The sequence below is a fragment of the Podarcis raffonei genome, chromosome 16 (assembly GCF_027172205.1).
Source record: "Podarcis raffonei isolate rPodRaf1 chromosome 16, rPodRaf1.pri, whole genome shotgun sequence".
NCBI lineage: Eukaryota > Metazoa > Chordata > Lepidosauria > Squamata > Lacertidae > Podarcis > Podarcis raffonei.
Window position 1 is genome coordinate 23,362,588 of NC_070617.1, and position 117,242 is coordinate 23,479,829.

General features: G+C 47.5%; 1 protein-coding gene across 4 annotated transcripts; it reads right to left on the reverse strand.

Annotated features, from left to right (window-relative positions):
* Window positions 1-23,547: 23,547 nt before the first annotated feature.
* On the reverse strand, window positions 23,548-112,580 carry NF2 (NF2, moesin-ezrin-radixin like (MERLIN) tumor suppressor). Of its 4 annotated transcripts, none has more exons than XM_053369552.1 (17): window positions 112,079-112,580; window positions 93,417-93,542; window positions 91,135-91,257; window positions 89,331-89,414; window positions 75,073-75,141; window positions 73,741-73,823; window positions 72,450-72,525; window positions 70,903-71,037; window positions 67,462-67,536; window positions 64,670-64,783; window positions 61,420-61,542; window positions 59,866-60,083; window positions 57,501-57,606; window positions 50,290-50,417; window positions 48,097-48,256; window positions 45,090-45,135; window positions 23,548-23,863 (listed from the first exon to the last, which is right to left on the reverse strand). In XM_053369552.1, the coding sequence occupies exons 1-16, from the start codon at window positions 112,190-112,192 to the stop codon at window positions 45,100-45,102; spliced, it is 1,770 nt and encodes a 589-aa protein (XP_053225527.1). In that variant the 5' UTR covers window positions 112,193-112,580; the 3' UTR covers window positions 23,548-23,863; window positions 45,090-45,099. The 4 variants fall into 4 exon arrangements, with proteins under 4 accessions (XP_053225527.1, XP_053225526.1, XP_053225525.1 ...); XM_053369551.1 differs by having other exon boundaries at window positions 50,290-50,420; XM_053369550.1 differs by lacking the exon at window positions 45,090-45,135.
* Window positions 112,581-117,242: the final 4,662 nt, after the last annotated feature.

Sequence of the window (117,242 nt, forward strand, 5' to 3'; positions counted from 1 at the left end):
TTCAGACCAGCTTTTCTCAACCTTGGGTCCAGAAAAGTCCTCGTTGTCATTGTGCTTTACTTGTCTGCAGGCTCTCTAGAAAAAGGATGTGGTTCACAATATTTTCCTGTACGTGATCACCAGTTTTTGTTGCAATACATTTGTGTTCAAGGAAAAAAGAAGAAGAAGAAACCTTGGGTCCTCAGATGTTGTTGGACTACAACTCTCATCATTCCTAGCCAGCATGGGCAGTGGTCAAGGATGATGGGAGTTGTAGTCAAAGTACACCTGGAGACCCAAGGCTGTGAAAGGCTGCTGTAGAGGATACTGAGCTGGGTGAACCAATGTTTTGACTCACATTAGGATGTGAATAGATGCTAGGAGAGGATATATTTCTTAGATATTCTCCTTCCTTCCTCGCATTTGTGAGTTCAGTAGAGTTCCATCCCTTTGCAGCTTAAATGGGGAGCTTAGATAGGCTAGTTTAAGCCTTTTAGTTTAAGTAATCCAGGATGCATTACGGCAGACCGGATTCTCCTGGTATTTCCCCTCCCCCCCCTTAAAGCAATAATCACACAAACAGTCTTGCATAAGGTAAAAATACCATTTATTCACTCGGAATACTTGTTGAAGAATAACAGCGAACAGCAGGTTTGTTCAGGCAGGCTGAAAATGCTAATTCAGTTACAAAAGCATACTTAGGTCTAGCTTAAAATGGTGTCTGAGCACGAAGCTCTGACTTGCAGATGTTCTCACATTGCTGGCAGAGCAGAAAGAGGTGAGGAAAGGGGAAGAGGGGGTGTCCAGGCAGGTAGGAGAATATATCTAGCTACTCCCTCCCACTATCAGGGCACAATGGGAGTGTCCCTCACAGAGTTCTCTCTAGCAAGTTTACAGGAAAACTCTATGAGCTTCACCTCCTATCATGTGCCTAGCTAGCAAAACTTGAATTTTTGGTTTGCCTGCACTTTAAATATCCCACAGTTTAGTATACTTTCAATGTCCACAGCCTAGTCATTTTACACACAGAAGGCCCCAAGTTTGATCTTTGGCATCTCCAGGTGGAGCTGGAAGAGGACCCTGCCTGAAACTGGATAGATCAGTTTAACCATGGTGTCAGGCTTCAGGGAATCCGATCCCTCCCACAGTGGCAGCCAAGAAGCAAACAAACAAAAGGAGTTCTTACCAAGTAATTTATTCAATATTCACAGAGAGAGACGAAGGTATGCAGTCTCCCTAAGACAATGCCATTGCTCAGAGTAAAGTCTGACCCCCTCCATCTCTCCTATTCTACATCACCCCTGGGTTGACTAATCTGAGCTTCTGCCTCTGAGCTTTCTGTTCTACTACTCTCAAGGCTCACCTGGTCCTGGGAGAGGAGGGGTCAGGAATGCTTTCCAAAGACACTGAGTCTGTCAGCTGTCTCCCCCCTGGTGTTTCTTCTTCTTCCTGCTGTTCCTCTCCCAATATTTCCCAGCTTCTCCCCTCTGCAGCCTCTGAACTATGCCCTTCTGCAAACTACTGTTCTAAATCTATACTGTCCTCCTGTTCTCGGGAAGGTTCAGGAGAAGGTGGGACGGTCTCCACCATTCCTCCTCAGTCCATCCCCTGACATATGGCGCTAATAACACCAAGGTTGCAGGTTTAATCCCTGTATGAGACAACTGCATATTCCTGTATTGCAAGGAGTTGGATTGGCTGATCTTCAGGGTCCCTTCCAACTCTACAATTCTATGAAACGCTAGAGAATCGGTGTAGATAGCACAGCTAGGTGAGCCAATGATCAATGTAAGGCAGCTTCCTGCGTTCCTACGACTTGAGGGAAGGGCTGTAGCAAAGAGGCTGTGATGGCCTGGGATTCGGACTCAGATGCTGAACCTGAGGGATCCCAGCCTGCACAGGATTCCCCACCTCCAGAACCAGCTGACCCGGGGCTGGGGCATGAGCCTGAAGGGTCCTCACCTGTGCTGGATCCTCAGATGCAGGCATCAGCTGAGTCTGCTCTGGCTCCTGAGGTGATGGAGGACCCATTGCCTGCAGGTGCTCCACTCTCAGCCCCGTCAGAGGAAGCTGAGGTTGCCTCTGGGTCCGGTAACCCTCCAGCCTCTCCTGAGCTACAGAGGCTCAGGGCAGAGAGGCGGAGGGAACTAAGTTCCTACAGGAGGAGTGCTCGCCTCCGGGCCAGGAGAGGAGAGTCACCGGAGGATCAGGGCCTCCCTATGCCTCGGGGCAGATAAAGCCGGCCAGCCCCAGTCCCAAGTTGCAGGAGCAACATTGTTGGTTGCTGGTTCCTGACTGAACCCTGTCCTGCTTTCTTGCCTGAGCTCCTGGCTCCCAGCTTGCAAGCCTGTTCCTGACTTCACCCGACTCCCTGCCCTGCATCCAGCTTCAGCTACTACGGACTGCCTCCACATTACAACTTTGACCATGGACTGGACTTGGACCTTGCCTCTTGGGTAACCCACGGGACCAGCACAGCCCCTGACACATGGTGCTAATAACACCAAGGTTGCAGGTTTGATCCCCGTATGAGACAACTGCATATTTCTGTATTGCAGGGAGTTGGATTGGCTGATCCTCAGGGTCCCTTCCAACGCTATAATTCTATGAAACACTACAGAATCGGTGTAGAAAACACAGCTAGGTGAGCCAATGATCAATGTAAGGCAGCTTCCTGTGTTCCTACGACTTGAGAGAAGGGCTGTAGCAAAGAGGCAGAGCCAACCAACCCCGCAACACCTCCCTCCATCCCTGGTTTCCTGGTCCCTTGAGCATAAGCAGTGGTGAAGTGGTGACCAGGGACATCAATGCTGAAGACAGACAAGGCATGTTCCACTGGGTCCCCCAGGAGGTTCTCTGACACCAAGTCCCACCGAAGTGAACAGCAGCTGTGTTTGAGAGCAAACTCCTTCCTCTTATCTCTGCCCCAGTGGGATGTTTGTTGTCCCTTAACTCTGGCATCCGCTCGCTCTGTCTCGCTCTCTGAGCTACGGATTTTGCTTAATCTCCGTGTGTCAATTCCTGGATAAATGAATGGAGCTGTATTAATTAGAATTTAACCTCATTAATCGCTGGGGCTTCCAAGTTCCAGCTGCCGCCGGTTCCTCTCGCGTGGCAGCCGTTGTGGATCGCCTGCCCCCCCTTCCCACCCTCCTTTTAAGAAGAATGCAATTAAAACGTTGTTTATTTTGCTCACAGAGCTTCAAAGGGCAGCTCGGAGGAGACCTCCCCAGACACCTGCCCTCTTAATTTGATCAGAGGTCTGTATTTGTATCACTGCAGATACAATAGCATGTGTCAAATGCATGTAAATGGCATGCAAATTGCTGTCACTGGGCCTGTGTCTTTGAAGCACTTAGGGGTGATCCTGTGCTGAGCTGTTGACTGTCACTAACCTTTTAACCACCAAGCCTGTGATGCTGTTAAGGCTGGGCAAGACAGGTCTTTATTGGGCTCCATGGAAGTCCAAGATATATTTATTAGATATTATCCTTCCTTCCTCACGTCTGTGAGTGCCATCCCTTCGCAGCTTAAATGGGGAGCTTGGATAGGCTAGTTTTTAGCCTTTTAGTTTACGTAATCCAGGATGCTTTAAGGTAGTCCAGATTTTCCTGTTTTCCCCCTCTTTTCTTCCCCTTAAAACAATAATCACACAAACGGTATTGCAAAAGTCAAACATAAACTTTTGCTCACTCAGAATACTTGTTGGAAAGTAATAGATACAGCAGCTTTGTTCAGACAGGCTGAAAATCCAATCACAAAAACATACTTTGTTTTCCCTTATGCACAGGTTCTGTACTTTTGAAACTTTCAATAAAAAATGATGATGTTGATGATGATGTCTAGTTTAAAACAGTGGCTGAGCTTGGAGCTCAGACTTAGCAGATGTCCTCACGTTGCTGGCAGAGCGGAAAGATGGAAAGAGCAGGAGTTTGCCCAGGCAGGTAGGAGAAAATCAATAGCTATTTCCTCCCCCTATCAGGGCACACTGGGAGTTCTCGCTAGCAAGTTTACAGGGAAACCCAGTTAGCTTCAGCTCCTGTCATGTGCCTGTCTAGCAAAACATGGACTGATTGTCTGAAAGCACTTTAAATTTCCCACAATACCAGGCTACATGGACCAGGAGTCAGACTCTGTATCAGGCAGTTTTGTTTCCCAACAGTTTTCAAAATTCTAGAGCATCCTGACTTTGCTGGACTGCAACTCCCATCATCCCTGCCCACTGGCTATGCTGGCTGGGGATGGTGGGAGTTGGAGTCCAACGCCATCTCTCCCCAGAGGCATGAGCTGCGCAGGTGAGTTCCAGCAAGCCCTGGCCGATCCTCCTGTCTCTATAGCCCCCAGCTCCCATTAAACCAAGAAAGTGCATGAACGCCTCAAGCGATATCCATCCCTTTGCCAGTTTCTCATTACATCTGAGGCTTTTGCAGCCCTAAAGACAAAAGTCCTTCTTTGATGACGCCTCGGCACCTGTGGATTTCCTTCTGTCCAATTTCCAAGGATTATCTTCCCTATTTCACGCATCCGTAATTAGATTTTCTCCCTTCCCACTTCAGATGTGTTAATGGCCTTGATACGTCCCCATCAAATCAGGCGCTCCCCTCCCCACCAACGAGAAATGATTGTTCTGGTCAAACGGCCTCTTCTGACTCATCAATTCCATGTGCTGAGTCGGCACATCAAAGTCAGACCCGCCAACTCATCATGGTTCAGTCCCTCCCTCCCTCCCACCAAGGCTATCCGCTTATATGCAAAAGCTGCGTAGAGTCTTTTCTCTCACGAATTTTGGGTGAAAACACTACCACCGCCTCCACTTAGAGCAGTGGTTCCCAAAGTGAGCAGCACTGCCCTCTGGGGTGGTGGCAGCAGAATTACCTTATGGGTGCTAAGAGGCAAGGGGTCACAAGGAGGTGCTGGCAGGGGGCGACTTTCAGTACAGTGGTACCTCGGGTTACAGACGCTTCAGGTTACAGACTCTGCTAACCCAGAAATAGTACCTCAGGTTAAGAACTTTGCTTCAGGATGAGAACGGAAATCACATGGCGGCAGCAGGAGGCCCCATTAGCTGAAGTGGTGCTTCAGGTTAAGAACAGTTTCAGGTTCAGAACGGACCTCCAGAACGAATTAAGTTCTTAACCCGAGGTACCACTGTACATTGATCATTTATGTGCAGTGGTATCTTGGTTCTTAAACTTAATCTGTTCCGGAAGTCCATTCCAAAACCAAAGCGTTTCAAAAACCAAGGCGCGCTTTCCCATGGAAAGTAATGCAAAATGGATTAATCTGTTCCAGACTTTTAAAAACGACCCCTAAAACAGCAATTTAACATGAATTTTTACTATCCAATGAGACCATTGATCCATAAAATGAAAGCGATAAACAATGTACTGCAGTCACGCGATCAATCAATAAGTAGCTGAACTGGGTTCCACACAGTCGCAAAAACAAAAGAGCCACAAAAATGCAAAATAAATAGCAAAAACAGACAGATCTCAGCGTAACACTCAAAACGGAAGTGTGGCACTCAAATTGGAAGCATAACACTCAAAAAGGAGCACGTTTGGCTTCTGAAAAAGGTTTGTGAACCAGAACACTTACTTCCGGATTTGCAGTGTTTGGGTTCCAAGTTGTTTGAGTACCAAGGCGTTTGAGAACCAAGGTACCACTGCACTATTGACCATGCTAGAGCCTAAAGCAAAACACCTTCCTTGCGTCTTGTTTAAAGTTTTGCTGCGCTTACCGCTTTCAAAGCTATTTCCTTTAGTCATGTTTGCTTGTATTTATGATTCGGAGTTGTCACAAGCCACAAGACAGCCAGTCATTAGAATCATAGAGTTGGAAGGGTCATCTAGTCCAACCCCCTGCAATGCAGGAATCTTTTGCCCAACGTGGGGCTCAAACCCACGACTCTGAGTTGAAGAGTCTGGTGCTCTACCAATTGAGCTAGCCAGCCATTGATTTTCTTTGGTAAAGCTTTGTGCGTGCTTGGCAAACAGTTACAAATAAATGTTTTGTGCCACAAAGCTCCTTCAACCTTATATTTCTGTTAGTAAGAATGTGTAAAAAATATCATGCTCTCTTTACTTGGATGCAGAACTGCATTGCAAAATTTGAGGCAAAACTATGTGGACTAGCAAATAGAAGGGGAAGAAATGGAGGCAGTTAAACTGGCCAAAATGTATAAAACATGCAATAAGTGTTGGAAATGTAAAGAAAAAGAAGGTACTTTCTATCATATGTGGTGGGAGTGTAAAAAGGTGAAAGACTTCTGGGAAATGATATACAATGAATTGAAAAAGATGTTGAAATATATGTTCGTTAAAAAACCAGAAGCCTTTCTATTAGGAATGGTAGGAAATGAAATCAATAAGAGAGACTGTAAACTGTTTCAATATGCAGTGACTACCGCAAGGTTACTTCTGGCCCAAAGATGGAAACAGGAAGAAATTCCAACAGTGGAAGAATGGAGAAGGAAATTGACTGAATATGCAGAATTGGACAAATTGACTGGGAAGATTCGATACCAGAAAGACCAAAAGTTTATCGAGGACTGGGGAAAATTTACAGAATATCTGAAAAATATATGTGATACACAGACAACACTTGTTGGTTTTGAAGAGACTCTGTGAAATAGTAAGAAATACTGCAAAAAAGAGAGTAAGAGGAAAAGGAGTGGGGAAAGGCAATATCATGTTTAGAAAGGCGTCAATAAATAGAAATTTTTCGAAAGATTGACAGAGAAACTGAGGGAAGTCAAAAATTGAAGTATGAGTGTAAAATAATTTGTTGACTGTATAAAACTTGTTTGGAAAATGAATAAAAATTATTTAAAAGAAATGGAGGCAGTGAGAAATTTTACTTTCTTGGGCTCCATGATCACTGCAGATGGTGACAGCAGCCACGAAATTAAAAGATGCCTGCTTCTTGGGAGAAAAGCAGTGACAAACCTAGACAGCATCTTAAAAAGTAGAGACATCACCTTGCCAACAAAGGTCCATATAGTAAAAGCCATGGTTTTCCCAGTAGTGATGTATGGAAGTGAAAGCTGGACCATAAAGAAGACTGATCGCCAAAGAATTGATGCTTTTGAATTCTGGTGCTGGAGGAGACTCTTGAGAGTCCCATGGACTGCAAGAAGATCAAACCTCTCCATTCTTAAGGAAATCAGCCCTGAGTGCTCACTGGAAGGACAGATCCTGAAGCTGAGGCTCCAATACTCTGGCCACCTCATGAGAAGAGAAGACTCCCTGGAAAAGACCCTGATGTTGGGAAAGATGGAGGGCAGAAGGATAAGGGGACGACAGAGGACGAGATGGTTGGATAGTGTTCTCGAAGCTACCAGCATGAGTTTGACCAAACTGCGGGAGGCAGTGGAAGACAGGAGGGCCTGACGTGCTCTCGTCCATGGGGTCACGAAGAGTTGGACACGACTAAACGATTAAACAACAACAATATGTGGACTCTGATAATTGCAGAGAATGACTCACAAATTGCACATTTCTAGGGGCAAAGAAGACCTGAAATTTCTGTGCTGTTTGGTGGAATTTCATTTATTACATGTCAAATTCATATATATATCAGTTTTCATGATGCATTTTGCTACTTTTAGTTTTCTATATCATCTGCTCTCTGTTTATTTGGAAAATGCAACCTCTGTATTGCTCCTACATTTGTAATTTAGATTATTGTTTGGTCTGTGCTTTTGATTTCACATTAATAATAATAATAATAATACAAAATTTGGATCAATGCAAATTTCAAAGAATGGATTATTATTATTGTTGCATTTAGAGCCCCCTTTTTCTCCAAGGAGCTCAGTGTGGCTTACACACTTCTCCCCCTCTCCACTTTGTTTTTTACAACAATCCTGTTAGGCAGATTAGGCTGAGAGGCTGTCATCCCATGGGCTTTACGGACAAGTAGGAATTTGAACCCTGGTTTCTCCAATCATTCTAACCACTGCACCATGCTACCTCTCAAATATCTTCTCCTAGCTCTACCTGGAGCAGGTGAGAATTGAACTTCCAACCTTCTAAATGCAAGGCAGATGCTCTACCACTGAGCTACAGCCCTCCCCTGATGTGTATTATTTCAAAAATATATATAATACATTTCCCCGCTCTCCGAATCTTTTCAACCAGCTGAAAGAAGCTGCCAGTTACATGGCTTTTATTTTGCCTCTGCGCTACCAGGGACTGACTAGACAGGCCTTGCCCTTCTTAGCCAATCATTTCCCCCAGTACCAGTGAACAACAGAAGTTGTTCTTGAGTCAGCTGTGAGCTTGCCCGAGCAGCGCTCGCTCGCTTTGTGTTGATCTCGTACAGATGGATTGCTTTCCGGTGGCTCAAAAATAGCACACTGTTTGTTCGGGAGCTGTCATAACATTTTTCAAAAAGGCCCAAGATCAATCCTGGCTGGGTCCCCTCCGCATATTCCCTTAAGAGATGCCCTTCTTTGGTTCGCCGCTGTTTATTCCCCGCTCTCAATGGCTGGGCATGCCTCATTTGCGGCACTGGCTGTTTCTTTGTCCGGATGTGACAGCTTTTCAGTTGAGTCTGGCAGGGAGGGGGGTCATTGCTCTAACAGAGGCTCCCACACCTCTTTTTCTTCTCCGCTGTCAGGGACTGGCTGGATGAGGAAGAAATGGTGGGAGCCATTTGCCCCAAAGCCCCCCTGGATCGTGGTGGTAGTGGGGCACTGGGGAGCAGTCTGGGGAAGGGACAAGCTGGATGGTGCTAGAAGCAGGGGGTTTGAGCGATCAAGGAGGGGCGGGTCAGGACAAGGAGGGTCTTCCAAGACAGGGTTAGAGGCTGAGAGTCACAGTGTTGAGTGCAGGGAGGAGTCAGAGAGTGGCACAGCTATCCAACAACAGGACAGTCCCAGTCTTGCTGGCTCTCCTCCCCCTCTGACACCTCGATGGAGCAGACTCCTGCAAATTGCTGAGCAATGGGCCAGACAGGCCCAGAGGAGGATCTCACCCCCCCCCCTTGACAAAGCCTTCGTTTGCTTGAGAAGATCCAGAGCAAAAGGTTACAGGAAGAAGTGTGGAGCTAATGGTCACTTTTGGCAAATCCGCTCCACTTCGTCCCCCATTGCCCGGGGGATCCTGACCACATCAGAGCCCGGCCAGCCAATCCACTAGCTGGGGGGCGTGGCCGGGGCAATTTAAACCGAGGAGCGAGCCGGAGGACTTCCTCTTGGCTTGTTTCCTCAATCACCCTCCCTCCCTCCCTATCGCAGGTTAGGCACTGGTCTTGCTATGGACTTTGGTTGGTCGCCTTGGTTGTCTGAGGGGCCTGGTAGGAATTTTTTCCACTTGGCAAATTGGCACTGGCCACTTGGTTTTCGCCTACCTGATAGCAATCGTCACAAATTTGTTAGGGTTGCGGTTAGGCATTGTTTGACCTTGGGGGGGAGGGGAGGTGTGGCCATCACCTGCCCCTCCATGCTTAAGGGTATTCCGTTAAAGGAATCTGGGGGTGTGGATCTAGTCAGAAGCCGGGGTCGGGGGCTAGGGCCTTGACACGACCCCGACAGGAACACCAGGAGGAGCTTGCGTTGGTTTGCATCGACAGGGCTCCCCCTACCGGTGGTTTACCCTTACCGGACTTCCTGTGCAGCGGGCAGGAGTCAGATATAGTCGGGTCCAATCAATGCCTAAGCCAATACTGCTCACATTCTGTAATTCAATAAAGTTGTGGCCAAATTTGCCCAATAACATAAACCTAATATCTGTGTCCTTGTGTGAGTTATTTTCCAACAAGGGGGTGGCTGTGGGGTCTCGACACACAATGTCTTAGCTGGAGTAAGGTGAACCAAAATGTTGTTGTTTTCTGTTACTAAAGAGCTGATTGCATTCTGTGCCTTTCATGTGTGTGCCTGCCCTGTGGTTGACTTGGCTTGTTGACAGCTCCCTGACATCCACACAAACACCCCTCCTCAACAGCGTTTGCACAGCTCAGAAGAAAAGTGAGTCTTGAGGTCTGGGAGAGAGCCATTGCCGAAGAATGGCAAGCACAGAGAACACTGGCCAAGCAAAGAACCCAGTGTCAGGTACGTTCCTGGCTACTACCATAAAACAATCCCTGCCCAGGTTGATTTGAGGGTGGGGTGAAACAACAGGCCTTATAGAATCATATAGTTGGAAGGGACACAAGGCCCATTGTCAGAAGTGAGCCAGCAGTAAAACAAACTGTGCAAGTTGGAATTAACACTTTATTACAAAAGAAAAAATGGTCTGCCTGGAACTGGCAAAGGATCAGTAACTCATCCATGGCAGGCCTTGCCCCCATGAAGCAGGTGCCAAGACCAAAAGTCCCCACCACCTCACAGACATCTCCTCCTCTCCAGGGCTTTTCCCTAGCATATGGAGGCTGCGCCTGCGTGTCTGTCTTTGCACCTTCCGTTTCATGCCTCTCCTGCTTCTGGGAGACTGGGGGCGGGAGGAGCTCGTCGCAGCAGGAGGGGGGGACACCTGTGACTCTTCACTAATCAGACTGATTTCGCCTCTTGATGGACTCCTCTCTGCCACAGACTCTCACAGCTCATGAAGCCCTGTTGCCTCTTCAGCTTCCAACACCTCCTCTTGTCCCTCTGGCCACTCATCGCTGTCCCACTACCACTCCCTGGGCTCTGAGCTTTCCCTCCTTGGTGGTTCCCCAGCCAGTTCCTCCCACTATTCCTCTGCATCCAACCAGTCCATGACAGTCATCTAGTCTGATCCCTGCAATCAAGGAATCACAGCTAACTTTTGATGTCCAACCATTTTCCCTATGCTTGCTATGAGCTGGCCTCTATTAACAAGGTCCATGTTATGTCCTGAATGGTGGTTTTAATCTCTAACACTCAGACTTGGCTGGTAAGTAGTGCATTTTCAGCTGTGCATACATAAGACCATTGGGAGAACCTACCAGATAGGGGTGGTGGCCAATTTAGCCCAGCATCCTACCAGATGCCTGTGGAAGTCCTGCCAGCAGGACCTGACCACAAGAGCACTCTTGTGATTCTCAGGAACTGGTATTCAGAAGCATCACTGCCTCTGACCAGGGAGGCAGAACACTCAGCACAGACATCCCTACCAGTCACAACGCCTAGGGTCTACCTCCATGGTTGGAGAGGCAGCAATGCTTCTGTATACCATAAGGTTACCAGATTTTTTTCAAGGAATCTGGGGACACTCTAAAAAAAGGGGGGAAGATATTTTTTAAAAGTTATTAAAAAAGAAGAAGTAATATCTTCTCTTCTGTGGTCTCCTCTGTCACGTGGCCTTCCTCTGGGCCCTGGCCTGCTCTCCTGGAGTGCTAGCCGCCATGGAGTAAGCTTGGGTCAGGCCTGGGCTCAGCCACGTGTCCTTGCCCTCCCGGTGTTCTCCTATCTTTCCTCCTGAGCGGTGGCAGCAGTGTGGCAAGGTCAGGGCTCCACTCTTTTTTCTCCTTCCTCTTTCTTTCTCTCTCTTCCTTCTCCTTTTCCTCCCCTCCTTCTCCCTGTGTTGGCTCCCCCAGCTCGATTTTGATCACGGGGGGGGGGGGTCCACTGTTCCCCCAGTTGATGCGCCAGGCATCCCCGGTTCCCCTTTAGCAGTGGCAGCGGCAGCCTCAGCAGCCCGGAGCCAGCCTGGTAGTGCAAGTTGGCTCTGGCTGGCTTGAGGAGCTGCTTGCTGCCATGGCGCCCAACATTTTGCCTCTCCGGAAGTCCCCATATGAGGTGCCTTGTGCCTTTGAACCAATCATGCAGCATTCATTCCCTACTAATAAATCTACAACACTTAAAATATAAATCCAGGGACATTAAATGAAATCCAGGGACATTCCGGGGACGGATTTTGTCTGGGGACAGATTCGTAAATCCCCAGGAAACGGGGACGTCTGGTAACCATAGTATACCAGTTGCTGAAAGCAGTGGAGGATTAAACATTGTGGAGGCCCTAGGGCAGTCAAAATCTCACCCCTCATTTGTGCGCTTTAGTGGGATAACACCGAACTAAGAAAGCTTGATTGTAATTTTCTTTCAAGATCAAATCAATATTATTTTGATCCATTGTAGCGAGGCCCCTTAAAGGCACGGGGCCCACAGGCCGATGCCTACTCTGCCTATTTGGTAATCCAGCACTGGCTGGAAGCCACAGCAGGGGAGAGTGCTCCTCTTGTGCTCAAATCCTGCTTGAAACCCACTGGGGTTTCTGGTTGGCCACTGCGAGAACAGGACAGTGGTCTGGATGGGGACATGGGTCTAATCCAGAAGCATGTTATTTTGTTCAAGTCTCTTGGAAGCCTTGGGCTGGAAGACCTTTTGGGTCCCAAGTCCTAGCTGCAAAATTCTATAATTCTACACCATCAAAGCCACTGACTCACTTAAATAATCCTTTTAGCCTTCGTGCCAATCCCAAAGACACAGTCCCCCCCCTTTTTTTTGCAGGTTGCAGGGCTCAGAACAATAAAGGATAAAAACGCGGCGGTGAAGCGGGAGCCCCCAGTCACGCACGGAAACCTCCTGTCAATTTTGCAGAGAGGAGACACGGGGGAAGCCAACTTCCGCAGCCCCTGTTGAGATCGGAAGCTTCATTCCTCCTGAGCGGAGCCCAACTTTCCGTCACAACAAGACACCGATGCAGAAAAGCTGCATTATTTATACCAGGGAGGCTTCCTAACTCTCTCTCTCTCTGCTTGATGCTGAAATTAGGTCAGCGATGCTCTTTTTTAATCTTTTTATTTTATTTTGCAGCCTTGTTCTCAGAACAGGAGGCTCCTTCTCTTCTCCCTCCCCTCTTCCCTCCATCCTTTTCCCTGTCACCAAAGAGAAGTGAATTCCCTCTTCGCCTCCGCTCATCCGCACCTCCCGTCTGGCTCCTGGAGGAAAAAAGAGAAAGAACAAGAGGAAGAAAGAGGAGCTGGAGCAAACCCATCTCCTTCTTCTGAGCCAATTATTGAATTTGGGAAATACAGGCCGTTGTTGTTGTTGTGGGTGTGCAGAGGGGAGTGTGCATAAAATATGGCAGGCAGAACCATCATCCTCATCAAAAGCTAAATTTAATCTCCCGGGAATTTCCGTTTCTTTCTCTCTCCTCCCTTTCTTCTTTTCGATGGCCGGGATTGTGCAAACAGAAAAGATAAACAATTCTGGTGGTGCATTCATTAAGCGACACAGGAGAATCTGGAGCTCTGGGTGCGGGAGGCGACAGCGGGAGTTTGCTCAGATTAACAGCAGCAACACAGCAGGAACAAGGCCAGGGAGCCACACCAGAGCCCGTAGGAAGCTGCCTTGGACTGTGCCAGACTGGTATTGGCCAATCTAGCTTAGCATTGCCTACACTGACTGCCAGGGTTTCAGGCAGGGTGTCTCTCCCAACCCAACCTCTCATACAAACCTGCCTGGCTACTGCTGAGATCCATCAGTGGACACTTTCCCTTGGTCCCATCGATCTCAGAAGCACAGTTGTCGGTGACCCGAGGGAGAGCCTTTTCTGTGGCTGCTCCCCGATTGTGGGATTCCTTCCCAAGAGAAGTCCGACTGCCTTGCTCTTTGTTATCCTTCTGCCAGCAGCCTAAGACCTTCCTGTACAGACAGGCCTTTGGAAACTAAGATGCTGATCTCTCGGCTGCTGTCAAGGCAAACTGGATTTTAATTGCTAGTTCCAAATGTGTTCTGATGTATTCTAATTATTGTGTGTGTTTTTTAACTTGGTTTTTATTGCTTTTATATTTTATAATGTTGTTTTTAATTGTAAGCTGCCTTGAATCTCATCTTGGGAGAAAGGTGGGATACAAATACATTAAATAAGTGATATATCTATATCTATATACCCTGGCCATCTGATGGGGTTGCCCCAGGCACTCTGTGCAGCTTCCAGCAGAAAATATAAAGACACACAATACATCAGGCATTAAAAGCATCCTGATACAGTGCTACCTCTGGTTACGGAGGTCTGTTCTTAACTTGAAACTGTTCTTAACCTGAGGTACCACTTTAGCTAATGGGGCCTCCTGCTGCCACCGCGCTATTGGCACGCGATTACTGTTGTCATCCTGAGGTAAAGTTCTTAACCCGAGGTTCTCATCCTGAGGTAAAGTTCTTAACGCAAGGTACTACTTCCGGGTTAGCGGAGTCTGTAACCCAAAGTGTTTGTAACCTGAGGTGTTTGTAACCTGAGGTACCACTGTACAGGGCTCCCTCCAGATGTCTACGGAAGGTTGTATAATTGTTTCTCTCTTTGACATCTGGCATTTGGCTGTTGCCTCGTCAGAGCCCCTTGCATGTAATTCTCCACCCTTCTTGCCCAGATGAGATCCAAAGAGACGGCTGACTTGCTGGCCGAGAAAGCTCATATCACGGAAGAGGAAGCGAAGCTCCTGGCTCAGAAAGCCACCGAGGCAGAGCAGCAGATGCAGCAGATCAAAGCCATGGCCATCCGGACCGAGGAGGAGAAACCGGCTGATGGAGCATAGCGCTGAAGATGGCGGAAGAGTGAAGGTCAGGTGGGGAGGGAAGCACACCCACTGGCTTGGGGGCTTTGCAGCATTTCATTCCTTGTTTTTGTTGACATTGGGTTGTGCCCAATGTAGCACAAAGTGAAAGGCTACTACTACTACTACTACTACAAATAATTTTATTATTTGTACCCCACCCATCTGACTGGGTTGCCCCAGCCACTCTGGGCAGCTTCCAGCATATATAAAAACACAACAAAACATTAAACATTTAAAAAACTTGCCTATACAGGACTGCCTTCAGGTGTCTTCTAAAGGTTGTATAGTCATCTCCTTGATATCCGAAAAGAGGGCGTACCACAGGGAGGGAGCCACCACCGAGAAGGCCCTCTGCCTGGTTCCCTGTAACCTCACTTCTTGCAGTGAGGGAACCGCCAGAAGATCCTCAGAGATAGATAGATGATAGATAGATAGATTAGATAGATATAGATAGATAGATTAGATAGATAGATAGATGATAGATAGATAGATGATGATAGATAGATAGATAGATAGATAGATAGATAGATAGATAGATGATAGATAGATAGATGATAGATAGATAGATAGATGATAGATAGATAGATAGATAGATAGATAGATAGACAGATAGATACAGTCATACCTCGGAAGTCAAATGGAATGCATTCCGGAAGTCCATTCAACTTCCAAAATGTTCGAAAACCAAAGCTCCTGCAGCCAATCGGAAGCTGCAGAAGCCCCGTCGGACATTTGGCTTCCAAAAATAGTTCGGGAGCCAAAATGTTCTAGAACTAAGCTGTTCAAAAACCAAGGTACGACTGTATATAGATAGATGATAGATAGATAGATAGATTTATGAAGTAAATCAAACAAATTAATACAATAATCAGAACAGAAGTACAAAACAGAACAGAACAGAAGTACATAAACGCAGCACAGTATATCCAGGAGGGACTTAATAGTAGGTTGGTGAAGTATTTATTACCATCAGGAAAGCCAATTTTGCGCTTTGCACTGTGCAAAGGGAATTCTGTGTGCCTGTTATCATTGTATATACAATAAAATCCCACCAAACAGCATATAATTTTTCAGGGCCCATCGAAACTTTAATTTTATGTAATTCAACTGTAATTTTATGACGATTTGTTTCCAGCTAATGCAAAACTCTTTATACCAATGCAAAAGTTGCAAACAAACAAACAAGCGAACTGGCCTGGCAGAGCTGGATTTGCATGACATGCTTCTCCCCACACGCACCCCACCTGCTTGCTCCCCTTTTCTCCCTTGAAGCAGGCAGAGCTTTTCGACTGACACAGCTCGCCATCCCTTAAGCGCCAGAGCATTTCGCGACAGGGAATATCCAGGGATCATATTATCTGGCAGCGAGACGCAGCTGCCTTTGGCGCACAAAGGGGGCAGGCATCTGACAGGCAAAACAAGATTACATAAGTATTCAGGGCAAGGAACGAGGAGCAGGAGCGTTTGAGGAAGGGCTGGGAGAGAGGGAGATAATGAAGCAATGGGGGGGGGTTTGCCGGGGAAAGCACAGGGTGGAGAAAGACAGAAACTCCTGGCGAGGGCTGCGTGCCAGTGGAGGCAGAAGTGGGAGCAGCACTGAAGGGAAATGTCACCTTTGTAGAATAGGCTTGCTTCGACACCGACTTACAGACACCCTCTCTATCACCCTCGTACCTACGGGACCGCCTCTCCCGGTATGCCCCACGGAGAGCCTCAAGGTCCATAAATAGCAACACCCTAGTGGTCCCAGGCCCTAAGGAAGTTAGATTAGCTTCAACCAGAGCCAGGGCCTTTTCAACACTGGTTCCGGCCTGGTGGAACGCTCTGCCTCATGAGACCAGGGCCCTGCGGGATCTGATTTCTTTCCGCAGGGCCTGTAAGACAGAATTGACCCGCCTGGCCTTTGGCTTGGAGCCAATTTGATTCCCTCCCCCTCTTTCTTTTTCCTTTCTCCTCCTGTGATGAGGCTGCATTTTAATATTTTAATGTTTCAATATTTTAATTGTTGTATTTTAATCTTGTTTTTAGGTTGTATTCATTCAACTTGTTTTTATTATTGTTTGTTAGCCGCCCTGAGCCCGGGCTTGGCTGGGGAGGGCGGGGTATAAATAAAAATTACTATTATTATTATTATTATTATTATTATTATTATTATTCTCACCCAGGCAAGCAAGAGGCATTGGCACAAGTTCATGGGCACATTTGACTCCTAGGCCTAAGTTCCCCCACCTATGAGAGCATAAGAAGAGCCTGTTGGACCAAACCAATGGCCCATCCTACTCATCTTCCTACTCATCATCCTGCTCTCACCCTGGCCAACCAGATGCCTGTGGGATACCTCCAAGCAGGGACCAAGCACAAGAGCACTCTCCCCTGGTGTGGTTTAACCACTGATAGCCTAATCTTCTGTGAATGGGTCCAATTCTCTTATTAAAGCCATCCATGCCAGTGGCCATCACTGCCTCTTCTGTAGCTCAACTTCTCGTAGCCAAGTAAGATTGCCTTCCATGAACACGGTCTTAACAGTGAGTCCGTAAGAGACTGTTGTTGTTGTTTAGTCGTTTAGTCATGTCCGTCTCTTCGTGACTCCATGGACCAGAGCACGCCAGGCCCTCCTGTCTTCCACTGCCTCCCGCAGTTTGGTCAAACTCATGCTGGTAGCTTCGAGAACACTATCCAACCATCTCATCCTCTATCGCCCCCTTCTCCTTGTGCCCTCCATCTTTCCCAACATCAGGGTCTTTTCCAGGGAGTCTTCTCTTCTCATGAGGTCGCCAGAGTATTGGAGTCTCAGCTTCAGGATCTGTCCTTCCAGTGAGCACTCAGGGCTGATTTCCTTAAGAATGGATAGGTTTGATCTTCTTGCAATCCATGGGACTCTCAAAAGCATCAATTCTTCAGCGATCAGCCTTCTTTATGGTCCAGCTCTCACTTCCAAACATCACTACTGGGAAAACTGTAGCTTTAACTATACAGACCTTTGTTGGCAAGGTGATGTCCCTGCTTTTTAAGATGTTGTCTAGGTTTGCCAATTCTGGATCTGCACATCCTTCCACAGTGGGGACATAGGTTTCCAGTGGGAGTCGATCACAGAGAGGGTTTGCAAACGTTGCCTTCCTCTTAGCACGTTTCTCCTTTTTGCCGTGAGTTTGTGCTTCTTCAAAGTCCATGACATCTTTGGTAAAGGCTGTTCTCCAGTTGGAGCACTTGCTGGCTAGTGTTTCCCAGTTCTCAGTGCTCATGTTAATTTTTTTTAGATTTGCCTTGAGGACATCTTTAAACCTCTTTTGTTGTCCACCGGTATTCCATTTTCCATTCTTCAGCTGGAGATAGAATAGTTGCTTTGGAAGACGATGATCAGGCATCCAGACAACATGACCAGTCCAGTGGAGTTGATATTGAAGAATCATTGCTTTGACGATGGTGAAGCTGAAGATTCAGAACAGACGAAAGGAAGACTTTCTTCACACAGTGCATAGTTGAGCTACGATTTTCTGAAAACCTGAAAATCGTAGCTCAGCTATGCACTGTGTGAAGAAAGACTTCCTTTCGTCTGTTCTGAATCTTCAGCTTCACTGGATATCCATGAATTCTAGTGGAGAAAGGGAGAAAAACTTTGCTCTCTCTACCCTCTTCATATGCATATTACACAATTCTATCATCTGACCTCTTACTCAACTTTTCTCTAAACTAAAAGGTCCCAAATGTTGCAAACTTTCCTCTCCAGGGCATGAGAACTTTATTCAGACATTATTGAAGACTCTAGCTGTGCCACTGCATTACTTTCTGCTGCAGAGTGAACTCCCAATGCACCATTTGATATGCATTTAAGTTCCAGCCTAGATAATGGATCTTTGATATTTCAAGGGAGAATTACACCTGCGACATGGCTTTGTAAGTCACCGATTTTATTAACACTGAAGCAACCCTTCTATGTCACCGCAGTCCTTAAAACTCACAGAGACGAGTTCTTTTCTCACCCTTTGTGGGTAATCATTGTTCCTGGAATGCAACTCGAGATGATTCTGCTATTGTTCTACGCTGGAACAGAATGTATTTGAATCCGCATGCATTGTGTTTTACATTCTCTAATGCTTTCAGCTATACAGAATTTGCTGCCATTTATTAATTGTTGTTTTTTGAATATTGGTAGGCATCTAGAGGGCACAAGATTGGTAAAGGCAGAGAGAGGGGAGTAGGAATGTGGTTATACAAGCTTTAAAAAGAAAAGCATTAAAAGGTGATCCCATGTTGCAGGTTGTGGCGGCTCACATGTAATAATTCCTCATCTTTTTACTAACCTATAAGAACATAAGAAGCTACTGGATCAGGCCAATGGCCCATCTAGTCCAGCATCCTGTTCTCACAGTGGCCAACCAGGTGCCCCAATGGGAAGCCCACAAGCAGATGCCCATTAATTTCAATGGGTTTACTCTTGAGTAGGGCTAATATGGGATCCAACCCTAGATGATGATGGTGATTTGGGTGCCTGTCTCCCACTTTTATGGATTCTGATCCTGATGGTTGACAGTACTCCATCACAGAAGTTGCATCTTGCATTAATGTTTACTTAGTAATCAAAACTTTAAAAACCCTGTATTTTAAAAACTGAATTTCTGACTTCCAATTGTTCAGCTTATAGCTAGGCCTCCCCTCTCCCAATTAAGGTTGCTGAAGTGAAGAAAGGTGTGTATGTTGGGGGATAACCAAAAATAGATTTTTGTGAGAAAGGAATTGGAAGGTATCATCATCATCATCATCATCATCATCATCATCATCATCATCATCATCTCACCCTTCAGACTAGGGCCCCAGGGCAGGTTATATGACAATATTAGAGACAACTTTAAAACAACTTACAATCACAAAATAAGGTGTGTCCTTAAAATGTACACCTCAAGTCTCAAAGGACAGGGCAAAGAGGTGGGTGTTCAGCATTCACCAGAAGCTGTATAAGGTGCCAGGCACAGCTCTGTGGAAAGGGAGTTCCACAACTTAGGGGCCACCACAGAGAAGGTCCTTTCCCAGGCCACCACCTCCCCCCACCGCCGCTGAGCCTCTGAGAACTACAAAGGAGGGCCCTCCCCTGTCGATCTTGGAGCCCAAGAGGGTCTGTAGGGAAGAAGGTCTTTCAGATACTCAGGTAAATTCCTGGCCTGAGATACACCCAGAGATAGTCCTTTTCCAAGTATGTTCACCGCTCTTTCTAAGCCCTTGTTTTGCGCTCACCTCTGGCTGATGGCCATCCAGTTTTGGGAGGTGGGAATCAAAGCAGATCATGCACACTTGAAGCCCACCCACCCATATTTGAGAACAAACGACAAGAACTGCCGCCCACGGCGGATCTCTCCAAGCACTTGGAACTTTTATTAAAACCCAAAATGAGAAACAAATCAATTCTGCAGAGTATGTAACAATCCATGGGAATAGAAAATAGGGTCTGTCCATATCAAGACCCCCCCCTTTAAGGAAACAACACAATTTGAGGGGGGGGATGCGACAGATATCTGAATTTCAGATATATATTTTCAATATTCAGTACAAACTTCTTTTTTGTAAAAAATAATAGTATCAAGAGAGACACACTCCCATCTGAGAAAACAAGTTGGGGCTGGGGGAAAAGGTTGTTGCACCAAACTCTGGGTTGAACATCTGGGCTAGATGCATGTCTGGGATCCAGTGACAGAGGCCCCAGGGATCAAATGTGTCTGAAGGCTGGGCCCCCACACCCTAATTTAAGGGCGAGGAATGCCTGGCCTTCCAGTTGTTGTTGACCTCTAATTCCCAGAAGCCACCATGATCTAATGGCCAGGGATGATGACTTCAACAACATCTGGAAGGCTACAGGTTCCCATTACCTACCTCCAGACAGAGACCATGCTGAGGGTCAGCTGCTGTTTCGTATTTCAGGCAGCAAATCTGTCTCCAAAATCTCACACACCCTCCTTGCTTTTTACTCCACGGTTGCCCAATTTGCAGTACAGGAGCCAAATGCAACAAGAGAGGTCGGGCGACGCTTGGGTGAACGAGAGAACTAACCAGAGGGAGTGGCACCCACACCACCCACTCCAAAATCCAAAGAAACCCAAATGCCTTTAAAAAAAAGTTGGCAACCCCTGGATAGGCAATGCAGAAAATGCAACTTCGACTCACGTGTGGTTAAGGCCACCAAACCCACGTCTGGTTCTAGGGCCTGACTTGCCCGCTTCTGAAAAGTGTTTGCGGATATGCGATGGAGAAGACCCTGCTTAAAATGCTGTGCCACCAATGCAGGGTGGGCACAGGCCGTATCTTTAAGTCTGGGACGCGGTCTTTTGAGCAGTGAAGTCAAGAAGAGCCCTGCTGGATCAGGCCAGTGGCCCATCTAGTTGAGCATCCTGTTCTCCTGGGGGTCAACTGGATTCCCCTGGGAAACTCAGAAAGCAGGATCTGAGTGCAGGATCTCTCTCTCCTCCTGTGGCTTTCAGCAAGTGGGATTCAGAAGCATTACTGCCCCCAGAGCAAAGCCATCATGGCTAGAAGACACTAGCAGTGTTCTATTGATAGTGGAGGGTGGATCAGGAGGACTCTGGCAACAGTGGGAACCAGAGAGCTCTGCAGATCTGGCCCAGTTCCTAATGGATGAACACCGCTGGAGTAACACCCAAGGCAACCGTCTAAGGCAGCCTTTCTCAACCTGTGGGTCCCCAGATGTTGCTGAACTACAACTCCCATCACCCCTAGCTAGCAAGGCCAGAGCTCAGGGATGATGGGAGTTGTAGTTCAACAACATCTGGGGACCCACAGGTTGAGAACCGCTGGCCTAAGGAAACAAAGCCTTATTTTACTGCAAGTGCCATGGCTCTCTCAAAGATTCAGATAAATGCAGAGTAAAACGATTTGGGCCTCAGCCCCTGTGAAGTGAGGATGCCCACCAGCATTTCAAAAAACATTTGAGTTTGCTCTTTAAAAAGCTAAAAAGCGACTTTAAAATGGCTTTGACAATCTAAGCCAAAACATGGTTTGCCATTACCGGCAAAAGACAGAGAAAGCTGTTGTAAGAACACCAGAAGAGCCTGGCTGCTGGATCAGGCCAATGACCCATCTAGTCCAGCATCCTGTTCTGACAGTGGCCAACCAGATGCTCCAATGGGAAGCCCACAAGCAGGATCTGAGCACAACGGCAACTGCCTGCACTTGTGATTCCCAGTTACTGGCATTCAGAAGCATACGGCCTCCGACAGTGGAGGTGGAACCCAGCCATCATGGCTAGTGGCCATTGAGAGATGTATCCTCCAAGAATTTGTCCAATCCTAAACTTTCGTCAAGTGTTTTCTTTCTCTTACTTGCCTGGAAAAGCAAGAGCCTCTCTTTTCAGCTGTCCAGAAACTCCAGCTGCTTACATCCAATTTTGAGTGATGCAAGGCAGAACCAGTCAGTGTTTTGAGGATCCTGAACAGGACATCACCCAATGCACCTTTAATCTAGCATCTTTCAAACAAGATGGCCAGGTTCAGACTGACTGGGCTTTTCTCACTGTGCTGCTACTAGTAACCCCAGAAACAACCCTTTGCTTATAAGCTCAGCCTCCCCCTGGCCCCTCTACTCCTGTTTTCGAACTTGTATGAATCCATCACTTCGACCGATCAGAAAACAAGGAAAGGCGAGACAAGGTGAGCCTACAGGCGTGGTGGCCATGTTGGAAGTGGGAAACTAACGCGGCTGGGGTTTTATGTTTATTTTGGGAACAGAACCACTTTGAGAGCAATAGAAACTCCACCTTTAAAATGGCAGGGCCCTTTAGTCATTGCATCCCTTGATAGCAGCACAAAAAGGAGATCAACGGGACCAGGGGGCAGCACAAAGGCTTGGAAGCTAGAAAATTCATCTGAGGCTTTTGAGCGAGAGAGATCGTCTCTCACTGAGGTATTGCAGTACACAAAGAGTTGCGGGTTTCTTTTTTAAAGGACCGAAGATCAGAATGCAGGAAGCTGAGAAGGAAAAGGATTTGTGTGTGAGTGAGAGTAGTTTAGTGTATGCATGTTGCTCCCTGACAGTCATCCCACAGGAGTGAATGCTGGGTGTTTTTTTGCAAAGCGACACGTATTTTCTCAGGCATGAAGCCACTGCAGTCTAGTACTCAATTTAACTTTAAAAAGCAAAAAAGGAGTCTTTACAAAGAGGCACCTGCCCTGTCAGTTAAGAATTCAAAATCTCACAGTGGATTAGTGTGGGTTGGGGTCAAATGGCGGAGGGGCTCTGTTGTTCTGCATCTAAAAATCCTGCATCTTCCACAGCACCTTGGGTTGGGGTTTCTGGGCCCCCAAATTCCCCATACTTCTCCCTCCCCGTTCCTGACGCTATCACAGTTCTTAGGAGAAGCACATTTTTGCACAAAAAACCCCACCCCAAATCCCATGATTAAAATGATTTGAAACAAAGTGCAAAAACAAAATACAAAACCCTGGGTCAAGATGGCATAGGGGAAGGATTGTAGTTCAGTTTTTGGAGCATCTGCTTTTGCTGGGAGATACCCCCTGCCCCAAATCCTGGAGAGACGCTGCCAACTGGTGTGGACACTACTGAGCTAAGTGGACCCAGTGGTCTGTCTCAGCAGAAGGCAGCTTCCTTCAGAGCCCACCCAATTATTCTCTGCCAGCTTGGTTCAGAAGGAAGGAGAGAGCATGACATCTAAGAGAGGCTCCCTGATTATCCTTCCATTTGGTTCAGAATGTAGGGAGTGAAGTTGAAGTCACTTGTTGCGCAAGGGGGGAACGAATATGCAGCACCCACGATGGCCGCAAAACAGATCGCGCAACAAGAACCGGCTGTTGCGCCAGGATCGGCTGTTCCCCAACAAGCTTACTCCCGTGCAACTGTTGCACCAGATCCCTTTGTCGTGCAAGCTTTAAACTCTGCCACCCACAAGCACATGGGGTCTTGCGCTAGCAGACAGAGCATGCTAGATGTTAAAGGCTCCTTGATGGGAGCTTCAGGAAAGAGCCGCCTCTCTCGTCCGCAGGAGGGAGCAGAGTCGTGCCCCTACAGAGAGGTGGGAAGCGAAAAGGGGTCTCATGCTGGTGCCGCACCCACCCCGTCTTAGGAGCACGTTAATACAAGTCACAATCAATACAAACACTTTTTAAAAAAGGAAAGAAAGAAGAAGCTAAATGGTATATCACAGTCGTGTGTTATACAAAGATTATTAAAAACCAAAAAAACTACAAAGTACAAAGCAGGGGAGCGTCATGTCAAACTCTTCGAAAACGCGTGAAGAGGGGGTCACAGTTCAGGGGGCAGCCGGGATTCGTGGCCGGCTATGGCTGAGTCCTCAAACGGAGGGTCCGCATCAGTCGGGCGCTGGCTCAGGAGCAAAGAACCGGCTCACTTACTAGAGCTCCTCGAAGAAGGCCACACGGGACTTTGTGCTCTGCAAGGTGAGCTGGGGGAGAGAAAAACAAAACACACAGGAATGTAATAAAAGAGGGTGCTGGCTTCCTGCTCTGCTGGGAAAACTGCCTTAAGGCATAGCTGTCAAGTTACAGATTTGAAAATAAGGGTCCAGCAGCCTCAAAAATAAGGGAGCAGCAGCCAAAATAAGGGATTTTAGCCAACCAGCAGCTAAACAAAGCCTCAAGCGGTGGTTCCTACAGCGCAGCAACCTGGCAAAGGGGATGCAGCAAGGAAAACCACCGTCACCTCTCCGCTGGGAAGCGCTGAGCAAAGGCGAGTCTCCAGGCAACGCAGCCGATTTGATCGGCACAAAGCATGCAAGCTCCACCCCCCAGTCGTTCTTAGACTCCTTATTGGGTGAGCAACGCAGCCAAGCAACACAGTTGGAGCCTCCCTCCTCCCTGGCCGGCAGGGAGGGAGGGAGAGGAGCTGCTTCCTTTGAAACCCAGGAAATTTAAGGGACATCATCAATAAGGGACAGCAGCGGGACACAGCGCTGGGATAAAGGACTTTCCCGCCAAATAAGGGATGGTTGACAGCTATGCCTTAAGGAATGGTGGGAGATGGAAGGAAGCAGCGAGCTGCCTTCTGCCAGGAATGAGATGCGTCTGCGCCTGCTAGAGCACATGAAAATGACCCTTGGCTAATCCAGTACCTTATTTTCTCCAGTCGAGACCCAAATGCCTCCAGCTACTACATGAGTAGACCCCAGAGGGGGATGGCTCTTTCCCAGCTTGGCAACTGATGTTCAGATACACTGCTTCTTTTCATGAAGGTTTTGCTGAGACATCCTGGCAGATCTCAGCACCTCCTACTCCACAAATGCTGCCAATTAGCTACCAGACGGTGCTGGCTTTGGTGTATAGAGTCCTACTGGGACCAGGCTATCTGAAAAGGCATCTCACCCCTTATATACCCCATCAATCGCAGAGCTCTGCAGGAGAGGGCCTCCCGCAGACACCATCTTCTCAGGAGGTCCATTCTATACAATGCAGGAGTCAGGCCTTTTTTGTGGAGGCCCCTACACTTAACTCCCCCCCCCTTTAAATCTTACATAGGCAATGTCTTTTTGGTGCCCACTGAAGACCTGGAATAAGACAACATGATTGATGAAATTAATCACGTAGGATACATAACTTCGCCAGAGTCGGTAGCAAGATGGATACTGTAGCTTTGGGGCAGAAGACGAACTGTGGCAGAACAGAAACAGCATTGCACGTGACAAATGCGTCGCAGAATGGAAAACAACGCACCTTCTCCCTCCCTGCCTCCTGCAGCCATATTAAGGATCAGTGGTGCACCAGAACCTTGAAGCATTTCAGGAAAAGCAGATGCTGCACAGGAAGCCAAGATTCCCAGGAACGCTGCAGCTGTGAAGCTTAAGCAGGTGTGCATGGATGAATGGGAACAAAATCTAGCACATGCCAGGCTTTAAAAAAAGAGAGAGTATACAACTGGTCCTTACAGTGGCAAAAGAGGAGGCAGGAAAGGCATGTGGGCAATTTCTGATGGAACTGCTGAAGCTGCTGGCAGCAGTCATTGCCTCTGAACCTCACAGGGTTGTTATGTGGATTAAATGAGGACCTGGGAGAACCATGTTCAAATTGCCGCTTGGTCATATGACATCCACTGGGTGACCCTGGACCAGTCACTGCCTCTCTCAGTCTAACCTACCTCACAGGGTTGTTGTGGGGATTAAATGAGGAGGGGGAAGAACCATGTGTGCCTTCACCTCTTTGGAGAAAAAAGGTGAAAAAGAAATGCAATTATCTATCTAACAATAATTTGCATGGATTGATGAGAACCATTCGTGCAGGCACGTCCAACTCCCAAGAGACTGCAATCTACTCACAGTATAAGAAAAACTGGCAGTGATCTACCCATTGACAATGTTGTTGAGCTTTTTTTAGGAAGCCAAAGCTGTTGAGCTTCCCCCCTTTTTTGGGGGGGGTAACAATTCTCAGGGGGTCCAAAATCGACCAGGGGCACCCCGCAATCAACCACGATTGATTGGTTGGTGTAAATGTACCAGTGATGAGGATGGGGGGCTTTGATACATATATTTTATTACATATAAAAATCCAACAGAAATGATCCATATACCCTCATCCGCATAGAGCCAGGTGCTGCGGGGGGGGGGGGGACGGCCCTATTAGAAAAGGGTAGAGTTATTATTAAAGTTGAGTAAGTTTGAAAAACGCCAAGCCATATGATAGTGTCAGGATGCTGTCAGCGGTTCCCAGCTGGTTGCCCAGGAAAGTATAAAGACAAGGGAAAGTTTCTTACTCTCCTTTTTTATTTCAATCTTTACAGAGAGAGGCTATAGAACCCAGCCTCTTGGATAATGGTGTTGTCCCGAGTGAATCTCCACCCTCCTTCTCTCCCACTTCCTCATTCGTCATTCTCATCGCCTCCTCTACAGGTGCTGCTACGTGCCCTCTGTCTTTGAGCTCTTTGCTCTCCTACTTTTAAAGCTCACCGGGTTCTGGGAGAGGGAGGGTCTGGAATGCTTTCTAATGACAACATGTCAGCTGGGTGTTGTTGTTCTGGCTCTCCCATGATTTTCCAACTTTTCCCTTCATCTGCCTCTGAGCTGCAACCTCCCTCAAACCCCTGTTGTAAATCTATACTGTCTTCCTCTTCCTCCTCCCTGGAAGGGTCAAGAAGGGGAGGCTTTCTCCACCATTCCTCCTCTGCCCAGTCCCTGACAGATAGCAATCTTCAAATATCTGAAGGGCAGTCCCATTGACAATGGAGCATTCTGCAGTTCCAGCAAGCAGGGCTTGGGCCAACGGAGTCTAAGGACAAGCAAGGAGATTTCGACTAAGCATTAGGAAGAGCTCTCTGATGGCGAGAGCCGTTCAGCAGCATAAGAGACTTTTCTTGGAAGGTGGTGGACTTCCCTTCGTTGGAGCTGTTTAAGGCAGAGGTTGGATGGCCACCTGTCAGTGATTCTTTAGCAGCGATTCCTGCATTGCAGGGGGCTGAGCAAGATAACCCTCAGGGGGTCCCTTCCAGCTCTACAACTCTATGATTCTACAAGCAATGTTCCACGCTCACTTCCCCACTGGGCCAGCAATCAGATGTATTCGTCTCCGCTGCGCTTTTCTGTAATCACAAGGAGCGGAGAGACAATGGCAAGTGGAGAGTGACCTCGACAGAGCGTTGAGTGCTATTCAAGAGGACTCTGGTCTTTCCGAGTGTATTTTGCCCCTCTGGATTTCTCTCTCTCTCTCTCTCTCTCTGCTCGGCTCATCTCACTGTCTAAAGGAAAAATGAGTCACCCGCAAATGGATCCCGGGGTTTGTGTGGGCACAGAAATATGTATGATAATGGAGAGGGGTGTGTGACAAGATAGGCTTCAACAGAGGCTGGAGGGATTTAACAGGAATGCCAGGAGATCCAAATGACACATATTCTCTTAGGAAGACAAGCATCTGTCCCTTTGCAGGCTACGCTATTTGTCCACCTGAGGCCAGAATTGTCTTCTTTTGAGTGGCAATGACTCTGAAGGGTCTAGTAGAAGCGATCTTTCCCATTACCTGCAAACCTGATCTTTTTTCTTTTCTTTTTTAAGCTGGAGGTACTGTCAGGGACCGTGCTGAGGAGGGCTGCACTGAGGAAGAAAATGGTGGGAGCCACCCCCTCCTCCTGATCCTGAATCTTCCCAGGAGCAGGAGGACAGTATAGGTTTGGAACAGTGGTTTGCAGAGGGGCATAGTTCAGAAGGCAGAAGCTGGGAAATACTGGATGGGGAATAGCTAGCAGAAGAAACATTAGAAGAGAAAGAGTTAACAGATTCACAGTCTCTGGAAAGCATTCACCCCCCCCCCTTCCCCAAAGACATAGAGAGCTCAGAAAGTTTCGAACATAGCAGAATAAACCTGTTACTGTTTAAAACCTCGCTTGCAAACCTGAGCTCATTCTGAGCTTTACCCTGCCCCGATCTTCTCCCTGCAACTGTTGGCTACTTGTGTATCCTCTTTCTTCACAATTTCCCCTTTCTTCCACTTCTTATACATGCCTCTATTAAATCTCAGCTCATCCGTAAGCTCCTTATGCAGCCACACTGGTTTTTTTAGAAGCCTCCCGCTTTTCTTTCTTGTTGGAATTGTCAGCATTTGTGCCTTTAGTATTTCACCTTTAAGAAACTTGCATCCATCTTGGACTCCCTTCTCTTTAAGCATTTCTGACCGTGGGCACTCACCTAGCAGTTCCTTAAGCTTTTTGAAATCAGCTTTCATAAAGTGCAGAGTGCATGCCTGGCTACACCCAGCTTTCCCTTGCCTCTGTAGCATGAAACCCAAGAGGACATGATCACCGCCTTCCAAGATTCCCAGTACTTCTAGCTTGTCTTTCTGCCTTCTGAGAAATGAAATAGTCAGCAAGGCAATGGAGGAGCTTGTTGGACTTTACATTCTTAGCAGAGTTTGAGTTCCAACAGATACCAGGGTAGTTGAAGTCTCCCATGACTGCTATAACTCTCCTTTTCGAATGTTTGGTAATCTGCTCCAGTAATTTGGTAATCTGCATTGAAGTATTCCATCCCGCTTGGAGGTCTATAGCAGGAAGGTCATAGCTGTTTCCCTCTCCTACAGTTTTTACTCATATACTCTCAATCTGCCTTCCATACTCCCAAGTTATGAATCTCTTCCCAAGTTTACACATCCTTTACATATAATGCTACTCCTCCCCCCTTCTTGTTTGGTTTATTCCTTCTGAATAGGTTATACCTCCAATTTCTACATTCTAGTCATGAATCTCATTCCACCAGGTTTCAGTAATGTCTATTAGACCGTATTTGTCAACCTGTATTAAGAGCTCAACTTTATCTTGCTCGTTTCCCATACTCTGTGCATTAGTATAGACAACCAAGTCATTCCCTGCTACCTTCTTCTAGTTTCCTGCCCTTTAGCAGGTTTCTGTAGCACTGCCTCAGTTTCCTGTGCATCAATGTAGCTATTATCCCCAATACCAGGTGTTCCCCATCTGTAATATCGTCTCCCTCCCCATCAGGATTTAGTCATATCACTCCACACCTATTATGCTGGGTGCCTGCTTGCTTCTGAGAAATGGCTTGGGACTCAAATACCAATACCTGAAGGATCGCCTCTTCCTATATCAGCCTCTTAAGTGAGGTTAGTTATCCTAAGTGCAGTTAGTTATCCACCATCAGCGAAAAGAGCCTTGTCTTTGGTAGCCCCAAACATTTGGAATGGCCTTCCCAAAGGTGTATAGTTAACACTGACTTTACACTCACTTCTGCCAAGGTGTTTTTAAAGTGGGTTACTTCAGTTAGTTCATATGGGTTTAGAATTGTCTCATTTTTTCTGTTTCATTTTGGCGACATGTTTAAGTTTACTCATGCATATTGCATATCACTGTAGCATACACAGAGGGTTGAAGGGCAGTCTAGAAATGTTTTAATAAAATAATAAACAAGCAAGCAAACAAACAAACAAACATAGGAGCACAGGAAGATGTCTTATACCATGCCAGATGATCAGACCATCTAGTTCAGTAATTTCCACACCGACTGGCAGCAGCCCTCTAGGATTTCAGACATAGTTCTCTCCCAGTCCTACCTAGAGATAGCAGGGATTGAACCTGGGTCCTTCTCCACGCAGAGCAGAGGCCCTGCCACTGAGCTACGGCCCTTCTCCTTAACAACTAGTAATAATAATTAGAAAAACAATAATCACCCATTTAAACCAGTAGTTTAAGTTGCTTTTTACCAACCCCCAACACACTGCGGTTGTAAATTTCCACAAGTGAAACATGCACAAGCTATCTTGATGGCAAGTGTCACGGCTTCACCGGGAAGACTCTGGCAATCCGTTTCGCAAGAGCGCCGTGGAATTCTCTTAAGACACCCCCCGGCTTCCTCTTCAGAGATCTATAGCTCCGAGATGCACAGGCAGAAACCGGTGACAGATAAACTGCTTTGGCTTCTCTCATGTAAACACCCTTCTCCAGATCCCTTCAGGGCAGAGGACAAAGCCAGCAGCCCCTTCAACAGGAAGGAGAGAGCATGTTTGTGTGAATCTTATTGCAATACTGCAGGAAGGCGACTGTGAAAGGAACCCACCGCAGACCTTATGAGATAATTGCCGTATTTGATTACTACCTCCTTAATCAGCATCCTAGGACACATCATGCCTCCCAGATTATCAAACGAGGTGCGGCGCATCTAAAAGGTGCTTAGCTAATTGGGAACATTATTTCCGGCAGGCACAAAGCCGTGAGCAGCTCCAGTCAAAGGGTCAGGCGTTTTGCTGAGAAATAGCCTCTTACAGGAAGCATTGAGTGCACCGTAACTCACGCTCGCCGGCTTCCCTGGCTGCTACTCCTACACCTGCCAGCCTCAAATGCCTTTTACACACCAGTTCCTTGGCCCTACAGCCGATCATGCGGCCTGGCACAGGTTCTGGCAACTCGGGTTTTAAAGGATCTCTTAGCAAGCAACGGGAAGGACTAAACAACAGCAAGCTCAACGGCATGACCGGGTATAGATTAGGCAGCTTCCTTTGCAACTACTTTTTGCGGGGGGCGGCGGGGGGGGGGGGGCTGGATTGAAGAAGAGACTACTGCAGAGGCTTAATGCCCTCTGCTGGAATGTATCCAGCGGCTGCCTCCAATGGCAGCGAACGGCTGCCTAGTTTCTGCTCTGCCTATGCACACTTTCTTAGATAACAAGCGCAGACAATCCTGGCCGCTTCTGGCACCAGCCTGATCATAGCTGTCAACTTTCCCCTTTTCTTGCGAGGAATCTTATTCGGAATAAGGGAATTTCCCTTAAAAAAAGGGAAACGTTGGCAGCTGTGAGTCTGATGCTAAACAGGAAGAGGACAGAGCAGAACCTCCCCTCGGTTTGGTGGCAGCCTATAAGTGGATGGAGGTCATGGAATCACTGAATCATAGAAGCGTAGAATTATTCTAGTCCAACCCCTGCAAAGCAGGAAAACCAGCTAAAAATCCCTGAGAAACGGCCAGCCGTCCTCTGTTGAAGCACCTCCAACAAAGGGGAGCCCACCACCTTCTGAGGGAGCCTGTTCTGCTGTCAAACGGCTCTTGCCGTCAGAAAGTTTAGTCAGAATCTCCTTTATTGTCATTGGTTTGGATCCTGCCCTCTGGAGCAGCAGATAACAAGCTTGCTCCACCTTCCACGGGACAGCCCTTTGTATGAAGCACGCAATGGATTTGAAATGGATGGGATGGTTACAAATATAATTCCAGCATCGAGTACACAAATCAAGACCATCTGAAAGTTAGCACAGGTGCTGGGTGTGTGAAATCAGATGTATTTAAAGCCTCGCAAGAACTTCATCCTAGTACATGATGACATGCAGAAGAAGGAAGGTTTGGCTCAGTGAAGTATTGATGATATGGAAACCTGCAGCTGGCAGAGAACAAATTATTTTAAAAACATGTTGTATCTGTTCAAATACAAGCTGCCACCAAGTGCAGGCTGCATTCCTAAAACAAAACCTATGAAATCCCGGCTCCTTTACCTACCAGAACACCATTACAGGCCACACTCAGATTTAAATGCAAGTCAGAAAGTGTGGTCCCTATCCACACCAATATGGTTATAATAACAGCATTAGGAATCCAGCAACACCTGGTGGGCCACAGTCTGGTCCCCCCGATCACAGCATGAATGAACTATCAAGTAAAGATATAAATACAGTGAAATCTCTGTTTTAGAGCGTCTCGGAAGCCAAACGTTTTGGAACCCAAATGCCGAAAACCCAGAAGTAATTGCTTCCATTTTTGAATGTGCCTTGGCTTCCAAGGCCCGTTTCTCAATTTCCACCACTGAAATTGCCAACAGCTCTTTGCGCCTCAGTTGTCAAGCATTTTGGAAGTCAAACGGTCTTCTGGAACGGATTACGTTCAACAACCGAGGTTCCACTGTACAGGGGTCTGCTAGATCAGGCCAATGGCCTATCTAGTCCAGCATCCTCTGCTCACAGCGCCCAGCCAGACTGCTATTGCGGGAAGCCAGCAAGCGGGACCTGAGAGCAAGAGCCTTCTTCCCTCCTGCAGTTTCTAGCAACTGGTATTCAGAAGCACTGCTGCCTCCAAGTGCAGGTGTCTATTTCTAAATTGTGGGAAGGACAGGATTTTATCCAAGGAGATCCATCTGGGAGACCCCAAGCCTTATTTGCGCTGCCTCTGCCAGCCAAGGAGTGTGGGAGGACGCCCAGCACCGTTAGGCAGAATCTCGCAAATTGGGGAGTTCCCAGCCAGACGCTGAAGGTCTGGCCCACATCTCTCCTCCACGGCTGCCTCCTCACATCCAATTAAAGCTAGCTGTGTGCATCCCTGCCCGCCGCCGGAGGAATTAAGTTTGCTCTTGGCTGAGCGGACGGACGCTTTCTGCCTCTGATCCTGCGGGGAACGGTGCACTGTCGAAAACAGCAGCTCCGCCAGAAAGCGGGGGGGGGGGGGGAGAGAGAAATGAAATACTGGTGTGTGTGTCTCTCTGTTGCAAAAGGATCCCCGGCAGGGGCACACTGTTCCCAGCCTGTCCCCTCCCCTCCTGGCATCAGTTGCTCAGGTGAATCTGCTCAGTCTCTGGCTGGCATCTCATCACCTGTCAAGCCTGCCTGTTGCTTTTCTGACAGCCACCTTGCTTGCAGGGACGGCTGCTCTGGGGACGGCTGCTCACCGACGGCGCTTGGATGGAGAGTGGGCGGCAATGAAAAAGCCTGACATGTCCAGCCCAGTGGAAAGGCGTTCCGAGCTCAAAGGAGCCTCACCTGGTGTCCGCAGAATCGTGTTGGGGGACGTAGGGTGTCAAGACCCTGCAGGGGGACCAGAACAGCTACATCAGAGGGATGTGAGAACCAAGAGCTGCTGGTGGTGTAGTGGTTAGTGTGTGGGACTAGCTCCTGGGAGAGATCAGGGTTCAAATCCCCGGCCATGCAGCTCGCTGAGTGAGCTTGGGCCAGTCACTGCCTCTCAGCCTAACCCGCCTTGCAGGGTTGTTGTGCAGAGGAAGAGAACAATGCATGCCACCTTGAGCTCCTCGGACAGGAAAAGGTGAGCTACAAATGCAATAATGAAATATAAAATAGGAAGAGGGAACAACCTAGTTGACCCTGGTTGGGTTTCTGTTTTAAATCGGGGTGTGAAAACTTTCAGGCAGAGGGCCACATTTTCCTCCTTGGCAACCTTCCAGGGGCCGCATGCTGTTGGTGGGCAGGGCCAGGAGCAAAAGCAAGCAGAGATTCCAGTTTTGTCTTTGAGCAGCGGCAGCAGCAGACTCCAGGCTCTCAAATTTCAGCAGCAATGCTAAAATCTGGCACGCCCTAACCCACCTCTCATGTTCCAGGGGCTACAGCATTGTTGTGGCTCCCCATGCAGCACGGCACCCATTGCGACCCCACCGGTCGTGCTGCCCTTCAACCACCTCCGACGGCAGGCCAGTTTTTACACATTCTCCTCTCTCATCTAGCCACGCAGGAGGTGCAATAAGACTTCAAGCTGGGCAGAGAGGCTCCCGGAGGGTGCCAAGCAGGGGTCATCCGTGGTGCTGCTGGGGAAAGCCTTGAGGGTCAGATAAAGAGGCTCAGGGGGGTGGCGTCTTCAGTCCCTGGGTTTGAGGTCCCCTCCTCTCCCCCGGTTTTTAAATGCAGAGGGCAATCCTGCAGCAAAACATCTCGCCCTGTTATTCTGGAAACTACCAATTTCACTCTTCCCTGCGTCGGGCTAATCAGTGGCAACGACTTGCACACCTCGGTGGCACAGAGCCTCCTACGCCGAAGCCTGCAGGGAGAAGGGCTGGCTCTGCAAAGGCCGCCTGTTTCCCATGCTTGCTGTTCTTTATCCAAAATAGCCTGGCGCTTACGAGAAGTAGATGCATGCCCCCCAACCAACCCCGGCCTCTGCTGCTTCTCTCTGAGCATCCCCCTTCTCTAGAAGGAGACAAGATCAGACCCAAGCTTTTCCTCCTCCTCTGCTACTACAGGTGTCTCTGAATGTGTGGGCTGTTTTCTTCGACGCAGATGCAAGGCGGGGAGGGGGGAAGCAAGCATGTGTGTGCCATCGCACGCAGCAAGATTTTGTGCAAGCCAAACCTGGGTGATTAAGAGCAAATTACATTTTTGTCACAGGGAGAAAATTGATTTTACAAGGCGCCATTGTGCGATCCGTCCCTCTTCCTGCAGGGAGGGAGGGGAGAGAGGAAGGAGAATAGGCTCTACAATGCACTAACTGGGCGAATCAAAGAAAATATATATATGAAGAGGAGAGGGAGAGAAGAGGAAGGCAATCAAATAGCCAGAAGGAGAAAGGAGAAGAAGAAGAAGAAGAGGGGGGGGAGATCTTCTTTGCTCCTTCTGCCTGGAGGCTGCTGTATCCCCCCAGGAGACCCGGGGCTTTTATTTGATTTGGAGGAACCAATAACTCTGTTGCAGTCAAGCTCATTTTGCACTAGCTAACCCAATAACTGCAGGCCCCCACATTTTTGCTGGCTTGGCAAAAATTGCACAGAATTGAAATGAGACCACCAAATCCATTTAGGCCATTTCCCCAATAAAACTGGGGGGGGGGGCAAGTGGGAGGAGGAGGAGAAACAGCCACGGCGTGGGGTTTACGGAAATGGGACTACTCTGAGTTAGGAGTCTGTTTCCACTTGAGAATCTCAGATGGGGCTTCCTGTGACTCCAGAGGAAGAATTAAGGAAGCAGAGTCTCCAGATCTACCTAGAGATGTGTGTGAGACAGAAAAGCCCCTTTGGAAAGGCAGATGAAAGAAGCCATTTCTTCAGTCCAAATCAATGAACTGTGGAACTCGCTCATTAAACTGCGGAACTGGCTTCAAAAGAGGACCAGGCAAATTCATGGAGGAGAAAGCTATTGCTGTCTACGAACCATGATGGCTATGCTCTGCCTTCACAGTTGAAGGCAGCAACGCTTCCGAATGCCAGTTGCTGGAAACTTCAAAAGAGGAGAGTGCTGTTGTGATCGGGTCCTGCTTGGGATCTTCCCACTGGAGCATCGGATTGGCCAGTGTAAGAACAGGATTCTGGACTAGATGTGCCATTGGCCTGATCCAGCAGAGCTCTTCTTGTGTTCTTAGGGGATTGATTTGAAACAGCATGTAGCCAAAGGGTTAACATACACGCTACTTACTACTCCAAATCCCCCCTCTCAAAACAGCTTTTCTCAAGAAACCAGGGTGTCATGGCACAGATTTGCATGCAACATTTAGTTTCAGGCCCTTAAAAAGAATGCAAACAATATCTCATCCCTTTTTTTTTTATAAACCAACTATTCTGCCAACCTTGCCTTGTATTTCAGCAGCATAAAAAGTTTACAGCATCTCATTTACCTGTCACTGGCAAACGGCACAGAGGCTGCGTTTTGCAGAGACAAGGTCACCCTGGCATCTAAGCAATCTCCTTTTAACACCCCTAAACTTCTCAGGCCTCCCTCTCCCACCCTGCAAACGGGGGAATGGGGCACTGTGCCCCAAATATCAGTCTGCTCTCCGCCAGCCCCCACCTGCCAGCCTGCTTACTTTCTAGCAGTTTCCTCCTCCTTAGTCTCAGTGCAGCAGGAAGGAGGAGGACGGCAAAAGCTGAATTAGGCTCTGTACACGCTCCTGCTTACTCTGCATCTAGTGCGCTCTTGCCACTGGTTTGAGAACTGGTGTACACACAATGTTAGCCACAATCCATATCTATCCTGTCATTTCTTGAGAAATGCTGCCTTTTGATGAGTTTGACCCCAAACCAGCTCCGATCTGGGCTGAGAAGAATAATGACCCACTTACGTTTTAAGCTGGTGGCATTCCAACTCTATGATTCTATGATGCTACACACAGTCTTAGTTGGCTCTGCCTGTCATTAGCTCTGGCTCCCTCTACTGTTGGTCTCCCTGCCTTCCACCCTACCAGTCACACTGGGGACACCAGCGGTAAAGAAAGCAAGGCTTTATTACCTAAGCTTAGAAACATTATCTAGAGCTCAGCATTATGATGCAAAGGCAGAACACACTCATAAAACTCAGAAATGTTCCTGATAATGTAATGGAAGGGTAGCAATAAACAATAACATTTATTGCTACTCTTTCATTGTATTATAGGAACGCAGAATATCCGAATTGCACAGAGAAAGGCTGCAGTTCTATGCACGTTTAGTCTGAGAAATGAGTGGGACTTGCTCCTGAGTAAACATATGCTGGAGCAAGCTGGAGGTGTCGTAGCCACTCCACAGAAAATTAGCTTTCATGAATCCATTTCCTTTCAGTTTATAATATACCCTTTGAAGCAAAAGCACAGCTTTTTTCTGCATCTGAAAGAGTAATATTCTATACACATTTATTAAAAAGAAAGCCCTGCTTAATTCAATGGGGCAGGGCTGAAAGGGGGATCGTAGGCACTGTGACGCTAGACTATTGACAGGGGGACAGGCCCACGAAGGGGGAGTGGGGAGGATAAGGATCTGGGCTGCCCATTAAATCCAGCTCTCCACCACAGTAATGACAATGTACCAACAGAACCTTTCTGAAAGGCTGAGTTTATGGAAGAGAATAGCTAGCTACTTAAGAGGACTGGCGGTTGGAGTGAGCCTTGGCGTGGGAAGACATGGGGAAAGTGGATGGAGAAAGGTTTTTCTCCCTGAATTCTTGGATATCTAATGAAGCTGAAGGTTGGGAGATTCAGGACAGATAAAAGAAAGAACTTCTTCATGCAATGCATGGCTAAGCTATGGAACTCATTCCTGCAGGAAGCAGCGATGGTCACAAGGTTGGGTGGCTTAACAATAAAAGGTAAAGGTAAAGGACACCTGACAGTTAAGTCCAGTCATAAACGACTCTGGCCGAGGAGCCGACATTTGTCCACAGACAGTTTTTCCAGGTCATGTGGCCAGCATGACTAAGCCGCTTCTGGCGAAACCAGAGCAGCGCATGGAAACGCCATTTACCTTCCCACCGGAGAGGTACCTATTTATCTACTTGCACTTTGCAGTGCTTTCGAACTGCTAGGTTGGCAGGAGCAGGGACCGAGCAACGGGAGCTCACCCTGGGATTCGAACCGCCGCCTTCCAATCAGCAAGCTCTAGGCTCAGTGGTTTAGACCACAGTGCCACCCACTTAACAATAGGACTGGACAAATTCATGAATTAGAGAATCAGTGGCTACTAGCCGTGATGGCTCTGCTCATCAGGGACTATGTTGAGGAGGGCTGCACTGAAGAATAATGGTGGAAGCCACCCCTCCCCCCGATCCTAATCCTGAATCTTCCCAGGAGCAGGAGGACATTATAGATTTGGAACAGAACCTCTGCAAACAGAAGGCTCCCAGAAAAGAAGGTTCCCAGCAGCTTCCCAGAAAAGATATCTGGTTTACCACTGTGAGAACAGGATGCAGGACTTTATGGGCCATTGGCCTGATCCAGCAGGCTCTTCTAATGTTCTTATGAAGGCATGCCAACTGGCTACTCTTTTCCAGAAAGGAGAGCTGGATCGCTCTGGTTCCCCTCTTTCCGGTTTTGCAGGCAAAACGCATGCCTTTTCTCTTGGGGGGGGGGGGAGAAAAACAAGTTTGAAGCTGCTCCAAAATCCTGCCTGCTCCTGTTGAGCGTTCGTCACAGATTCATCAGCCTGGCCTAAGAGGAAACCCTTGAAGTCCGAGGCACAGAGAGAATGAGAGACCCTCAAGAACGAAAACAAACCCCGTCTCCTACATTCTTCTGAAGTCTGAAGAAGCAGCCAGCCCCCCTGAAGTTCAGCCAGCTGGAATTAGCGAAGCCAGCGCACTACGTGCAGAGGAAATCAGCTTCCTGAAGAGATGTCTGTGCTGCGCCCCCAGAGCTCATAAAAAGGGGATTAGCATGTTAACCACATAATTAAACATGAAAAATTCTGCAGGCTCCATCCAAGGTGGAGAGGAAAACTCGGGCGGTCACAAACATGACCTTTGTTCCCATGCTGGGGCTTCATCACAGAGGGGCCTCTACCCAAATGAAAGATTCGGAACTGGGACATAGAATCACAGAATTGCAGAGTTGGAAGGGACCCCAAGGGTCATCTAGCCCAACCCCCTGAAATGCAGGGTCCTCCAGCTGAAAGCGAAGGAGAGGCCATAGCTCGAGGTGGAGCATCCGATCGTGCTGCATGGATCTAAATCCAACAAGAAGTCCAAGGGGGAACAGCTGTTTAGTGGCAGAGCAGGCACTTGGAATGCAGAAGGTCCCAGATTTAACCCCAAGGTAGGGCTGCCTGAAACTCCAAATTGCTGCTACCAGTCATTGTTGACCATACTCAGCTAGATGGACCAATGGTTTGACTCGGTGTAAGGCAGCACCGTGTGTTCCTTCCTTCCTCATTGTTGTTGTTATTTATTAAATTTGTATGCCACCCTTTAGTGATGTATGGAAGTGAGAGCTGGACCATAAGGAAGGCTGATCGCCAAAGAATTGATGCTTTTGAATTATGGTGCTGGAGGAGACTCTTGAGAGTCCCATGGACTGCAAGAAGATCAAACCTCTCCATTCTGAAGGAAATCAGCCCTGAGTGCTCACTGGAAGGACAGATCCTGAAGCTGAGGCTCCAATACTTTGGCCACCTCATGAGAAGAGAAGACTCCCTGGAAAAGACCCTGATGTTGGGAAAGATGGAGGGCACAAGGAGAAGGGGACGACAGAGGACGAGATGGTTGGACAGTGTTCTCGAAGCTACCAGCATGAGCCTGACCAAACTGCGGGAGGCAGTGGAAGACAGGAGTGCCTGGCGTGCTCTGGTCCATGGGGTCACGAAGAGTCGGACGTGACTAAACGAGTAAACAACAACAACATGCCACCCTTCATCCGAAGATCACAGGGCGGCTCACAACACAAAAATACAAAATGAGAACACAAAATACATAATAAAAACAAAAGCAAACCATAAAAAACCCTCCCGCAAACACATTTTAAAAGGACATAGAATTTGCAGTATTGTCAAGCTGCAGATCCAGAGGTCCTTGAAATAAAACACCAATCAAACCCAGGAGCCAAACATTAAGCATTGTCACATTGCTTCTATCTGGAACCCCCTGAGTGTTATTCTGAGGGCTCCTTGCTGCCTCGAGGGCTGTTTTACAGCAGAAAGGAGAGATTTTTAATAAACAAATTCCCTAACCCCCTCTCAGGACCAGCTCTTGCATCCCATTTAAATTATCTTTCTGTACCCACCTCTGCCAATAAAGCTTTGGTTTAGCACCTTCGGTCTGCAGCCTCCCAGCGGAAGGAAATCTAAGTATGTGGAAATGAATTTCCTTATATTCGTCCTCTGCTGCTGTCGGTCTGCTGTCTTCCCAAATGCTGTATAAAATTTTAAGTTGTCCATGGCACAAGGCAGGGATCTGTCTATTTCTCCTCCGAGAAAGGGCCGTAGCTCAGTGGAAGAGCATCTGCCTTGCATGCAAAACAACCCAGGTTCAATCCCCAGCATCTTCAGGTAGGGGTGGGAGAGATTCCCTACCTGAAATCCTGACGAGCTGCTGCCAGTCTGTGTGGACAATACTGAGCTAGATGAATGAATGGTCTGATTCCGGAAAAGGCAGCTTCCTATGTTCCTATGCAACTCTATAACGTGTCCCAAAACTTGAAGACCCTGTACAGCCGTACCTTGGTTTTCAAACAGCCTAGTTCTCGAACGTTTTGACTCCCGAATGATTGAATCCTGGAAGTGACTGTTCCAATTTTTTAACGTTCTTTTGGAAGCTGAACATCCGACGGGGCTTTTGCGGCTTCCGATTGGCTGCAGGACCTTCCTGCAGCCAATCTGAAGCCGCGCTTTGCTTTTCAAACGCTATGGAACTCAAACGGACTTCCGAAACGGATTCCGTTCGACTTCCAAGTTACGACTGTACTACTCAAACATTTATTCAGAAGATTGAAAAGTATAAGATCAAGTTCTTGGCTCGTTTTCTGGATTTGTTTTTCCTAGCAAGATTAGCATGAGAGGAGGTTTGCTTGCTGTCTCAATGAACAGAGAACATACAAAGTGTAGTGCTTAATTCTAGTCAAGAGGTAAAGTCCATACTGTTCCTATAAAGATTCAAGCATCAAGAAGAAGGCCAGAAAATTCTGATGACCAAGATAACTGTCTCGCATCTCTCCTCAAAGGAGAGCTTCCAGCTTTGCAGACTCTCCCTCTGAGAACACATACAGAATTTGAAATATCGGGTCCTTGGCTAATGCTGCTCAATCACAAGCAACATAGAGATTGTGTAAGAAAGCTACAAATCAGAGTGAAATTTAAAATGCTGCAGCAACATGCAATGATTTTCAGCAATAGTGGGAAGTGGAAATCCAGGCTATTGGGACTGGGAACAGTAAATATCGAAGAATAAAAAATGGCTCGAATGGACCTATTACTCCCAGCTCACCGATGGGGAAGTGTAAGTGTGAGCTGTGACCACAATGTAGGTTGTGTCAAAATCCGGACAAGTTTCAGGTCACAACTCTGCCATCAGGAAGAGGGAATGCCATAATTCAACACAAGCGAAGGGGGAAAGCCCAGGATGCAGCAAGATGTACAAAATTCAGCTTCTGGGATTCTCGGTTTTACAAAGCAAATTTCTACTTCTGAGGATTTGTTTGAGGGAGCCGAGGCAATGCCTGGTGAAACTGTGGAAGCCAGAAAAGGTTGTGGAATAAGATTTCTGGGAGTTGTGAGTTGAAGCTTCCCAATGTTCTGTAGCTCCGTATCACATAGAAATTGGCGGAAGTGCAGAATAATTGCACAGGTTACAGAATTCAGAGGCTTTCAGCACCAAGTGCACCCAGCCTCGCCCACGACTAATTCACAGGAGCACCCGAAATGAATGGCATTTCCTTTGGGAACTTTTGCAGAAGTCAGAAAGTGCTAACATGCCTTTTTTAAAAGGAGAGCCCTAAATCCATAAATATTACAACTCCACACGGAAGCAAGCGATGCCTCTGATGGGCCTCACAATTCACAGATTGCTTGCCCAATCTCTCAGTGGTAAGATTCAGAGATCAGGGGTACTCTTTGGAAAAAGGACTGCTGGTTCCTTCAGTCAGCAGCACGAAGATAAAGAAATAGTTCCCGAAATATAAACGACTCCCACAAAACCAGCAGGCTTCAAAGAGTCATCTAGTTCAACCCTCTGCAAACAAGGAATCACAGCTGAAGATTCCATGGCAAATGGCCATCCAACCGCTGTTTAAAAACTTCCAGTGAAGGATCACAACCAGATGAAAACTGGAGAGACAGCCCAAAGAAATCCACAAATCTTTGAGGGAGAAGACTCATCAAACAGTTTCACAAGCAGATACTTGATCTGAGAGAGCCATTTCATAGAATCCTAGAATTGGAAGGGACCCAAGGATTATCTAGTCCAACCCCCTGAAATGTGGGAATCACAGCTGAAGATTCCATGACAAATAGCCATCCAACCTCTGTTTAAAAACCTCCAGCAATGAGAGTTCAATACCGTCCAAGGTAGTCTGTTCCACTGTTGAACAGTTCTTACCATCAGAAAGTTCCTCCCACTGTTTAGTTGGAATTTCATTTCTTGTCATTTGGATCCGTTGTCTCAGGTCCTACCTCTGGAGGAGCAGGAAACACACTTGCTCCATCTTCCGCGTGACAACGCTTCATATTACTAAGTTCCATGTGACATGCAATAGTACAGCTGTGCGAAATGGATCAACTGCGACAGCCACTCACACGAAGGTGCTGCTGCATGTCTCACCCCTTTTTGAGAGCCATTCTGAAAGTGGCTTGGTCTGGCACTGTTAGGAAATCAAACTCTGCAGCCTGGGCCTTGAGGGGAAAGTGAGTTTCACAGGCAAAGTGACAGAGCAAAGCAGAGCGGGGAGTTACTCAAGGAGAGTGGGATAGTTTAGGAAGTCAGGCAGTGAGAAAAAGACAACCCGAGATCTAACAGAAAGCAGAGGTTTAGCCAAAGACAATGCAGACTCCAAAGGGTTTGACGCCACCATTTGCCCCACTGAGGACATGCTAGCCAGAAGTTCTAGATTGCCAAAGTAGCCTCATGTTAGCCTCAGTAACTTTTATGTTTGAAGAGCATGAAAGAAAGAAAATCCCTCCCCAAAAAATACTCATCTAAGATTTTGCATGCGCCAAAGACAAGATGCAATGGAGCAACAGACCAGTTAAACCAGGTGTCATCACGGCAACTATTCATCCTTTTTGTTCACTGATGGCTCACCTGCTTCCTTGGGGCACAAAACCAGCATGAAACCTCCCCGCTGCGTTGCCCCAGGTATATACTTAGCTACAGAACCCGAAAGCTGCTTTTTAGCAAACAGACTAGTTACAAAGCCATCTTTGGAACTACCAGGACTTGAAGCCACCAAAAATAAGAGCTCCAGGGAAGAGATGGCCTCAGGGAACAATATTATCGTTCTTTCTGCTCTTCCCTTTCAGGATTCAATTTAGGAAGTGGACAGTGGGAAGTTTTTATCCCCATCTTGTAACTTGAGGACTGGTGAGTATCCAAAGAAGCTGAAGGTCGGAAGATCCGGGACAGAGAAAAGAAAGGACTTCTTCACACAGAACATAGTTAATCTGGGGAATCTGCTCCCGCAGGAGGAAGTGATGACCACCACCTTAAATGTAAAGGGACCCCTGACCATTAGGTCCAGTCGTGGCCGACTCTGGGGTTGCAGCGCTCATCTCGCTTTATTGGCCGAGGGAGCCGGCGTACAGCTTCCAGGTCATGCAGCCAGCATGACTAAGCTGCTTCTGACGAACCAGAGCAGCGCATGGAAACGCCATTTACCTTCCCGCTGGAGCAGTACCTATTTATCTACTTGCACTTTGACGTGCTTTCGAACTGCTAGGTTGGCAGGAGCAGAGACCGAGCAACGGGAGCTCACCCCGTCGCAGGGATTCAAACCGCCGACCTTCTGATCAGCAAGTCCTAGGCTCTGTGGTTTAACCCACAGCGCCACCTTACCTTAAAAGAGGATGAGGCAACTGCATGGAGGAAAAGGCTATCGGCAACTACTAGCCACAACTGCTAAGCTCACAATTGCTATGCCTCCACCGTTGGAGGGAGCAACCACTCAGTCCGTAGAGCATGACACTCTTTATCTCAGAGTCATGGATTCAATTCCCATGTTGGACAAGAGATTCCTGTGTTGAAAGGGGTTGGACTGGATGAGCTTTGGGGATCCCTTCCATCTCTATGATTCTACCAGCTGGCGGCAACCACAGGGCAGGGACACTGCTCTTGTGCTCAGATCCTGCTTGCAGGTTTCCAGCAGGCACTGTAAGAACAGGATCCAGGCGAGATGGGCCACTGGCAGGCGCTTCAGATGTCCTTATGTAACGCTAGTGTGGCCAGTTAGCAGACTCTGAAAGCCCGCTCCCCCCCCCCCACAAATCCCCCATGGCCCATCTTGAAAGGTGCCAACGATGACAAGCCGTTCCAATTAAAGATCGTCCCGCAGGAACAGCCTGGGTGGCATTCCTGCCCTTCGCCGAGATCTGAACGATTCTGCAGAGCAAACCGCGGGGGGCACGAAGCAGAGGTGCCAGAGTACCAGCCAATGAGGATGCACAAGCAAAGGCTTCCAAAGACCACGGTGCAGCTTTGAAGTGCTCGACTCGAACGGGAGAGAGCAAAAGCGGCAGCTTCAAAAAAAGGTTTCAGAAAGATTTATTTTTCAGAAGCTAAAAAAGGAGGAGGGGGAATGAATCGGCTGCCAAGGGAGGGGGGTGATTAATGAGGGGAGGGGGCAGGAGATGAGGAACAGAGCCGAGGATTCAACTTTGGACTTTCCCTGCAGGGTGGCGATTCTCTTCGTGGGGCAGAGGGAGAGGTATCTGCCCCTCCCTTCCCCATCACGCATGCAGCCTAAAAGGAGGAGGCATCACTCCTGTTTTTGTGTAAGTGCTCCTCTGCCGTGGGTTTTTGAAGAGGAGGCGGAGAATTGGGAAAGGTCAAGCTTCTGAACGCAGAGGCCTCTGCAGGAAGCCAACCCTTCCATATTGTTGCTACGATTTATTTGATAGTTCAGTTGGTAGAGAATGAGACTCTTCATCTCAGGGTCATGGGTTAGAGCCTCACGCTGGGCAAAAAAATTCCTGCACTGCAGGGGGCTGGACTAGATGAGCCTTGTGGTCCCTTCCGACTCTGTAATTCTACGATTTCTCATTACCGCTACCCTCCACCATAATGTCCCAGGAAAGGTTAAAGCAATTTAGAAATACAGTATGAAAAACAATTTAAAGCATGTTAACAGCCACGGGTACAGGGTGAGTCCTAAAAATATATATCTCAAGCATCAAAAGTCAGGGGAAAGAGGGGCGTTTCTAGCCTACACATAATGAAAGTGCCAGTTTGCTTCTGTGGCAAGGGAATTCCACAGCTTAGAAGCCACCACGGAGAAGGCCCTCTCCTGATTCACGCATCCACTGAACTTCTGGGGGCAGAGGAACTACCAAGAGGGCCCCCTCTGGCAATCTTAATACCCAAGAGGGTCTGTAGGGAAAGAGGCAGTCTTTTCAGATTTGGGGACTAAGTTGTTTAGGGATTTAAATGTGAGCACCTCTAACCAGGCCCAGAAATTAACTAGCAACCATTAACATCCGCTGTTGCCTGTGTGATGGCGGGAGAAAGATGCACAGCTGCGTTTCGGATATACGCTAAGTGAATAAATTTCCTAATGGAGTATTATTGATCTGTTGGGCCAAGTGAAGAAGCGCAGGTGGCAGGATAAGCCTTTGCCAACCTGCTGCCCTCCAGATGCTTTGGACTACAGCTCCCATCAGCCCCTGCCATCGTGACAGTGCCCCTTTAGCACCATATACTCGTGCTGACTAGGGGCTGATGGGAGTTGCGGTCCGAAAGATCTGGAGGGCCCCAGGCTGGTGAAAGCTGCCTTACTTCCCAATGTAAAACCTCCTTCTGTCAAGACTTGTCAATGTGTTAATTGTGACGGACTGGTGGAATTGCACCAAAAGTGGGGGGACGCGGCAAAAAAGGAGGAGAGGTCCCCTCCAACATCACACCCTCCGCGAGGAGGGGTACCATAAGGCTCCTGACCCATTTGCCAGATTTCACCCTCACAACGACCCTGCCGTGGGGTGACAAGCTCCAACAGCCCTGCCGGGTATGGTGAAAGGCAGTGGATTTTCCACAAGCAAGCTCATGCAGGGGTTAGTAAGAGACAGGTGGCCATCCCATCACCGCACGCAAAGAAATCTTGGAATAACCTACTTGGAAGGTCTCAAATGCAGATAGGTCTTCTGCCCTGGGCTTGAGGCTAAACCAGCAAAATGAGAAACAAACACACAAAAGAAGAGGTCCTCTGTGAATTCAAGAGTGTCAACGTTCCCAGGTCGCGTCTTCCTCAAACAAAGTGTGAAAATTGGGTTGGCGGTTCTATAGCTCACAGGGCACTATCTCCTCCGGAAAGCTCTCTTGCCCAAGGCCCACTCAGAGTCCCATTTCAACAGGAATCGCCCAGGAAAACATCCTGGGCAAGGATTGTATTCCATTTTCATTGGAGGGCAAGTGGATGTCCCTCACCCTGCGCCAAAATGCTACAAATGATTTTGTCTTTTGACTGCTTTGAATAGTTGTTTTAGCTGAAAATGTCACTCTTTTATTCTTTGTAAACCGCTTTGAGGGTTTGCTTGGTTTTTTTTGTTATTAAGCGGTATATACATTTTAATGAAAGAAATGAATTATGGGCCAGGAGAGTGTTCACCTGTCGCAGCAGTGGGCATCAACCTCTATTGATCTATTGATATTTCCTTCCATCTATTTAAATTGCAATGTAGGTCAGCACAAGATCTGTTCTGAAGCTGTCCCTTGCAGGCAGCAAAGAAAAAGGGTGCAGAGTATGATTTCAATAGGCACCGGAAGAAGCCTCGGACTGGTTTTGTTGGTGCACCAGGATAACGGCAGTCACCCTGCGACCTTGCCCCCCCTCTCCCCCTCCTGGGAAGCAGCAGCAATGCTGCTGCGCAGAGGTCGGGGTGCATGGGTGCCCCTCCCTGCCCGTCCCACTTCAGTCCATCCCGACACGACAAGCTGCCCTTCCTAAAATCATATTTTCTACATATTAATGATACAAGAGCCTCCTTTGCATCTGGACATATAGAGTTAAAAAGAAAAAGAAAACAGAAATGGGTCCCATGTCCTGGGCTGAGGTTAAAAGGTGGGTCCTGGGTCGAAATATGTTGACAGTACTGTCACAAGCCAATATGGTGCCATAGTTAGAGTGGCAGGCTAGGAGCTGGGAGAGACCAGGGTTCGAATCCCCCGTTCAGCCATGAAGCTTGCTGGGTGAGCTTGGGGGCCAGTCTCTTCCTCGATCAGCCTAACCTACCTCACAGGGCTGTTGTGGGGATTAGAGGAGGAAGGGGAGAACCATGTCTGCCACCTTGAGCTCCTTAGAGGTGAAAGGGAAAAAAGGTGGGACACAAATGAATAAATAAAGTAACAAAATCTGAGTAGGAAATAAATCAAAATAAAACAAAGCAGAGATGAGATGAGATGAAGCAATTCGAGACCCACAGCTCAGGTTTCTTGTCTACAACGATCCTCCCTCCATCTGCAGAGGGATTTTTTAAATAGAAAGCTTGTTATCTTTGGCTTAAAGGGGAGATTCCTTGCTGACAAAGTCTCCTGGGATTCCAAAGAGATATTCAAGGCAATCCAAAGATTTCCCTCTTCTCAGCATATATTTCAACATCGCTGAATCCGGCAACGATGGGAGAAGAATGATTTCGAAACAGCAGGTCAACCAGGCCGAGAGCTGAGGCAATTATTCCTCTTGTAACCAAATGAGGCACACAAAGGGAAGCATAGACATTCAACAGCCAACTGAATTTTTAACTTCTTTTTTTTGGCTGAGATCAGCAATATGGGAAATGAGGCTCTGAAATGATGCCTAAGTAGAACCTCTCCATCCAGGAGCAGTATGCTGCTGAATACCAGCTGCTGGGCTGCAACGGCAGAAAAAAGATCCTGGTTTTATGCAACTGGCCAGCCATGGAGGTGGACCACGTGGGCCTCTGTGGGGGAATCCAACATGGCCCTTGTGAAATGTATTGCCTTCCCCCTTTCTCACTCCAAGACTTTTTCCCTGCCTCAGCTCTATGTGTTATGAAATCAAGGAGATCTCCAGCCACATACTGTGCCCCCCTGCTCTTGGAAGCCCTATAAGAACCTGTTGCAGGAGAGGAACTGTGAGCAACATCGGTGGGGCAGGCGGTTTCTAGGACCAAGGTGAAACTGTAAAGCTCCTCTGTTATTTTTTTGCTATTGGACACTGTCTCTTGGTGCTGTTGCAATAGGGGTTGGACACTGACCAGTGGCAGTACCTTTTCGGTGGTGGCTCCCCGGTCATGGAATGCCCCCTCTAGTCAGGTGCACCTGTCTCCTTTATTATTAAATTTCTGGTAGAATTGGAAAACATTCCTTCCCCCATCCCCGCCCCCAAGCATTAGGTGGCTGAGAAACACCCGCTGGGAGTTGTGCTACAGCAACACCTGGAAGGCCAAAGGTTCTCCCGGCCTTCTCAGTGTCTCTAAGGAAATTACCAGTTCTTTTTTTCTTAAAAAAATGTTTAGGGGTACTCTTATTTTCCTACTCATATTGAAATACCGCCCCTCAATGAGGCCAAACTTAGATTCACAAAATGTTTAGGGGTATGCGTACCCTTGCGTCCCCTCCAGAAAAAAAGCACTGGAAATTACTAAATGCAAGAGGCACTTTTACAGCCACCGTGCAATGCTGGTTCCATGTTTGCAAGCCACTGAGAATTTTAGCGGGGCAGCATGGACACTTTGGAGCTCCCTGCCTATTGAGATCAAGCAGCTTCACTGTGCCCTTTTTGACACCTGATGGAAGCATTTGATTTAGGCAAAGGCTACTCAGATACATAGAATCTTGAATTGCGTTTTCATCTGCTTTTTAGCTTACTGTTGATTTCAGCTATTACTGTTTTTCAACGTTTTCAATAGCCATTTTTAACTATTTTTTTACTGACAATGTCAATGTCTTGTTCTTTTTGCATACAGCTTTGAGTTGGCTGTTGTATATAAATTTTATGAAATAAAAATAAAAGAATTAAATAAAGGCGCTTTCCAAAACCCGGCACAAGGTCTCTCTCTCTCTCTCTCCCCCCCTGCGCGACATGTCCTGAATTGACCTCGGCCGCATTTTCACGCACCAAGAAGTCCCGTTTTTTACGCAGTGGCGTGGCCTACGATACCTTCTTGATGGTGTTGTGCTTGCTGCTGCCCCGCTCGTTGTTCTCGCTGTGCAAGATGTCCATCGCCGTCTCCCTCTCCTTCAGCTTCAGAGCCTCGATCTCGGTCTTCAGCTCGTTCAGCTGCTCCTGGAGGTGCTTGCTTTTCTCCATGTACTCCACCCTGAGCAACGACACACACAGACACACACATACACACAGAGTGCCTGCCGTTAGCTGCGAAACCAAACAATTTTTGCAGACACAGCTAAAATAGATAGGCTTCTCATTTAATTATCCCTGAAGCACTGCCTGGAGGATGAAACCGATGACATTGCTTTGAAATGCACCAAAAAAGCTTCACTAAAGCAGAGGTGGGTTATTGTTTTTTCTTTTTTTCTTTCCCACCCATCCTCACAAAGCTGCAGGTCTGGAACAGGTGACTGAATGTCATCTGGACCAGCCTACCAGCCTGGTAGTCAGATAAGCGATTCAGAAGTAGCAGATCACAGAACCGTAGAATTGGAAGGGACCCAGGGAGCCATCTAGTCCAACCCCTGGAATGCAGGAATCACAGCTAACTCCTGAGCCACGGAACTACCTTTTCTACTCCAGAATAGACAGAGGTGTGCCGACATGCCTACAATATGACACCGCTCAGCTGTCTTTGGACATCGCCTCCGCTGTGTTAGGTAATATGATGAAGGGAGAGCAACCCGCAAAGTTGTCACGGCCTCAGAGCAAGATTTGTCAGAGGCAGAGTACTCCGGGAACTGCAGCTTCAGGGGTGAGACAGACCCATGCTTAGGGCCGCACTGCACCAAAGCCTGCATCCCTTACACAGAACCTCAAGCAGACACCACTGTCGCCAGACTCTGATGGCTGGTGCAGAGACACCTCAGGGGATCAAGAGAGTCCCATGGTGCTGGGATAGTCCAGTCAGCAGAGCACGAGACTCTTAATCTCAGGCAATGGGTTCGACTCCCACGTTGGATAAAAGATCCCTGCACTGAAGGTGGTTGGGCCAGATGACCCTCATGGTGCCTTCCAACTCTGCAGTGCTATGATTCTATTATTCTAATGTGAAATTTCCCACACGTTGAAACCCCATTGCTTGGAGAAAAACAAAGGGGGCAGAAGAAAGCACTGCTGGCCAGTTAACTGACCAGGACACAGTGGCAGGGCTTTCAGATAATTGAAGCAGTGCTATAAAACTCAGCTCCAGGCCTTTGCTGAGACAACCTGGATGTTTGGTATCAATTGAGGGGTTGCTGTCCATGGTCCTGAACCCAAACTTTGACTGGTCTCCGGAGTGCTGACTTTGACTTGCCTTGGAATCCTGCCTGCCTGGAGCACCGGGAACTGCAAACCTCCACTAGATCAGGACATTACCCTTCCTTGGTAGTGGGACATGGGAAAAATCTGAGATGCTTGCAGTGCCCAAGTTGAGAAAGCTTAGGAGACTGGGGAGAATTTTGAGGGCTAGTCAGAGAGGCTTAGATGGCCACATTTGGCCCCCCAGGGCTGAGGTTTGCCATCTCTGCCATAGAGTGTCGGTGTAGATCAGAGATGAGGAACCTTTCTGGCCCAGCAAGTCAGATCACTATCTCCCCACCCCCACTGGACAACTTTGGCAGGTAGATGGGGCCAACCGACTGTCAATCATCTGACATCATGATGACATCAAGTGATTGAGAAATGGACAGTCCCACCCACTGGTACAAGTTGAGGGTGAGAGGAGGGGTCTGCTTCGCCAGCACGTTTGCTGCAGGGTATGCACTAGCGGAGCAGCACCCAGAAGGACTGAACCCTGCACCCACCAGTTGATGAATGGAAGGTTCAGTCCTGCTGGTTGCACCTTTCCAGTGGTTTACAAACTGATGAAGCAGTACCCAGCAGGACTGAATCCAGCCCCCAACAGCCGACATCATCCAGCGACATTCAGCTGGTGGACAGGTGGGCATGGCTTGGGGGAAATGGCCTCATGGGCCAAAGTGAACCCTCCTGGTGGGCCACGATTGGTCCACAGGCCCCACGTCATCCTGTAGACAATAACTGAGCTAGATCGAAGCATGGTCTGATATGATCTCGGTCAGCTTCCTATGCTTTTAAGTTAAATGTCACATTGAAAGAAAAAAAGGTGGGTGGAATCTGCATTGTACCCATGCAGCGCCACGAGACTATGAGTTACTACAGCCGAGAAGGAGAACAACGCACTTCTCTTTCTCTATCTCCATGGACAACCTCTTCATGTCGGTATCCTTGAAGTCAAAGGAGAGGCTTTCGCTGATGAGGTTGAAGGTTGGCATGTCAGCAGGGAGCGCCGTTGAGCCTGAGTTCATTGGCTGCTAAAGGCAAAGCAGAGATTAGTCACCCACAGCAGCTTGCCATTATTATCAGTCAAAAATGTATATGCCGCTTGATGCAGAGATTTGCATTTTAATTTTGATGGTATTTCATGTTGTAATGCTGTCCTCTATCCTGAATTAGAAGAGCATCAGAAGAAGCTTGCTGGATCAGGGCCAAAGGCCCATTTAGTCCAGCCACATGTTCTCACAGTGCCCAACCAGATGCTCCAAAGGGAAGACCAGAAGCAGGATCCGAGCACAAGAACACTCTCCCCTCTTGTGGTTTCCAACAACTGCCATTCAGAAGCATTGCTGCTTCTGGCCATGCAGATGGAGCATAGCCATTGTGGCTAGGAGCCATTATATGATACAGGGATACGGATATACTTTAATAGTGTAATACAGCAGTACCTCTGGATGCGAACGGGATCCGTTCCAGAGCCCCGTTCGCATCCTGAAGCGAACGTAAGACTTGATTGCACATCTGCGCGTGCGCGGGTCACGTTTCGCCGCTTCCGCACATGTGCATGGCGTCGTTTTGAGCATCTGCGCATGTGCGAGCGGCAAAACCCAGAAGTAACACACTCCGTTACTTCCGGGTCGCCATGGAGCACAACCCGAAAATATTTAAGCTGAAGCGTATTCATCCCGAGGTATGACTGTATCTCAATATAATTTAGGCAACTAAGCAGGCTACAAGTATAAAAACCAAGTACGCCAACATTAAAAAATAAAAGCATCCAGAATCAAAACAGACAATGAAACAATCCCATTGTAACATTAACATATAAACATGCAATGCAACAACCCAATTAATCCAGCACAGCAATTAAAACAAGGAGGCCCAGGTTGAGGTCAACGGTAGTTGCCTGCCCATAATGTTTCCTAGCAGGACAGGTGAGAGCGAAGAGGCACCTGGGTAACAAGATATACTTACCAGCAGGTGCCTGGATGCTTTATGGACATCCTGGCCCCATCAGTAACCAGCTGCGTTCTTGCATCTAATTTAATGCCAATAAGAAAGTACAGTTGGTCTCACTGCAGGAAACACACTTAACCCCTTTCTTATTTTTAACAGGTTGCTGGACGTGGTTTTACTCCAGCAAGTTTTTTTGCACAGATCACAATTCCTGTAGCATGAGTCTGATTGCTCTCTGATTCTGACTGCTATGTCTGGGGCTGGGCTAGCAATGGGGTGGTTTTATTTGCCTTCTGCGGCTTGTGGATTGGCTCATCTCTGAATCCCCATGGAGCAATTTTGCTCTGCCCGTGTCTTCTGCAAAGCACATCATGTCTTGGGGTTGTGTGGGCAGCTGGGAGTGGGAGATGAGTGGTGGATAGATGATCCTGCCTCGTGGCATGACCAGGTAGGCCTTTTGTGCCTCTCAATGCCGCAAGCCTGTGAATCTGACATTTATTCAGTGCCGGGGATGTGTGATAGAAACCCACACTACAAATTGGTCAGAGCAGCGGAGCTGATAACCATAACTCTTCCGGACAGCTGATGCCAAGAAGAAGGGCTTCAGGCTGAATGGATTTTACAACTCACTTGAAAAGCCTCAGAGATCAACGTCAAGCACAATTGTTTAGACCACAGGTCCTGGCTGAAATGCGGATGCCGGAGAAGAAGAACAATGTGTACAAAAGCCAATGAAGCCTGTTGCAGCGATGCAAAGTACCTTCCATCCAGTTATTAACCTTCCCTTGCTTTTCCCGGGTGTGAGTCTGTGTGTTACTGTGTCCTAATGACAGAGGCACCAAATATCTAAAAGGCCACCTCCTTCCCTACAGATCCTCCAAGTTTGTAAAGATTGGCAGTATGTAAGACCATAAAAAGGGCCTGATGGATTAGTCAAATCACCCATGTAGTCCCACATCCTGTTTCCACAGTGGCCAACCAGATGCCTGGGGGAAACACCGGCTTTGCAGTGGCTACAGGCCCACCTGGATGGTCGTTTCCAGAGGGTGATGCCTGGGGAGTGTTGTTTGTCCCCATGGAGCCTTCAACATGGAGGATTGCCCAGGGTTCAACGTCTACATGAAACCACTGAGTGGGGTCAGCAATATGCTGACGGCACATAGCTTTGCTATTCCTTTACATCCGCAGGTGTGGCAGAGGATGTGCTGGACCGATGTCTTGCCTCAGTAATGGACTGGATGAGAGCCAACAAGTTGAAGCTCAATCCAGGTTTCAGGCAGGGGATATTCCCAGTCCTGCCTGGAGATTAAACCAGGGACTCTCTGCACCTGAGCTACAGATGGTTCCCTAGACCAGATGGATGGCAGGTGGCCCTCTCTTGATGGAGTCATACCATCTCTGAAGGAGTAGGTATGTAGCTTGGGTGTACTTCTGGGTCCACTGCTGTTGCGTGAGACTCCAGTGGTCTTGGCAACATGGAGAGCCTTCCATCAGCTTTGGCTCGTGGCCCAGCTACATCCCTATCTAGACAGGGATAACCTAACTTAATAACAGCAACAACAACAACAACAACAATAATAATAACAACAACTTTATTATTTATACCCCGTCCATCTGGCTGGGTTTCCCCAGCCACTCTGGGTGACTTACAGCACATTAAAAATTCTTCTGTCATCTTTGCTCCGGTAACCTCTAGGTTAGATTACTGCAACATGCTCTTCTTGTGTTTCCCTCTTGAACTTAAATGTTAGGGATTTAACCACTGAGATGTCTTCCAATGCTCCAGCCTCCAGTTTCAAGCAGCAGGCAGTCTCACCCCGTAATAAGTAACTTTACTCCATGGTAGGTATGCTAGCTTGAACCAACACAGCTACCCCTCAGTAAGCATCTTGCCTGCTCATTGCTCTCCTGCTAGTTTTTGCATCCCTATCTACTGAAAATGCACAAGACAACCCTGGGGAAAGCAAGGGACAATGAGAGGAACAGCACCCGAACTGCATTGATTCTGAAATATTCTTGTTCACCACCTGTGAGAATCATTTCTTTTCAGAGCAAATAAGTCGGCATTCTAAGCATTCCCACGGGCCACGAGAGAAAGAAGACTGTGTCAGGCCCCTTTAAGAGATCCTCGGGAGAGATAGCAGCGGGCTGTATTTTTCAAAAAGGAGAAGCGCTTCTCTTATGAAACATTTCTGGGATTGATGCAGCTGGAGGGGTGGAGCCAAACTGCCGCTGTCTTACAATCTTCCACTTAATTATACTTCGGTTCCAGGGGCAAAAATATACTCGCAATGCCTGCTGATTAGCTCCCAATGAAAACCTGGGGTGCATGCATGATAAGGAAGCCTTGTTTTGTTTTGCAGAGTTTAGTCAAGGACAAACTGGCCTGATGCTCATCGTGCGACTGACAGTCCTCCCAAACCAGGATGCTTTGAACACCGGAATGTTTTGCATCTCACCTTCGCAATGAATGAACTCTAGGGCCTGAGGACCCCAGGTAAAATAGTCTTTCTCCCAACTCATAATAACATAAGGCTTAGCAACTGCATACTGCATTTCAAAGGTTCAGAGCGCACTGCAAACCTTACTACATATGTGACAGCACTGGAAAGAAACCAATGTTTTAGTGTGGCCCCACCAACACTTTGGAACTCCCTGCCTATTGACATTAGGCAGGTGCCCTCACTGTAATCTTTTCGGTGCCTTCTCAAAACATTGTTTTTTGATTAGGCAAGCCTATCCAGAAATGTACCAGCCAAGGTGATGGTTAGAGGAGCTCAGGTTAGTCTTTCCCAACCTGGTGCCCTCCAAAGATTTTTGTCTACAACTCCTGCCAGCCCCACTGGCTGAAAAGAACAGTGAATCCTTAGGAAGGAGAGAGAGAGAGAGAGAGAGAGAGAGAGAGAGAGAGGAGAATGGAAGTTCCATACCAGAAGTGGCCCTCCTGATGTTGTTGCACTACAACTCCCATCTTCCCTCACCACTGCCCATGCTTGCTGGGACTGATGGAAGTTGGAGTCCAGCAACATTAGGAGGGTCAAAGGTTTCCCAGCCACACTCTGCAGCAGCCTTCACTGACCTGGTGCCCTACAGGTGTTTTGAACGACAATTCCTATCAGCCCCAGCCAGCGCAGGTAGCCCAAAACATCTGGAGGGCACCAGGTTGGCGAAGTCTGCACCACAGGGTTGTTGTGAAGGTTACGGAGAGAAACAATGAATCTTTAAGAGGAGCCAGGTGACTGTGACAAATGCTGTTGCTTCTGTCACCATAAACCAGTCTTTCAGAGATCAGTCCTGCTTTGAACTTATTGCAATCCTTGCATCTCCATCCATCCTCCTGGTTTCTCCATTCATCCCCTTCTGCCTTTGGGGGGATTGGGCCATAGCTCAGTGGTACAGCATCTGCTCTGCATGCAGAAGGTCCCAAATTCAATCCCCAGCATCTCCAGGTAGGTACGGGAATGTTAGATGCTGAAACTCTGAAGAGCTGGTGCCATACATACAATGTCGACAGTACTAAGCTAGATGGAGCAATTAAGTCTGACTTGGTCTAAAGACAGCTTCCTATGTTCCCCATGCCAGACTGGATCAGGCCAGTGGCCTATCTAGTCCAGCGCTCTGTTCCCAGAGTGGGCATCTAGGTCGCCTAGGGGGAGCCCACAATCCGGACCCAGGCGCAAGAGAGCCCTTTCCTCCAGTGGTTTCCAGCAACTGCTATTCAGAAGCAATACAAGCAATGCTTGTAGCCTCCGATAGCCCTATCCTCCATGAATTTGTCTAACACTCTTTTAAAAGCATCCAAGTTGCTGGCCATTGCTACATCTTCTGGGATGTATCTTTCCGTCTCTTGAGTGTGCACTCAAGAAGTGAAGAAGTGCTTTGCCTGTCCTGGATTGCAATCGCCCACAAGCGCAATCGCTGGCACCAGACCCATTTAAAGTCAGGGGCTCTTGTAGGGGAAAGCCAGACAGGCTGAGAGTGTTTGTTCCGAAGATTGTCTCTGACAGAACACCCGAGCAACCAGTGTTTCAACTCAAGGGGCCTCTGGCTAGAAATGGCAGGCTCATTTCGGCACTGCAGCCAGTGCTCTTAAAAGCTTCTGAACGTTAGCAGATAGCCTGAGAGAACTGGGGGGGGGGGGGGAGAGCGGGGAACCATTAAATCCAAGCCACCTTTGTTCTGCTTGTTTAAACACTCACTCAGGGTGATGCAGTATCGAAGACAAATTGGGACGGCGAGAGAGCCTGGGTAAAACTGATGTAAAAGAAACCTGTTTGTGGGGTTTACTTGTGACAGTGCAGAACACAACTTGCACACCCTTCTCTGTGTAACAGGAGTGAACAATTCAACACTGGGGGCACTGGAGGCGCTGGAAGCTTCCCGGAGCTCTAAATTAAATGCTGCTTGTGCGTGTATGTGAGCGACTGCATCATTTGAATCCCCTCAATTGCGATGGACACTATCAAGCAGCGCTTCACACACTTCTGCCATGGCATTATAAATATGTATTTGCCTTCTGTGTTGCCATTAGCAGGCTGCTGGCAGGAGTCTTCCCAGGTAAGGGATCAGCCCGCACCCTAGACTTGGCCATCCCAGTGAGGGGGTACAAGACCTGCTGATTCCTGGGGTTGGGGTGCTGTGGTGAAGGCCATAGCTCAGTGGGGAAGAGCATCTGCTTTGCATGCAGAAAGCCCCGGGTTCAATCCCCAACAGATGCAGGAATAGGTGGGAATGTGCTACATCATAAATCCTGGCAATTAGCTGCCAGTCAGTGTTGACAGTACTGAGCTAGATGGACCAACAGTCTGACTGCAAGCTTTCTGGGTTTGTAACAGTTCCGCGTGGCTTTTCTACGGATCCAGGTGTAGCGTAGTCACCTGCCCAATGGGACTCCCCCCCCCCGCCCACCCCAAATCTGCTCTGAAGGTTTGGGGAACCCCTATCAGATATTTAGGGGGTTGCAGAGGGGGTGCCTTTGTGCAATCAGAAATCCTTGCACTGGGGGGATGCGTTACTCAGCGCTACTTTGGGCGCAGTCCTTTAACTTTTATCTTATTCTTCAAGTTGCCCGTGTCCCTCTCTCCAACTTAAGAGGCTCTGGGACTGGGATGTTCTCTGTTGCATTGCGCTGCTCTTTGCTCTATTGAATCCAAGCCCTGGCACAGTGCTTGCTACGAACAAAGCGAAATAAATGGGACACCAGAACCGCAGAGGGCGACACGGAAGCTCAGTGCCGCTCCATAACGGCAAGTTCTGTCAGTTAACAAATGTGGGCGTTTAACAAAAGCCCAGTGTTTTGCTCCTCATAAAAAAGTCTGTGGCCTTCCAGTTTAATTGGAGGTCTTGTTATTTTTCTGCCAAGGGTGATAATGACAAAGGGATTAAAGGAGCCGGCCATGTGCTGAAAACTCCGGGAACAGATGCCCAAATTACTCTGAGCTGAAAACTGGCTGATTATGATCACCAAACACACAGCAGGTCGTCTTGTAGGAGCCCCGACAATGAGGAAGAATCCCCAAAGCGTCCCCTGCCAACTTTTTTTTTTTTTTTAAGGAAGAATTTTATAGCCTTTGATTTGTAACCTGGAAATCCAAACACTGAAGCGGAACCCCTGATCATCACGCTTTCATTTTTAAAATGAATAGAATTTCTAGACCTCATAGAAAACTGGAGCGACAAGCTTTGAGCAGTTTCTGCTAAAAGCAACATCAGAACATGTGGCTTTGGATGATGATGATGATGAAGATGATTTCTATACTGCACTTCATCCCAGGATCACAGGGTGGTTCACAATATAAAGAAACAAAAATGCATAATATGGTAACAAACAAAAACAACAACCCCCCCTGCTACACACACAGAGTTTAAAAGGCCATAGATTGTTTAAATAGCCTGGGAGAAGAGGAATGTTTTCGCCTGGCGCCTAAAGATATGTAATGAAGGTGCCAGGCAAGCCTCCCTGGGGAGAGCATCCCACAAAAGGGGAGCCACTGCAGAAAAGCAGAAAATTGTATATAAAGCCAGCAAAGGAACAGCTCTGCTCAGTTTGCATAATTGCAATGCTGGGCTTCTGGTTGCAGATTTCAGAGGATGCCCCGGGGCAAGCAGCACAGACTCACCAGGGGCAAAATGATGCCCCTATGTATAAAACGTTTTCTTACTGTGTAAGACGACTTGCTGGTTATTTCCAACAGCTTCTGCTTGGCTCTTCGCTCAGAGTCTCGAGCTTCCTGGAGGTCCTGCTTGAGCTGATCGGCCTCCTTCGCTCTGCACACAAGCAAAATACGGAAGAGGAGGTCAAGGGCCTAAACGAGGCAGTGGTGGGCCAAATCCAACACTCTACCCTAGCCTTTGCCACCTTGGCAATGTTTTTACAGTTCTCTCCAGATGATCTGGACTCCAATTCCCATCATCCCCAAGCAGCACAGCCATTTTGGACTGCAACTCCCATCAGCCCCTAGCCCCCATGCTGGGAGCTGAAGTCCAAAATGGCTGTGCTGCCTGGGGATAATGGGAATTACAGTCCAAATCATCTGAATGGCACCCGGATGGCAAAGGCTGCCTCTACCCACAATGCTCTCCTTCCCCAAATGGCAGGAAATGGTAGCGCTTCATCCGTCTTGACTGTTGTCCAGGGAAGGAGAAATGAAATGAGGGGGTGAGGGAGTAGGGAGAGAATAACTGTTGACTGTTGTCCAGGACAGGTTCTGCTTCCCACCCCCCACCCCCCAGCAGCAGAAGTGTCTATCTTCTAAAAATGCAGGCTGCAGAACTTTTTGCCCTCCGGATGTTGCTGGACAACAATTCCCACCAGTTCTAACCACTGGCCATGGTGGCTGAGGCTGATGGGAAATGGAGTCCAACAGTACCCAGAGGGCTAGAGGTTCTCTCAGCCTTGTTCTACACGCTAATCTCATGCCACTAAGGGTGGTTTGGACCACCCATCTATGGAAAGACAAGCACCACTGAATTACGGCATTCGAGGTTTCAAGGACCACTGCCTACCCCTCATCCTTGACAGGTTCCTCTGAAGCGGTTGAGGGGGTGGGGGGAAAGAGGAGAAAATAAGTAATCAGATCTTCTGAACAATACCCAGCGTTGATGTTTTTGGCAAGCGGGGCGGAGGTATAAAGGAAGGAGGAGAAAGTTACCAAGCAGGCAAAGACAGAAGCCCAGACACAGGAGCGGGGGAAAGTAGTAGTTCAGAATGAAATTAAGGCTATTGTTAATTCACCCACTAATGAATGCAATTTATGACAAAAGCCCTTGGCAGCGGCCCTTGTATGCCCAGAGGACCACGGAGACGGAGGCCTGGCGTGCGGTGGGAGCCTCGTGATTGGCCGGGAGAGGAGGGGGAGATCTGGAGCGAGATATTGGGACAAGGGAGGGGGAGAGTAATGAATTTGGTGTTTTAATATCTAGAGGCGAAAAACTTAATTAATGGCATCTGAATACTTTGGAGACGGCAGCGTGGCGGTTCTTGAGCAGCTGAAGACCCAGTGGGGGCCCAGGCCTGAGGGCTTGGCAGGATGGTGCATCTCGGCGCTGGGGTGCTCAGCCGAAGTGTGTGCGTGGCGAGGGGGGAAGCTAGGGATTGCAGTAGGGCCAAGGTGCGTGTGAAAAGGATGGGATCACAACACGCCATCCCAAGGAAATCAAGGAGTTCAGCTGTACTGAACTGGTTTATAAGAGGCATCTCACTTGAACTTTGTCTAGTGCTTCAGAACATTCCATGCTCATTGGCCATGCCCACACCTGAAGGACCAGGTGCATAGCTTGGGAGTCATTTTGGGCTCACAGCTGTCCATGGAGGTGCAGGTTAATTCCAGGGTGGCTGCTCAATCTGGTATGCTGGCTGAGACCTTACCTGTCCTGCCAGGGTGGTGCATGCTCTGGTTATCTCCCACTTGGACTACTGCAACGCGCTCTACATGGGGCTACCTTTGAAGGTGACCAGGAAACTACAACTAATCCAGAACACGGCAGCTAGACAGGTGACTGGGAGCGGCCGCTAGGAAGGTATAACACCGGTCCTGAAAGACCTACATTGGCTCCCAGTACGTTTCATGGTGCTGACCTGTAAAGCCCTAAATGGCCCTGTATACCTGAAGGAGTGTCTCCACCCCCATCATTCAGCTCCGACACTAAGATCCAAATCCGAGGATCTTCTGGCTGTTCCCGCACTGTGAGGAGTGAGGTTATTGGAAACCAGGCAGAGGGCCTTCTCGGTAGTGGCTCCCTCCCTGTGGAACACCCTCCCATCAGATGTCAAGGAAATAAACAACTATCTGACTTTTAGAAGACACATGATGGCAGCCCTTTTTAGGGAAGTTTTTTAGGGAAGTTTTTAATGTTTGGTGTTTTACTGTGTTTTTAATATTCTGTTGGGAGCCACCCAATAAAATTAGTAGTAGTAGTAGACTTTAACTTTGTGCTACACTGGGCACAACCCAATGGCAAGAAAAACAAGGAATGAAATGCTTCAAAGCCCCCAAACCAGTGGGTGTGCTTCCCTCCCCGCCTGACCTTCGCTCCGACTCTTCCGCCATCTTCAGCGCCAGCATCTCTGCCTCCAGCACCTTCTGCTCCATCAGCCGTTTCTCCTCCTCGGTCCGGATGGCCGTGGCTTTGATCCGCTGCATCTCCTGCTCTGCCTCGGCGGCTTTCTGAGCCAGGAGCTTCGCTTCCTCTTCCGTGATCTGAGCTTTCTCGGCCAGCAAGTCGGCCGTTTCTTCGGATCTCATCTGAGCAAGAAGGGCGGAGAATTACACACAAGGGGCTCTGTCGCAGAGGCGATGTGCCACTGGGTGAGGCTAGAAGCCATGACGGCTATGCTCTGCCTCCACAGCTGGAGGCAGCACTGTTTCTGAATACCAGTTGCTGGAAACCGCAAGGGGGTGAGAAGACTCTTGACCTCCAAATCCTGCTAGCAGGTTTCTCACTGGGACATCTGGTTGGCCACTGTAAGAACAGGATGCTGGACTAAGGTGAGTCACTGGCTTGATCCAACAGCCTCATCTGATGTTCTTATGGTCTGTGGTCAAAAGTCTTCCTAACAGATGGACAATGAAAATGACCCGTGCCACCCTTCACTGTTGCAAAGGGGCTCATATTGGAGGGATAAATGCCCACCTTGTACTACTCAGGGGCCTGAAGATCTCACTGCCTTTTCTGCAACTGGAGCTGGAGCTTATCACCGTAAATCTCATTTGGATACCCAAGAACACAAGGAGAGCCTGCTGGATCAGGCCAATGGCCCATCGAGTCCAGCATCCTGTTATCAGTGGCCAACCAGATGCCTATGAGAAGCCCACAAGCAGGATCATATCACACTCCCCTCCTGCAGTTTCCAGCTACTGGTATTCAGAAGCATTACTGCTTCCAACAGTAAATGGAGAACACAGCCACCTGGCTAGTATACAGCAATAGCTTTCTCCTCCGTCAATTTGTCCAGTCCTCTTTTAAAGCCATCTAAGGTTGATGACCTTCACAGCCTCCTGAGGGAGCGAGTTCCACAGTTTAACTAGGGGTGAAAAAATTCTTTCTTTCCCCGTTTGGATTTACGGGCTGCCTATATTAATTTATAAGTTTTAAGTCAGGATGAACGGGAAATGTCAGTTGACAAAGTTTATTTCTTTATTTTCTGTTATTTGGGTTTCGTTGTTTTTTTAAGTATTCTTCCCACAACAGACTCTGGACTTCCTTTGAGGTGCTATACTGGGGTCTCTATCACCTTGCATGATAGAAGAGATGAATTAAACAGGAAGTTGTCTTATACTGAACCAGACTACCATCTACACTGATTGCCAGAGGCTTTCCAGGGTTTCACTTATAGGAGACAGGTATTGAACCTTCAACCTCCTGCATGCAAAACAGGTGTTTGATCACCGAGCCACGACTCCTTCCCCAAACGAGTAAGCTTGATGTTGCAGAGTCTGAATACAGGCAAATGGAGCATCTACTCTGACTAGTAAGGACAAGTCTTGCTGAGGAGAGGGGTCTTGCTTCTAACATGCATGTCTTGTTAACGGGACCATGCCATTGCAGTGGGCGGCTAGTCATCCCTGCAGAGAGACTTACCAAGGCTTCGTTAGCCATCGTCGCCTCATCTTTCAACTGCAGCAGCCTCCTCTCCAACTCGTCCCTCGTCCGCTCTGCCTCTTCTCGCATCTGCTTCTCTCGAGCTAAACGCTGGCGTTCCATCTTGGGGCGTGGGGAGAGGCAGGGTGGGGAAGCGAGGACGGCAGAAAATAGTACATAAGCAACCAAGGCATGCAGATCGTAGGCATTATGCACCGAACAGAAATCCAATTTATCAGGGCCGTGCGGCAGAATTCAGACATCTGCTCGCCACAATCAATTCCACTTCCGCAATCCAGGTTTACAAAGCAATTTAGATGCTTTGTTAAAGAGCAGGGAGATTTCGAGACACAGGGTTTGCTGCTAGGCTGCTGGCAGAGGCCGGCGTGGAGCTCCTCGGTGGACTCCCTGCTCTCTGCACCCTCAGATTTAGGAGCCCTCCCTCAGCAATTAATTTTTCCCCTTCTTGCTCTTCATTATCCTCTCAAAATTTTGAACCATTTCCCTGCTCTAGGTAAGCAACACATTTAACCTCTGTTGGCCATATCTTGGTCTCTGAGCGGTGTGCAGGAAGGTTAAGAGAGACAAAATCAGTTAAAAACTAGCTGCACAAGTCAGAAAAATGGCTAGAGATGCCTGCAGAATTTTTAAAAGTTATGCACTAGGTGCTGGAAATTCAACGGTGATTGGGCCTGCCTGAGGGGATGCAACAGAATTGAGCCCACAATGCTCTAGTGGATTGAGCCATGCATCCAAGTAACAATGACCTCAGTGATCACACAGTGATGTAAGGAGCCAGGCAGTTCTCAAGGTACCCTTGGCCAAAGTTGTTAAGGGCCTAGCAAATGCATACAAGACCCTGGAATCTGAACCAGTAGTATATGGGTAGATTGTGCAACCTTTAAAACACTGGTGCTCTGTGTTGGAGTTAGTCTGTCCTCGCCAGCAGTCCAGCTGCAGCATTCTGCACCAAGAGGAGCGTCCAAACAAGTCCCAAGGGGAGCACCGAATTTTTTTTAAAAAAGTCTTTATGCGCTGGGTGACACTCCCTGAGACAAAACACGTTTCCCTCCTCCTAGAACTCAGGATGCATCCCCCATTTCCCTTTGGACACATTCGGTTTTTTACAGCTCAAGTTGACCTGGGTGCAAAGGCAGCCAACCCAGAGAAACTATTATCGCTGCCCATGGAACTAAGCCAAGAGCCGTAACATCACTGACACAGGCAAATCCAAGACAAGTACTTTTAACCTAACCTTCCCGTAAGCTGAGCGTCCCCTGGCACACGGAGGCACTTGGCCGCGGCCGCCTAACCGCTTCCCCAGAAGTGGCAATCTATATTCCGAGCAGCACCGCGCAGATTAGCTGTGTGGGTTTCAGCAAGTAGAAAAGGTCTACAAGCAGAAAACCATGATTCATACAATCCAATTTGCTGATATGTGCTCATTGGCTCCATGCTGCGGCCTGAGATGCGGCGCGTCTGCTGGCTGGGCTGACCCGCAGCGGATAAAAGGAGGCCAGGCTCGGAATTAGCATGCAGGCGGCAGGCGGCGGAAGAGCAGCTCGCATTCCATCACCATCTAATTAGGACACAGCTCCCCCTCCCTCCCACAACCGCAGCCAACCTCCCCAAGACACAGCAAACATACAAGCGCCACGACCGAGAAATAGGTTTACAGAACGGCAGGGGAGAGGATGGACAGCATTTAAAGATCGTATGCCCGCAGAGTGGACACAGTTTTTCTGGCCCGGTAGTTCGGGCACTGACAGCTGCAAGGATGCGCTGCTGCAATGCACTCTATGTGGGGCTTCCCCAACGATTGACCTGGAAACTGCAGTCAGCGCAAGATGCTGCAGCGTGGTTGCTGGCAGGAGGGAGACCGTGGCAGCGCAGAACACCTCTGCTCAGAGATCTGCACGGTTTGGCCATTTCTTACAGGGCCAAGTTCAAGGTGCTACTGTTGGTATACAAAGCCCTTGAAGGCTTGGGACCAGTTTACTCTTGGGATTGCCTTGCCCCAGTGGGATTCCAAAGTGGGCAGGACTAGCTGGAGCCGCTCTGAGATGTGGGTGGGCAGGGGGCTTGCTGGAGGTGTAACTGACTATCAGGCTTTGAAAAGCTGGCAACATTGGATCACGCTCATCAACATTGTTGAATTAAGCTAATTAGTTTGAGTTGAGTTTTGAATAAATGTGCAACTAACCATTTGCATTTGGAATATCAGGCCCAATATACCTGAAGGAGCATCTCCACCCCCATTGTTCAGCCCAGACACTGAAGTCCAACTCTGAGGGCCTTCTGGAGGTTCCCTCACTGCGAGAAGTGAGGTTACAGGGAACCAGGCAGAGGGCCTTTGGGGTAGTGGTGCCTGCCCTGTGAAATGCCCTCCCGTCAGATGTCAAGGAAATAAACAACTATCTGACTTTTAGAAGACATCTGATGCCCGTCCTGTTTAGGGAAGTTTTTAATGTTCGATGTACTGTATTATCATGTTTTTAATATTCTGTTGGGAGCCACCCAGAGTGGCTGGGGAAAGCCAGCCAGATAAATATGTTGTTGTTGTTGTTGTTTGAAATTAACAATTAGTGTTTATTCCTCTGCTGCAGGGGGTTGAACTAGATCACCCTTCCATCTCTACAATGCTATGATTCTATGGAATTTTATTGTGTTATTATCTTCCTTAGCGGGTTGTGAAAACCGCTATTCTGAATAATGCATTTTATAAGGTAGGGTAGAGGGCAGTGGGGTGACTTTATGGTACCAAGAGGGCGGTGACCCCAAAATGTTGGAGAACCATTGCCTCACCCCATATATGCCAACTCAAAACACACTGATCTGTGGAACAGGCAGCGTTACAGGTTCCACATAACACCCGTTCCGCATTTGTAGAAACACAATCTTAGTGCGGCGGTATCTACACTTTGGAACTCCCTGCCTGTTGACATCAGGCAGGCACCTTTGCTGTACTCTTTGAAAGAATGCATAAGCCAGTTGCTGCTATCTCTATGCACAAGAGGCTGCCCAATCTGTTGCACAACGGGCTTCCACTAGCACAGCTGCAGCACTGAATCCCTCTGTTATGCAACTTTAAAACTGCCCTGCCCCGAGTTTCCAGAAATCTGCAAAATTTGCCTGGGATTGTCAGCTCTCGCCCGCAGGTGCCGAACGTTCGCAGTTTTCTCTGGAGAGATCCCGAGTGAGCAATTCAAATAGTTGTTAAGAAAGGAACAGGACCCTCCCTTTCTCTGACCTGTTTCCTGGCCTTCTCCTCCCGGGCCTGGGCTTTCATCTGCTGGACTTCCAGGGAGTCTGCTTTCCTCCTCCTCATGAACAGGTCGTGGTTTCCAATGCACAGCTGCAGGATCTGGTCCAGCCAATAAGAAGAGAAGACGATGGCAAGTTTGTGTTCATGCCACAAAGCATTTGAAAGCAAAACACTTTTGTCCTCTACTCCACCTTGTTGCACAGAACTGCATGCCGACCCCACCATGTTGAGACATGCCACAGCTGTCAATAATGCCAAGGAAGAACTGTTTCTGGTGGCTTCCGTGTAGCAACTGTAATGTCTAGATCAGACACACGTGACCATCATAGGAAGATGCCTTATACCGAATCAGACCATTGGGACATCTAGCTTTGTTTACATCAGGAGTGGTGATGCTGTGGTCCTTTAGATGTTGTTGGATCACAACTCCTGTCATTCCTGACTACTGCCTATGTTGGCTGAGGCTGAACCCACAGTCCAATAATATCTGAAAGACCACAGCTTCCCCCATTCCATAGTCTACACTGGCTGGCTGTCTTTCCCGACCCTACCTAGAAATGCTAAGGATCAAACCTGAGACTCTGCCAATGAAAAGAAACTCTTCCCAATGAAAAGAAAAGGAAGATTCTAGACCTCATGATTCTAAACAAATGGTAAATGGTAACCTAGTAACCTGCCTTCTGCCATTAGATTGCTGGTGCGTCTAGCTCAGCGTTTTGGCTAGCTTGTGAAACACAAATGGGACTACAATCCCAAAAGCAAAACAAACATTTAAAACAATATACACCAATGGATTTAAAGTTTAAAATGTGTTAGGCGTATAAACACATTAAAATTTAAGATAAACTTCTGTAGAGAAATGACCCAGAGTCACCCGTGGATCCGAGTTTGGGAATTTTCTTAACAAACTAGTTTGAATTGGGGGGTGGTCTGCGCCTACAGATCTGTGTGCAGAATCTGGCGACCATCCGGGTCGTCTTGTGATCTTTGCCTAACAGGAGAAGATCAAATTTTTGCTTTTCTGGGAGGTCAGCAAACCTCACCAGCAGGGGGTCAATGGTATCTCTAAGTGCCTCATCGTAAAAGGGACATTTAAAAAATATGTGTTCAGAGCTTCCTATATCCCCCCAATGGGCAGGCGCAAAGTCTCTGGACATATGGGGCTTTTTTAAAGGATCCTTTCAAGACCAGCGAGGGCAGAGCTGAGCTTTGCTCAGTGTTTTATTGCTTCCTTTGTTACTTATCCTTGGTATTTTATTCCAATTCAAATTGCAGTACAATAAAATGCAAAATGAGAAAGAGAGTCAGTGGTGGCATAGTGGTTAAGAGTGCTGCACGAGGACCTGGGAGATCAGGGTTCAAATCCCTGGCTCAGCCATGAAGCCCGTAGGGTGAACATGGGCCATTCCCTTTCAGCCTAATCTACCTCGTAGGGTAGCTGTGAGGATAAGGTGGGGAGGAAGAGAACCATGCACACCACCTTGAGCTTCTTGGAGGGAAGGTGGGGATTTAAATATTAAAATGCAATTAAAAAACAATATGGCTATTTAGTGCAATGGATGTGCCATCTCCCATCTTCAGCCAACTCCCATCGGCCCCAACATCGCATGGCTGCACTGGCTGGGGTAGTTGAGATTTGTAGTCCAGAACATCTGTAGGGCATCATATTGATGCAGACGGACTGGCAGCAGTTCTCCAATAAATAATAAACACATGAGTGGGTTGGAAATTAGCTGTCTCTATAAGGCAGACCGATCCTTGAAGGGTTAGCTCAGAAAAAACTCTGGGTGAAAATGAGGAAAGGAGACGAACCCCCTTTATACACGGCTCTTGAATGGGGATCAGCGGGAGGAGTAGGGAGGAAAAACAATGGAGGCCCTGAGCACAGTGTTTGACCACAGAGCTTGCAGTTTCCCCAGCACTCCAAGAGACCAATTTTCCAAGCAGAATCTGCCAGCTATTCAGACAAAGCCAGGCCTCTGCTGCTGCTGCTGTTGCAGCAACAATGGCGGGCTTGTTCCCAGCCTTTCATGCAAGAGAAAGAGTCACTCACAAAACCATTGAGAAGCTTGCTGCTACTATCCACTTTCTCTCTTTCCACACCCACCCACCCTGAGATTAAGAGTCTCATGCTATATATATATATATATATATATATATAGCCAGAAGCCTGCTGCTATGCCCTTCCTTCCTTCCTTCCTTCCTTCCTTCCATCCATCCTTCCATCCTTCCATCCTGCCTGCCTGCCTGCCTGTCTGCCTGCTTTCTTTCTTTCTCTTTCTTTCTTTCTTTCTTTCTTTCTTTCTTTCTTTCTCTCTCTCTCTCTCTCTCTCTCTCTCTCTCTCTCTTCCCCCCCAACACCCTGAGATTAAGAGTCTCATGCGCTCTCTCTCTTTTTCTATAAATAGGGCCATATAGCTCAGTACTGTCTACACTGACTGGCAGTGGCTCTCCAGGGTTTCAGGCAGGGCATCTCTTCCAGCCCTTACCTGGAGATGCTTTTGGGGACTGAACCAGGGACCTTCTGCATGCCAAGCAGCATCATACAGCTGGGCTGAGGCTGGTGGGAGTTGCATCCCATAACATCTGGAGGGCATCAGGCTCTCTAGGTCTGCAGTGCGATTTGTGCCTTTCCAGCCCCCCAGAGCCATCATCTGTTTCATCTCCTGCACACCAGCATTTCGTGCAGCCTGGGGCCACTTTGCCTTGGAAGGATGCCTGGCTGCTCAGCAGAGAGGCTGCCACAATGCAACTCTTGCATCCTCCTTCAGACTTACCAGCTTATTCACACGCAGCTTTGAAGAGTTGAATTTGAAGACGTCAATCTTTTTGTCCAGAGGCTTTATCGTAAACTGCGAGGGAGGAAGAAGTTGTCAAAGAGTGGAGTGAAAATGAAATAGAGGAAGAGGGGTGTGCCCTGATAGCTGAGCCCAGTCTTATGCGCATCGGAAAGGAGCGCCAGAATCTCTCTTATACCAAGTCAGAGCAGTGGTCCATCCGGCCCAGTACTGCCAACACTGACTGGCAGCAGCTCTCATGAGTTTCAAGTAGGGAGCCTTTTCCCCAAGCCTACCTGGCACTGAACTTGGAAGAACCCTTTGCATGTAAAGCATATGCTCTAGGCACTGAGCTATGGGTCAGAACCCTGGTCCATACTGAGTCAGAACCTTGGATCCATCTAGCTCAATACTGTTTACTCTGACTGACAGGGTTTCAGGCAGGGGACATTCCCATCCCTAGGAAGAGATAGCTGGGACCTTCTGTGTGAAAAGTAGACCCTCCACACTCTGAGCTACAGCCTTTCCTTTTAAAGGTGAATGCACCTTGAAGTTTTACTTTCCGGCTACCTGCCAACACAGAATCAGTCAAAGGACAATCACTCCCTCGGGTTAGGGAAGTTCAGTGTTCTCCAGCCATTTTCACACCCCACAAACTTAGATCCCATAGCAAAGCCAGTAAGCAAAGGAGAAGAGCGATAGAGGACAAATCAAACAAATGCCTAGAATCCAGCCAGTAGCCACTGCAGCAAAATTTGTGGCGGCCAATTTGAGAGATCTGTTCTTTCATCCTCCCCTCACTCGGAATACCCAGGTAAAGTGGAAATCAAGGCATTCTTTGCTCACAGGCCACACTGAATAAAAAATCTTATTTCTCAGTGCATGGAGAGAGGGAGAAAGAGTGCTAGCCTGTCTCTTTTCTTAGCAAAGAAGCGTGTTGGGTTGTTTCTGTCAGGAGCTCGTCCTACACTCGAGTAGGACCCTGGCAGAGACACATGCCCGACTGGCATGTTCTCTCCCTCCTGGTCGATCGTTCAGGAGCTTCAAAAGCTTTCTTCTGCCCGAACATCACAGCGACTGATGCCAACAGACACCGGCACACTTAGGGATCCGCAGAGTCTTCGCAGCTTGCGTAACAGACCTCAGCAACTCAGCATTTTGGCTAATCTACTTTATTTACATATAAACACACACGGAGCACTGCAACATGGCTCCCTCTCTCTCTAGCATCAGACAGCAAAGAGAAAAAGAACAAAGAACAATAGTCCCACTTCACGGAACACAGTAACACAAACATCCTGTCTCCGTCACTTCCCACTCTGTGGAGTCAAAACATACACTGTCACGTGATAGACAAAAATCCCATGACTGCAATCACGGAGCAGGAATTCTAACAGTTTTGCCAGGTGAGTCGCCCGCCTGCCTAGAATGGGAAGCAGAGCTGCAGTGCTGTGTAGTGGTTAGAGTGTTGGACTAGAACCTGGGAGACCAGGGTTCAAATGCCGACTCGGCCGTAAAGGTCACTATGTGACCTTGGGCCAGTGAGCCTAGCCTACCTCACGGGGTCATCGTGGGGATTAAATGGGGGACAGGGGTGAACCAGAAACACCACCTTGAGCTCCTTGGGGGCGGGGAGGTGGGATTTAAACACAATCAATAAACAAAACAAATAATAGGACGAAACAGCAGCACTGAGCCTCAGATCTCAACTCTGGCAGTGGGGGGAAATCCCTGAGGATTTGCTGCCAGCCACGAGGACCACTGCAGTCCCAGACGTGCGCTTGATAATAGACACACTAGATTAAACACCTCTGATGTTTCGGTACAGCTGTCCTGCGCCACTATTAAGCCCCGCTTACTATCGTGTCACATCTCGCTTGCGGCCGTCTTATTACGAGGATTATTGATGTGATAAAAGATGACAGATCCTTCCCTCGAGGGGCGGCTCTATTACAGGCTATTATGTTCCAGGCCCAGCAGACGAGGTCCTGGGCCTCTCAATTCCTGGTGGAATACTGTGCAGTGTTATCGGAGGGAAGGTGGGGGGGAGCATAACTGATAAAACTTGTGTAAAGCCAGAAAAGGGAGAGGGGAAAAGGATCTCGCAAGAATGCTAACTGTAATAGGATTATGCATCCAAAACTGCAATTTTTAAAAAAGAGCACTAAACTAATTGCTTCAAGCTTCAGCAATAATAACTGAAGTAGAACGCCTTAAGCTCTTGGCCCTCACCAGATAATGTTTAAATGTTATCAATCCTCCCTTTTCCTGCCCGCCTCCCACCAAAAAAGAAAAAAGCCGCTGCTAATTTTGTCTGCATTGCACTGTTTGCATCAGTCTTAAAAGAAAGAAAACTGCAGTCAATGTTTTCCAGGACAGGGGAGCGAGGAACCGCTGTACCAATTAAAAACGGTGACTGTTTTTAAAGAACTGCAGAGTCCAGGAGGTTAAGGGATTCTCTGCAGTCCTGCTATATCAGGGATAGCCAGCATGGCGCAAGTTAGACGCTGTTGGACTACAACTCCCATCATCCCTGCCTCCTGGCCATGTTGTCCAGGGTTGATGGGAGGCAAGGTGCAGCCATTCTGGCCATCCCTGTGCCAGACAGACCACAGTCAAAAGGGCATTATTATTATTATTATTATTATTATTATTATTATTATTATTATTTATATACACTGTATGCAGGTAAAGGTAAAGGACCCCTGGACAGTTAAGTCCAGTCAAAGGAGACTATGGGGTTGCAGTGCTCATCTTGCTTTCAGGCCGAGGGAGCCGGCGTTTGTCCACAGACAACTTGCCAGGCCATGTGGCGAGCATGACTAAACCAATTCTGGCACAACAGGACACTGTGACGGAAACCAGAGTGCACGGAAACACCATTTACCTTCCCACTGCAGCGGTACCTATTTATCTACTTGCACTGGCGTGCTTTCAAACTACTAGGTTGGCAGAAGCTGAGACAGAGCAACAGGAGCTCACCGCATCACAAGGATTCGAACCGCTAACCTTCTGATCGGCAAACCAAAGAGGCTCAGTGGTTTAGACCACAGCGCCACCCGTGTACACTGTACATTTAATGTACTCTTTTAGTGCTTTAACAGCTGTTTGTTTGTTGTCTTTACATTCCACCTTTCTCCCTGCAAGGAGCTCAAGGTGGCAGACGTGGATCTCCCCCTCCTCATTTAACCCCCACAGCAGCCCTGAGAGGCAGGTTAGGCTCAGAGATTGTGATAGGCCCAAGCTTCACATGGCCAAGTAAGGATTCGAACCTTGGTCTCCCAGGTGCTTGTCTGACCCTCTAACCACTTCCACTGCATGGCTTCCCCTAAAGTATCCTGGAAACCGGCAGCAGGAAGGAATAGGTGCATGAGGCCGCTTTCTCAATTCAGCACTTGGACAGAGACACCGGGAGGGGAGGACAAGAGGAGTGTGCCTTACCTCCTTATCGCTGTAAGAGACGTTCCGAATCTCATTCCACGGAAATGAAATTTTGGGGGTCAGCCTGTTTTCCATATCATATATGTGCAGGCCCAAGGCATCCACGCCCAGCAGCAGCTCTGTTCCTTTCTTATTCTAAAGAAGAGAGAACATTTGATGTTTTTTAAACAGAGGTTGCATAGCCATCTGTCATGGATCCTTTTTTTTAATTTTTTTATTTGAGATTCCTGCATTGCAAGGGGTTGGACTAGATGACCGTCGGGGTCCCTTCCAAATTCTACATTGTCTCCATTTGAAATGGCTCACCGAATCTGACACATGAATCCCACCTAAGTCTATCCAACCATGGCCCAACAATTCTACGGTAAGGGTTGCCAATGCAGCACCCGTTGGGTGCACAGGCACACACAGAGGCTTTCCCTTGTGCTTACAGGTTTCCCCTGGTCAAATTGTCTCCCCTATAAAAATTTAGGAGCATAGGATGCTGCCTTATGCTGATCAGACCATTGGTCCATCTGGCTCAGTATTGCCTCCGCTGCCTGGCCGTGGCTCTTCAGGGTTCCAGGTAGGAAATCTCTCCTAGATCTTCCAGGAGATGCCAGGCATTGAACCTGGGACTTTCTGCATGCAAAGCAGACACTCTACCACTGAGCTCCAGCCCTTCACTTAACACACACACACGAAGCTGCCTTATATGAATTCAGAGCCTTGCTACAAGGCACCTTATGGACTTTTGCACAAAAATGTAAAATGAAGCTGGATCGGAGACTGAAAAAATGTTGGTCTATAGAAAGCAGAAGAGTTGGGTGCTATTATGGAGCAAGGGTTTTGCAGAAGTCTATAAAGCAGATAGACAAAGAATCAGAAGTATTTTCTTTTCTTCCTTTTAGTTTTATGCTTGGTATTTGATGTGAAGTCAGAGCCTTGCTCCATCAAGCTGCATATTGTCTACACTGACCGGCAGCGGCTCTCCGTGGTTTCAGTCACATAGGGAAAATGCCCAGCCCTAACTGGAGACTCTGGCGATTGAACCTGGGACCTTTTGCATGCAAAGTAATGCTCTTCCATCGAACTACATCTCTTCCCTGAATTAAGGTTGAAAAAAGCCAATGGAATAAGTTATGGTGTGTGTGTGTTGCTCACGATAGTGTATATTCCATTTGCAAATGTGCCCACAAATCCAAAAAGCTTTGTTCTACAGGATCAACCTGGCCAAAGAGGGAGGGCAGGAGGAGGCAGAGCTAGAGCACTCAGGCTTCCCGAGGAAGAATGAACTGCAGCAGCAGTGACTCATTCATCCCCCTGGGGAAGCCTCTCAGCGGCCCTTTCCTGGTTGCAGGTAAGGCTACGGCAGGAAAGCTGCCAGTACATCAAAGGTTCTGCATCAAACTCTCCTCTGCATTACGGAAGGAAGCTTTAGCAAAGCCAGAGTCTGCTGACCAGAGTCCTTCTACACAACTGGTTCCCCTCTTCTTTTGTTCGGCCTCCTGCCCTCAAACAACCCCCACCACCAAAAAAAAGTGCAATGCAAAACTTGGGGCTTTTACCCGGATCGCAAAGTAGTTCACGCCGTACATCTCAAGGTCCTGGGCAATCTTCAGGTACTCCATTTCAGCTTCATCCCTGTAAATGTGAACAGTGGGGCAGACAGTTTAGAGCTGCAAAAGCTTGACAGAAACGGGACCATATGGAATATGCAGGAGACTGAGAGAGAACAAAGGAATAAGACAGGTTCTTAGCTTCACAGAGATATTACACAGCATGCTCAAGATGGTCTCAAGGTATTACACAAACACAAGCACACACACAGACTAGAGGCTGTGCTGCCGCTCACTTTGCTTGCCAACTCTGTCTGGCAACAACACCCCTCTGGCCAACCTTAATCCTCCCTTGCACCTCACCTAAACCACCCTACCTGGCAAAAAAGAAACACACCTCCATTTGCAGCTGCCTGCCTGCCTCTTTCTCCCTCCTCCACTGCCCCAGCAGCTCTGAGAAGTCTATTGTCACACCATAGTGCCCATCACCACCTATCAGTGGCCAAGCAAACTGCTACATGATGACAACCTTCCCTTTTTATTATATGTAAGAGATATAAGCAAAAAAAGATCCACAGCAAATCCCTTCCTGCAGGTTTACTGCATCCTAATTTCTGTTAAAATGGATGTTCAGCAAAGGAAATATTTTTATTTTCCCCCTTCCCGAACACCCTAAATTTCAGGGGCATAGTTGATCACCCTTAGTGAAAAGAAAGAGTTGCCCACTGCTGTGTTGTGGGGTACAGTAGTGGTTGGTGCTACTGATACTCAAAGGGCAGAAGGCAGAGGTACCAAAAGTAGGCAGAACCAGAGCCAATGAGATGCAAGGCCACCCCATGGGCTGGTTGTAAATAAAAAGGGAGACTGGTGGGGAACTGTCCCATTTGCCCTATTGGGTCAGCCTCCACTATTATGGAGGGAAAGGAGCAGAACAAAATAAGGTAACAAGAGGCTACCCATTTTCTATACTTGTCTCAGAGACGTCTAATAGGACTTCCACAATGATCCCTTCTCTAGGTCACAAGCATAAGTTACTTGTCCATTATTCCCTGATCAGACCTATGCTTTGCTGCCATCCTTAAAACAAAGGACATGAGATTCTGCTTTCAGGGCAGGCTGCACATCAACTCTTAAGATTTTTCAGAATCCTACAAATTTTCAGATTTTCAGCTCTCATGGTTATGAATGTAAAAACTTTGGTTGGTATGCCAGTTACTATTTATTTCGTAAAATTTATATACCACTAGATTGGAACCCCTCGAAGTGCTATGAAAAGGGCACTGAGGATGCAAAGACTCACCTGGCTCTGCCTCGATGTTGGCCATACCAAGCTGTTATTCTTTCTTCCCACATTTCCGGGGTCATTTGGTATAAGTTTATCACCTGAAGAGCAAGACACAAAGCCATCTTCAAATATCTGAAGGGCTGTCACATGGAAGATGGAGCAAGCTTGTTTTCTGCTGCTCTCGAGGGCTGGACCCAAACCAATGGATTCAAATTACAAGAAAGGTGATTCCAATTAAACATTGGGGAGAACTTTCTGAGGTTAAAGAGCTGGAATACCTCTCCGAGGTTTTTAAGCAGAGGTTGGATGGCCATCTGGGAGGGAGTCTTTAGCTATGTTTGCAGGTGTTTGGGCTGGGAGTCCCAATTCTGCATTCTAGGATTCTAGGATCTATAAAGTAGCTTAGCTCAGTGGAGCCCCACCTACCTGCAGTTTTGTCTCAGAAATGGACAGTGCAGGCTAATGGTCAAAGTTAGACCATGTTTGAAATGCCACATCCCGCAGGATGGCTCATCAAGTGGTACTGTATTGTCTTTGAGCCACTGTTGCCCAATATAAGTAACTGAAGCAGACAGACAGAGGCATGGACATGGCGCCTTACTTGCCTTTTCCAACCAAGGTATGCATCTTTGCATCTCAACAAAGTAGGGAAACAAACCACTTCCTGTTCATCAAATGACAGTTCATTACAATTACATTATTAGCCCAGGTAGACAGACAATTAGGCTTCTTCAAGCCCTAAAGAAATCTACCCTCCAGGTGCTTTTGGGACCACAGCTCCCATCAGCTGTAGCAGGCTTCCTCAAACTCAGCCCCCCAGATGTTTTTGGCCTGCAACTCCCATGACCCCTAGCTAGCAGGACCAGTGGTCAGGGATGATGGGAATAGTAGTCTCAAAACATCTGGAGGGCTGGGTTTGAGGAAGCCTGAGCTGTAGGGATCTGCCTTATATAGTCAGGGCCTTTGTATATCTAGCTCAATACTGTCTACACTGGCTGGCAGCAGCTCAGATAGGAAATCTTCTCCAACCCTACCTGGAAATGCTGGGGATAAAACCTGAAACCCCCCTGCATGCAAGGCAGATGTTCTGCCCCTGAGAGCCCAATCTGGAAAGTGTGTTTGGGGAAAAGGCAATTCTAATGTTCTGCTATCATTTAACAGCCATCTCATGTCCAACGAAGCCAGCAAGCTGCCTTATGCCGAAGGAGACCAACTCGTCCCTCTAGCTCAGCATACACTGATCGGCAGCAGCTCTTTGGGGCTTCAGGCCTGACATGCTGCTCTCTGCCTAAGATCTGAGGCCTCTCCGCCTTTGCCCATGTCTGACTGAGCAAGACAGAGCCTTACCCGCTTTGGAAGCAACTCTTCTTGGGCCAAGAAGCCACGCTTGTGAACAGTGGGGTCGTAGTCACCGTACTGGAGGGGGGGGGAACACAAAACAGAGATGTGTAGTGTTAAAACGGGGGGTACTTATCCAGCCCTGGTGCACAAAGAGACAGAGACAGAGACAGGCCCTGGTGCATGAAGAGGAAGAAATAGCTGTTAGGGAAGGGTCAAGGTCCCAACTCCCAAACTCGTCCGCTGAATGCAACAGAGGTGCATCCAGCACTCTCGTTATACAGTTTCCGGACAATGCTGAAGATGCACCTCTTTACCCTGTTTTTGAAAAAATTAATTTATGTATTATTATTATTATATGTATTTACCACCTTTATTTTCCAGTGAGCTCAAGGTGGTGTACATGGTTCTCCTCCGCACCCCCCGTTTCACCCTCACAACAACCCTGCAAGGTAGGTTAGGCTAAGAGATGATGACCGGCCCAAGACGAGCTTCAGGACTGAGTCTCCCAGTCTCCCAGATCACAGTCCAACACTAACCATTACACCACACCAGTAACAATTAAATTGCCAATTTGTTGTTGTTTAGTCGTTTAGTCGTGTCCGACTCTTCGTGACCCCATGGACCAGAGCACGCCAGGCACCTCTGTCCTCCACTGCCTCCCGCAGTTTGGTCAGACTCATGCTGGTAGCTTCGAGAACACTGTCCAACCATCTCGTCCTCTGTCGTCCCCTTCTCCTTGTGCCCTCCATCTTTCCCAACATCAGGGTCTTCTCCAGGGAGTCTTCTCTTCTCATGAGGTGGCCAGAGTATTGGAGCTTCAGCTTCACAATCTGTCCTTCCAGTGAGCACTCAGGGCTGATTTCCTTCAGAATGGATAGGTTTGATCTTCTTGCAGTCCAGGGGACTCTCAAGAGTCTCCTCCAGCACCAGAATTCAAAAGCATCAATTCTTCGGCGATCAGCCTTCTTTATGGTCCAGCTCTCACTTCCATACATCACTACTGGGAAAACCATGGCTTTAACTATACGAACCTTTGTTGGAAAGGTGATGTCTCTACTTCTCAAGATGCTGTCTAGGCCCGTCATTGCTTTTCTCCCAAGAAGCAGGCGTCTTTTAATTTCGTGACTGCTGTCACCATCTGCAGTGCTCATGGAGCCCAGGAAAGTAAAATCTCTCACTGCCTCCATTTCTTCCCCTTCTACTTGCCAGGAGGTGATGGGACCAGTGGCCATGATCTTGGTTTTTTTGATGTTGAGCTTCAGACCATATTTTGCGCTCTCCTCTTTCACCCTCATTAAAAGGTTCTTTAATTCCTCCTCACTTTCTGCCATCAAGGTTGTGTCATCTGCATATCTGAGGTTGTTGATATTTCTTCCGGCAATCTTAATTCCGGCTAGGGATTCATCCAGCCCAGCCTTTCGCATGATGAATTCTGCATATAAGTTAAATTGCCAATTTAGGTGCATATTTTTTAGGACCCCTCTTATATTTATGATTGTAAGTTGCTTTCAACTTTAAAAAAATATAATGCATTTTAACGTCGTAATCCGCATTGATAAATTATCTTAACAGGCCAGAAAATGACCTTCTGATTATTGTAAAGTTTTATTCATTTAATCATCAGACCAGAAGACAATTCTCTCCTCTGTTGAAGAAGGCATAGTGCAATCCAACTATGGACTTTGACTGTGGTGGGGTCAATGCAGCTTCCCACCGCCCACCTCCAAGCCTGTGTTGGCTAAAGCTTCTTGCCTCATTCCAATCCCACAAAACCTTAAAATCAGAATCTCACTTTTTAATTTTAGAAGAATTATTCTCTGAGTTCCCCAGAGGCACAGTCTCACACACTGCTGTACAAAACCGAGGGCATTTCAAAGCACACAAGTTTTCTGTACTCTCGTCAGCATATATTAATATCGTGTTTTTCATTTATTTCTCATGCAGAAGAGGAAACAACAACTTTTTTTTTTTAAAAAAAGAGGATTTTTACAAGCTTTCAAGAAGAAGAGGAAGGGGGAAGATATGTTAAATGTTTTTTCCCCATAGAAGATGTCCTGCTGATGGCCTGTGCCATTCGCCCGCAGATATTGATTTTAAATCTTTTGTTTTGTTTTCCCACCCCCTGGGGCCAGATGGCTACTTGAGGATGGGCAATCAATAACAGCAGCGGGTACTGCAAATAGCGAAAAATATGCACATATTAGGGAAATGCATTCTATGCAAGAGGCAACCATGCCACCGTCAGGAGAATGAAGAATAATAACACTATTTTTGCAAGAGATCATACACATTCAGCGAATCACTGCAGGCCGAGTTTGAGAAATGACAATGTGATCAAAAGATGAACAGGTACAGAACAGTGAACCCCATCCCTACTTGTGGGCAACCTTTCAGTGGCAGGCAGGGCTAAAAGTAAAACGTGTGGAGAGTAATGGATGCAACACTTATGTTAGTAGGCAATGTTGCATGTTGGATACACTCACACAAATGCACACCGCACACATCTCTCCATCCAGGGAAGGAAGAGGCATTGCTGCAGTTCAAGGACATGAAGGGATAGCTCAGCTGGTTAGAGCCAATAACACCAAGGTTGCAGGTTTGATCCTCATTTGGGACAGCTGCGTATTCCTACATTGCAGGGGGTTGGCCTAGATGAGTCCCTTCCAACTATGATTCTATGATTCTATGTTCCATATGAGTCCATTGCAACTCTATGATTCTATGGTCCATATGAGTCCCTTGCAACTCTATGATTCTATGGTCCATATGAGTCCCTTCCAACTCTATGATTCTAAGATCCATATGAGTCCCTTCCAGCTCTATGATTCTATGTTCCATATGGGCAAAAGCACTTGGGAGGAGGAGCAGAGCTAGAGTCCCAAGCAGCCCCTACAGAGAGGCCTGCAGGGCTGCATTTGGCCCACAGGCCTGAGGCTGCCCACCCCTGGTGCAGTTGCAACTACAGAGCGTGCCCAAACTTAAGCACATCCGTGCATGTCCAAGGAAGCTGGAAGATGGAAGATTCGGGACAGGTAAAGTAAAAGACTCCTTCCCGCAGCGCAAGGGTTAACCTATGGAACTCATTCCCACAGGAAGCAGTGATGACTGCCAACTTGGATGGCTTTAAAAGAGGACTGCACAAATTTCTGGAGGAGAAGGCTCTCGATGGCTGCTAGCCAGGATGGCTATGCTCCACCTCCACAGTTGGAGGCAGCCATGTTTCTGAATACCAGTTGCTGGAAGCCACAGGAAAGGAGACTTGGTGCTCATATTTTGCTTGTGGGTTTCCCATGGGGGCATCTGATTGGCCACTGTGAAAACAGGATGCTAGACTAGATGGGCTATGGACCTGATCCAGCAGTCTTTTCCTATGTTCTTAATATATGCATTTTTGTGCAGCCTTCCCCCTAATATATGTGTTTTGTACACCATTTTTGGGTTGGAGAACTGTATCAGAAGACTGGGAGGGTTGCGAATCTTGAAGGCTCACCTGTCATTTTGGAATGTGCAAATTTAGATAAGAATGCACCGAATTGCATATCAAACCGAATTTCTCGCCCACCCCTAGTTCTGACCAAGCTGCTCTCCTGAAGTCTTCCACATCAATGCCAGTTCCAGGAGATTCTGCAACTGTTGACTTTATGCCGTTTTCTATACCTTTCAGGGTGCAGATCTTCCACACAACAGTAGCAAAATAGGATTCTGTAGCTATTATATGGGAACAAAAGTCTGACAACTATTTGGCAGTACAGAGCAGGGGAAAATAAATTGGGCTGGGGCAACCTTCTCAAAGGTTTGAGTGGGGCGGAACCGCTCAGGGGAAAACGCACAATGACTATCGCCAAGCAGTAATCTCAACATGTTTTCCTTTACAAAAAGTCTGAGGAAGGCTTTTGTGTGTGTGTAAATAGGGCTATTTTGTGTGAAGGAATCGTTTTTTTTGTTTCGGGGGGGGGGGGGGAGACACTGCCTATTCTGAACTTTACTAAGTATATATACACACACAGTACATATACAAAATTGTTATTATTACAATAAATCTAAGGTGACCAGGAATAAAATGGATACACACCCACATACACCCCAACCATTTTTATTCAGATTTTTATTTTTACTTTTACAAAAAGAAGTAGAAGAATGCAGTGTGAAGGAAAAGATACTTTAGATGCATGCCTATAATTGGTTAGAATGTGTGGGGGGCATAAACACCTTGTAAATTTCTTAATATGCAATGCATTTTCATCTTACCAATAAAGGAAACGCCCTCATAATTTCCCTGGATTTTTAACAGATTCTAAAACAGCGAAAAGCAGGGGCAGAAAATCAGTCAAGATAAGATGCAACAGGGAAGACCAAGAAATTGGAAAACCGGAAGACAGAGAATGGAAAATCTTTAATATGGCAATTTGGCCCCAATGGACAGAGCAAGTACCGGCAACGAAGCAAAGGTGGAAAATGATTTTGTAGAACAGTGGCACGGGCTCATACCAGGGTCAAGACCTAGTGAAACTGGAGCCTCAACACCAGCATCACAATAACTTTCCTGGAGAGATCTGGTATGCTGCAGTGAAACAGTGCACTGCTCTTCAGATTCCCCCTATTAAAAATAATGATACAAAAGGTAGAATTGCTACCAAACCAAATATAAGCCAGTATTTGTGTAGTGGTTAGAGTGCTGAACTGAGACCTGGGAGACCCGGGTTCAAATCCTCACACAGCCATGAAGCTCATTGGGTGACTTTGGGACCATCACTGTCTCTTAGCCTGACCTACCTCGTGGGGTTGTTGTAAAGATAAAACAGGGAGGAAGAGAGCTCTGTATGCTGCCTTGAGCACCTTGTAAATGTAACAAGAAAAAGGGCTTCTATGTATTGTGGATTTTTTTTTACACGCTATAGTTATACAGTCATACCTCGGGTTACAGACGCTTCAGGTTGCGTTTTTTGGGCTACGGACCCGCCAAAACCCGGAAGTACTGGAACGGGCTACTTCCGGGTTTCGGCTGTCACACATGTGCAGAAGTGCTAAATCGCGCTTTGCGCGTGCGCAGAAGCGCCAAATCGCAACCCAAGCGTGCGCAGATTGCAGCATGCCTCCCACACAGATAACGTTTGCAACCCGGGCACCCACTGTACATGAAAAATAAAAAGTTTAAAAAACCTTTCATCCATGTAAGCAAGATTTAGATGGGCAGCTGGAGACAGCAGCCAATCTGCCTGCCAAAAGCTCTTTTACCTAAATTGGGCCACTAAACAGCACCAAAATTATTACTCACAAGGGTTCATACGATCCATCATTTTGAGCCGATACCCTTCAAATAGCGAGAAGCCCGATGAAACTGTCAATTTGGAAATTAAGAACTCAAGCCAGATGCTCCCATAGAACACGCAGAAGGAATTCAGTACAAAGGGCCACGTAACAGACGCCCCCTGAACGGGTGTTCCAAGAGAAGGCCATTTACAAGTAATATATCTAGATATAGATATATATGTACCGGAAATATTTTGATTCCATTTTGGCCCGCCGATGAAAGAGCTGCCAGCGTCCTGCCATCATTCACTTATAAAGCCAGGACGTGATTTCATGCAGTAATTAACCCCGGTATGCAAAGAATGTCCTCAACATCCACGAGGAAAGTCAGAGGGGAGGAGAGTCCTGCATGGCGGTTTTTTAAGCAAGACAAATGATCAAATAAAGCGAAGTCAGGAAGTCAGGAATCCTTCTCAATCAGCCTCTATTTAAAAGTTTTGAGCAAGGATGGGGGGGCGGGACAACACACACTACAGAGCTTGACAATCAGCATCAACAAGCTGCCCACACACATCCTCAAGGCGGCAAAAGGCGTTCGGTGCGAGAAAAGAGGGGCTTCAAGGCGGAAGTGCCAAATTTGGAGCAGGCACAGATGCGAAAGGAAATGCCCCATCAGCATCTGACTCAGACTCCAATTTATGCAAGAAACTTTGTAAGGGAACATCCAGGGAGGCGCTGGGCACCTGACAGCTCCCCACTGGTTTCGGTAGGAGCAGAGATATTTGGGGGGAACCCAACCACCAAGAGAAGGGTGTGGTCCAAAGCATTTATGTCCAAGGAAAATGGATTTACAGTTCCGGGCAGTCGAAAATACTAAAAATTATGGGGAGGGCTCTTAACAGATTCATCAGTGCAACTCCAGGGTCCATCACAGATTGATTATGGGGCTAGGTGGATTTGAATCAGTATGTTTATTATTGCTTCTATAATCTCTATGCCACCTTTCAGTATAAGACACCTGATGGAACATGCGATCAATCATTATCATCATAAAATTGCAATCAATCCATTCATCAATCGAAGCACAGAAACAGCAGGCACAAAAATCGATGAAATTCGGCACAGCTAGGAAAACATGTTGCAATGCGTAAGAACGTAAGAAGAAGCAGATGGATCAGGCCAAAAGCCCATCTAGCCCAGCCTCCTGTTCTCACAGTGGCCAACCAGATGTTTGTGGGAAACCTGCAAGCAGGACCTGAGTGCAAGAACAACTCTCCCCACCTGCAGTTTCTAGCGACTGGTATTTAGAAGCATGATTGCCTCCCACTAACAGAGGCAGAGCATAGCCATCGTGGCCAGTACCTTAAAAGTCTTCATGAATTTGCCCAATTCTCTTTTAACATCATCTAAGTTGGTGGCTATCACTACCTCTTATGGGAGCGAGGTGAGTAGAAAATGTCTTTGCTCAGTGCAGTGGTGCTAAATGGCACTACCATTTAGATCATGGTTAGGCGAATTAAGGCCCGGGGGCCAGATCCGACCCAATCACCTTCTAAATCCAGCCCATGGACGGTCAGGAATCAGCATGTTTTTAACATGAGTAGAATACAGTGGTACCTCGGGTTAAGAACTTAATTCGTTCCGGAAGTCTGTTCTTAACTTGAAACTGTTCTTAACCTGAAGCACCACTTTAGCTAATGGGGCCTCCTGCTGCCGCTGCGCCGCCGGAGCATGATTTCTGTTCTCATCCTGAAGCAAAGTTCTTAACCCAAGGTACTATTTCTGGGTTAGCGGAGTCTGTAACCTGAAGCGTATGTAACCCGAGGTACCACTGTATGTCCTTTTATTTTAAATGCATCTCTGGGTTATTTGTGTGGCCTGCCTGGTGTTTTTACATGAGTAGAATGTGTGCTTTTATTTAAAATGCATCTCTGGGTTATTTGTGGGGCATAGGAATTCATTAATTTTTTGCCCCCTTCAAAATATAGTCTGGCACCCCACAAGGTCTGAGGGACAGTGGACCGGCCCCCTGCTGAAAAAGTTTGCTGGCCCCTGATTTAGATCCACACTTCATGAAACCACACTGGGTGACCTTGAACCAGTTCTCTATCTCTCAACCTGACCCACCTCACAGAGTCATTGCGCAGCGTAAAATAAGGAGGGTTAGAAAAACAAGCCCACTTCTTCAAGTCCCTTGGCAAAGAATGCAAATGACTAAAAAAAAGACAGTTTCTCCTTCCTGCTTCCATCCAAACTCAGTGCGTGGTGGCCCTTTTGGATAAAAGTATTAGGACCTTTATTTTAAAAACAAAAAGGGTGCAGACCAGCGAAGATGGCAATGCTCACTTAACCAGCAGCAGATGAAGACACAGTTGAGCTCACCTGACCTCTGTGTCATGGGCCAGGGGTCAGCTTCGCCTGCTGAACAGCAGCCTGAAGGGGGAGAAGGTAGAATGACTCCATCTGCAGCTGATCAGCCTTCACGGAGAGAAGGCACTGATGAGAACCAGCTGGCTTTGGCCTTCATAAAGAAAGCATTCAGCAGCAGCCAGGTGCTGCAAACAATGCCTGAAGTTCCTGGCTCTTCCTTGCTGCTTCCTGCTGGATCCTTGGCTCCCTGATCTGGACTTCCTGACTTATGGCCTGGACCCTTAGCTCTGTGGTCATCTGGATTCCCTGACCTCTGTACTGGACCCATGACTCTGTGATCAACTGAACTCCATGACCTCTGGACTGTACCCTTAACTCTGCTACCATAAGGGTTCCCTGATCTCTGGACTAGACCCATGACTCTGTGATCATCTGGACTACATGACCTTTGGGCTGTCGGACTTCGTATGTGGATTCTGCTCTCAGGAAAGTGTTCCTTGGAGACTCCTAGCCACTGCTTGCTCAGCAACGAGATTTAGACAGGGCTACAATACTCTGATCAGTTCTGTTGCTGTTGCTTTCCTGGGAGTAGAGGAACACCAGCAAGGTCAGCATAGTGCAAAGGCATTAGCAGAACCAACCTGGTGTTCCTGCCAGTGCATTTGTAACACACCAGCAGTAAGAATAACAATAAAAAAGGTAAAGGTACCCCTGCCCGTACGGGCCAGTCGTGACCGACTCTGGAGTTGCACGCCCATCTCGCTTGAGAGGCGGGGGCCAGCGCTGTCCGGAGACACTTCCGGGTCACGTGGCCAGCGTGACGAAGCTGCTCTGGCGAGCCTGCACCAGCGCAGCACACGGAAACGCCGTTTACATTCCCGCTATAAAGTGGTACCTATTTATCTACTTGCACTTAAGGGTGCTTTCAAACTGCTAGGTGGGCAGGAGCTGGGACCGAACGACGGGAGCTCACCCCACCGCGGGGATTCGAACCACCGACCGGCAAGTCCTAGGCGCTGAGGTTTTACCCACAGCGCCACCCACGTCCCAGGAGTAACAATGCAACTGACCAAAAGTGACAGTAGAGTTTTGCTTTCAAACTGGATATTCTATAGTCCTAACAAACCTTATTTTGGCATCTTTAAGAGGGACATTTTTAAGAGGGAGACTTCCTTTCTAACACTGAGCAATACCGCCTTGTATTTATCAGACACATTAAGAGAGAGACACCTTCCTTCACGAATCTCCAGAAAAGGCACCTTCACAGCAGCTTTGCAATAATTCAAGTTTAACTGACTGGAGAAAAGTCAAAACCATTTTTTAAAACAATAATAATAATCTTTAAATCAGCTGACAGCCTTACTTATGAGTCCAGAGCACGGTTAACAAATAGCTCGGGAGTGATTTACCAACAGCGAAGCAGGATGAGGGATTGGTGATTAAAATTTAGGAAAGGGGGTGGGTGGCTGTGAAAATGAAGGATAGCATACATTCTTCAAGATATGTTGGCTTGCGTAACCTTGCAAACTTTTAGGAGAAATAAAGCACACGCAGAGAGAGCTTTTCAATTAAACGAGATATTTAAAAGTGTCACGAAAACGGTTCTTCTTGAAGGAACACTGATTCATGTTTGTGTTTTTACTTGTAGATTGTCTTTCTATCACGCAAACATCTGGTTTCACTTGCACCAAATAAATTTGTTCACATTTATATTCAAGATACCAAAACATTATTAGTTTCAGAAATAACAAATAGGGGGAGGGGGGAGGAGCAGCAGTAGCGCTGAAAGGAGCTGCAATACTACAAAATCCAAGAGGCCGTAACAGGCAGAGTCACTTATGAGGATGACTCACACTTTTAGGAAAAGGAATTGGCGCATTTATTGCTTTGAGAAAAGGGCGTTTATTGGGCCTTTTTTAAAAAAAAAATGCCACATTTTTTTAAACACCTGCCCATGAGCACAATGGCATGAATGTAATACAGCTGGGGTGACTAACCTCCAGTTTTGGGGGAGCTAATCTGACTCATGGTGACTGGGGCTGATGGGAATTGTGGTTGGGGGAAGGCTGTGCTACACCTTTTGAAAGAGGGAGCAGCAAAAGTTAGCGGAGAGTCTTTGGGGAGGGCATGGGGATACTTGCCAGAGTGCCAGGTCTACAAATTTTGCCCTAAAGGGCAAAGGTCTGCACCACTGGCACCAGCAGAGGGGTGACAAAGTAGAGAAAGTATTTCTTCCTTTTGTGCCCCATGCAGGCTTCTGCGGAAAGACCCGTCTCCTTGCCTGCTCCAGGAAGAGGAAGGAGAAAATGGCAGCGGCTTCCAAGACGACATTGACACGCCATAGCCAGCCACATCACGTACATGTTTTAGCAGGAACATAAAAGAGGAGTCTGGTCCTGATGTCAACATGGCATGGGAGAAAGGCGGGGGGGGGAGAGATGTGCCGCAGACCTGCAGCCCATGTCTGGTCATTCCTTATCTTAATGACCAGGTCTCACTTATTAGAAGCAGGGAGGTGGCCACCCCCCTAGAATCTTCCAAGTGCCCCTATTTTCCAGGGACAGCCCCGGATTTACAGAAGCCGTCTCGCTTCCTGATTTGATCCTGGAATGTCCTGCTTTTCCTTAGGGGTCAGCAAACTTTTTCAGCAGGGGGCCGGACTATATTTGGGGGGGGGGGGGAATGAATGAATTCCTATGCCCCACAAATAACCCAGAGATGCATTTTAAATAAAAGGACACATTCTACTCATGTAAAAACAAGCTGATTCCCGTCCTGGACCGCCTGTGGGCCAGATTTAGAAGGTGATTGGGTCGGATCCGGCCCCCAGGCCTTAGTTTGCCTACCCATGCCTTAGGACGTCTCTATTTTCACTGGGGAAATGTTGGAGTCCTGCGACCCCCAAGCCAAGGAGATAAGTAACTATACAACCTTTAGAAGACATCTGAAGGCAGCTCTGTACAGGGAAGTTTTTAAATGTTTAATGTATTTAATGTTGGAAGCCGCCCAGAGTGGCCGGCGCAACCCAGTCAGATTTACAGTAAATTTATTGTTGTTATTACTGTGGAATAGGACGTTCCTATTTTCATCAGAGAAGCATCGGAGGCTGTGCCCACCTTTTCTAAGAAGGGAAATGCAGGATCCGCCACACAGGGTGTTGTTTTGCCACCTCTCTAACCTGCTGCCCGGGGCACATAGTCCCTCTCATGACACCCACATACCCCCAATCTGCATCTGGCCACTGGTGAGAGGGCTAGTCATCACCGACAAGCAGATTTACAGAACCACCCTGCCTGCAGTTTCTCAAAAAGATGTACATGACAACATTATATTTCCAGCCACAAGGCCAACAGATGAAATAAACGAGCAAGAGCTCCTTTACGGGAAGAAGAAATGTTATACAACCGTGTGCTAAGGAGAAAACACACAAAGGAATAACGATTTTGGAGCTCAACAGGTAGAAGACGGAGAAGTCTGCTCCAGAGAGCTACTTTTCTGCCAATTAGAGGTGTTCTACGCACCCCCTGCTTGAGAACATGATGCACAGGCAGCAAAAGGAGACTATCAACGCTCACCCGTGTGGTCTAATAGCAGGACGGTGCACAGGGGCTCAATACATTGCAGTCTTTTGTAAACACTTATTAAGAGACTCATCTTCCTCTGCGGGTCAGTTCCCTAAATGAAATGACTTCTCTTTTTTTTTAGGTTAAGGAAAAGGTAAGATGCATTAGTCACCAATCGTTGGAGCCGCAAAGAATACAGCATCAACAATAAGCATTTATGAATATTTATGTCTCAAGCATCGCCTTTCTACACAACTGTACCCCCACAAGCAGTGCTCTTTTCCTCTCTTTCTTCAAATGAAATGACACAAGAGACGGGGGAGTGGTATAATCAGTGAACATAGTAAGCGATGAACGTTTGCTAGGTGGGGGCGATGCATGAATCTGCCCCCCCCACACACACCATTGAAGTTGAAGATGTGGAGAAGCCATCGATGGAGACTGCAGCAAAGCCCTGAGACGCCACACATTTCATCTTTGACAAAATGAGGTATCTGTTTTTTTGTTTTTTTAATAAGATATTTATTAAGCATTTTTCAAAGAAAAACATAAATTTGCAAAATAAAAAAAATAAAAATAAAGAATTACAATATTAAGGAAAAGACATAAAAAAATACAAAAAAGCTAAAGAAAATACAAATAAAAAATACATACAAAATACAAAGAAGACAAAATAGCTGAGGAAAAAAAACCAAGAAATTAAGGAAACAAATCCAATTTTCAATATTTATAGACTCATTAGCTTATTTTCTTGACCTCCTCACACCTCCCATTTTTGTATTCCCATTTATATAATCAAATCAGCAAATCCTTACCTTCTTTCATTACCTAGTATAATATATTTTCATCCATTATCAATCCGTGTTTACATATTCTTATTACTCTTATTGCCAATACCACTTATTTTCAGTCCAACATCATTTTAACATTCATTAATTTTACAGTATTTCTGCAGATAGTCTTTAAATTTCTTCCAATCTTCTTCCACCGACTCTTCTCCCAGGTCTCGGATTCTGCCAGTCATTTCTGCCAATTCCATATAGTCTATCACCTTGGTCTGCCACTCTTCCAGTGTGGGTAATTCTTGTGTCTTCCAATACTTTGCAATAAGTATTCTTGCTGCTGTTGTTGCATACATAAAGAAAGTTCTATCCTTCTTTGGCACCAATTGGCCGACTATGCCCAGGAGGAAGGCCTCCGGTCTCTTTTTCATTTCATTATAGATCATCTCCCAGAAAGCCTTAATCTTTGGGCACGTCCACCAAAGGTGAAAGAATGTACCTTCAGATTCCTTACACTTCCAACATTTGTTATCGGGCAAGTGATAGATTTTTGCAAGCTTGACTGGTGTCATGTACTGGTGTCATGTACCACCTGTATATCATTTTCATAATATTCTCTCTTAAGGCATTACATGCCGTAAATTTCATACCTGTGGTCCACAACTGTTCCCAGTCAGCAAACATAATGTTATGTCCAACATCTTGTGCCCATTTAATCATAGCAGATTTAACCATTTCATCTTGGGTGTTCCATTTTAACAGCAAGTTATACATTCTTGAAAGTATCTTGGTTTTGGGATCTAACAGTTCTGTTTCCAACTTTGATTTTTCCACCTGGAAGCCAATTTTTTTATCCAAATTGTATACCTCTCTTATTTGATAATAATGAAGCCAATCTCGCACTCTGTCTTTTAATTTCTCAAAACTCTGCAATTTCAAAATGAGGTATCTGACCACATTGCCGAGGCGAGTGCTGACCCTTCGGCAAAACGAGGCCTGCTGTATGGACAGGATCCCTTCTTTACCCAGTAGGTAAATCTCCATCTCCCACAAGTTCCAAAGAGATCAGAAGCCTGCTTCACCGAAACTCAAGAGCAGGGCTTTCAGCTGTGAAACGGCATCCCTGTCGGGATACAACGGGCACCTGATATCGGCACTTTTCTGGCAACGAGTAGAGAGTTGTTTTTTTCTGACAGGCTTTCCTAGCTGGATAAATAAGTCTCTGCTATGAGTATCTACTTTTTACATTTATCTGCTGTCATTTCCTAAGATATTTTTTTAAAAAACTGTTTTTATTGCATTTTGGACACTGCCTTGAGATATGTGGGTGGAAGGCGATAAATGATGGTGGCGATATAGGAGACGAGAGCTCTGACGTTTCTTCAACAAAGCATCAAAATGAGACCAAGGAACTGCACCCATATTGCTAGCCCCGCCCACAGCTGGCTTAGGCTCCACCCATTGCAACTTAGGGTCACTTAACCACGTACAATTGTTCTAGCATCACTTAACCCTAGAACAATTCAGTCTGTGAAATTGGTACTGTTACAGGTACCACATGATACTTGTTCCCCATTGGTAGGAAACTGACCTTTCAGCTTTGCTTCATCTACCCTTTGGAACTCCCTGACTATTGATATCACTGTGCTCTTTCCGGTACCTACTAAAGACATTTTTTGTTTCAACGAGCCTACCCAGATATGTAATAGGGACGCGGGTGGCGCTGTGGGTTAAACCACAGAGCCTAGGACTTGCCGATCAGAAGGTTGGCAGTTCAAATCCCCGAGACGGGGTGATCTCCCATCGCTCGGTCCCTGCTCCTGCCAACCTAGCAGTTCAAAAGCATGTCAAAGTGCAAGTAGATAAATAAGTACCGCTCCGGTGGGAAGGTAAACGGCATTTCCCTGTGCTGCAATGGTTCTCCAGAAGCGGCTTAGTCATGCTGGCCACATGACCTGGAAGCTGTCTGCGGACAAACGCCGGCTCCCTCGGCCTATAGAGCAAGATGAGCGTGCAACCCCAGAGTCTGCCATGACTGGACCTAATGGTCAGGGGTCCCTTTACCTTTCCCAGATATGTAGAATGATAATGTGTGTTTTAATCTGTTTTTTTGCTTGTCACTGATTTCTTTTTTGAAAGTTTAAAGTTGCTGTCTTTAAGTATATTTATGGATAATTTAACTGTTTTATTCCTTTTGTAAACCACTTTGAAGCTGTTGAGTTTGTTTGTTTTACAGTCGAGCAGTGTATAAATTTTCTGAAAACTAAAATAAAATAGTCATCCATGCCGCTGTCCTTACCTTGGCTTGGACTGCGTAAGAGGCAAGGAGGACAGATGCCTCCGGGGGACAGGAAATCTTCTCATCCAATATCTGCTTCTTCACCTGAAAAACAAAATGCAGGAGCTATAGCACAGCTAAGAAAGACAACCCCAGCAGACAGCCACAATGATCTCCTTTTCAAAGCGTCTACTCCAGGGGTCAGCAAGGTTTACCTCGCCTGGGCCAGTTCACTCCAGCGGAGATCCCTCTGTGGACCGGATTGCGTGCGCGCCTGTGATTTCCAGCGCCTGCAGAGATGCAATTTTCTGCGCCATGGAAGCGAGTCGCCGCGCTGCGCCAATTTAGCGCAGCGGACAGGGACTCGCCAGGCAGGTGGCTCTGTTCGGGGATGGCTCATGGGCCGGTTAAACGATCCCCGTGGGCGGCTTGTGGCCCAGGGGCCTTCGGTTGCCCACCCCTGGTCTACTCTATGTATACAACCAAGTCTGGATTCAACCCCAAATTGATGCCGCCCCCAATACTCTGGTTTCACCTCAGATCGTATAAATCTTTCGCCTTTTACCAAATTGATGCTGCCCCTGCCCCGCCCCGTTTTAACCTGCAAAATATTGTTTGGCACAGCAAGGTAGGTCACTGTTCCCATTTTACAGAGGAGGAAATAGTGGCTGAGAGGCAGCAACTTAACCCAACATCCCATAGAAATATCCAACTGAAGCAGGAATAGACCTGGCCTTCTTCCCTGATCCAGGCACAACATTGTAGACTAGGGCAGGGAAACGCAGTCCTCTAGACCTTTATCTTAGCCTCGGGACTCTCTCCCAAAACCATGCCACACCCAACACTGGTCCCCTTCCACATCCTTTGCGTGTCACACTGGGATGTGTCCTTCAACTGTAATAACGTCTTCTCTTCCTAGATGGGGGGGGGGGGTAAAAGCTTCTGACTTCTTATTTATATATTTATTGCATTTATATCCCAGCTTTTACTCCAAGGATCTTAAGGTGGCGTACATGGTTCTCCTCTTCCTCTTCATTTAATCCCCATGACACCCCTACGAGGTAGGGTAGGCCGAGGGGAAGTGACCGGCTGAGTGAGGATTTGAACCTTAGTCTCAGGCTGAAGTCCAACCCTGTAACCACTATAGGTAAAGTTAAAGGGACCCCTGACCATTAGGTCCAGTCGTGACCGACTCTGGGGTTGTGGCGCTCATCTTGCTTTATTGGCCGAGGGAGCCGGCGTACAGCTTCTGGGTCATGTGGCCAGCATGACTAAGCCGCTTCTGGCGAACCAGAGCAGCGCATGGAAACGCCGTTTACCTTCCCACCGGAGTGGTACCTATTTATCTACTTGCACTTTGACATGCTTTCAAACTGCTAGGTTGGCAGGAGCAGGGACCGAGCAACAGGAGCTCACCCCATCGCGGGGATTCGAACCACCGACCTTCTGATCGGCAAGTCCTAGGCTCTGTGGTTTAACCCACAGCGCCACCCGCGTACCTAACCACTATACCACACTGGATTATGGCTTACTGTGCAAAGCTAAGGCTCACACCCACAGCTCCGCCCACTCTCACCTCTGACCCTGGAATCCCAGAACTGGAACTGTAGAGTTGGAAGGGACCCCAAGGGACCTCTTGTCCAACCCCTTGCAATGCATCAGAATTAAACCCTTAAGGGCTCCCTTTCAGATGCTGGATTTTCAAAGTCAGAAACAACAGCTGCCTCCTGGTTGCCAAAATATGCAAAGCCTCCATTCCAACTTGAAAGTACTTTCCCCTCCCGCTGGGTCAGGCAAACATGAGTCTCCCTTACAAAACACCTACTTGAAGGAAAAATAGGTGCTGAGTGATGTCCTGAACGAGCTCGTCCTCTGCGTTCTCTGGGTAAAACTTGGCCAGGAAGTGAAAAGTGACCGGCTCCTCCTTTGGAACATCGTGGTCCAGGACCTGCAGAATTAGATCTCCCTTTTAATCTCTTGGAAGAATGTATGAAAAGCCTTGACCATCACATTTTGTTTCTTAACACAGAACAGAGCAGACCAAACTTCAGCGACTGTCCAGAGGCACAAAGCATTATGTTGCAGTCAGGATTCAGAAGTCCAGTCCCTACGCTGCCTTACGATGTAGGGCAAATCCACTCATACGTTCTTAATAACAACAACAACAACAACAACAACAACAACAACAACAATAATTTGTTATTTATACCCCACCCATCTGGTTGGGTTTTCCCAGCCACCCTGGGCAGCTTCCAACAAAATATTAAAATACAATAGTCCTTCAGATATTAAAAGCTTCCCTAAACAGGGCTGCCTTCAGATGTCTCCTAAAAGTCTGGTAGTTGTTTTTTCCTTTGATATCTGGTGGGAGAAGGCCTTCTGCCTGGCTCCCTGTAACTTCACTTCTGGCAGTGAGGGAACCACCAGAAGGCCCTCGGCGCTGGACCTGTTTAAAGCACAGGACTTCTCTCAAAGAATCATGGGGGACTGAAGGTACTTAAGGATACCAGGAATTGTAGCTCTGTGAGTGGCAAACTACAATTCCTGGTATCCTTTGGAGGAAGCCACATTTTTCAAATGTGCTTGGGATGTGCTTTATCCTTAGTGTGTGGGTCAGTCCTTCATTCTCTTAAAGGAATATTTAATAACTCACCTACTAGATCACTTTGCCCCATACACACCTACTCAACTCCTTCAATCGGCAGAACTGGCGCTTTTACAGGTGCCACATAATACACATTCCGCATTTGGCAGGACCCGCACTTTGGAACTCCCTGTCTATTGATATCAGGCACGCACCTTCACTTTTTGGGTCCTTCTAAAAACACTTTTGTTTCAGCAGACCAACTCAGATGTTTAGAAAACTGATGCGAGGCTAAATCTGTTCTCAGTCCATTGCTATTTTCACTTTTTTTAAGTCTTAGATTGGCGCTGTTAATTTTTCTTTTTGCTGATTGTTTTATTGTAAACCACTTTGAGGGATTTCTTTACAATCAAGCAGCGTATAGATTTTATGAAATAAATACTCGGCAATGGATATTTAAGATTTTCTGGTATGCGCAAGAGCTGGCCTGCGGGTTTCCTCCCCCCCCCCGCCGATGTGCTTTCTAGGCCTTTCTAAACGTTTAGACCCACTTAAGACTTTTTACTATTTTTCTGGAGAAACTGGACATCCACCAATAAAGATTTCCTCGCTCTTATCTCGGAGTGGCCTTGCTCTTTATTTTCCGCAATGCTTCTGATACTCGGAGCCTCCCTAGTTAGGAAACCGCTGTGTAGCTTAAAGCCCCAGGTCGCTAGTTAAGACGTAAGCATTTGCTTGGCACCACACCGCTGCCTTCGACAGATTTTGTAGCAGACAGTGCAAAGTTCCATCAGTCAAGGCAAACACATCCAGCTAGAGGGAACGGTGCGCTGAGTAAACACTCTTAATGCACAACATACGTCTGGTCCCGAAATGTCATCCAACTTCAGCTGCCTGGGAACAGATTAAGGAGAGGAAAGCCATCTCGAAGCAAGCTTCCCCAGTGAGAATTAGCCAGTACTACATGCAGCTCAGATATGCTAGCCTTGACTTATAGTTAACACTCAGGCTTACCGTGCAAAAGTTACAGCTGAGCTACAGGAATGAACTCGCAGTCACTTGCTACCTAGGAATCGGAGGCAGTAATCTTACGGCTAGTTTCCTAAGAAGCTGGTCCCCATGGAATTCATGAGAAAGTAAGAAGAGCCTGCTGGATCAGGCCAACGGCCCATCTTGTCAAGCATCTTGTTCTCACAGTGGCCAACCAGATACCCATGGGAAACCTGCAAGCAGGACCTGAGCACAAGAGAACTCTCCCTTCCTATATTCAAAATCACTGTTGCCTCTGCATCTGTAGACGCAGAACACAGCCATCCTGGCAAGTAGCCATTGATAGTCTTCTCCTCCATGAATCTGTCTAATCCTCTTTTGAAGCCATCCAAGTTGGTGGCCATCACTGCTCCCTGTAGCAGCGAGTTCCCTAGTTTAACTGTACGTTGCAGGAAGAATTCCTTCCTTTTCTCTGCCCTGAACCTTCCAACATTCAGCTCTGTGAAATGTCCACAAGAACGTTCTGTCCTTACCTTCTTATCCATCTTGAGCCACGCCATTGTGTCTTTGATCATGTATTGCAGCCCAAAGAACCACGTTTCGCGGAGTCCCAGTGTCCTGCACACCAGGTCAAACAGGTCCTTTCCTTTCCACTTGACCTGCGGAAAAGGGAAACAAAAGTTACAGCCTCCTGCTCCCAGACACAAGTTCGCTTTGGACAACGTGTGGTCGTGTCCATCGCCGCCGCCAGACTGGAAAAAGCAGAAATAAGATCTCAATGGGAGAAGAACAAAAGCAACACAGGGCTTGCTTGTTCTGTAACATTTAAAGCAGGGACCTGTGAGTCCTCCAGTTGTTGTGGAAACTAACGCCCACCAGCCCCAGGCAACACGGCCAACAGTTGGAGATTATGGGAGTTGGGGATCAAACAACATCTGGAAGGCTGCAGGTTCCCCATCTCTGATTTAGGGGTTTCCAACTGGGTTCCTGTCTGGTGGGCAAATGCTCCTGCCATCAAGGACGTTGCAGCTGACAATCTCTTGGGTGACTCATACACTGCTCCACAGGACAGCTGCAACGAGGAGCAGAACTGCAAATCCATGGAGAAGGCAATCAATGGCTCCTAGCCGTGATGGCTATGCTCTGTCTCCATGATTGGAGGAGGAAGCAATGCTTTTGAATTGCTGGAAACCACCGGAGGGGAGAGGGCTCTTGGCCTCAGGTCCTCCTTAAGGGTTCCCTGGTGGCCACTGTGGATACTGGACTTGATAGGCCATTGCCCTGATCCAGCAGCCTCTTCTTATGTACTTATGCAACCCACAGAAGTTCAGGGGGAGCAGGGAGTGACCTAGGAGAGGGCCTTCTCTGTGGCAACCCCTAAGTTGTAGAACTCCCAACAGAGGTGCACCTAGTACCTTCCCTATACAACTTTCATGAAATGCTGAAGATGCCCTTCTTTACCCCAGCCTTTGACTCCTGAGATGTGTGTATCCAAAGCCTACCCTATCCCTCTAACTAATTGGTTCTGACTGTTTTCAATTCTGTACTTTAAATTGTTGTAACCCACTCTGGGACTCGCTAGCAAAAAAATTCAATAAGAACCGCAACAACTATGGAATTCACTAACAAATTGAATGCTTCACTCAAAAAAAAGGGGGGATAAATAATAACCAGTGACGTACACATTTCAAGATTTAGTTGCTCTTCTGCAGGGTAGCAATCAGTTAGTCTCCATGCACTGTTGCAGAAGCAAATTTGGATTTAAGGCTCTAAATCATGCATCCCATTTCATAAGGATATGTATACTCGTTGGGATCCCTGTGTGCTTTCTACCGGGTTAACTTTGCACATCTTCCACTGAATGGAAGTGGCACATTGTAGGTGTTTGGGAAGACATTTTGAGCATGCAGGGCAGCAAGGGAGAAGGAGATGGGTTATGTAAGCAGAGCAATGCTCATAGAAATATGGAGACAGCTAAAGCAACCTGATCAGGCAGTTACCCTGAGGATTAAGCTTTCACTCTCTCTTTAGAGTGGCAATTGCGTTCCCTTCCCATATATGCATTATTCTTCAATTAAGCAGTTGGAGAGGAGGCATTAAAGCATGGGCTTTTTAATGCTGCGTTTATGGGAAAGAAGGTAACAAAAGGGAATTATTAGAAAGGAGCAGAGACAGATGACTTTCATACGCAGGGACTGGTTTTGTTATGTATGATTGGGTCCAGGATATCTGGAAGAAATGCCCCACGTTTGATCCAGTAGGGCTCCATGTATTTTACTGCATTTATATCCCATCTCCAAGGAGCTCAAAGTGGCATATATGGTTTCCCCACCCACCCCTCATTTAATCCCCACAACAGCCCTTTGAGCTAGTTTAGGCTGAGAGTGAGCGATTGGCCCCAACATCACCCAGTGAGCTTCATGGCCAACTGAGGACTTGAACTCTGGTCTCCCAGGTCCTAGTCCAACACTTTAACCACTACACCACCCTGGCTCTATGTTATGGTCTCCCTCCGCTGTCAGTGGTAGCATGCCTCTGGGCATCAGTTGCTGAGAATCACAAATGGGGAGGGAGTGCTGTTGTGTTCATGGCCTATTTGTGGGCTTCCCATCTGGACATCTGGTTGGCCAAAGACGGTCTGGTTTGGGAGAGGAAGATGCTGCATGCGCCAGGCCTTTGGCTTGACCCAGCAGGGCTCTTCTTATATTCTAATGAAGGGAAGATACGGACTTCCTTGAAAATCTATTACACTGAACACCTTGGGAGTCAAACGTTCTGGCTCCTGAATGATCAAAAACCGAAAGTGAGTGCTTCAGTTTTCGAACATTCTTTTGGAAGCCAAAAATCCGACGGGGCTTCCACGGCTTCCGATTGGCTGAAGGAGCTTCCTGCAGCCAATCAGAAGCCACGCTTTGGTTTCCAAACATTTCAGAAGTCAAACAGACTTCTGGAATGGATTCCGTTCAGTTTCCAAGGTACGACTGTATTATACTGACATACATCTAGCCAGGACTGAGTTCAGCCTCCCATACCCAGGCTACCCTTACAGCGGTTAGGGGATGAGCTACAGACCCAAGACCACATACACCCCTTGGCCTAATTTCATAAGCACTTCCTTGAGATGTCTGGAAAGAGTCTTCCATCTCTTCCTCATCAGTCTACTAGGTGAGGAGGGAGGGAGAAGGATGTCAAGGGCTGGAAATCAGATGCCTCAACATCCACCACTGGAGACCTAAAAAGAGTCCTGCTTCATCAGGCCTGTGGCCCATCTGGTCCAGCACCCTGCTCTCACAGATGCCCCAACGGGAAGCCCAAAAGCATGATTCCAGCACAAGAGTCCTCTCCCCTCCTGTGGTTTCCAGCAACTAGTATTCAGAAGCATTGCTGCCTCCAGCTGTGGAGGCCGAGCTGATGAATTTGTCATGAATTTGTCTAATTCTCTTTTAAAGCCATCTTGGTCGGCGGGCAGTCATCACAGCCTCCTGCGGCAGCACGTTCCATACTTTAACCATGCTCTGTATGAAGAAGTGCCCTCGGCCCCCACAACAGGTCAGCGCCAAGTGAGTGCGGCCTTCATCAGGAAAAGGCCTTTCAAGGAAAAGACTGCAGGGTCCCCAAAAGAAAAGTCTCGACAGCAGCAACCTCAGCTGCCGGGTTAACAAGGGGAGATATTGCAATAAAGCAAACCCACACGTTCACTTTGGGTTAGTAGGGAGCAGAGAAATTCACCTGGAGTAAAAGTAAGGGAAATTGGAGCAGTCAAAAAAGAGGTGGTCTTTCAAATGGCTGCATATCAACAGTATAAAAAGAAAGCTTTGGCTTGTTTTTAAAAAAATGGTACACCAGTAGGAAATAAAGCGAGCGAGATCTTGGTGCTTTTCTACCTCTGGGAATCGATAAAATTGCAGGGAGAGACATATGGCTGCTCTTCTGAAGCATTAAGGCAGGGGGGCCTCCCTCCCACCTTGTCAGTATCTCTCAAGTCTTAGGATCACCGGCATAGCATTCAATATTAATCCTCACACATGGCACAACAGCTCTGCTCCAGCTGCTCTCCCTTCTCCAGCTGTTATTCCACACTGCCCACTTGTGGCTACTGCTCCCCACTGCATCAAAAAGAGGTTTTAATCCTAATTCCTTTTGCCTTGCACCCCCCACCCCAGCGCCAAAATTATTTTCAGTACCACTGATATGAATCCCTCCCCCCCCCCCCGGTGCCTTATTTTCTGGTGGAAAATATTCCATTTCATATGTTCGGGGCGGAGAGGTTGTTCATTACTAACAATGAATGGATGCCAGATGCAAGCACAGGATGAGTCGAGCTCGGCCCTTTCAAAGTGTTTAGCTTCACTTAGTGCTTAGAAGAGAAAAAAAACTGGGCAAATTAAGACTGAGGGATGGGAATACCAGCCCTGTGAAGCAGCCACCGTGTGGGTCAGCGCTGCCTACGACGCCAGGGGGAGGGGAGTATGAATAATGGCTTGTGGACATGTTGGTTTGCTCTGTGGCGGAGGGAGGCGGGGGGCAAGATGGCTCCAGGTGCCATCTCTGAGGGGGTGACAAGGCACCCTGCAGGGGGCTCGCTCTGCCACCATTGTGCCGCCACAGCCACGTGCGAAGGATCTGCCGCTCGTGGTTGCAGCGGTGGCGGCGGGATCCCACCGCCGTCCATACGGTGCTTGAGTGGCGCCATCAGCAAACCGCTGCGGGGCGATTGTGCGGCACCGCTACATACTGTGCACGTGCATGCACAGTACGCAGTAGCGCATGCGCTGTCGGGCGGTTTGCCCCGCCCCCAGCACCCCACACCAGGTGCTGGTTAGCCTTCCTTCACCCCTGGGTTTGCTGGCATTTGGGGTCACCAATGGCCTTGAGCTCAAAAATATGAGAGTATCATAACAGCCCTGGTGGATGAGGCCAATGGCTCGCCCTGCCTGGCATTCTGTTCTCACAGTGGCCAGCCAGATGCCTGTAGGAGAAAATGGTAAGCAGGACCCGAGCACAAGAGCACCTTCCGTGTTCTCCAACTACGAACAGAATCATTGCTGCCTCTGACAGTGGAGCATCCACAAACGAGCATCAGGAGAGAAATGCAGTTGGAGGTGAAGAGGAGAAATGCAACGGAAAGACAAGCAAACAGAATAACTGGATTTACAAATAGATATTGCCAAGACAGAACGGTGAAATGAGAGCCCTGGAGTCCACGTGGCAAAGCGACCCGTCCATTCACTGGAGTGGAAAGTGGCGGCGAAAGGAGGGGCTTGCAAATGCAGGGCTCCTGCAGCAGCCTTGCCAAGGAAAAGAGGCTTTCATCCACAGATGCAGGGTCTGCACCCTGTGGAATTGGTGTTTTCAAACTCCAGCCGCGCTTTAGACTACAAACGATGCGGAAGCCCTCCCTCCCGGAAGCGGCAGCCTGTCTGCAGACTGCAAATGATGTGGGGTGTTATGTAAGCCCGCACAAAGCCAACAGAGTAGTTCTTGGACCATTTTCAGGCATCACGTTTAGCGCATAGGACAAGGATGTGGGTGCGGGGACACACACACACACACACAGAGAGAGAGAGAGAGAGAGAGAGAGAGAGAGAGAGAGAGATTTGGATGATTTCTAAGTGTGGTTTTAAGATATTGATCGCTGACATTTTATGGCAATGAGCCTTCCATCCTACTCTGCCCCGCAGCGGCAGTTTGGCCCCGTACACATAAACAGGCACTTTGATGGCTGCTGGTGCTATTAGGTTTTTATGCCTTGACTCACAAGTGCCGTAACACCAATTTAACGGCTGCTGGGAGAGCCATAGACTCCAAGACAGACCTGCGCATAGCAACTGGCTCAACAACCAATCTGCATTCGGCGTCTTTCCGCAATTAGCTTAACTAAGATCAAACTTTACTGGCACTCCTTTGCTCATTCCATATGGTAGGATTCCTTCGCTTGGATGCTAAAAACCAATTCGGAGAAGCTGAACTGGACATTTGAAGCGTGTGGCTTTTCCCCAAAGTATCTTGGGAACTGTCGTCTGCTAAGGGTGCTGGGAATTGTAGCTCTGCAATGGTAAACTACCGTTTACTAGGATTATTTGGAAGAAACCGTGTGTTGTGTGGTGTTTGAGCAGCCTCAGGTGTTTATTCTGATCTCTTTTACGTCTACATTCAAGCTGTATACGCACTGTACCTTTAAAGCACACTCGAAGCGCATCATTTCCCCCAAAGAATTCTGGGCACTGTAGTTTGCTAAGGGCGGCTGGGAATTGTAGCTCTAGGAATTCTACAGCCTAGAATTCTTTGAGGGAAACCATGTGCATTAAAGCAATGGTGTGGACGTGACCCGAATCTTTTTGGGGCACCATTTGAGCACACAGTATAGGCAGTGATCATGGCAGTACCTGGAAACCCACAGCGAACACTCTAGCTGGACATTCGCAGCAATCAAAATACAGCCCTTTTTACCATCAATCATATCTCCCACCCTTAAGCCCTGTGTGGGGTTTTGTTTCAACCCATTCCGGTTCCTTGTGCTCACTAAGTCAAAGCAGACTTGGCACCCTCCGATCAACATTTGGAAACCAGGAAGGGCCGTAGCTCAGTGGCAGAGCACTTGCTGTGGGTGCAGAAGGTTCCAAGTTCAACCCCTGCTATCTCCAGTAGATACCCCTGCCTGAAACCCAGGGAGCCGCTGCCAGTCAGTGTAGACCATACAGAGCTACATGGACCAATGATCTGACTCAGTATAAAGCAGCTTCCTATATAACTCAGTTTAAACCCATAAGGACTAGAATCTTTATTTTATGGGAAGGGTGGTAGTGATTGTTCAAAATTTGGCAGGCGCCAGGTGCGTTTTGCACCTGGCTATCGACCACTTGTGATCAAGTGAAGATGCCGGGGCGCCAGGATGGTGCCTGACGTCTCCACCATCTGGAGGTGCTTGCCTAGGGGTCCTTGGATCTTGACTGTTTTCACACACCAGCAACACATCCTGTATAATTCTGTTATATTATATCTGCCCAATAAGAATGAATTTCAGGAACTGAAGAGTCATATTGAAAAATAAAAATTCCAAGCTGTGTGGACCCAAAATGGAAATGAGCCATTCTGTTTTGCCAACTGTAAGCCTGGTTTAAAGCCTAGCTTATATATCTGAGTTTCTAACACCAGTGGTAGTTCAGTGGCTTTGCATGCAGAACGTTCTAGGTTCAATTCCCGACGGCATCTCCAGGTAAGGCTGGGAAAGACCTCTGCCCGGGGAGCTGCTGCCAGTCAGTGTAGACAAGGCTGATCCAGATGGACCAATAGTCTGACTCAGTACAGTGGTACTTCGGGTTACATACGCTTCAGGTTACAGACTCCGCTAACCCAGAAATAGTACCTAAGAACTTTGCTTCAGGATGAGAACAGAAATCGTGCTCCGGCGGCGCAGCAGCAGGAGGCCCCATTAGCTAAAGTGGTGCTTCAGGTTAAGAACAGTTTCGGGTTAAGAACGGACCTCCGGAACGAATTAAGTACTTAACCCGAGGTACCACTGTATAAAGCAACTTCCTGAATTCCTAACAATCCACTCCACTATTCTTGCTCACTGCGGCTGTGAGATTTAGCATATGCATCTGATGAAGGTCACCACCAACTGAAAGAAAAGCAAGGCTCCTCATCACAGCTCTCCCCCCGCCATCATCCGGAGTGGTGGCCAGAATGATATAATAAAGCTATATCCTCAAAATAAAAACTGCATTAGAGGCAGAGCCATAATTTATAAAAAGCAAGGGCTGCAATGGCCCGGCTCTCGTCTGGGGGTAATGGGGCTTGGCTGGGGGGGGGCCCACTCTCTCTCTCCCTCCGCCTCGAGACACCCCAAATTGAGCCAGCAGCTTGAGAATGAATGCTCTCTCCTAGGTGGTCCTGTCATATTCCATTAGCTTTATCTTAACATGGTTTGTTAGATATATTTGCAAGTCTTGCCGGAATACGTGGATAAACTCCGCTTATAAAGAGGGCTAAGTGCCGCAAGCCGGTTATTTTGCAGGGCTGGGATTTATGATCTCAACTAAGTGCAGAGTGCCTGCAATTCATCAGCATCTTCTGGTTGTCGTTTTTCTAAAAGTAAACAGGAGTAAGCACTTAAAACTCAGCAACCAGTCGACGGTGGGAGAATGGGGGCCTCTTCCCGTTCTCCAGCCAAGATGTCAAGAGTTTGGGGAAGGGGGAGCGGAAATCTATTAACAGGGTGTACATTATTTATTAACCTGCAACAGGAGTCATTTGCACCTGGCAGGCAGCCAAAGCGTCACTCCGATAATGCAATTTAATATGGGGACAGTGTCCTTGCTACAAGCGCCGCGCCGCCGCTCCTCAGGCAATTACGGCCTGCTACGAAGTTATGGCAAATGTTAGGAGAGAGGAGCCCACTTGTGGATAGAGATGAAGTCAGGGCGGCATGATGAGCCAAGGTTGCAGAGTGGGATCCAGTATGGATGTGGCTCCAAATTATTTGGAAGAGCTCGGGGTCATGGGAAAACTTCAGAAGAGCCCTATTGGATTTGGCCAAAGGCCCTTCTGGGACTGAATCCTGTTCTTGCAGTGGCCAACAAGATGCCCACTGCAAGCCTGCGAGCAGGACCTGAGCACAAAAGCACTCTCTCCCCACTTGCAATGCCAGCAACTGGTGTATAGAGGTGTACTACAGTGGTACCTTGGATCCCAAACGCCTTGATACTCGGACATTTTGGCTTCCAAATGCCACAAACCCAGAAGTGAGTGTTCCGGTTTGCAAACGTTCTTTGGATCCCAAACGTCCGACGGGGCTTCCACGGCTTCCAATTGGCTGCAGGAACTTCCGGAACGGATTCCGTTCAACTTCCAAGGTACACTTTGCCTCCACAGAAGGAGAAATACTTCTGAGTCCCAGTTGCTGGAAACTATGGAGGGGGGGGAAGCACCCATGTGCTCAGATCCTGCTTACGGGTTTCACACAGACACCTGGTCAGCCACTATGAGAACAGGGTGCTGGACTAGATGGGCCACTGGCCTGATCCAGCAGGTCTTCTGATGCTCTTACGTTGTCATCATCCTGTGCCCAGCTGTGGCTGACCGTGGTATCTCTAGAATTACTCATTTGCAATGAAAAGGGTTTAGAAAAGTTACCAGAGCATTTTACAAGACATCTTCCAAGAGGTGCACATCCGAAGCAACAGATAAATAATGGGGTATGCCAAGTCCCTAATAATGGTATCACACATCAGCAGCAGGAGCTAGGTCAGCAGCCACAGAAGAAAACCCATAATATTTCAGAGACACTGAGAGCTTGAAAATCAGGAGAGCTCCTCTCATTTTCCTCTTCAACAAACAGATGTCACAAAAAAAACCACAACTCCTTAAAGAGCCACTTAACTATGCTGCAAGCAAACGCCATAAAAAAAGCTATTTTTATTTACTTATGCTGCACGACAACTTGATAACGACTTTTTAATTAAAAGCTATTTCTGTGCAACCTCTAAGGAGACAGCAGACATGGCAAGGTACAGCTACAGAAGCGCACTTGACTGGCCCTCTCTGTCGGAGCAGAAGCAAGGTGCAGACAGACAGATTAAGGGCAGGACAGTAGAGGGCCAGATCCTGATAGCAGCAGCATGGAAAGGAAGGTCATACTAAGGAAAGTGTCCAGGAGGAGAGAAGACAGCTATTTTTAACCCTGGGTATTTATCCAACATCACAACTTAAACGGGCAACATGAGAGCCTTGCCAGATCGCCAGCTGTTTTTCCAATGATGATTGAACTGGGTTAAAACATCCTGACAGCTTCTGACTTTTCAATAAACAAACAGACGGGATCTGTTGATATCTATAGCCTACTTCTTCTTTTTTTAATTCAGCCGGAAGAAATTTATTGTGACTGTAAAAGAGGGGAAAGTCTAATCCCTGGCTCTGATCCACACCAGAAACTGGGGTCTGCTCAACTGATAATTACCTTTTTCTCTCTTTTTTCTTAAGGCTAGTTTTTCACCGTGAAGGCCCGCAATGTGGCTTACAATAGACAGAAAGCAAACATTTAAAACAGATATGGGTTTTAAAAGCAGTTAGCTTCAAATTAAGGCCGCCCAACAAAAATAAAATCCAGAAATCAAAGCGACGCAAACCCCCGCAAAAGGTTGGTAAATCAGATTACTAAAGATTTCAGTGGAGCTTCACTGTTAAGATGTTTCATGGGAGTGAAAGGAGAGGCTGTTATAGGAAAAAAGCATTGGTGGCCTCAAGCATAGATTACAGTACTGCAATGTGCTCGACCAGGGGCTGCCCTTGGGACTGATCCACACTGCAGCTAGACTCCTCCTCCTGTTTTTTAAGATCATTGTTATTATTTTAATGTATTGACCTCTCTTCACCCAAGGTCCGAGGGTGGGTTAAAAAAATTTAAAATACGAAAGTTTAAAACAAGTGACAGAAATAGAGGGGGCCCTAGAAATATACAGTGGTACCTCGGGTTAAGTACTTAATTCATTCCAGAGATCCGTTCTTAACCTGAAACTGTTCTTAACCTGAAGCACCACTTTAGCTAATGGGGCCTCTGCTGCTGCCGCACCGCCAGAGCACAATTTCTGTTCTCATCCTGAGGTAAAGTTCTTAACCCGAGGTACTATTTCTGGGTTAGCGGAGTCTGTAACCTGAAGCGTCTGTAACCTGAAGCATATGTAACCCAGGTACCACTGTATATATCAAACGTCAAAGGCCAGGATAAAAAGTTGCCTCTTCAGTATTTGCAGTTAATCGTATCGTGAAGTTACGGGCAATCAATGCAGCTTCTTCAAAACAGGGGGTATGTGAAATATAAATGTAACTCTACTACTGGCAAATGACCCTTCCAAGTTTGCCCTGAACAGAGTAAAACCCTCCCACCCCTTAAAAAAAGAAGACAATCTATGTCATGGGTAGACAAACTAAGGCCTGGGGACCGGATCCGGCCCAATGGCATTCTAAATCCAGCCCGCGGATGGTCCGGGAATCAGTGTGTTTTTACATGAGTAGAATGTGTCCTTTTATTTAAAATTAATCTCTGGGTTATTTGTGGGGCGTAGGAATTCATTCATTTTTTTTCTCTTCAAAATATAGTCTCCCCCCCCCAAGGTCTGAGGGACAGTGGACCGCCCCCCTGCTGAAAAAGTTGGCTGACCCCTGATTATGCATTGGAAGCAGATTGTAAGCCCAGCACACACACAAACACACCTGCCTCCCCCCCACCAATCCGTTGTGCAAACATACGCACACAAACGCACTACTCAGTTGCAGCTGGAGGCACTGTCATTGCCGACATAGGTCTAAAATGAGATATGCTCCTAGATTCACTTGTACAACTGAGGACTCTCAATTTCACGTTAACCTCCGTGTGGGGCTGCCCTTGGAAAATTCTGGGAAACTTCCATGCGTTGCCAGCCATGATGCAGCCAGAATGCTGATGGGAGCCCGGGTGATCTGATTTTATCGCGCTGCTGGCTCTACGTGATTTGCGTGAGCTGCCAACTAGTTTCAAGGCTCAATCCAAGGTGCTCTTCTCCATCTTTAAAGCCACAAATGGCTTGAGACCTTTTCCCACATGCTCTGAGCATCATTCGGGACCCTGCTCCAGCCTCGGGAGGCAAGGCTGATTTTCTTTGACACCAATCCTAGGGAACACTTTACTGAGAAAAAGGACCTCGCGGGTCAAATCAGGACATGTGCTGGGCCCACAGGCCAGAGGTACCTACCGCATGTTCTCCCCAAGCATACAGCCCTTAGTGGCACCAGCTTTATTATGAAGACGGTCTGTCTGTGTCGCAGCAGACTTATAGAATTGTAGAGTTGGAAGGGACTGAGAGGGTCATTTAGTCTGTGTGATGGGGGTTATTGGTTTGGTTTGTTCTTGTTTTTATTACGTACTTTGTGGTTTTATTCCATATTTTTAGGCTGCAAATCGCCCTGAGATCTTCCGATGAAGGGTGGTATAGAAATTTAATAAATAACAATAATAATATTAATAACCCCCTGCAATGCAGGAATCACAGTTAAGGAATCACTTATAATCTTCCTGACCCCCAAACCCTTCAACCATTGTTGAACAGACAATACAGAAGTAGGAGACACGGGTGGCGCTGTGGTCTAAACCAGTGTTTCCCAGACTTGTGTCTTCAGCTGTTTTTGCACTACAACTCCCATCATCCCTAGCTAGCAAGACCAGTGGTCAGGAATGATGGGAGTTGTAGTTCCAAAAACAGCTGGAAACCCAAGGTTGGGAAACACTAGTCTAAACCACTGAGCCTCTTGGGCTTGCCAATCTGAAGGTCAACGGTTCGAATCCCCACAGCGGGGTGAGCTCCCGTTGCTCTGTCTCAGCTCCTGCCAACCTAGCAGTTCGAAAGCATGCCAGTGCAAGTAGATAAATAGGTACCACTGCAGCGGGAAGGTAAACAGTGTTTCCGTGTGCTCTGGTTTTCATCATAGTGTTCCGTTGTGCCAGAAGCAGTTTTGTCATACTGGCCACATGACCCGGAAAGCTGTCTGTGGACAAACACTGGCTCCCTTGGCCTGAAAATGAGATGAGCACCACAATCCCATGGTCGCCTTTGACTGGACTTAACCATCCAGGGGTTCTTTACCTTTTTTTTACCTTAATACAGAAGTTACCTGTCCTCACTACCTTCTACAATGTAAGCCTAGAGATAAGAAGATGATCACTGTGAACTTTTGGGGCTTGCACTGGAAATGCCTTTTGCAATCCCTCATTTAGTCTGCTCTCTCTGTCCTGGTCCTAAACACAGAACACTTTCAAGGCACATTGAGACTGTTACTATTGTGCAGCTAGGATTTAATCCCCTACCAGCCAATTCACATTGGGCAAATTCAAGTGAATTTGTAGAGCTCTTGCGCAACTAGCCTGCTTCCCCTGAAGAACGGAATCCTGTGCAATAAGAAAAGTGACAATACAAATGCACTTTGAAGTCAGTGCACTTGTTTGACACGACATCACCTCCTGCAAACAGTGTTCAGCAAACAAGATATCAGGAAGCGAATAAACTCACTCTCACAAAAACACACCCTTTTATTCCTCTTCTGGGCTGATTTCAATGGAAGTCGCTTGAAACCTGGAAACCACCCGAAGACAAATGCCTTTGGTTAACTGCTGTGCTAAATCATCCATAGGAACACAGGAAGCTCCCTTATACTGAGTCAGGCCATTGGGTCCACCTAGTGCAGCGTTCTCTACAAAAATTGACAGTGGCTCTGCAGGGCTTCAGGCAGGAGACATTCCTAACTCTACCTGGAGTCGCCAGGGACCTTCTGCATGCAAACCAGTTGTTCTACCCCTAAGCTAAAGCCCTTTTCCAAAGTGTCCCAGAACCACAGGGAATGTGTAGGTTAGGAACACAGGATGCTGGTTGGTTGGTTGGGTTTTTTTAAGTGAGAGAAAAAAGAAAGAAAAGTGGGGGGGGGGACTAAGATGTATACAGTGGTACCTCGGGTTACATATGCTTCAGGTTACATATGCTTCAGGTTACAGACTCCACTAACCCAGAAATAGTGCTTCAGGTTAAGAACTTTGCTTCAGGATGAGAACAGAAATCGGGCTCCGGTGGCGCAGCAGCAGCGGGAGGCCCCATTAGCTAAAGTGGTGCTTCAGGTTAAGAACAGTTTCAGGTTAAGTACGGACCTCCGGAACGAATTAAGTACTTAACCTGAGGTACCACTGTATAAGAAATTCACACACACATACACACACATGCAATATAAGATACTCTTGCCTTTACTAAAGGTGTCATGGGTTTTGAAATCGCTCAAACTCAGGACGAAAGGGAGAAACGCGCTAAAAGGAAGGCACGGATGGCAAACCCTCACCATGATCAACTCCTGTCCGGAAACCTATGTCCCCCCCCCCCCCCTGTGGAAGGGCATGTGGATCCAGAATTGGCCTCCAAAGTCACTTACGGACTCACTTTTAAAACCATGTTTATGGAAGACAACCTTACTCAGCTACGAGTGATCGCCAAAGAAAAAGAAGAAGATACTCCTATACATTATTACATAAACTGATATAGTGTTATTATCCTAATACTTATGCAAATGTTAAGAGCCTACTACATTCTGTATAAACTAATTCCAAATGTTATCATGCTTATCCAAACATTTGTGCCTGTAAGCAGTCCGTTCATAAATTGCAAGGGATGTCATATTGTCAATCCATTGATTAAAGGGTATCGTATCTTTATTCTTCCAGTTCATCAAATAACAATCTCAGGATGCTGAGGAACACAGGATGGTGCCATATTGTGAGTCAAGCCATTGGTCCATCTAGCTCAGTATTGTCGACCCTGACTGGCAGCGACTATGCAGGATTTCAGGCAGGGAGTCTTTCCCAGCCCCACCTGGGATTGAACCTGGGACCTTCTGGATGCAAGTCAGATGCACTACCACTGAGCTACAAGCCTTCCTCATAGAACGAGTATAAATACATTTCTGATGAACAGTGATCTATTGATTGATAAGAAAGCTAACCAATTTCAGACCTAAACGCTGGAATTAGGTAGCTAAGAAAGCTCACCAATTGCTGCATTTCAGCCTCCGAAGTAGTAATAAGCTGTAAGGTAATCTCTGATGTATTTGCCAGCTCAAAACTGTCCCCTATTACGGTTTCTTGTAGAGCTTTCCAGCTCGCTTTTAACTCAAGGCTTGCAAAAGCACTCTCTGTCAAGAGTGTTAAGGTCAGGAAATCAGCTGGGACCAGCGTTGGCACTTCCACAGGGTAAGAATTCAGAACAGAAAAATCACAGGAAGAGAAGAAATTCTTCAAAACACCATTACACAAATCCGAATTGAGCACCCTCACCCGCGGACAGAACTTGTCACTTCGTGGCAAACATGATACCACTGAGCTGGAAGAGACTTAGAAGGACAGCTAAATGGATGTGGATCTTTGAGGGGGGGGGGAAACCTCTGTCCTGGGGAAAGCCTGAAATTATTTGCTTTTAAAAGGCAATAAACAGGAGGCAGAACTCTGACAGCTCAAATGATTGTGCCTTCCAGATTTATTCAGCCTTCTGTTCCTTTCCATCAGTTAACCCCTTTCGGGTCAAGGGATTATTCCCTTTGGGGCAACCCTTCCAAGGACCACATGTCACTGGTGGGTGGGGCCAGAGGCAAAGTGGGTGGAGCAACAAATGTAAATTCCAGCTTTGTGCAACAGCCGAGTTTCTACACACACTTGCACACTCCTCCATCCACACAAACAAGAGGCACAATCAGAGCTCAAGGTCATCCCAGCTAGGGGATAAAATACTCAAGGAAGCTGTAGCCTCAGAGGGGTATAGCCTAGGCAGAGTTCCCAGGGCTAGAAAGAGAACTGAAGGGCCACATTCGGCCCCCACCCCTGAGATCCCCCATCCCTACTTTATTTATACTGCAGGAAAATAATGGCATTCTCTTTCATCTTTCCATATAAAATAGCCATAATGGATATAATTATAACAACTATGTCATTTCCTTGAGTTTTAAGCCTGCTGTTCACCAGGACCGCCACAGAAGGGGTTGAGACGTGATTCCATTTTCAAAGCAAGCTTTTGGGTTGGGAAAGCACACAGATTGCTTAAAAGTGTGGTATTAGGTGGCATACTTTACAAGGCTGCTTATATCCTGTCTTGTATTTATCATGTTATGTTTTGGGCTCTTGTTTTGGCGAGAAAAGTAATGTACTTTTTATGTTAGTAAGAAAGTCTAAAATTATCCTACGGACAAGGGAAGATACTTCTATGATTCAAGCTGTGTTCCCGGACATACGTGGAATTCGGTACCGCTAAATTCAAAGGGGGCTTACTTCCTAGTAGGCCTGCATAAGATCGTATGGTCAGGGTCACTGTCATCTTGACTAAACAACCTTCAAAAGAACATAAGAACCTGCTGGATCAGGACAAAGGCATCCTTTTCTCTCAATGGCCAACCATATCCCAATGGGAAGTCTGGTAACACAAGAACCCTCTCCCCTCCTGCAGTTTCCAGCAACTGGTATTCAGAAGCATTACTGCCTCTGACCGCGGAGGCAGAGCATAGTCATCACAGCTAGCAGCCACTGATAGCCTTTTCTTCCAAAAACCCATCCAATCCTCTTTTAAAGCCATCCAAGTCGGTGGCTGTCACTGCCACCTGTGGGAGCAAGTTCCATTGTTTCAACTCTGCGCTGGATGAACAAGTCCTTTCTTTTATCTGAATCTTCCAACATTCAGGTTCATTGGATGTCTGCAAATTATAGTGTTACTTGAGAGGGAGAAACACTGTTCTCTATCCATTCTCTCCGTGCCCTGAATTATTTTGTGAACTTCTATCATGTCACCTTATCGCTAATGCTGCTGCTATTGCTGCCGGTACCTCGTCCTGCTTGGGAACGAAGCTCCCCTGCTGGCTGTTCCTTCCCACAAGAAGTGGTATAAGCTGCAACAGCACCTCCACGCAGCAGCCAGCCCAAGCAGCTCTGACCTTCAATGTACTGCTGCACACAGGCCCCTGCGTATCAAAAAAGCCACCTCAAACTGCGCCTACAATGCTCTGAACCAGCATCAAAGAAGAAGCTTGAAGGCTCCCCAGAGTGCTTCTGAAATGAAGAGCCTGGTAACAAACTCCCTCTGCTGGTCTGCAACCTGCAGACAAAAGCTGCTCCGGTAGGAAGATGCTGGAGTGGAATTCAGAAGCAAGATCTTGAAACTGGCATTTGGCTCCCAAGACCCGACGAATCTCCAGCGTGTGGCAGAAAGCAATTTGGGAAGAGCACCTGCCTTGCATGCAGAAGGCCCCGGGTTCAATTCCCAGCATCTCCATTTATGGCTGAGAGATATTCTGGGGAGCAGCTGCCAGTCAGTGCGGACAGCACTGAGCTAGATGGAACAACAGTCTGTCTTGGTATATGACAACTTCCAATGACAGGAGAAGCAGGGGTAGAGTATCTGCTTTGCTTGCAGAAGATCCCTGATTCAATCCCTGGCATCTCCAGGCAGAGCTGGGAGAAACCCTGGCTGGCTGAAACCCTGGAGAGCCACTGCCAGTCAGTGCAGATAAAACTGCATTAGATGGATCAATGGTCTGACTCTGAATAAAGCAGCTTTCTATGTTCGCTTTACAACTTCAGTTACACCAATGATCTTGTTATTCCTATTCATCACCAACGGATGTGAGTCAAGAGTGGGTCACGCCCACACCGATTGGACCTTGTACTCCTTTGATTAGATTCTGTATTCATTTGTGTGCTACACAGTGCAGAAGTGTGTGTGGCATCTTTATTATACAGTTTTTGGTGAATGCTGAAGAAGCGTTGCTTCACCTTAGCTTTTGGCACTTGGGGTGTACATATTTAAGACCCTGTTAGTTCTATTTTAATCACCTTCCTTCTGGCAACTGTAAGTTGTTCTAAGCCATTTCTAACACTGGCTTTTATGTTGTTGTCACCCACCCTAGGACCTTAGGGTGAAGGGTGGGTGATAAATTATAACAACCACAGTAATAATCGACACACCTACAGTTATCTCTCACTAACACCATCAACCCCCAAGATCACGATCAATCCTGCAAAGAGGAAGACAGAAGGATGGAGAAAGTGCTTGGCCCTTGAATGTCCATAAATCAAAACCCACCAGAAAGAGAAAAGAATCTAAAACGTCATCTAGTCCAACCCCCCACAGAGGCAGGCACTCTGCTGGCTGTTCAGCCTCTGGTTAAACACATCAAATGAAGGAGAAGCCACTATCTTTTAAAGCAGTCTCTTCCATTGTCAAACAGCTCATACCATCAGGAAAATTGTGCATAAATATACTTGGAAGCACTCTTTATTCTCCTAATTATTCCAGGGAGAAATGTTCCACTTCTAAATGAGCCATTAACCTTCTGGTTTTCTGCTGAAATTCATTAATGGCCAATTTGCAGACCTTCATTCTTATACCCTGAACCATCTTTAACCTATTTCACTTCTTCCAAATACTGTACGTGCTTGAAGCCTAAGAAAGAGGCAGGGTCAGGAGTGGGAAGGTGCAGGTAGAGAACAGGTAACCAACACTGCTAGCGCTCTCTCCTGAAAAATCACCCATTCCAGAATAGCTTTTCCTTTTTTAAAAAATGAGAGGGTCATCAGGGTTCCGTTATGCACATTTTCATCAATGGAGTATTGGGGCAACTCCCGTACGAGAACGGTTGACAGCGTTTGGATCTTTTCAGTTTACAGAAAAGGTGAGTTAAAGGGGGAGAGGAACAAGGCAGAGGTATATAAAATTATGCATGAAGAAAGTGGCTAGAGGAAAGTTTTTTCTCCCTCTCTCCAGCACTAGCACTTGGGGATATCCAGGGAAGCTGAATGTTGGAAGATTCAGGACAGACAAAAGAAATTATTCTTCACACAGCACATAATTAAACTATGGCATTCTCTTCTACAGGAGACAGATGTTACCACCAGCTTGGATTGCTATGGCAGAGGATAAGACAGGGCAGATGCAAGCCCCACGCTAAATCTCAGTTGCTGCTGGGAATCACAAGTTGCTGTTTCACTTGGCTCCTGCTTGCAAGTGGTGGTTGGCCACTGCAAGAAGAGGATGCCACACTAGATGGCCCTTTGCCCTGATCAAGCATGGCTCTTAAAACAGAATTACAGAACAGTAGAGTCAGAAGGGAACCCAAGCGTAATCTAGTCCAACCCCCGGAAACACAGGAATCACAGCGAAAGAATCCCTGGCAGAGTCTTTTAGACAAGATTCCAACGGCACAGAGTTGACCACCTCCCAAGGGAGTCCATTCCACTGTCAAACAGCTCTCACCATCAGGAAGTTCTTACTAATGTTCAGCCAGAATCTCCTTTCTTGAGATTTGAATCCATTGGTTCGGTTCCTATCCTCTGGAGCAGAACTCCATCTTCAGATATTTGAAGATGACTATCATATCATCTCTCAGTCTTCTCTTCTCCAGGCTAAACAGACCCAGCTCCCTCAACCATTCCTCATAAACCTTGGTTTCCAGGCCCTTGATTGTCTTGTTCCCCCTCCTCTGCACGTTCCGGCTTTTCAACATCCTTCTTAAACTTACGGTCCAAGATAAAACTAATAAAGCATTTTGGGAGGTGCACAAGGCACCACAGATACAGAACACCCCTCTAAGCAACATTCTAACCACAAGTACCCCGAACTTCAACAAAACACACAGCCACCTCCGTTACCTCGCAGTTGAACTCCATCTCAGCATCCATGGTGATAATCCGCACTGTGAAGGTCTTGGGCTGCTTTCTCTTCAGTGAGCTGAAACTCATGCGCGATGCAATGGCACCAGCCATGACGAAAGCCCTGGAGAGCCACCCCAGCTCCCAAAGGGTGCAATCGTTCCCTCCTAACTTCAGGGAAACGTTCCCAACAATGGGAGGACTGCTTGAGGGGGACCCCTCTACTGAGATGCAAGATGCAAACACTGAGGGGTCAAATGAGAGAAACCTCAGAGAACTACTTCACCCTTCCTGGCTTTTCTGGGGTGTTGTGGGGCGGGAGGAAAAAGCTAATGGGTCAGCAGGACATCTAACAAGTCTCTAGGACTTGTCTGTGCCCCTCTGCGCTTATCTCCTCTGTCAAAAGAATGTGTATAGGGGTGTTAAAGGATAAATGGAAATAAGGACACCTCTTCTTTCAAAATGGCAGGGGAAGAGGATATGTAAATAAATGTTTGGGGGAGAAACATTTGCCGGGCCACTCTTGCTATGAACCAACAGCTGTGTTCAGCCTTCAGAAATGGGGAGATGACCCTAGCGACCAGAAGAGGTGATTTGGGGATAGTGGATGGGCAAGAGCTGAGCCTTGGCTGTACTTAGTAAGGTTTTGCAAGTAAGGTTTTTCACTCTTGCAAAAGCGGGCAGGTAAGGTTTTGCAATGCTCTTTTGAGAGAGAAGAGTCTGTAAAGACACGAGTTTCATCAAACTCCGACCAAGGGTGGGACGGGAGGATGGAGTTTTCTGTCTCAAGGCATCCTTCTGAAGAAGAAACGTGAGTGGTTTCGGTGGGGAGTTTTTAAGGGGATCCCACCTCCACAAAGCAGATGTCGCTGCGTGCAATTTGGAGGGAGGGCAGAGGGCCCCTTGGGGGAAATGCTGCCGGAAAGTAAAAAAGAAGGATAATGGCAATGATAATACACAACCCCAGAAACTCAGCATAAATGGGAGGGGTAGAATTTTGGGGCATGAAAAGGATGAAGTAAAATGGGGGAAGGCTTCTAAGTGGGAAATGGTGGGAGAATTGCAAAGGGGGGGTGACCCAAAAATTCAATATGGGAACGGGGGTGGGGGGAGAACTTGGAATTCCTACTTAGGGGGCCTACTTGGGGACAGGGGGAGGGGGCGCCAAGAGCTGGGGAGGGTCTCCCGCCCAGGAATGGGGGGGGAGGATGCTCCTACGAGGGCACTTTTGAGGCGGGGAGGGGCGGCCTTCTTCTTTCGGACCCACCAAAGTGTCCGGGGGGTGTAGAATCTCCCTGGGGCGCTTCTCTTACTCCCCACCCCCCTCCCTGACTGGGAAACTGCCCCTCACCTCAGCCACCACAGCCTAACCTGCCACTCCTCGCCACTCTCTTCCCATTGGCTGAGAGGTCCTCCCCGGAGGCGGGACGTCGGGCCTCTCCCACCTCCCCTACCCACCCCTGACGCCTAGGGATCTGTGAGGGAATGCGAGAGCTATACTTCCGGTTTCAATGCGAACGCCAGCCATTTGCGGGGGTGGGGGGGAAACGAGGAGGGGGATAAAGCGGCAGGAACCGCTTTGTATCCCGCCCCCCTCACCCCGAATTTATGTAGCTCTTTCATAGGTGGCCATGTACTGCGGCTCCCCACGCAATGATTTCTTAGCATGTTTGCCGCTTTCCCACCCACCTCAGCACTTTCGGTAGGGGACCGGAAGTTTCTGTATAGCTTTGTTAGGCTTGTGACCACCTTTAAGCACCTATGTTAGGAAGTGGGTGGGGGCTCTACGTCTTCCGCTCTCATGGATTGGTCGAGCGGCGCTGCCGTTCAACCCGCATAACCCTCTTCCCCACCCACCCGCCTCCCGCTTTAGACCATAGAAGCTCCGAAGAGAGAGTGACTGACTCCCGCCTCGGCTTTGTGCTTGGAAAGGCGGACAGGCAGGAAAAGAGGCGGGACCGGGAATGGGGTGGCCTTGGGCGCCCCCTAGCGAAAGACAAAAAGAAATGGAGAAAGTAGAATTCTGAGCAGAAAAGTTTTTATCCTCTCAGAACATCTAGAACTCCTGGACAGGACCAGATTTAGATGAAGAGAGGTCCTAGGCTACTCCATTTGTGAGGAACCTCCCCATCCCCCACCCTCACAACTAGAAGAAAATGGAAGAGTGTTATGAACAAAATTGAGTGACGCCAAGGATGTTGACGGGTATTTAAAATTCTGCTGATCGGAAGGTCGGCGGTTCGAATCCCCGTGACGGGGTGAGCTCCCGTTGTTCAGTCCCAGCTCCTGCCAACCTAGCAGTTAGAAAGCACGGGGAGAATCAAGAATCGATCCGACGAAAAAATTCAAAAGGACTGGAGCAAATTTTTTTATTACTTAAAAGAATGAAAACGTTTGTAGCATTAACGTGAAATGTTTAGTAATGTGAAATTAAGATGCTGATTTATAAATGAGAGTGTGATTTCTTAAAGTCAGTATATGATAAAGAAGCGATTAGGGAAATGCGATAGATATGTTAATGTTATAGGGATGTCAGAAAGAGGGAGGGAAGGAAGTCAATGCTCCTTTTGAGCAAATAATATAAGCTGTGAATATGTGTATTGAACTGAAATGAAATATGGAAAACTCAGTAAAAATTATGATTAAAAAAAAAAGAAAGCACGCCAAAGTGCAAGTAGATAAATAGGTACCGCTCCGGCGGGAGAGGGGAGACTGCCCGCTGGGGAGCAGGCGGGCTGGCAAGGCCCCCTAGATTTAGAGGCCCTAGGCTTCAGCCTACTTAGCCTATACATAAATCCAGCACTGCTCGTGGATATCTATTAAGCTGAATGTCAGGAAGCTGAAGGGTCAGGACATTTAAAAGAAAGGACTTTTATTTAACTATGGAACTCCCTCCCACAAGGAGACAGTGATGGCCACCAACCTAGGTGGCTTTAAAAGAGAAATAGACAAATCAACGTAAAGTTATAGCTCCATTCTTACAGATGAGTGTCTGATGTATTTTGTTTTCTTTATACTTTGTTGTAAGCCAATGAGAGTGGCTGGGGCAACGCAGTCAGATGGGTGGGGTATGTAATAGATTATTATTATTATTAGGTTGAACTTCACCAAGAAGTGGAAAGTGGTCGGCTCCTCTTTTGAGACATCTTTGTCCAGGATTCCCAGAATTCGATCTCCCTTCAATCTCTTCAAGAAGAGCCTGCTGGATCAGGCCAAGGGCCCTCCAAGGCCGGCATCCTGTTCTCACAATGGCTGACCAGATAATACCCCCACGGGAAACCTACAAGCAGGACCTGAGCACAAGAGCAGCACTCTCTCAACCTCTTCCCAGCAAATGGTCTTCAGAAGTAAAATGCCTCCAGCAGTGGAGGTGGAACATAACCTTTGGGGGCCAGCTGTGCCCTATAAATGTGCCCCGTCACTTTTCAAAGCCATCCAGGTTGATAGCCATCACTTCATCTCAAATGGTCCTGAGTTCCATAGTTTTTACCGTATTTTTTGCTCTATAAGACTCACTTTTCCCCTCCTAAAAAGTAAGGGGAAATGTGTGTGTGTCTTATGGAGCGAAGGCAGGCTGCGCAGCTATCCCAGAAGCCAGAACAGCAAGAGGGATTGCTGCTTTCACTGCGCAGCGATCCCTCTTGCTCTTCTGGCTTCTGAGATTCAGAATATTTTTTTCCTTGTTTTCCTCCTCCAAAAACTAGGTGCGTCTTGTGGTCTGGTGTGTCTTATAGAGCAAAAAATATGGTACTTTCTTTTGCCTGTCCCAAATATTAATCTGAGTGTTGCCAGAAGCGATTCACACTGCAGTACAGTGGTATCTCGGGTTAAGAACAGGTCTGTTCTTAACCTGAAACTGTTCTTAACCTGAGGTACCACTTTAGCTAATGGGGCCTCCCGCTGCTGCTGCGCAGTTTCTTTTCTCATCCTGAAGCAAAGTTCTTAACCCAAGGTACTATTCTGGGTTAGTGGAGTCTGTAACCTGAAGCATCTGTAACCTGAAGCACCTGTAACCCGAGGGACCACTGTATTCTTTACATTCAGGGAGCGCCAAAGCAATGACTTGTGATGTACAAGCAGAGCCTTTGTCAGTATCAGCACACCTGGAGGGTGTGATCTGGCTCCCTTATTTGAGCTGTCACAAATCGGTCCTATGATACTTGGACTGGGGAAATGTTTACACCTGTGGCACATCCTATGTGGCATCAGTGCGGTGGCCTTGACTGTAGGCTGCTTGAACTTGAAAGCGCCTCTGAGCATATACAGAGGGCCATATGTTATTTAGTAAACCAAGCCACCAGTGCTTCAGGAGTTTGGAGGAGTCCAGCTAAGGGCATCTGGTTTTTAATAATCCCTGAGAGCTGCTAACACCTCTTTTTTTTTACAATTTAACCAAGTGGACTCAGTGTGGCTGAAACAGGACTAATTATGGTAGTATCATGGGCCGGAGCTTCCTCCCTCTTGACTTAACTATTTCTTACCTCCAATCTTATTATCGTCAGGCAAACAAGCATGGGGAATTTTGCCTGAGTGTCAGAGGGTTGAACCTGTGAGGTTCTTTTCGGGCGATTCGCAATCAGTTCTCCTTGGCTGGTGCAAGGCGATTGATCCAATTATTTCAATGACTTGCCTATAGCTCCTCCATCAATCACCTGCAACGGGAACGCTTTATTGAAACCCAGCCAGCGTGCTGTTCCAAAGAGATCTGTTTCCCTTAAAGCACATGCTAAGCCTCCCAAGTGGATGCTGTATCTTCCTGATTGTCACTATGGGTCATTTACAGAGTCAAAGGTATTAAAGGCTTTCATAATTCACTTCCCCAAGCTGGCCAGCACAGCGTTGAAGGTACAGACCAAAGCCCTGTCTGCGAGCCATTTGTAACATCCTAATCAGTGATTAACTTCCCGGCAGAGAGATGCTGTCATGTGCCATATACGCTGTAAGCCCCGCTCTTAAATTATACGCAGTAATGTTGCCCCAGGTTAAATCTGGGAGCCGGTGTGGTGCAGTGCTTAGAGTGTCAGACTAAGACCTGAGAGACCAGGGTTCAAATCCCCTCCTGGCCATGAAGCTCACTGGGGTAACCTGGGGCCATTTGCTGCTTCTCTCAGCCCAACCTGTTAGGATATTTCCGTTCCACCTTAAAAGGGAGCAGGCTTTGTGA

Bases quoted from the DNA above. Each gene is read 5' to 3' on its own strand.
- NF2 (XM_053369549.1), bottom strand. From the start codon at position 112,192: ATGGCTGGTGCCATTGCATCGCGCATGAGTTTCAGCTCACTGAAGAGA. The intron at 93,543-112,078 runs GTAACGGAGGTG...CCTTTTCCGCAG, and splicing joins AGATGGAGTTCAACTGCGAG to GTCAAGTGGAAAGGAAAGGA. The intron at 89,415-91,134 runs GTAGGTGTTTTG...TTTGTTTTTCAG, and splicing joins AGCACCTATTTTTCCTTCAA to GTGAAGAAGCAGATATTGGA.